Source organism: Delphinus delphis, chromosome 16, assembly GCF_949987515.2.
Source record: "Delphinus delphis chromosome 16, mDelDel1.2, whole genome shotgun sequence".
Taxonomy (NCBI): Eukaryota; Metazoa; Chordata; class Mammalia; order Artiodactyla; family Delphinidae; genus Delphinus; species Delphinus delphis.
This window is the reverse complement of record NC_082698.1, coordinates 35,364,978-35,509,156: the sequence shown is the minus strand read 5'-3', so window position 1 is coordinate 35,509,156 and position 144,179 is coordinate 35,364,978. Positions and strand designations below refer to the sequence as shown.

The 144,179-nt window shown below is 40.4% G+C and overlaps 1 protein-coding gene and 1 pseudogene across 1 annotated transcript; both read right to left on the bottom strand.

Annotated features, from left to right (window-relative positions):
* Positions 1-42,162: 42,162 nt before the first annotated feature.
* On the bottom strand, positions 42,163-137,260 carry HTR7 (5-hydroxytryptamine receptor 7). Its single transcript, XM_060034490.1, has 3 exons — positions 136,492-137,260; positions 51,703-52,461; positions 42,163-43,879 (listed from the first exon to the last, which is right to left on the bottom strand). The coding sequence occupies exons 1-3, from the start codon at positions 137,031-137,033 to the stop codon at positions 43,837-43,839; spliced, it is 1,344 nt and encodes a 447-aa protein (XP_059890473.1). The 5' UTR covers positions 137,034-137,260; the 3' UTR covers positions 42,163-43,836.
* On the bottom strand, positions 113,910-114,887 carry LOC132439624 (heterogeneous nuclear ribonucleoprotein A1-like; annotated as a pseudogene).
* Positions 137,261-144,179: the final 6,919 nt, after the last annotated feature.

Sequence of the window (144,179 nt, the reverse complement as noted above, 5' to 3'; positions counted from 1 at the left end):
TGTTCTGCTATGAGTGTTTGCCCATTCCAGGAGAAAACTGAGAGGTGGGAGCAAAATGGTCTAAAAGAGCTAGGTAGTTAAGTCCAGGGCATGCCAAAGGTGAAGACCGGTGAATGCCCCTAGCTTTGTTCTAGGGCCTGAGGAGCTACACTCAAGGAGTAGGAGTTTCCTAGAAATCAATAGGCTTTCACAGAGCCTGCAGCTCAGCTTCGAATCATATCAACCTCTGAAGCTTATCCTGGATTCCTATGTCCCCAGATGCCTAGCAAAAGCAAACTTAGATCTTCACTGGAGGAAGATACTATCACCTAATGTTATTTTTGCAAACAATTATTTCCACAGAGAAATCCATAACAAAAAGATAAGAGAGAATCCTCATTTGTTTGCAACTTCAGAAATACCACTTTTCAGTAACCTGGAGTCAAAGAAGAAAAATTCAAATGGAAATTTGAAGGTATGTAAATTGTTTTTTAAATGACATATCAAAACTTATGAAAACAACTAGAGGCAAATTTATAATTTTAAAGCATGCATTAGAAAAGAGGAAAGACTGAAAATCAATGAGATAAACATCCTAACATCCATCTCAAGAAATTACAAAAACCTACCAAATGAAGATAAATAGAAGATGGAAGATAACAAAATTAATGAACTAGAAATAATACATACAATAGAAAATATCAACCAAGCCAAAATGTGTGTGCTTTAAAAAAAGGAATAAACTTATCAACTCTTGGAGATATTAGTTAACTAAAAAAAAAAAAAAAAAAAAGAGATAGGGACTTCCCTGGTGGTACAGTGGTTAGGAGTCTGCCTGCCAATGCAGGGGACACGGGTTCAAGCCCTGGTCTGGGAAGATCCCACATGCCGCGGAGCAGCTAAGCCCATACGCCACAACTGCTGAGCCTGCACTCTAGAGCCCGCGAGCCACAACTACTGAAGCCCGCACACCTACAGCCCTTGCTCTGCAACAAGAGAAGCCACCACAATGAGAAGCCCGTGCACGGCAGTGAAGAGTAGTCCCCACTCACCACAACTAGAGCAAGCAATGAAAACCCAACACAGCCAAAAAATAAAGAAATTAAAAAAAAATTTTTTTTAAGAGATGAATTAAATAAATTCCTATAAAATAAGACTTACAAAAACTGATACAGAAGGTATAGTAAATTTGCAGTCTACTAACAATTTAAAAGTCTGACTCTGTAATTAAAAACCTTGTAACCCCACAAGGCTCACAGAAAGTTGGCTCACAGGAAAATATTACCAAAGAATATATACAAAGTGTGAACACGACCCAATTCATTTTATGATTCTGAAACCATGTAGGACCCTATGGGGCCCTCCCAAGTATATATGAAGGCCTTTCTGTGCTCCCCATTTCTTGTTTGTAGGGAAAAGCCTTCAGCCTCCTAGACCTTCTCTGAGTTACAAAGGGCAGGTTCAAACAGTTAGCAACTAGAGGAGTGAGGGAACACAGAGAAATGATAATGCAGCGGTGGGGCGGGGTCCTAGTTCCTCTTTGGCAGGTGTTCATAGCAATGTGATACATACCTCTGAGTTCTTTTACAGGAACTATGGCCCCCACCCAGGTGGAGGTTGGTAACTACAGGCTAAACACAAGAACATGGACCCCAAACTGGTTGGAACTAGAAGGCTAATGATTGAGATTCCTGGAACACCACCCTGTTACCTCACCACCAACCAGTCAGAGGAGAGTTAGACTCCCTGCAACCCAAAATTTGCCTATAAAACCTCTTCCCTGAAACCCACTGGGGCGTTCAGGTCTTTTGAGCATGAGCCACCCATTCTCCTTTCTTGGCCCTGCAATAAACGTACTGTGGGATTCCATACCATATGATATTCTGGAAAAGGTAAAACTATGGAGACAGCAAAAGGATCAGTGGTTTCCTAGGGCTTGGGGTGGGAAGGAAAAAAGGATGAATTGGTGGAGCACAGGGAATTTTTAGGTCAGTGAAACTATTCTGTATGATACTATAGGGTAGATACATAACTTTATGCATTTGTCAAAATCCATAGACCTATACAACACATAGAATGAACCTTAATGTAAACTATGGACTTTAGTTAATAATAATGTATCAGTGTAGGTTCATCAATTGTAACAAATGTACCACTGTAGTAGGAGATGTTGATAATAGGGGAGGCTATGCATGTGTGAGGGCCAAGGGGTATATGGGAAATCTCTGTTCTTTCCACTCAGTTGTGCTAAGAACCTAAAACTGCTCTAAAAAATAAAGCTTGTTTTAAAAAATTAGACTGCAGTATTGATGAAAAGATAGAAAGAGCAGAAAGTATAAGTATAGAGAGCCCAGAAACAGACCCCTACACTTATGGAGATTTGATTTATGACAAAGATAACATGGCAGAGTAGTAGGGAAAGGATATTACTTACAATAAATGGTCCCAGCACAATTGTAAATCCATTTATAATAAAAGAAACATAACCCCCTAATTCACACCATACAGAAAAATGATTTCGAGGTAAATTGTAGATCTAAATGCAAAGGCCAAAAATAAAGCTCCTAGAAGGTAATGAAGAGAGTATTTTCATGGTTTAAGGAAAAGGAAAGACTTCTTAAACCTGACACACAAAATGGTAACTATCAAGGAAAACTCTGACAAATTTGAATAAATTAAAATCAAGACACCTTTAAGATAGTAAGAAGATAACCCATGGAGTGGGAGAAGTTCTTAATATTATTTATAACTGACAAAGTGCTCATGTCTAATGGACATTTAAAAAGAAAATTATCCCTACAAATGAATGAGAAAACGTCAGACGACTCAACAGAAAAATGAACAAGAAATTTGAACAGGTACTATATGAAAAGTCTATCCAAAATGCTGATAACCATATACAAACACATGAAACCTCATCAATGATCAGAGAAATGCAAATTAAAGTCACATGAGGTACTACTATATACCTACTAGAAGGGCTAAAAGTAAAAACAATTTTTTAAAAAAACTTGACAATACAAGCTATTGGTCAGGATGGGAAGCAGAAGGAATTCTCACCCACTACTGGTGGAGGGTGTAAATTGGAAGAACCACTCTGGAAAACTGTTTGACATAACTACTAAAATTGAAAATATGCAGACCTTATGACCCAGGAATTCCACTTCTAGATAGATATCCCACATAAATGAGTGTAAGCGTACACATAGTGCAAGAATGTTCCTTGCACCATTATTTACAGTTGCTTCAAACTGGAATAAGCCAATGTCCATCAATAGTAAACTTGACAAAGTGTGATGTGTTCATACAATGAACTATTGTAACACAATAAAAACGAACAAGATAAAGCTACACACTGAACCTAGGTGAATCTCACAAACCTAATGTTGAGCTAAATAAAGCAAACCTGGAACACTTTAAAAAAGATGGTTCCATTTAAAATAGCTGATTTTTAGTGTGATAATTTCTATGTCCATCCATATTGCTGCAAATGGCATTATTTCATTCTTTTTTATGGCTGAGTAATATCATGCTAAGTGAAGTAAGTCAGAGGGAGAAAGATAAATATCATATGCTATCACTTCTTTGTGGAATCTTAAAAATGATACAAACGAACTTATTTACGAAACAGAAACAGACTCACAGACATAGAAAAAAATCTTACAGTTACCAAAGGGGAAAACGAGGGAGGGGGTGTATTAGGAGTTTGGGATTAGCAGATACACACTACTATATGTAAAACAGATAAACAACAAGAACCTACTGAATAGCACAGGGAACTATATCCAATACCTTGTAATAACCCATAATGCAAAAGAATCTGAAAAAGAATATATATATACATACATATAACTGAATCACTTTGCTGTACACCTGAAACTAACACAACATTGTAAATCAACTATACTTCAATAAAGAAAAAAAAAAAGATTGAGTTCTGACCCTATCAAAAGTGTTCTAGTTAACACTTGTAAGAGAACAAAGCATAGAGAACTTTAACATCTACACAAACCAACAGGACAAACTGACCGATAAGAGTGTATATACCTCGGGCTTCCCTGGTGGCACAGTGGTTGAGAGTCCGCCTGCCGATGCAGGGGACTCGGGTTCGTGTCCTGGTCCGGGAAGATCCCACATGCCGCAGAGCGGCTGGGCCCGTGAGCCATGGCCACTGAACCTGCGCGTCCGGAGCCTGTGCTCCACAACGGGAGAGGCCACAACAGTGAGAGGCCCGCGTACCGCAAAAAAAAAAAAAAAAAAAAAAAAGAGTGTATATACCTCAATGTAATATGGGGAAGAAATAAATTACACTGCTCATGCTGCAGTACCATGTGCCACGTAGAGCTGCTGGGGTCAGGAAGATGCAGTGGTCATAATGAAGAAAACTTATTATGCATGAGTGAACTCCCTCATGTTGTGTCTGGAAGATGTTATGCCTGGCAGTAGGCGACTAGTGGGAATAAAAGTTGTAAGTTCTTTTTCTGTATCCTTAAAATAAATCAGAAGTCGAACAAAATAATAAAATAGCCCATACTGATCCATACTGTTTAGGGATGCATTCCTAGGTGGAATATAAATAAATATGTTTTCTTTGAAAAAATGAGATTGTTTTACAGAGTAGTTATCGTTAGGGAGAAGGGAAAAAATGATTGGGAAGGGGTACAAAAAGAACTTAAAGGGTACAGGCAACACTCTATTTTTAGTGGTTATGTAGGTTCATTTTGCATTAAATTATAGAGGTGTCTGTGACAGACAGAATCTAGGGTGAGCCCGTGATTCCCATGCTTTCTGTGGGTGGGTCCTGTGACTTGATTTTAATCAAGAGAACATGCCAAAGGTAACAGAATGTAGGTGACTGTGTGTACATAAAACTAGCCCATCTTACCAGGAGTCTCTCTCTCTGTTGCTTTCTTTGAAGAAGAAATCTGCCATATTGTGAGCTGCCATATGGAAAGGGCCAGGCAAGAAGGAGCTGAAGGTAGCCTCTGGCCAAAGCTGAAAAGAAATTGAGGCCCTCAGCCCGACAGCCTGCGAGGAAATGAACACTCCCAAAAACCACATTAGCTTGAATGCTGATGCTTCCCCAGATGAGTCTCACATAAAACAGCACACAGAGGGCCCTGGTGGCGCAGTGGTTGGGAGTCCGCCTGCCGATGCAGGGGACATGGGTTCGTGCCCCGGTCCAGGGGGATCCCACATGCCGCGGAATGGCTGGGCCCGTGGGCCATGGCCGCTGGGCCTGCGTGTCCAGGGCCTGTGCTCCGCGGCGGTGAGGGGCCCGCGTACCGCAAAATAAAAAAAAAAAAAAAAAAACAGCACAAAGAAATAAAGAGATAAGAACATGAAAAAGTAAAGAGGCAAGAAAAATTACATGAGTTCCAAATATGTCTGTTGGGAATTCATGGAAGAGAGAGCAGAGATAAGAAGGGAGAAACAATATGTTTAAGATACAATGTTTTGTTTTGTTTAGTTTTTTGAATTTTTATTTTATATTGGAGTATAGTTGATTTACAATGTTGTGTTAGTTTTAGGTGTAAAGTGAGTCAGATACATATGTATATGCCTAAGAAGAAAGATGAAGGAAATAGGACTACAGCATAATGTTCTCAAATCTGATTCTTTTCCCTGGGCAATGCCTGCACCTGGGATAAGAATGTTTGGCGGCATTCCAGAGAATCGATTTGCCTTTCTTCCTTGATCCCATGTCCTGTAGCTTCTACTAAAGATGCTTTCAGTTGTTCCTGAGAACCAGGATAGAGAGTGCTTTTTTGGAAAGAGATAGACTGATGGCAGAGTCCACTATATCAGTTCCTCCTGGGCAAAATAACAAACTACCCTTAGGAGTGCCATGAAGAGCCCCACCCCATGAGTGAGAAAATAGAAAAGAAAGTCCAAATGAAATAAATCGAGGCCATAGCACAGAATGCATGGCATCACAGAAAGAGTAGGGAGAAAAGGAAGGAAAGCAGGGAGGAAAGAAGCAGAGAGCAGCATAAAAGCAAAGTGAAAGAAGAAAGTGAGGGAACAAAGAGAAGAAATGATTAGAAAGCTGATAACGACAAGCAGACAGCGAATGGTCCCCAGTGAGAGTAGGTCGCCTCCAAGATGACAGCCCAAGGAGCAGCACAATCAGTAAATCTTTGCGAACTGATTGCTCCAAAGGAGAAACCAACAGAGATGGCTGACAGGCGAAGAGATGGAGTACGGAGAGACACCAAGACCCTGTTCTTTGGCACATCAGCTTTTGCCAGCTCCCTATGGATCTAAGTACAAAATGCAGCGTTTGTGCAGGTCTACCTGTAGATATAACGGCGTAACACGTTAGGAGTCAATTTTGTATAATTCTTTATGTATAGAGAGTAGAAAAGAATGACTAATAGTTCCATAAATGTATACATTCTCATGAAACAATTCTAGAAATACTGAATGGTAGAAAAAAAGACGATAAAAAAGTACCCAAATCCCACCTACTGGAGATTAGCATTGCTACCACATTGTAGACATCATTTCAGGTAAATCAGATATGTCTATATCTATATCTATCTATATATACACATATATATATAAACATATATATATATATACAAGCACACACATCTAAGTACACACACACACATACACATATATGTCACACACATAACTGCATGCATGGTTGGATGAACAGAAGGATGTACACAGATACAAAACAAATAGATAAAAGATAGAAAGAGGAAGCAAGCAAGCAAGCAAAAATAAAAGACAAAGGAAGGAAGGAAGGAAGGAAAGAAGGGAGGGAGGGAGGGAAGGAAGAGAGAGTGAAAGAAAGAAAACTTTTGCAAAATGAACTTACTCTACCTGCTGTTTTCATTAAAATATTTCCATGGAGTCACATTATCTAATGTGGATACAGCAAAAATTAAGATTGCTAAGACAGAGAACATTACTCACCACTCAGTTCTACAAGGGCTAAGTCAGAACCCACTGCAGCTGACCACCAACAGCAAACCCAGAAAGGAATTCAGGATGAAAAACAGGATGAGGCACTCTGTGCTTCCTGAGAAGCAAGCCCTTCAATAGTTAGATGCATACTTCAGGAAGAATTTCAATGACCCCAGATTCTCACATCTTCCCATACACAGAAAAGCACTAAAATCATTCATCTGAGATATCTGTTCCTCACGATTAGCAGCAATCTTTTACTAAGATGTATGCTTGACGGCATGAATTTCCTAACCAAAAATCATGTATAAACTCGTTCCTCCCCTACTTTCTTGGAGCAGTTTCCTCAGAGCTACTGAGTAGCTGACTCTCAGGCTCTAGTCCTCAGCAAGACCCTGAATAAAACTTAAACTCACAGATCTTACGCTTTTTTTAAAGTCAACACTAAGCATTTCTTTAACTTACACATATACAACCATACACTTATATAAAGAGAGAGAAAGAGACAGAGAGGAAAATTAAAAATTTACATAGTACAGACATTTCAACTTACCTTCCCTTTCACTTAAGGAGCATGAGAGACATTTCTATCTGTTCCTCATTCACAGTCAAGGACAATGTACCTCCGTAGTGCAAGTATCTCGCTGAACTGAATACGAGCTTTGGCATTCAAGAGGACATACTGTTTGCATAATATGCCTCCAAACACAAACTTACTACCCTACCTAGTACTCTAATGAGGAAACAATGATTTCTTCCAAAGCTGGAGATTAAATTGGCCGTGCTGAACTTACCAAGCAAAAGTGGCCTTCACTGCCACACACTTTCTGAGATTTTCAAAGAAAATTTTGATTACATGTAATATTCACATTCTGGGATCATGTTAAAACCTATCTCTTAAGCAAGATAAAATTTTTCACTATAAATTCAGTGTTCTTGAAATTTGCCGGAAGTTACCAAAGAACTGAAAAATTACTAAATCTCAAATCAATATTTCTGAGAGTTAATTTATAAAAAGGAACCCAAACAAAAAGACATAGAGTTATTTTTTTAAACTATGCTAAGATTCTTTCTTAATTACTTATTTTAAGTTTAGTTAATGCCTAGTCGTTCCCTTCTTGAAAGATATGGAAATTAACACCATACTTTCTCCCACCATCCCTCCCTCAATTCCCACTTTTTATTAGTTACATAATTATTTTACATTGTCAAAGTTTATAATATTACAGTCTGTTCTATGGTCATATTCCTCATAGCTGTTTGGTCTCTAATTCCATGAGTTTCACCACTACTCCACAAATCATGACATCATCATCTATCTCTTGATGTACTACATTTTGTCATCCTGTAGATTTTTCAAGATTGGATCACAGATACCACATGATTTAGAATGTCTGTTTTACACCTTTCCACTTGCATAACCAAGCCACTTGATATTGGTAGATACTGTTCCATTGTCTTCAGACACTGACTGGTCCCGTTAAGAAAGCTGGGATCAAACGTATTTTTCCCTTGTATAAGATCTAAATTTTCTGACCACTGAATTTCCTATATTCCTAAAATATAGTAATTTCTCCTAGATGTGCCTTAACTATCAAGGTTGTTATTTTTTTCTTCCTAGGATAAACTGTGTCTTTTTTATCTGTAACTTCATGTTTTTATTTAGTTCAAAAAAGTTGTCTTCTATTATATTTTTACTCGATAATTTTTCCTTTATGTCTAGAGTTATGTAAGTATGCAATCAATACTCCTTGAATGCATAAATGATATGTTGGAATACTTTTTCTCTTCCATTTATTGTTCTCTTCTTCAGAAAATCAATTCTACTTTTGTTGATTATGCTTTCTCTGTCTTCCAATCTGACCACTTTTTTTATACCTTTCTTTTCTTTTTTTCATACCTTTCTTTTCTTTTTTTTCTTTGGCCACACTGTAGGATCTCAGTTCTTCTACCAGGAACTGAACCTGGGCCCTCAGCAGTAAAAGCACTGAGTCCTAACCACTGGACCACCAGGGAATTCCCATATACCCTTTTTAATATCTCTGTCTTTTCCTTTTTGTCTTTGTGATTCCTCAAGCCTATTCACCACTTTTACCTCTGGCTGTGTTTTCAGCACTGTGTCCTTTACTCTTGTCACTTCTGAAGTGTGCTTCATCTCTGTAATGATTTTGTTTCCTTGCAGTTCTTCCCTAAATTCTACTGACACACTATTCATTTCCTGCTTGATGTATTATAGTCTCTTCACAGAACCCTTTGAGCTCTCTTTTGGAAAACATAATGTAATTTCTTAAAAAATATGTACACTTATTTGTCTGAACTCTTCCTTTCTGTTGGTAATTTTTGGGGGTTGATTCTTTTTGTGATGTATTTTTTTCTACCCTTTAAAATGGAAATAGTGAGTCTTCTTTAAATGGAGCCAACTATTAGCTAAGGAATAATGTGGACAGGGGAGAGTGATCTAGAGCAATCCACAAAGTCAATTCAGGTTCATGGCTGTGGACACAGTCTCACTGAGTCTATCTCAATTTATATGGTGGGCTCGGAGCTCTGGTGCATATGTTAAGCTAACAGTTTTAATCAGAATGAAAGGAAACAGCCATCTGGACACCTTCATCCACTTTGAAAGGGTGCTCATCGCCAACATTCCTGGCTGATGAAACATACAGATTACCAAAGAGATTGGAATATATAGAGCCCCTGCTGTGGACCCATCACTTTCAGCTACAGGCAGACCCCTCTATCTTTCTCCAGTCTTCGTGTGGAGTGAAAATTCATGGAGGTTGACACTTCTGCTCAGTGTTGTTCAGCATCACAGTGGAATATTTTCTCATCCCCAGTGAAATACTGAAATGGTAATGAAGACTGCTGGTAAATAATAAACCCAGGGATAGGCAGGGGCAAAATGAGTTAGAACCAAAAGATGTGTAACTGAAAGGGATGCTTGGGAGAGGGAGAAAGGGGATGACTCATACTCAGAATTATGTAGGAGGCAGAGTTAAGTGTATAAGAAACTCTAGTATTGGGATTTAGAGCTTGAGTACTGCAGAATTTCAGAACTGATCTGTGCCACTGGTTAGACAATCAATTAAGCTCTGATTACGCACATGTATCCTCCTGACTCATACTTCTAGTACCTACATGGAAAAGCCAAAAGCTGAAGAAGGATTCAAATCACAGCCCTGACTGCTCTGCTCCTTCCCAAGTGCTTCCTCTTGCCATTCCTAGGAATTCAGAAGCCCCAACTGATTCAGACCAGGAGCTGAGAAGCGGTGGGGAGGGGGGCGGTGCGGACGGGGACATCAAGGTGGAAGGAGGAGGGTGTGGTTGCTGAAATCTGCCAGAGGGCAGGTCCAGAGGTGGGACACCTAATGCTTTGCCCTGGGAGGATGTCTCCCCTTTGTCTCTGAGGGTTAGTGCTGCTGTCCATCAAGTCCTTTCTAGGTTATGAGTAGGTGAAAAACAGCTTCCCCGCTCTCCTTTATCCTGCTGCTGTTTGGATGGATTTAGACAAGAGGAATATCCTAGACTCTGATCTCAGCTCTACCTTTTACTTCCTTACTCCCAGGGTAAACTTTGACACTTTAACCTCTCTGGACCTGAGTTTCCTCATATGTGAGAGGTACAGTCCACTGTGTTTAAAATAAATAAGCTACAAGGATATACTGTACAGGGAATATGGCCAATATTTTATAATAACTATAAATGGAGTATAATCTTTAAAAATTGTGAATCACTATCTTGTACACCTGAAATTTATATAATATTGTAAAGCAACTGTATCTCAATAAAAAAGAGAATTAAACTCGCAAAAAAAAAAAAAAAAAAGGAATGCCAGTGAGACTTTTCTTTTAGAGATGGCATCACTGCCAGTGAGAACTATTAACCTGGGTCTCCATGGGGCATTCCTCACTTAGGGACCTGTGTCCTGTCATAGCATAGAAGATATCCTGGGAATCTAAAGAATTATAGGATGAGTCTTTAGGTTTGGGACATTTGAGAGAAATCTGGGGCAGTTTGGGGCAGGTTGCAGTTGGGGCCATTTTATTGTTTCATTGAATATAAGGGGTTTTCCCCCCTGTTTTTCATTCTTTTTGCCACTTTAGGTGAGGTTTTTTTCTTTTTTAGGTGAGTTTTAAGGGAAGAAAGAGGAGTAAAAATGCTTTTACAAGTATTTAACCAGAAACTCCCTAAGTTTGGCTTAAATATTTAGCACATTTTGATTACAATTCACAGTGTATGTGCAGAGGGATTTGGGGGTTTACAGCATTGAGTTTCAAGTCAGTTTAAACACTGCTCCCATCACTCCTGAGATCTTGGACCAGTGACTTAATCTCTCCATGCCTCTGTGTCTCCATAGGAGAAAAATGGAGATAATAAAATCTTAATGATAAGATTATTTGGGGGCTTAAATAAAATAACTCTTTTTTTTTTTTGCGGTACGCGGGCCTCTCACTGCTGTGGCCTCTCCCGCTGCGGAGCACAGGCTCCGGACGCACAGGCTCACCGGCCATGGCTCACGGGCCAAGCCACTCCGCGGCATGTGGGATTTTCCCGGACCGGGTCACGAACCCACGTCCCCTACACCGGCAGGCAGACTCTCAACCACTGAGCCACCAGGGAAGCGCTCATTCCTCATTTTGTTTTTGTGGGGTTTTTTTTTTCGGTACACGGGCCTCTCAGTGCTGTGGCCTCTCCCGCTGCAGAGCACAGGCTCCGGACGCGCAGGCTCAGCGGCCATGGCTCACGGGCCCAGCCGCTCCGCGGCATGTGGGATCTTCCCGGACCGGGTCACGAACCCGCGTCCCCTGCATCGGCAGGCGGACTCTCAACCACTGCGCCACCAGGGAAGCCCTAAAATAACTCATTTTAAACTCTGAGCGAATAGGAGGGGAACCAAAAAAATCCTACTTAACTGTTATTATAAATTTGCCTTAAAAGTGCCAGTTTAAAGAAACAATGAAGTATTGGTTGATTTGCCAAACCTAAATCTGGATAGACCCTACTAAGGTGCAGAAGGAACATAAGTCATCCTCTTCCTCCCGCAGGTATTGGAGAAAATAAAATACCAAAATAGACAGAGGTGGCACACCTCTCCTCTTTATAGCCATGCAGTTTAGGAAGGCTTAGAATGAGTGAATAGAAATTTTCTCAAGTCCTATATAGAATAAGGTAAGGTACAGAAGGAAGAAAAGGAAGGAAGGAAGGAAGGAAAGAAGGCTACTTCTGCCCTAAGAATATAAGTTGCCAATCTTATACTCTCACTGACCTGTATTATTTAAGAATTTTATTTCCTACTATCTCTGTGAAACCAACTTATAGTCATGCTTGACATTATCAATTGATTTCAAACTTAACTTCCCCCTGGTATCTGAGAAAAGGATGAAGCCTGAAGAGATGACAGCAAGAGATATTAGGAATGTAAGCATACAAATTGCTCAATATCAGGCTATCACTGGGAGCTGAGCATTGCTTCACTGATGGGAGACTGGATAGGGAAGCAGTGATTGTGAATTAAAGAAAGAGCTTTAAAACTGTCTTCTCCTCTGTCTATAGACAGTGGGTGAGCATCCAGAGCAGATATTTGTCTGTTACAATAGATGGAACAGTTCTTTAAGACATGCCTTTATGGAGATGCCAACGATTTTATGAGAATGACTAATCCCAATTTGTAACAAGATCCATGTACAGTTTTACAATACAGTTAACTTAAGCACATGGACAGGCAGAAAATATTTAAATGGGTTTTCCCCCAAAAGATGCCCCCTCCCTAGCTCTTCTACCCACGTGAGTCCACGTCCCTGTGCTGATTCATTTTACAGCATAAAGGAAGTTTCATTTCTTAGCTTTGGGGAAAGAACCATAACTCCCAGATTGAGTTTAAGTTGAAAACAGGGATCACTATTAAACATCCTCTGTGGATGTCAGTGCTTTAAATGTGTAACTGTCCACTAATCATGCTCATTAATCAGGGAGGCTAACTACAGAATAGCTGCAAACAAAGAAAAGCTCTGTGAGGAAGATCTGTTTAGGACACCTAACGACACTTTTGCTGGGGGACTTCTCTAAAAACAGCTAAGGAAATAAGCTAGAGACACATAATATTCAATAGGTCAGCCTTTCTATTAGTTGAATTTGCATGTTTTTATCTTTATCTTTTTATCTCTTAAACTAAGGAAACAACATCTCAGAAGATAATTAGGCATCATAGGCACCATGAAGCCATTCATCTTCAAAGCTTCTGCCTGGCAATTTGATACGTTGAGACAACTTCAGTTTCTTAATTTCCTTCATATAGTTATCACTTAAATAATTGGAACAAATTTTCTACGTCATATCCTTCCCTATTCATTTATAATTATCCAATGAATTGAAGTACTTTCCCTATTCATTCATAATTATCCAATGAATTGAAGTACTTTCCTGTAATTTCAACCATAATATAATAAGTGCTATAATCAGATAAGTTTAAAGTTTAATCAACTCAAACTTCTATATCTATGGAAATCTTTTAGTAATCTAAATTAAAATCACCTCTGAGAATTCACTCACTCCTCTCAATGGTATTTGGTAGTTCAAGGAGGGGCATGGTGTTAGCATTCAATGGCTTTGTATTGTATTGAGCAACAGTTATTTTCTTTAAGCACAACATGAATTACATTTTAATATCTCTACAGATTTCCATATTGACAAGAAGAAAGCAAAGCAAATTTACTAAATAAATTTGACTGGGATGGCCTAGTGTTACTACATCTCCATACTTTAAGGACATGAATTTGCTCGCTTAAAAGCCATCTGATGAAATTCTAGTGCCTGTATTTTGAAGGGCAGGTAAGCTCAATCTCATTAGAGTCCATGGTGACAGTCTGGGAAAGCATATTCAAACTGCACTTCGGGAATAATCCATTTTGTTGTAAAAATCCATTTATGATATAAATACATACACACACACACATACACACAGACACATATATTCAGGTCTACAGATCTATTGGAGGCAAAAGTCTACTAAATTAGGAAGCCACTTCTGCAGACAGTCTCTCAGTACACAGTGATATCAATACTGTGAATTAATTGATGCTTTTTTCCAGTTATACATTCTATGCAGAAAATTATAAGGAAAGGGAAAAGAATAGGCTGTAAATCGCACTTACTATTAAAAAATACTTATCATTAACATTTTGAAAATACAGAATAGTATAAAAAAGGAAATAAAAATCATCTATAATGTCAATATTCAGTAATAACCACTTTAACAGTTTGGTATACACACGTATACATACATACACAAGGACTTACACATATAAGCTTTTCTTCAATTGGGATTTTACTACTATATATGCAAATGCAGCTTCTTACCTGGAAGTTTTCACTTGAAATTGTGCCATTAATTTTCTTTTTGTATTATGTACGGTCAGGCCACTCAAGATGGCTGTTCTCTCGCTCTCAGAACATCCTCTGCCCGACCAGTGGCCTGCTTCTCCTATATCTTACTCACCTGACTGACCTTCCTATGTACTTGCCCCAGGCCCCAGCTGGTGATTGTTCTTATCAAAGGGGCCGGGAGGGGTGTGCCCTTCTGCTAGTTTCCCTGGTAACTAATGAGCCCACCTGACATCAATTCTCCTTATAACTGGTAACCTCTCCCCCACCAACCCCCAGCGAAGACTGCCGCCGCGTCCTGCCCATCATTCGCTGCACGTGGTGGGGTGTCGCTCCAGGACCTTGCTTCAGACGTGTAAGCTCCCCCCTCCATTAAATCACTGATGTCTCTGTTGCTGACTCCGAGCTCGCTCTTTGTTCTTGAAGCTGGGCAAGCACAGGCCTCGTAGGCCTGCGGGGTGCAGCCCAACATATTATTAACTATATTTCCAAAACGTGTTTATTGTTAATGGCTGTTAGACTATAAGCTCCATGAGCATAGGGACTATCTTGTTTGTATAACCAGTAACAAGTATGACATAATTTATTTAACCATTTTCCTATTGTTTGACATTTAGGTGGTTTCCAAATTTTCACTGTCATAAATATTACAGTATTCTTTTTTTTTTTTTTTTTTTGCGGTACGCGGGCCTCTCACTGTTGTGGCCTCTCCCGTTGCGGAGCACAGGCTCCGGACGCACAGGCGCAGCGGCCATGGCTCACGGGCCCAGCTGCTTCGCGGCACGTGGGATCTTCCTGGACCGGGGCACGAACCCGTGTCCCCTGCATCAGCAGGCAGACTCTCAACCACTGCGCCACCAGGGAAGCCCTACAGTATTCTTAATGTATGACTTTTCCCAGTCTTTCCCCATTACCTGACAGCTGTTTTGTTTCTCTCTCTCTCCCACCCTCAGAGGGGAGCTCTATTTTGCCTATTGAGTCTTTGAGCTTTTGTGATGCAGATTGAGAAGGAAAGAGGTGAAGCTGAAGTTGAAGAACAAGAGGTGTGTGGGCGCTAGGAGTGCAAGAGGGATTTTCTGAGAATTTTGGAGGACAAGAGATGTGGGAGGTAAAAAGTATTGCAGTGGTCTGTGTAGCCTCTTCACTGTGTTCTTAAAATGTAAGTACAGAAATTGAAGTGAATCAGGTGGGTTTCTTTGCCTGCCCAACATTCATCCTTTAGGATTAGGGAATCCTAGCTTCTGAAACAAACAGCCCCCAAATCTCAGTGGTTTAACATCATTAAAGTTTAGGACTCGCTCATGTCACTGTCCTTTGGGGTGTTCAGTGGGTGAACTTCAGGTGGTGACACAGGAACTCAACTCCTTCCATATGGTGGATCTGACATCCCACAGGGTCTCCGAGTCTTGCACTGGTCCTTCTACATCCTGCCTGGAGGTAAGGAAGCAGAGAGAGCACCAAGGGCTCGGCAGGAGGTTTAATGGGCCAGACCTGGAGGTGGAGTACATCGCTTTTGCTCCGTTCTGTTTTCCAGAATTCAGTCAGGTAGCCCCCATCTAGCTGCAAGGGAAATTGAGAATGTAGTTTATTGTGTCCCAGAGATGGCTAGTCTCTGTTATCACTTCCTATTCTCTGAAGTCCTGATAAAACTGTTACTCAAGGTATCTGTGTTCTCTTGGCCAAATGGTAGACGGGGCCCAAGTAAGGCTATTCGGAATCTCCATCCTTCCCAATTATTTGAATCTTGAGTAGAGTGACAAAAAGATGGAAAACATTTGGGGCTGGTTCATTCTGATGACAGTGCCCTGTAATAACCCTTCCTTCCAAGGAATGCAGGAACCATTCCTTCCTGCGAGGGGACCACCGTAGTCTGGGAACTGTCTTTTACAAGAACTAGATATTCGACTTTTCCTTCATATCCATAATCTACCCACATCCTTACAACAAATTCCTTTGCTGCCTAAGTTAGCTACAGTTATTTTTTGTTGCTTATAATCAAAGGACCCTAATACAGAATTTGAACTCTCTTTGAATTATGTTCCTTTGTTATTATTACTCATCTGTGTTTCTTCACTTATAGCACCACTTTTGGATGATGGTTTTATAAATGTTACAGAAATAATGTTGAGATAAACTGATGTGTACATAAATCTTTACCTTATTCCAATAATTTTCCTAAACCAAATGCCTAGACCAAATATATTTTTAAAAAGCATTTTAACCCTAGTTATGTATTTCAGTCATTTAAAGACCGATACAAAATCTTTTCACATCATAAACATTCCATTTCAGCTTCAGAAATTGTGTTTTCAACATTATAAGTAATAGCAAACACAAGAAAGCACTCATCACACAGCCTAGGGTTAAAGTTAGGTGATGAATCTAATCATAAGTGAGGAAATCCTTCCAGAAATTTTAGATACAGTGTGAGTTTTCTAGAACGCTGTGTCCTCAGTTGCAATAGGATGGCAAGAAAACTTGTGTCATATCCTTAGTGAGCCTTCAGTCGCTTATTTGCTTTTGGTCATGGTCAATTCAGATCTCAGTTTCAGTGGAAGCCATTCTTGGTCCTCTCTCTTTTATTCGTGTCTCTTTTCCTCCACACTGGGACATCTCTTAACCTCCGTGAAGCACCAGGCCATTAAGGTCTGCCCACATAAGTCAGTCAGGTCTTTATGAAATTGCCCATGAGGTTTTGCTGTTGCATGAAGACAAATTCTTTCATAGAGGGTTGGTTTGTCTTCTTGGTTTAGGAAAGAAAATAGGAAAATCTGGCATACAGATATTCATGTATCCCAAAAAGAAAGATAAAGAGAATTTTTCTTTTTAATTTCCAAAAAGAGGAAAAGCTTTTTTGAGCCCTGCATACCTTGGGCAATTCTTTTTTTTTTTCATCTACAGCATTACACTTTATTGACATATAATAACCAACTTTTAATAACACTTTATCATTGTAAAGATCTCGCCCTTTTTTTTTTAACATCTTTATTGGAGTATAATCGCTTTACAATGGTGGGTTCGTTTCTGCTTTATAACAATGGGAATCAGTTATACATATATATATATATGTTCCCGTATCTCTTCCCTCTTGCGTCTCCCTCCCTCCCACCCTCCCTATCCCATCCTTCTAGGTGGTCACAAAGCACCGAGCTGATCTCCCTGTGCTATGCAGCTGCTTCTCACTAGCTGTCGATTTTACGTTTGGTAGTGTATATATGTCCATGCCACTCTCTCACTTTGTCACAGCTTACCCTTCCCCCTCCCCATGTCCTCAAGTCCATTCTCTAGTAGATCTGTGTCTTTATTCCCATCTTACCCCTAGGTTCTCCATGACCTTTTTTTTTTTTATCTTAGATTCCATATATATGTGTTAGCATACGGTATTTGTTTTTCTCTTTTTGACTTACTTCACTCTGTATGACAGACTCTAGGTCCATCCACCTCACTACAAATAACTCAATTTCGTTTCTTTTTATGGCTGAGTAATATTCCATTGTATATATGTGCCACATCTTCTTTATTCATCATCTGTCAATGGGCACTTAGGTTGCTTCCATGTCCTGGCTATTGTAAATAGTGCTGCAATGAACATTGTGGTACATGACTCTTTTTAATTATGGTTTTCTCAGGGTATATGACCAGTAGTGGGATTGCTGGGTCATATGGTAGTTCTATTTTTAGTTTTTTAAGGAACCTCGTCTCATAGCGTTGTGGATGGAAAAGATACTTGATACGATTTCAATTTTCTTAAATTTACCAAGGCTTCATTTGTGACCCAAGATATGATCTATCCTGGAGAATGTTCCATGAGCACTTGAGAAGAATGTATATTCTGTTGTTTTTGGATGGAATGTCCTATAAATATCAATTAAGTCCATCTTGTTTAATGTGTCATTTAAAGCTTGTGTTTCCTTATTTATTTTCATTTTGGATGATCTGTCCATTGGTGAAAGTGGGGTGTTAAAGTCCCCTACTATGATTGTGTTACTGTTGATTTCCCCTTTTATGGCTGTTAGCATTTACTTTATGTATTGAGGTTCTCCTATGCTGGGTGCATAAATATTTACAATTGTTATATCTTCTTCTTGGATCGAGCCCTTGATCATTATATAGTGTCCTTGTCTCTTCTAATAGTCTTTATTTTAAAGTCTGTTTTGTCTGATATGAGAATTGCTATTCCAGCTTTCTTTTGATTTCCATTTTCATGGAATATCTTTTTCCATTCCCTCACTTTTCAGTCTGTATGTGTCCCTAGGTCTGAAGTGGGTCTCTTGTAGACAGCATATATACAGGTCTTGTTTCTGTATCCATTCAGCCAGTCTACATCTTTTGGTTGAAGCATTTAATCCATTTACATTTAAGGTAATTATCGATATGTATGTTCCTATTCCCATTTTCTTAATTGTTTTGGGTTTGTTATTGTAGGTCTTTTCCTTCTCTTGTGTTTCCTGCCTAGAGAAGTTCCTTCAGCATTTGTTGTAAAGTTGGTTTGTTGGTGCTGAATTCTCTTAGCTTTTGCTTGTCTGTAAAGGTTTTAATTTCTCCATCAAATCTGAATGAGATCCTTGCTGGGTAGAGTAATCTTGGTTGTAGGTTTTTCTCCTTCATCACTTTAAATATGTCCTGCCACTCCCTTCTGGCTTGCAGAGTTTCTGCTGAAAGATGAGCTGTTAACCTTATGGGGATTCCCTTGTGTGTTATTTGTTGTTTTTCCCTTCCTTGGGCAATTCTTATACAATAATATGCAACTGTGAAATTGGAATAACTGTCACTGGGTAAAATTTACCTCAGCTGTGGCCAACTCAGGCAAGTATTTTGTTATTGTTGTCCAACTTGTGTTGCTTGAAATACATTCTTTATCAAAATGTTAGCATAAAATGTTTAATTAGTATTTAACCCAAAATATAATATAATATATATATTTAAAGAAAAACAGGCACAAAATTAATTAACAATAGAAAATTTTAACAAAGCAATACAAAAGTAGGAGTGAACACTTTTAATAAAATTAGACTGAAACAAGTCTTTCTTAACTTGAAAGAAAGAAGAAAATGAAAAAGCTTTTAAAAGCCACTTAGCAAAAAGTCCTCATAGAATAATTTTGTGAGCAAATTTTAAACATCTATACAGAATAAATTTTGTTACTGAGCCCTGGAACAGTTTAAAGGAAAAGGAAATATTCCAAATACATGGTACAAACAACATTACACTGTTGCCAAATCTTACTAAACTAAAAGAAAGCTACTGACCAATCTTACTTATGAATGTCAACAAAAAAATATCCTAAACAAAATGTTAGTAAATAGAATTGGATAAGACACTGAAAGGATAGTAGATCATGAATAAGTGTCATTCATTCTAGATTGCAAGGATAATTTGATATAAGTAAATAAGTTAACATACTCTTTTAGCTGCCAAAAACATTTAATTCCAAATCTTTTCCTGATTTTTTAAAAAATTTGTGAAGTTGGATGGAATGGATATTGCCTGAATGTATAAGATAAATACATATTGAAAATTTAAGGCCAGTATTTAGTGGATAAATAATGGAAATGTTTCCATTAAAGTCAGAAATAAGGATTTCTTAGATCGTCGCAATTATTTAGTACTATTCTGAACATTTGAGACAATGCAGTTAATCAAGGAAATGAAATAAGAGGTATCCATCCTTGAAGGGAGGATGCAAAATTATCATAATTTCCAGCTAATATAATTTTATACTCATAAACGCCAGGAAAGCAAACTGTAAAACTTTTGGAACTATTAAGAGTATCAGTAAGGTAGCTAGTTTTAAAATAAATATACAAAAATGCAGTCAGTCTTTTCGTTTACCAGTGATAACTAGTGAGAAAACTACCATGTTTACAACAACTAAAAACAAAGAAAATCAAATAGAAAAATAACTGAAAAGAAATATACAGTAATACAAGTTATAAAACTCTACCAATGCACAAAAATTAACTCAAAATGGATTAAAGACTTGAACATAAGACCTGAAACCATAAAGCTTCTAGAATAAAACATAGTCAGTAAGCTTCTTGAAATACATAGGTCTTGGCAATGATTTTTAAATCTCATACTAAAAGCAAGAGTAACAAAAGCAAAAATAAAGTGGGACTACATCAAATTACAAAGCTTCTGCACAACAAATGCAGCAATCAACAAAATCAAAAGGCAACATACTGCATAAGAGAAAATATTTGCAAATCACACATCTGATAAGGGTTTAATATCCAAAATATATAAAGAATTCATACAACTGTGGTGATCATTTCACAGTGTATACAAATATCAAATCATTATGTTGTACACCTGAAACTAATATAATGCTTTATCAATTATACCTCAATAAAAATGAATTTAAAGACATACCTTGCTTCTGGACAGAAAGATTTGGTGTTGTAAAGATGTCACTTCTCTTTAAAATAGACTACAAATTATATGAAATTTCAATAAAAATCCAACATGACAAAAATCACTTTCAAGTTCATCTGCAAAGACCATAACAAAGGAGAGGTAGGGAGGGGACACGCACTTTCCCTATTAGATAGTAACATCTTGTATTTAGCAGTAATAGTAATAACAACAACAGCAACAACATGGATGGTATTGGCATAGGAAAAGACAGACTGTGAAGCGGGGCAGTGAGGGAATAGAAAATCACAGAAACAGACTCAAGTATTATGAAAGCTTAGTGTTGTTGGTTTGCAAACTCAGGAGCTTCCTGGGTGACATTTGAAACTGTCCCCCCCACCCCTCCATGAGGAGGCAAGCCACTCCCTATTGGTGGGTGGCAGGTTTAATAAGGAAGGGAACTTAACGATGCTTGCCATGGGTGGCTGCAAGATGAGTAGCTCTCTGCACCTGCCCCCCAGAATCTTAAAAGTTTATACAGAGGCCTTAACTGGGTTCAGTCATGCATACAGTCCAGATGGTCTCAACAACACAATACTCTCTCAAAGCTGTATCCTTGAAGGGCTTCTAGGTGGGCAGAGTAGGTGGTACATACATTCTGAGGATAGGGGAGGGGGCAAGAAGTCTCTGATTGCCCGGTGTCCAGCTTGCAGGTCAACTAGTAGTCAGGTCCTCACCATGACCTCCTCCAACAAGTGTATGATAAATGTGGCATTTCAAATCACAGGGGAAAGATTTGCTATTCACTAAATAATTTGGGGCAACTGGCAACTTAAGGGAGAAATTACATCTCATGAATTCAATTCCAGGTAGATTAAAATTTTTAATAAATGTCAAAAGTGAAACAGAAGTCTGAGTACACATTTTTAATAACAATAAAGTGCAACAAGTGTTTCCTAACTTGACACCAAAGCCAGAAACCATAAAAGAAAATGCACTTACATAGAAATTAAGTACTTCCTGGCAGCAAAAACAAAAACAAAATAACACAATTATAGAAGTGTAAAAAACTTAGAAAAAACTAGTAACACACAGGATGGACAAAGAATTACTACTACAGGATGAAGAGCTCTTACAAATCAACTATAAAAAGAAAAATGGTCAAAGACTATGAATAATCAATTCATGAAAGAACAAATTAAAATGGGTGAAAAGTATGAAAAGATGTTCAGTTTCATTATTTTCTAAAATAAAAAAAGAACAACAAAAAACAAATCTTTTTAAACCGTAAGATTGGCATCAGGTGAATCAAAAGTTGGTCTAGAGGAGGCAAATTTTTACCTCCACCCTCTTACTATTGTTGGCTGGGCCTGAGAATTGAACTGACATAGACAGATTAACAGGAGAAAAGTATACACATTTAAATTAAGTTTTACATGACACAGGAACCCTCATAAGGAATGAAGACCCAAAGAAATGGCAGAACCTACATGCTTTTATATTAGGTTGAAAAAAAGAAGCAATTGTGGAAAAGTAACTGAACACTGTAGAGAGGGTAAAGGAAGGTAAGAATTATTTGAACAAGGTCTGTTTGTACAGAGTTCTTTCTGTCTCAGTTCCATGTCTCTGGTGATAAGAACGTCTTCCTCTTTCCTGGCACAGAGATCACACCTTTCCCATGGGAGTTTTATCTCCTGCTTTCAGGAATAAAAAGGAGGGTCTGAATGCCCATCTTGCCTCTGCTGTTTCTCACGTGCCTTTAATGCAAAATAAGCAATATGCCAAATCTGCGTATTTTGGGGTGACATGCTCTGAACTCCTTCACTGGCAAAGGGGAAAAAAAACTGGCATTTTTCCAAAACTTCTGATAGGAGTATGAATGGATATCTTTCTGGAAGGCGTTTTTATCAATCCATACCGCAATTATAATGGCACAACTCATTCAATCCAAGATCTCATATGTAGAAATTCTCCACAAAGACATAGTTACAGCATAGGGGGGAAAATGCGTAAACATGCCCGTTGTTTTGATAATGATAAAAGCAAAACTGAAAAAACAAAACACAACAAAATGTCCGTCACTAGGTGATCAGTCAAGTAAATGAGACACTTGGCTACCATTAAAATTTAAGGCTGTAGTTTTTTATCTTTTGGGGTGGAAACACGAAATCAGCACATTTCTGAGTGGGGAAAAACGTAGGCTGCAGTAAAGGATGAATTCATTTATGTATAGATATGTCCACATATCTATACATGTGTCCATGTACATTTAGAAATCTGGAAGTTTATCTCTGGATGGTGAGATTTGGTGATTTTATGGTCTTAATGGTTTTTTTCTCATTTGATTTTTATTTGTTTATTTACTTGCTAAATGAGCATGTACCCTCTTAACTATAAAATATTAAGCTTTTCCAAAATAAGTCACCTTGCCAACCAGTTCCCCAACCCTTTTGGTTCTGTCCCTCCCTCTACACCAACAGTACCACATTTCTTCAGTACTAAACTGCACACTTTTTTCTCACTAGGAGCCATCTTAAAATATATGGCATCTCACAATTGCTGTTGGCCAGGAGGCTGACATGACATAGCTGTCAGTGCCTGTGTATGTGCAAACGTGGTTATAGTTATTCATATTGTCATCACTTCAGTTAATTGCAGACATCACTGGTACTACATCTGTTGAGTATAACTGGCATTTAAAATTGCTTTGGTTACTGTTGCTACATAACTAATCACCTCAAGACTTAATGGCTTAAAACAACCATGATTTTATTATCTCTCACAGCTTCTGTGGGCCAGGAATTCAGGAAGAGCTTGATCGGATGCTTCTGGTTAAGAAATCTCTCATGAGACTGCAGTCCCATAGTGGCTGGAATCAGAACAGCAGAGGCGGAGGGTGCAGGAGCACCTGGAAACTGACAAAGCATCTTTCTCTCTTTGCTAGTCTCGGGGCTTCTCCATGTGATCCTTCTGAGTTAGAATAGTTTGGGCTTCCTTGCAGCATGGCGGCCACAGACCAGCCAGACTGCTAACATGGAAGCTCTGGGCTCTAGAGCAAATATTCCAGCAAACGAGGTGGAATTTGTATCATCTTTTTCAGACCTGGCTTCAGGAGTCATGCAGTGCCACATCGGATGCTTTCCACTGGTTACACGCAAGTCACAAACTAGCCTAGATTCAAGGAATGAGAAACTAAACTTCCCCTCTCAATGCGGCAGTAGTAAGCTTCTAGAAGCACATGTGGGAAAAGAGTTATTACCGTGATCACCTTTGGGGAAAAAAATATCTGCCACAAAATGTTCTCAAAAAGATTATACTTGCGTTTAGCATTAAAATGTAAAGTTATCGGGCTTCCCTGGTGGCGCAGTGGTTGAGAGTCCGCCTGCCGATGCAGGGGACACGGGTTCGTGCCCCGGTCCGGGAGGATCCCACATGCCGTGGAGCGGCTGGGCCCGTGAGCCATGGCTGCTGAGCCTGTGCGTCCGGAGCCTGTGCTCCACAACGGGAGAGGCCACAGCAGTGACAAGGCCCGTGTACCGGAAAAAAAAAAAAAAAAAAAGTAAAGTTATCTTAAATCCAGAAAAGTACTACATGATAAAAACAAATCCCTTTCTTTATGTCTAACAGAACTCTTTCAATAGGTTGTAAAATAAAACTTTCAAGTGATAAGGGAGCAGTGTCTCATAGTTTAATTGGCAGAATTTATTCTATCTTGGTGTCTATTGCAGAGATGTCTTCCATTCGCCCGTTCGGGTCCACTTCCCACACTTCTCCTTGTGAAGCGGATGGACGTGCTCCTGTGCCCACTGGCTTCAGGTTGGGTTGGACCAGTGGAGAGGCCTGGCAGGAGATGGGTGGGAGGGTGGGAGGGAGGGAGGGCAGGCGGACGGAGCATTCACTTACCTGTTCTCTGCCTGTGAGCTCCTGACTCAGGCTGTCGCTCTACAATTCGCTCCCCTTCCAGGTTTATGTAACATCCCGCATCCCTCTTTCTTTTATACTAAGGTAGTGACAGTTCCTCAGATGTTAGCCCTAGGTTTCTACACTTTCCTTTCTGGTTCCCCTACACCTTTGTAATTAGTGCCTTTGTAAATAAGTCCCTGACTGGTCAAGAGGTATATAGAATAATGCTGCATTTTACAACTAATGGCATCTTAGAATAGATTAAACACAGCTTTAGAAGTGACTTCACTTTACATGTTAACAGGATGAACAGAGACTGGCCTGTCCAAGGCCTTCCCACTGTGGGGAGGTAGGCTGGTGAAGCTGGAACCTAAGCGGGGAGATATCAGGCAAATTCCCTCCTGTAGAGAGGCACGGCCACTGGGCTCTATGGGCGTGATCCGCTGTAATATTTTCTGTTGTAATGCCCTTGTGCTACAAACACACTTTCAGTTATGTCTGCTTGGTGTTACAGCCTGATCTCCTCTATAACATAGGCAAGGCCCAAACCTACCCTTGTTGTGTAGCAGAAATACAAGAGCAGCAGGAAGGAGAGACTGTTGCCAAAGCAAGAAACGACCTAAGCAGGATGGAGAATGCTCACACAGAAACAGTTGACTGAAGGGATAAGTAAGAATCAGAATGGATAGGACACGGATGATTTCTTCGTGGAGTCTCAGACACCTGGGGAACCTCTGCTGCCGTATGTGACTCGGGGTCTCAAAGGAGAGGGGAGCTCCCTGAAGTCTGGGGACACCTAGGTTTCATAGTTTTAAACCTACTTAGGTGAGCCTATTTGTTGAACACTTTTAGGCATGAGCCCACTCTTAGCCATCTCTCTGTGTCTTACTGGTGGGAAGCAAGCCAGAACCTCCTAATCACCTTGAAATCTGCTTAAAAATTTTAGCCATTTCAATTCTGCCAGATACACCAGTGGTACACTGCACTGAAAACTAGGCATATTCTTTGCAAGGAGAAATGGGTAAAGGGACATGTTCTTGCTTTCATCTGACACATTACTGATGCTTCTGAAACTTACCAAAATAGAGCATGCAGACTCTAATTGGTTGTGGAAACTGCCTTATAAAAATTCAGTTAACACTTTTTTGAGTAAAACATTATTTCAAAGGTGACTGTCAAGTTAATTTCAACAATTATGAATCCTGTTTTTTCAATAATTCTAATTATTGAAATGTCAAGGAAAAATAGATTATATTCCCAAAAAAGGGATTAAAAAGATCATTAGGAGAGCCAGAGCTTTGGCGCACCGTGTACTGTTTATACTGAAAGAGCTCTTGTGACTCCCTCTTTCTCCACTAACTTGTCTCTTTCCCATATTATAAGAATCCTCTATGTGCAAAGATCTCTGTTTCCACAACTGCAGCAGTTGTTACTTAACTTTCTTCCCTCAGGGTATTTATAGTGTCTCCTAAAGATTAGCTGTGATGTTCCATTTTGCCAAAGGTGCCCACCTCCCTTGAACAAGACCTCCTCCAGGGGCTTCCCTGGTGGCACAGTGGTTGAGAATCTGCCTGCCAATGCAGGGGACACGGGTTCGAGCCCTGGTCTGGGAGGATCCCACATGCCGCGGAGCAACTGGGCCCGTGAGCCACAACTACTGAGCCTGTGCGTCTGGAGCCTGTGCTCTGCAACAAGAGAGGCCGCGGTAGTGAGAGGCCCACGCACCGCGATGAAGAGTGGCCCCCGCTTGCCACAACTACAGAAAGCCCTCGCACAGAAACTAAGACCCAACACAGCAAAAATAAATTAATTAAATAATAAACTCCTACCCCAACATCTAAAAAAAAAAAAAAGACCTCCTCCAGCAAGATAATTCTTTAACATTTCAGAGTTAAAAAGAAAATGTACTGAAAATGAGAATTATCTGTAAAACAATCCCATTCTGAGGGCTGTCTACTTTCATTTGTGAATGGATTAATAAACATGGAAGATTAAAAAATAGGTTTATCTTTATATCATTTGGCCCCGACTTAAGATCATTCAGGTCTAGAAAACCTACCTGCAACAGTAACCCTGGGCAAATAGTCCCAGGAATTCCAATTGTCCACATATGCCATGTTTGATACATACATTTTATGTCATAATTAGTAGGTAGAGAAATACAAAGTATTATACAATGTGGCTGGTGAGGCAAAATGTTCGCTTTCAAAAATCTGAACTTTGAGACCCTAGAAATAGACTGGGAGAGCCTCTGCAGTATTCTTTCAGCAGAGCTTCTTTATAAGTCAGGATTCTCCTAGGTGCTCATGTCAGAAACCCAATTCAAACTAACTTCTTTCAGAAACTCAAACTTGTCTAATAAGATCGTTCTAAAACTCTGGTTAAGATATTTTTCAAGAAAACATGTCTTTTTCTCAGCTTTCCTCACCAATGGTAGATAAATTAAATAAATGAGTGCCCTTTTTTATCTTTGCTGTGGTGAAATGGAAATGAAAACATTTTACCTCAGCCTATATTAGGTAGTGTTGCTATAAAAGCTCACGCTCCACTACAGTTCATGTTATAATGTTGAAGAGATAGTTTACATCCCAAAGATCTGTGCTTTGCATGATCCAAATGGATGATTGGGAATTAGGCCAAATGTTCCCTTAATTGATTTAATTTACTAAATTTTTTACTTTTGCAGATAAGTTAAAAGCCAATATTTAAAAGCTTGCTACAATTAAATTTCTAAGAGCCAAGCAAACAAGTATAAAGAGTAATCTTTGACTATGCACCCAGAAATAGTTTCAGGTGTTAATTTTATCTCCACGTCTAAAATATATTCTAACATTCCATTCAGAGCCATTGATGAGAAAGTCGATGGAGTGACGGGGATGAGAGGCAACATTCCTCAATAGAATTGCTCTCTTGAGCCAGAAAAAGCAGTCAAAGCTGTCTCACAGGTGCAGATCTCCCAAAGACCAGGACTGGGGGCAACTGGCCAAATCTTCCTGACAAACCTCAGCTATTACCTTATTACCCTCATTTGTCTTTGCTTTAAAAAGCTAGGGAATTCTCTCAGTTCTCAGCTCCAATGGAGCGGGAGAGAGACCTGGCCCATGGCGTAGATGGATTTGGTTAACAGCTTGCTTTCAGCTGCAAGGGACCGTGGGGGGTCTGTAAGTAACTGAAAAAGGTCTGATTTGAGCTACTATTGCCAACACTGTCTGAAATTTCTATAAACACTCTCTCAGGTTCAGACATCGATCCAAGGAATGTATCTTGTAAGAAGGGGACATTGCCTCTGAATAATGGATTAATCTATTTGACCAACTGGCTGACCATAAAGAGACAGCAAAAGAGGAGAGAATGGGACACAGGTGAGTTAAGTTTTAATAAGGAGACTATAGAAAGGCACACATTAAAGGGCAATAGCAGTTAGGGCAGTGTATTAGGGTTCTCCAGAGAAACAGAACCAGTGTTATTTTATATATATTATATATAGGTTTTTAATATACATACATCATATATATTTACATACATATCAACCAATATCCTATTGAGAGATATATATGCATATATATAGATATCTATGTCAATATCTATACATATATAGGGACAGAGAGTTTTAGACACATACATATATAAAGAGATTTATTATAAGGAATTGCTCACGTGATTATGGAGGTGGAGAAGTCCCTCGATCTACCATCTGCAAGCTGGAAACCCAGAAAAGCTGGTGATGCAGTTCAGTCTGAGTCCAAAGGCCTGAAAACCAGAGGGCTGATGGTCCCATTTCAAATGCAGGAGAAGACTGATGTCTCAGCTCAAGTAGTCAGGCACAGAGTGAATTTTCCCACCCGCCATCTTTTTGTTCTATTTAGGCCCTCAATGGATTGGATGAAGCGCACCCACATTGGGGAGGGCAATCTGCTTTACTCAATCTATGGCTTCAAATCTCATCCAGAAACACCCTTACAGAAACACCCTGAAAAAACACTCAGCCAAATATATGAACACCCCATGATCCAGTCAAATTAATACACAAAATTAACCATCACAGGCAGGCTGCAATGGAAAGGGACAACCAGAAGAAAGCACTGAGATACTAGGTACCTAGAAATGCAGGAATCCAAGAAAAGGATTTGGAAGCAGGAATCACAACCTTTGTTCCCTTCACCATGATCTGGGATTTAACCTTGAACAACTGCTTTTGGGTATTCAGTGTAAGATGAAGTATTTGGAGAAGCAAGAGTGAGTCCCCTCTGAGTTCAGATGCATATTTCCAGGCCCACAAAAACAGTCAGTAACCAGTGAGATGCATTTTGTGGAAGGGAGAATGTAAGGAAAAGTACACATCAGCTGGAAAGCTCACATTTATTACTTACAAGTTAATGTCCTTGAGCTCCGTAAACCTCAGTCCCCTTACCCAAAAAATGGAGATAAGACCTTTTAGGGTTGTTTTGAGGATTAGCAGAATGACTGGTGAGTAAAAAACACTCAATTAATGTAAGCTGTATCAATCGCTGCCATAACACACACACACACACACACACACACACACACACACACACACACACACACATGATGGTGAAAGCCTGGATCTTGGCCAAGGTCAACATCTCATTCTCAATGGCTAATATTCAACACATATTTGACAAAGATCAACTCTTTGTTTTGTTGACAACATTCTGATCAGCTGCTTGGCCATGGGGACAGACATATGATGCACTGATTCTTAGCCGACCCTGTGCTAGCACCAATATTAATTAGTTTACGCCAGGAATTCCTCAATAATGTAGGAATTAGCCAGGTCTGCACTTAAACTTAAAACCCATATGTCTTTAAATATAACTGAAAACTATCTAAGATGGCCTGTAGGTTATTTCCTTCCACAAGCTTGCTGGATTTTTGGTACCAACAGTAGCATGGAATCCTAAAGGGTACTTACAAGAGAGTTTGTGAGAATCTTGTGTATTCCTCTGACAAGATTCTGTAACCATATACAAATGATTTAAATATTATTTCACACTCATCATGCTTTCCATACTAATTGCACACAGAATCAGCTAGATGATTCAGTTTTCCGGCATCTGTGGGAACAGCGATTCTCAACATTTGGAACCCGGATGAGCTGTACCAGAATCATCTGTTAGGCACCCTCCACTGCCCCCCAGGGCATAATGAATCAGAATTTCTGTAAATGGGGCCCGGGAATCTTTACGTTTAAGAAGCTCCCTGGATCATTCTTATTCAGAGTGAAGTTCAGAAAACACTGGGTTTAAGATATAAGGTGGTATGGCTAATGTTAGAATTAACATTTCTAGTATCAGAGCCCTTCGCCTTCAAACTCTGTGGCTGACATTCTATCAAAATTCAGTCTCTTTCTTTGCCTTATTTAAGAACAATTCAGTTAACAGAATCATTCAAAAAATTAAACAGTTTTCCGTGCCTTTGGGTCAGCATTCTAGATTCAATTCAATTGTAGATAATTAAAGAGCAGAAACACAGAAGTGGGGAAAGTTCAGTTGTTTAAAGGCTGTGATTTGTGACCGTGGGTAACTTCTCTGCACTTCTACTACCCCAGGGATAGTTCTCAGGGGTGAGCTGTTCCTCACCCGCCCCATCAGTACACTCTCCCTATATCACGCTCATCACGTGTGTTGCGTCCTGCCTTGCATACGTGCCTTGCACACTTGGTGTTCTGCACATGTCATGGTTATGCTACAGTCATTTCTCAGCTGGGGAAGTGCTAGGCTTTCCCTAATTGAGTAACTGCACACTCTCAGTGGATGATGGTCAGTTCTGTGATTCATTTCTTTTCCTCCACGTGATGTTTGCTCTGACCATATTTACTGAAATGCAGTTTTACATCTATTGAACTTAATAAGGAAAAAAATTGAACTTATATTTTGTAGGTTTTTTCACTTCATTTTTCTTGTAATAATCATTTTTATTATATTTTTAAATGCATAGCTGTGTCACAGATTTAAAAAACATTCCTTCACCAAAGATAGTTTGCAAAGCACTGCTCTATATCACATTTTGTCAACAACTTCAGACAAAACAGCTCTAGTTTACCATGTTCTCACTTGCTAACCAGGAGGGGGTTGTATTAGATCAGCCATGAGCTTCTCTAGGTCTGTAATTCTCTGTGTATACAGTATATCTCGTTTACCTATGGATGGATTATTCACTTGTGAATCATCCATGACAAACTTTTATATCTCCACTGATGTTTTCCTGCCTCTCCTCATAGCTCTGCACCATCTCTCCCACTGTGAGACTGTGTAGGTCTAAAGAACATTTTAATAATAGCCCAATCAAAATATAATTAAGAAAGGTAATTTGGCACTAAAAATATATAATACATAACAAAAACGAATTCTAGATAGTTCTTGCCATCTGCTATTTTGAATTATCACTTCTCTCCCCCACTGAGATTTAAATATTTATATAAATGTATTGAAGTATGCATTTCTTTTTGAACTCCCTGCATGTGCCTTATCACAGTAGACATCATAATTTATTATAATCATTTGTGTAACGTTTCAGCTTCCTCGCTAAACATTTAGCTTCACAAGAATGGAATGCATTTCTGTCTTACCACTTAGTTCTACTGTTTAGATAACCTCTGACATATTAATAAATACTTATGTGATTGAATGAGTGAATGGATGAATAAATGAATTTCTTAGAGGAAGAAACATGGATGGATTAGTCTTTCATTTCTTTATTGTCTCCTGAGTATTTCTTGTCCACTGCCTTCCTTTTGTTCCATAATCTCTGAGCACAAATTATATAGTTTGAATAGAATCTAAGATTTCACGTGTCTGTTCAGGGAGCCATAGTTACAAGATGTCTTAATTCCTTCTCAGGTTTTTGTAAAGTGTCAAATGCCCAGAATAACTGTTATCTGTTAAGTCTACTTCTGATAAGTTATCAACCTCTCTCCCTTTCTGTTTTGGATTAGACATCATAAATTTTGCTTTTAGATTTTTATTGATGATCACATCACATCTCTCTTGCTTGCATTGTATAAGCAGGGTTTTGGTTTTGTCTTCTTTTTTTAATGTATTTAGCCAGCAGGAGCTTAAAAAGCGAAGTGTTTTAAGTTAAGAAATTACTTTTTTTCTCCAGAGAAAGTGTAGACAAAGCAAGTTGAAAGAGAGACCCAATTAAATAAACTTCTGTCTCTGGGCATGAGATCCCAAGGTCTGCATGCTTCACATGTAATACTAACAAGGCCTTCCTTTTTGGATTTACTCTGCTTGGAGTAAGAAATGACATCACAATATGCATTACTTCCAGTGCTTTCAAAATGTGCTGACTTGCTGAAAGTTTCCAAATGGCTTCTTTGTAAGCTGTTAATGACCATCTGGCTTAGCTGTAGATAAACAAGTTTCAACATATGGACCGTAACACATACAGGGCACTGCTTCACTCGTGCAGAAAATTAAGAAAAGGTCACTCTCCTGACATGAGAAACTCATGCTAAAGATGCAGCACCATGTAGCGGAGGAACTGCCCTAAGTTGCACATAGGAAAGCTTAATTCCAGCTCCTTCCTGCCCACTCACTGCACGTGTCACTTGATTATACCAAGTCTCCTGGATTTCCTCATCTGAAAATTAAAAAGAATATCAGGTCAACGTTGGCTTTCCTCCTTCTCTTTCCCTCCTTCTTCCCCTCTCTCCTTTTTTTCCTTCCTTCCTATTAAGAAATATTTATCGATGTTTTATAGTTCTCAGCACATGGGTCTTTTACGTCCTTTTTTAGGTTTATTCCTAGGTATTTTATTGTTTTTGAAGTGATTTTAAACAAGATTGTTTTTTACTTTCTCTTTCTGATATTTCATTGTTAGTGTAAAGAAATGCAACAGATTTCTGTATATTAATCTTTTATCCTGCTACCTTGCAGAATTCATTTATTATTTCTAATAGTTTTGTCTGGAGTCTTTAGGGTTTTCTCTATACAGTATCATGTCATCTGCAGATAATGACAACTTACCTCTTCCCTTCCAATTTGGATACCTTTGATTTCTTTTTCTTGCCTTACTGCTGTCATTAGCACTTCCAATACTATGTTGAATAGAAGTGGTAAGAGTAGACATCCTTGTATTGTTTCAGATTTTAGCAGGAAGGCTTTCAGCTTTTCACTGTTGAGTATTATGTTGCCTGTGAGTTTGTCATAAATAGCTTTTATTATGTTGAGATATGTTCCCTCTATACCTACTTTGGTGAGACTTTTTGTCATGAATAGATGTTGAATTTTATCAAATGCTTTTTCTGCATCTATTGAAATGATCATGTGGTTTTGTCTTTTTTTTATTAATGTGATGTATCACACTGATTGATCTATATATGTTGAACCATCCTTGCTGCCCCGGAATGAATCCAACTTGATCATGGTGTATGATCCTTTTTATATATTGTTGGATTCGATTTGCTAAAATTTTGTTGAGGATATTTACATCTATATTCATCAAACGTATTGGCCTGTAATTTTCCTTTTTTGTAATACTACAAAGCTACAGTAATCAAAGCAGTGTGGTACTACTGGGCATATACTTAGAGAAAACAGTAATTCAAAAAGATCCATGCACCCCAATGTTCATTGCAGCACTATTTACAATAGCCAGGTCATGAAAGCAACCTAAATGCCCATCGACAGACAAATGGATAAAGAAGATGTGGTACATATATATAATGGAATATTACTCAGCCATAAAAAGGAACAAAATTGGGTCATTTGTAAAGACGTGGATGGACCTAGAGACTGTCATACAGATGAAGTAAATCAGAAAGAGAAAAACAAATATGCTATATTAACACATATATGTGGAATCTAGAAAAATGGTACAGATGAACCAGTTTGCAAGGCAGAAATAGAGACACAGATATAGAGAACAAATGTATGGACACCAAGGGGGGAAAGGGTGGGGTGGGATGAACTGGGAGATTGGAATTGACATATATGCACTAATATGTATAAAACAGATAACTAATGAGAACCTGCTGTATAGCACAGGGGACTCTACTTCATTTCACTGTACACCCGAAACTAACACAACACTGTAAAACAACTATACCCCAATTAAAAAAAGAAAAAAAAAAGTGTGGTATTGGCACAAAAAAAAAGACATATAGATTCAACAGAACAGAATAGAGAGCCCAGAAAGAAACCTATAAACCTATGGTCAATCAATCTTAGACAAAGGAGGCAAGAATATACAATAGAGAAAGGACTGTCTCTTCAGCAAGTGGTATTGGGAAAGCTGGACAGCCGCATGTAACTCAATGAAGTTAGTGCACATCCTCACCCCATACACAAAAATAAACTCAAAATGGTTTAAAGACCTAAATATAATACATGATACCATAAAACTCCTAGAAGAGAATATAGGCAAAAGTTTCTTGGACATAAATCATAGCAATATTTTCATAGATCAGTCTCCCAAGGAAAAGAAATAAAAACAAAAAAAAGTACATGGTACCTATTCAAACTTAAAAGCTTTTGCACAGCAAAGAAAACTATCAACAAAAAGAAAAAACAACCTACAGAATGGGAGAAAGTATTTGCAAACAATGCAACTGACAAGGGGTTAATTTCCAAAATATACTAACAACTTACACAACTCAATGTAAAAAAAAAAAAAGCCCAAACAACCCAATCAAAAAATGGGCAGAAGACCTAATAGACATTTCTCCAAGGAAGACATACAGATGGCCAGCAAGCACATGAAAAGATGCTCAACATCACTAATTATTAGAGAAATGCAAATCAAAACCACAATGAAGTATCATCTCACACCGGTCAGAATGGCCATCATCAAAAAGTCTACAAAGAGGGACTTCCCTGGTGGCGCAGTGGTTGAGAGTCTGCCTGCTGATGCAGGGGACACAGGTTCATGTCCCGGTCTGGGAAGATCCCACATGCCATGGAGCGGCTGGGCCCGTGAGCCATGGCCGCTGAGCCTGCGTGTCTGGAGCCTGTGCTCTGCAACGGGAGAGGCCACAACAGTGAGAGGCCCATGTACTGCAAAAAAAAAAAAAAAAAAAGAATCCGCCTGCCAATGCAGGGGACATGAGTTCGAGCCCTGGTCCAGGAAGATCCCACATGCCATGGAGTAACTGAGCCCGTGAGCCCCAATTACTGAGCCTGTGCTCTAGAGCCCGCGAGCCACAACTACTGAGCCTGTGTGCCACAACTGCTGAAGCCCAGAAACCTAGAGCCCATGTTCCACAACAAGAGAAGCCAACGCAATGAGAAGCCAGTGCACAACGAAGAGTAGCCCCCACTCGCCACAACTAGAGAAAGACCACGTGCAGCAACGAAGACCCAATGCAGCCAAAAATAAATAAATAAAATACATTAATTTTAAAAAAAGTCTACAAAGAATAAATGCTGGAGAGGGTGTGGAGAAAAGGAAACTCTCCTACACTGCTGGTGGAAATGTAAATTGATATAACCACTATGGAAAACAGTATGGAGATTCCTTAGGAAAGTAAAAATATAGCTACCAAACTAAAAATAGAGCTACTATATGACTCACCAATCCCACTCCTAAGCACATAACTGGAAAAGACAAAAACTCTAATTTGAAAAGATACATCCACCCCAATGTTCACAGTAGCACTATTTAAAATAGCCAAGACATGGAAACAACCTAAGTGTGCACCAACAGATGAATGCATAAAGATGTGATACACACCCACACACACTAGAATATTACTCAGCCATAAAAAAGAATGAGATAATACCATTTGCAGAGATTGGTTCAAGATGGCAGAGTAGAAGGACGTGCTCTCACTCCCTTTTGCGAGAGCACCGGAATCACAGCTAACTGCTGAACAATCATAGACAGGAAGACACTGGAACTCACCAAAAAGATATCCCACACCCAAAGACAATGGAGAATCCACAATGAGATGGTAGCAGGGGCGCAATCACAATAAAATCAAATCCCATAACTGCTGGGTGGGTGACTCACAAACTGGAGAAAACTTATACCACAGAAGTCCACCCACTGGAGTGAAGGTTCTAAGCCCCATGTAAGGCTTCCCAACCTGGGGGTCCGGCAACAGGAGGAGGAATTCCTAGAGAATCAGACTTTGAAGGCTAGCGGGATTTGATTACAGGACTTCGACAGGACTGGGGGAAACAGAGACTCCACCCTTGGAGGGCACACACAAAGTAGTGTGCGCATCAGGACACAGGGGAACGAGCAGTGACCCCCATAGGAGACTGAACCAGACCTACCTGCTAGTGTTGGAGGGTCTCCTGCAGAGGTGTGGGGTGGCTGTGTCTCATCGTGAGGACAAGGACACTGGCAGGAGAAGTTCTGGGAAGTACTCCTTGGTGTGAGCCCTCCCAGAGTCTGCCATTAGCCCCAACAAAGAGCCCAGGTAGCCTCCAGTGTTGGGTCGCCTCAGGCCAAAGAACCAAAAGGGAGGGAACCCAGCCCAACCCATCATCAGGCGAGAGGATTAAAGTTTTACTGAGCTCTGCCTACCAGAGCAACAGCCAGCTCTACCCACCACCAGTCCCTCCCATCAGGAAACCTGCACAAGGCTCTTAGATAGCCTAATCCACCAGAAGGCAGACAGCAGAAGCAAGAAGAACTACAATCCTGCAGCCTGTGGAACAACAGCCACATTCACAGAAACATAGACAAGATGAAAAGGCAAAGGGCTATGTACCAGATGGAGGAACAAGATAAAACCCCAGAAAAACAACTAAATGAAGTGGAGATAGGCAACCTTCCAGAAAAAGAATTCAGAATAATGATAGTGAAGATGATCCAGGACCTCAGAAAAACAATGGAGGCAAAGATAGGGAAGATGCAAGAAATGTTTAACAAGGACCTAGAAGAATTAAAGAACAAACAAACAGAGATGAACAATACAATAACTGAAATGAAAAATACACTAGAGGGAATCAATAGCAGAATAACTGAGGCAGAAGAACGGATAAGTGACTTGGACGACAGAATGGTGGAATTCACTGCTGTGGAACAGAATAAAGAAAACAGAATGAAAAGAAATGAAGACAGCCTAAGAGACCTCTGGGACAACAGTAAACTCAACAAAATTCGCATTATAGGGGACCCAGAAGGAGAGGAGAGAGAGAAAGGAGCCAAGAAAATATTTGAAGACATTATAGTCGAAAACTTCCCTAACATGGGAAAGGAAATAGCCACCCAATCCAGGAAGTGAAGAGAGTCCCAGGAAGGATAAACACACCGAGACACGTAGTAATCAAACTGGTGAAAATTAAAGACCAAGAAAAATTATTGAAAGCAGCAAGGGAAAAGTGACAAATAACATACAAGGGAACTCCCATAAGGTTAACAGCTTATTTCTCAGCAAAAACTCTACAAGCCAGAAGGCAGTGGCATGACATATTTAAAGTGATGAAAGGAAAGACCTACAACCAAGATTACTCTAACCGGCAAGGATCTCATTAAGATTCAATGGAGAAATCAAAATCTTTACAGACAAGCAAAAGCTAAGACAATTCAGCACCACCAAACCAGCTCTACAACAAATGCTAAAGGAACTTCTCTAAGTGGGAAACACAAGAGAAGAAAAGGACCTCCAAAAACAAACCCAAAACAATTAAGAAAATGGGAATAGGAACATACATATCGATAATTACCTTAAACGTGAATGGATTAAATGCTCCAACCAAAAGACACACGCTTGCTGAATGGATATGAAAACAAGACCCATCTATATGCTGTCTACAAGAGACCCACTTCAGACCTAGGGACACATACAGACTGATAGTGAGGGGATGGAAAAATATATTCCATGCAAATGAAAATCAAAAGAAAGCTGGAGTAGCAATACTCATATAAGATAAAATAGACCTTAAAATAAAGAATGTTACAAGAGACAAGGAAGGACACTACACAATGATCAAGGGATCGATCCAAGAAGAAGATGTAACAATTATAAATATATATGCACCCAATATAGGAGCACCTCAATACATAAGGCAACTGCTAACAGCTATAAAAGAGGAAATCGACAGTAACACAATAATAGTGGGGGACCTTAACACCTCACCTACACCAATGGACACATTATCCAAAAAGAAAATTAATAAGAAAACACAAGCTTTAAATGACACAATAGACCAGATAGATTTAATGGATATTTATAGGACATTCCATCCAAAAACAGCAGATTACACTTTCTTCTCAAGTGCGCACGGAACATTCTCCAGGATAGATCACATCTTGGGTCACAAATAAAGCCTCAGTAAATTTAAGAAAATCGAAATTATATCAAGCATCTTTTCTGACCACAATGCTATGAGATTAAAAATCAATTACAGGGAAAAAAATGTAGAAAACACAAACACACGGAGGCTAAGCAATACGTTACTAAATAACCAAGAGATCAATGAAGAAATCAAAGGGAAATCAAAAGATACCTAGAGACAAATGACAATGAAAACATGACGATCCAAAACCTATGGGACGCAGCAAAAGCAGATACAAGAGGGAAGTTTATAGCAATACAAGCCTACCTCAAGAAACAAGAAAAATCTCAAATAAACAATCTAACCTTACACCAAAAGGAACTAGAGAAAGAAGAACAAACAAAACCCAAAACTAGCAGAAGGAAAGAAATCATAAATATCAGAGCAGAAATAAATGAAATAGAAACAAAGAAAACAACAGCAAAGATCAATAAAACTTAAAGCTGGTTCTTTGAGAAGAAAAACAAAATTGATAAAAAATTTACAAGACTCATCAAGAAAAAGAGGGAGAGGACTCAAATCAATAAAATTAGAAATGAAAAAGGAGAAGTTACGACAGACACCACAGAAATATAAAGCATCCTAAGAGATTACTACAAGCAACTCTATGCCAATAAAATGGACAGCCTGGAAGAAATGGACAATTCTTAGAAAACACAACCTTCTGAGACTGAACCAGGAAGAAATAGAAAATATAAACAGACCAATCACAAGCACTGAAAATTGAAACTGTGATTAAAAATCTTCCAACAAATGAAAGTCGAGGACCAGATGGTTTCATAGGTGAATTCTATAAATCATTTAGAGAAGAGCTAGCTCCCATTCTTCTCAAACTCTTCAAAAAACTGCAGAGGAAGGAACACTACCAAACTCATTCTATGAGGCCACCATCACCCTGATACCAAAATCAGACAAAGATACTACAAAAAAAGAAAATTACAGACCAATATCACTGATGAATATAGATGCAAAAATGCTCAAGAAAATACTAGCAAACAGAATCCAACAATGCATTAAAAGCATTATATACCATGATCAAGTGGGATTTCTCCCAGGGACGCAAGGATTCTTCAATATACGCAAATCAATGTGATACACCATATTAACAAATTGAAGAAGAAAAACCGTATGATCATCTCAACAGATGCAGATGTTGACAAAATTCAACACCCATTTATGATAAAAACTCTCCAGAAAGTGGGCAAAGAGGGAACCTACCTCAACATAATAAAGGCCATATACGACAAACCAATAGCAAACATCATTCTCAATGGTGAAAAATGGAAAGCATTTCCTCAAAGATCAGGAACAAGACAAGGATGTCTACTCTCACCCCTATTATTCAACATAGTTTTGGAAGTCCTAGCCCCAGCAATCAGAGAAGAAAAAGAAATAAAAGGAATACAAATTGCAAAAGAAGAAGTAAAACTGTCACTGTTTGCAGATGACATGATACTATACATAGAGAATCCTAACGATGCCACCAGAAGACTACTAGAGCTAATCAATGAATTTGGTAAAGTTGAAGGATACAAAATTAATGCACAGAAATCCCTTGCATTCCTATACACTAATGATGAAAAATCTGAAAGAGAGGAAACACTCCCATTTACCATTGCAACAAAAATAATAAAATACCTAGGAATAAACCTACCTAGGGAGACAAAAGACCTGTATACAGAAAACTATAAGTCACTGATGAAAGAAATTAAAGATGATACAAACAGATGGAGAGATATACCATGTTCTTGGATTGGAAGAATCAATATTGTGAAAATGACTATACTACCCAAAGCAATCTACAGATTCAATGCAATCCCTATCAAATTACCAATGGCATTTTTCACAGAACTAGAACAAAAAGTTTCACAATTTGTATGGAAACACAAAAGACCCCGAATAGCCAAAGCAATCTTGAGAACGAAAAATGGAGCTGGAGGAATCAGGCTCCCAGACTTCAGACTATACTACTACAAAGCTACAGCCATCAAAACAACATGGTACTGGCACAAAAACAGAAATATAGATCAACGAAACAGGATAGAAAGCTCAGTGTTAAACCCATGCACCTATGGCCCACTAATCTATGACAAAGGAGGCAAGGATATACAATGGAGAAAAGACAGTCTCTTCAATAAGTGGTGCTGGGAAAACTGGACAGCTACATGTAAAAGAATGAAATTAGAACACTCCCTAACACCATACACAAAAACAAACTCAAAATGGATTAAAGACCTAAATGTAAGATCAGACACTATAAAATTCTTAGAGGAAAACATAGGAAGAACACTCTTTGACATAAACCACAGCAAGATCTTTTTGATCCACCTCCTAGAGTAATGGAAAGAAAAACAAAAACAAACAAATGGGACCTAATGAAACTTAAAAGCTTTTGCAAAGCAAAGGAAACTACAAACAAGACAAAAAGACAACCCTCAGAATGGGAGAAAATATTTGCAAACGAATCAATGGACAAAGGATTAATCTCCAAAATATATAAACAGCTTATGCAGCTCAATATTTTAAAAAATGAATAACCTAATCCAAAAATGGGTGGAAGACCTAAATAGACATTTCTCCAAAGAAGACATACAGATGGCCAAGAAGTACGTGAAAAGCTGCTCAACATCACTAATTATTAGAGAAATGCAAATCAAAACTACAATGAGGTATCACCTCACACCAGTTAGAATGGGCATCATCAGAAAATCTACAAACAACAAATGCTGGAGAGGGTGTGGAGAAAAGGGAACCCTCCTGCACTGTTGGTGGGAATGTAAATTGATACAGCCACTATGGAGAACAGTACGGAGGTTCCTTAACAAACTAAAAATAGAGTTACCATATGACCCAGCAATCCCACTACTGGGCATATACCCAGAGAAAACCATAATTCAAAAAGACATGCATCCCAATGTTCACTGCAGCACTATTTACAATAGCCAGGTCATGGAAGCAACCTAAATGCCCATCGACTGATGAATGGATAAAGAAGATGTGGTACATATATACAGTGGAATATTACTCAGACATAAAAAGGAATGAAATTGGGTCATTTGTAGAGACGTGGATGAATCTAGACTGTCATATAGAGTGAAGTAAGTCAGAAAGAGAAAAACAAATATCGTATATTAACGCATATATGTGGAACCTAGAAAAATGGTATAGATGAACCGGTTTGCAGGGCACTAATTGAGACACAGATGTAGAGAGCAAACCTATGGACACCAAGGGGGGAAAGCGGTGGGGGGTAGGGGTGGTGGTGTGATGAACTGGGAGATTGGAATTGACATATATACACTAATATATATATAAAATGGATAACTAATAAGAACCTGCTGTATAAAAAAATAAATAAAATATAATTCAAAAAAGAAACAAAAAAGAAAAACAGAAAAAAATAAAACCACTTACCGGCATCTCAAGCACATAACATCATGGTAAACGCTTTAAGAATTTATGAAACAATTTCCAGAAAACCTAGGCTCTATGAGTGCCTCTTGTTTAATATTTACAGAATCAAACTAAGGCAACAGTCACTATGTTATCTCTTACAAGTACATTACTGCTCAGTAATCCTTTCCCAACATTCAGCCTTACCAAAAGATGATAGCTGATATCCTAGAGTGAGAAGAGAGATTAGAATAGTCATTCTTGCTGAACAGTCCAAAAATATATGTAAAATGTTTATCTCAGTGATCTTCCCAATTCTTAGTTAAAACAAAAGCTGTACCTTTGGCACAAATTATGTCATAGGTGAAATAGTATAAATTGTTTGACATTTTTTCTCATTCTCTCTCAATTTCTACCTTTTCCTTTCCTTTGGCTGCCATACATGGAAAGCACAGTGTCCAATGTCCAGCCTCTGTAGCCAGAATGAAGCAGAGAGTTCAAGGATCAGGCGTTCAAGTCAGGCAGGATAAAGAGCCAATATGAAAATCTAAGGTCCTAATAAAAAAAATTAAACACATATGAAAACCTGCATCAACCCAATTAACCATAATGTCCTGTCTTAAACTACAGGAAAGAAACATGTCGTTCCCTACAAACCGCTACAGCACGTACTATACTATATGGTGACAAGCTGAGAAATGTCTGCCTTCTGATGGCAAATTCCTCAAAAGGAAGGACTGACTTTACGCATTCTGGTTCCCTCGATGTCCACAGTGCTGAATGTAGCAGGAACCCAATAAATGCTCATTAATCAAATCAAGGAGTCACTGTTTTTTTTTTAAAGTTACAAAATGGATGCAATTAATTACAGAACTGTCTTAACTACCTGTTAGGATTGTAGCAGATATATAAAGTTTGCCCTTCTGTTATTCCATGTAGAGCGACATTTATAACATCAGACCTTCAATTAAAAGTCATTTAAGTTGCTTTATTACAGCTACAAATAAACTTTATTTGATGTAATGTAATAAAACATTTTCAAATTTAACAACATTTATCTGACCAGAAATAGTCATTTAAATTATGAATATAATTATTTACAGTTACTTTAGCAAATCTGCGGTTCAGGAATTTATACAAGCTTTGTTGGAAAGGATAGTGCCCACCTCCCCTTTCAGAAAGGCAGACCCTTCCCCGTGTGTTGTAAGAAGCAATGTCAGTGAAAGTTGGAAGAAATCCACCATCCACGTTGGAATTCCACATTATCCTGTGAGAGAACAGCTATATATATTATAGGAAAATAATATTCTCTTTCAGTTCTCTTTTGTCAAATGAAGGTTGGTATTCATTTTGTCCCCTTAGAGGTACTCTTCTCTGATCTACTGTCTTTCTGTCTCCCTACCTCATACATATTACACAGAACCATTTTAAAAATATATACTATCTACAAAGGGATCTTTTCTGTTTCCTGACCTGCCCTGAATGTCTACCACTTTGGGGAGAGGGAGAGGAGAAGAACAGAATTGCCCAGGTGCACATTTGATTTAAGATACAGAGAACACAAAAACCAATCCTCCAGAAGGAGCAGAATGGTACTCTGGAGGGCTCCTAACACTGGCCCAGGTGACCTCCAATGCACACAGTTTAATAAAACGCTGCTCAATGAGAATTAACGTGTGGATGTTCCATCTCCAGAAGCGTCACAGTCTTCCATGGAAACCACATTATTCCCATACTTCCTCCCCCAATCCTCACAGTTAGGGACCAGCCTGTGGGCCCACTGCACCCAGGTGTAAACAACAGTCACAAGTTCTGTGCCAACCATCATGTTACTATATGGTGTGGTAAGGTAGCCCCCGCTCTTCATCCAGGGAAAACTCCTCACAGGAGGAACCGCCCTCACCTCTCAGGATCCCCCAGAAGAAGAGCAAGTGTGAGAAAAAGCTTTATCCAGGTTTCACTATTCTCTCCATCCTGAGATGTTCCTGAGTTAACACCATAATGAGAGAAGCGAGTTAACAAAGAAAGTACACTGGTGGGGACGTCACAGGGACCCTGCAAAAAAGCCAAACTGTTTGACAGAAGCGGAACAGACACTGCTCTGGGAGATCATTTGTGGTAGCTGATGACGGGGTTCTGTTTTCTAACGTGGACATGCAACGTATTCATCACTATGCTTACCGCAGTTTGCTGGGGAAAACACCCTTCTGTCCCACAACAAAATACATCTGTCTCAAAAACAGAAACAAAAACACATCTGTCTCATACATGATTCCTGAATATTCACCACAACGCCTAGACTCAGAAGCATGGGAAGCGTGCATGGGAACTTTCTTCACTTGCACGGACTTGGACAGAAGCAAAGCACCAGAAACTGTTTCCTTTCTGGAACTCAGTTCTGTGCGAGTGCTCACTGCCGAGCTGATTGGGCTGTTTTCATCTGCACACAATAGCAGTGATCCACATGAAAGAAAGGAGAGGTCACCATCCCCCTCATAATATACTTTGAACAGCAGGTATACTTTGCTGGTCACATTTTAGCCATCCCAAGAAAGGACAGAAGCCTCATTCCGTTCCGAAGTCTCAGCAACTGATTTCGTTCTGTTTCCACCTCTGTCTTGCCTTGTTTATTTCATCTCCATTATTCTGCTTTTGATCATGAATCATGACTTTTTTTTCTACAGTAGTCAGAGTTTTGTCTATAAAGAGAAAGAGAGAGAGAGAGAGAGAGAAAGGAGGCAAGAAAATGATTTAGCAGAACTGTAAATGTGAGTTTTCATTTTGTGGTGGGTGGATTTAATATTTACTGCATTCAGTCATTTGAATTATTTGTGGTTTCTAAGGGGTTATGAGCATCTAAGGGGAAAGAAACAGTGCTATGGCTCTTTTCACACATTTCATAGCTTCTGTAAGTTGCCAGGGCCTTAATATATTTGCAAATCAGCTCCAGATAACCCTTTAGAAATTCACTTTTATAATATAGCTTTAGGCCAAAATGGCTCTACTCTCAATAATCCTTGCAAAATACTACTTGCCATACTTGAAGATAATAATGTTGACTACAGTGCGAGTATTCTCCCCGTCAAACCTAGGAGGGGGCACTATAGTAAACCCTGTGTGCAGAGACCGGGAAACCCCACCTCCCTGACTTCCTTCCTCCCTAGATTCACAGAACTGCCATGAGTCATGGAGAAGTTTTGGCCAACAGCTGAGGAAGTCTCTCTCTCCTTAGTGCAGAGCCACAGTCCCTCTAGATACACACTCTCCTACCTCTGTACCATCACAGGACTCAACTTACCGAACTATATCCATGTGCATGAGAGCCAGGTCTTAGAGGGTCCAGGGCCTCTGCCTTCCCATCCCATTGAAAGTGCCCCTCTCACTTGGCTGTCAAGACTTGTCGGATGGGTTTCCCTGGCGACAGGATCAGTTTCTCCATAAGACACCATCTCTCGCTTTGTGCCTTACCCCCACGTGACGGTGCCTGAGGAGAAGCACCGCGCTTCAGCTCGGACCCGTGGCTCCAGGCTGCTGGGTGTGTGGGCGCAGGCACTGGAAAAAGGCTGTGTCCCCAGTGGGGCTCCACACTTATTCTTAGCCTGGGGCCTCTGCCTCTTCTCCCATAGAGGAGGCTGCACTTCCTCTGCAGCTCACAACGGCTCCTGAACTTTCCTGAATCTCTCCCGGCTCCAGCACCATCTCTGAAGTCCCCCTTTCCTCACCACCCACCTGCTAGTCAACTTCCAAATGTCCAGACATCCTTGGCCTCTTTCCTAGTCTCAATGCCACCCTCCTCGTGCAGGCCCTCCCGACAGGAGACCTCACTTTTACATTGGTCTCCAACCCATCTCCTTTCTCCTGCTGTGAACCCCTATTTACACTGCATACCTTGTCTCACTCCAGCTCAAAAACCTTCCTCTCTCCCCACACCCACTTTGCCTACCTGCCCTCCAAGCTGACCCCAATTTACTCAGTTTCCAGGTCCTGCTGAAGACATACCCCAGGTTCTTTATGTACCTCCATCCATTTCTGTGTCCCTCTGTCCATACTGTCCCCTCTGCTTTGAGTAGTCCCAAACCCACCTCCACCCCTGCCATCCCTTAATCCTACTCTTTATTGAAGACCCACCCCAAATATCACCTCCTTCATGATTTGCACCATGGATATCTTCTTTCTAAGACAGGCCCCCGAGGCTTATTTTTCTTGTAGGTATGTTTGTATTGCTTCATTTTATTTTGTGCTATATGTATTTACTGTCTATTAAGAAAACAAACAAACAAAAATATTAGAAAAATCAAGAGAGGTCAATTGCCTGCATTTCCTACTTGAAAGAGACTGCGAAGTTAAAATGTAGGCAACTACAAAGCATGAAGCGAACAAGCTATTATTAGTACTAATTGATGATTTAATAAAAATAAAGAGCTGAATTCCAGCTAGTTAATGATGAGGAAAATACTACTCTGGGGAAAGAAAATCTATGAAACAGCCACATTTTTGTTTGTTTCTGTCTTTAAGACAACATCCCACCACAGATATCCAGGTGCTTGAAGCTTCTTCCTAATTTCCACTGGGACCCGTTTCATCTTTTTTTTTTTTTAATCACTGGTTTCTGTAAAGAAAAGGTAGAATCACCCTGAGCTCCAAAGCTTCAGTACAAACCAGGGAGCAGCATATTGACAGAATTCATGGCAGGAACTCAAGGTTATTCCACTAGAATTGCAATTGACAGGGATTATAAGAGGCTCATTGACGAAAAGAAGGGAGAACGGAAGGCAGAGCTACTTCAAAACCATTTCATGCAATTCTTTTATATGGAAGTATTTTAGAAACTGCTATTCAATATTGTTCACAGTAATGGTGTCAAAGAACAAAAGTCATCTAAATGTGACACTTAAAAGCCATTTATGGTGATTCAAAGCAAATCCATAAATAAAGCCATCAAATTTTAAAAAAAAATCCCTGTTTCTATCACATTATCACATTTGGTTTTATATTACCAGTATTTGAATACTTGTGAAAAGGTGACAAAGACTGTAATTTAGACTAGTGAATTACAATTACCAGTGAAGTATTTATAGCCTTTTCCCTCTATTCACTCCCTACCCAAGGAAGACTCCTGAGTGCCTGCCAGACTCCTGAGCCTCTCACTACGTTGATCAAGAAAATGGGGAAATATTTGGAAGTAGCAATACACAATCCAGTAGATTGTTTTTACAGGAAAGGAAGAAAACTATTATATAGGAGAAAAAATAGAGCCAAGAAGGTGGAATTAGGGACAAAAGTAAAAGAGACTAGAACCCAAGCAGCCAGAGGGGAAGAAAGAGCTAGAGAGATTGGAGGGAGCAGCCCAGAGTCTCTAGGTTGGCCAAGAAGTGTGAGCGCTAGAGAGATAGGGTCGGGGGACAAAGGGTTCTAAGGTTTGCTGTGAGCTATGGACTGGATGCCACATTATTCTTCCAGAGACTCCAGTAAAGTTAGGACTGCTTGGGGTTATCCAACTGGTGTTTACCTGAATGCAGCTGTGCAGAGCATGGACCATGGTGGGAGTTCTGGTTACTAGTCTTTTACCAGCCACCACCACATCTACAGCCACCCAGCCCACTGGACTGTGAGCTTCCAGAGGCAAGGACTGTCGCTTATTCATCCTTATATCCCAGACATTCCTGGCGCCATGCCTTGTACACAACAAGCCCTCAAATGTTTCTGGAGAAAACAAGCCAATGAAGAGATGCCTTACTTCCAGCCTCTAGCTTCTAATTCATTCCCCATGATGCCACTAAATCAGTCTCCATGGCTTTGGTGAGTCCACTTTCCTACTTGCAGAGATTCAGTTGATGGCTTCCTTCTGCCCACACTAGGGCTTCTCAACCTTAGCACTATGGACGTTTGGGGCTGGGTGATTCTTTGCTCTGGGGGCTGCCTATGTAAGCCAGGATGTTTAGGAACGTCCTCAGCCTCTACCCACCAGATGCCAGGAGGTCTTCCCCTCCCCCAGTTGTGACAACCAAAATGTCTCCAGACATTGTCAAATGTCCCCTGGGGGCAAAATCACCCCAGGTTGAGAACCACTTATCTACACTAAAAATCCCAAATTTCTGGGGCTGGAATGGAAGATCCTTCATAATTTAATTTATTCGACCTTTCCATTATGATCTCTAAATCTCCCCTACAACAATGCTTAGCCTTGGGCAGCCTGTCCTTTGCGTAAGGTCCCACACTGACGCCTCTATAGCAAACGTCTCCTTCATGTGGAATGCCATCTCTAGTCTCCTTTAGTTATAAATGCTTTAACTTTCATAGATGTACTCGAGCCCACATCCTTCCGGAAGTCTTCTCTGATCAGTTAGGGAAATCACTGAGTTACTTTCCTCTCTTTTGAATCCTATAGCTTTTCCTGTCTCCACTTTTCCTGTGTTCTCAACACAAAAAGAGTGAATGAGCATGTGCGTGTTTATGTGCAGTCTGTGCAATAGAAATACATGCGCTAAGGCGGGAAAGACATCATGTGTTTTCTGTATCCTCCTCAATGCCTGACACAGTTATAAACAAGAATTTAAAAAGGAGTCCTCCCACATTGGAACTGAAAAGAAAGCAGCCTGGTATAGAATTTTTTAAATAGCAGCTATTCCAACTCTCTAATTAGAAACTTCCTAGAGTTAATAAATATTTAGGCCATTCATCCCAAATAATTTTAACATTCCATAATTATAAATAAGATCAATAATTATAAATTCAAACAGAGAGATGTAATGAGGACACAGTCATTTTCTGAGGCCAGGGGAGAGCAAACTATGACCCATGGGCCAAACCCAGCTGGCTACTTGTTTTTGTAAATAAAGTTTTATTGGTACACCACCTTACTCATTTGGTTACTTGTGTCTGAGACTGCTTGCTCACTACAAAGCCAGAAATAAGTAGTTTCAGTGGAGACCGTATGGCTAGCAAAGCCTAAAATATTTACCATCTGGCCCTTCACAGTAAAAGTTTGCTGAGCCCTGTCTTAGATTAACGGGAAAGTAATACCCAAGACTCCGCATTAGCTAAAGACACAGAGGCAAATATCCTTGGATGTTATGTTGGCTGATTTACTTTTATAAAAGTCATAGTAGTGTGGAAGTTAAAAGTACATTTAAACACAGATGTCCTGTGCTCAAATTCAGCTCCACATGGATTGCTGAAAAGATTATTTGACCTTCCCAACAGAATGGAGATGAAGGAACCCACCTCTCATAAAGTCATAAGGATTAAGTGACATAATTCACATGGAGTGCCCAGCGTAATACGTGAGAGTGAATCATCAATATACGTGGGTGACTATTATTTCAAACTGGAAAGCCTGTTTGTGTGACATTTGAAAATTAGCATTTTGTAAACTATCGGAATTATGTGTGAATTATTAGCTAAAATAATCAATAAAATTATTCTCAAGTTCTTTGACTGTACAGGAGGAAAACTAACAGAGTGGTGTTTCCTAGTTCAGGATTTCGATGGTTCTTTCCTAGTTTCTATATTGGCTACTTAACTGGACCCCCGGCCACCAGTCTTTCTATTTTATCCACCCTTCCCACTGCTGCCAGAGAGACTCTCTTCAAATGCATCTTTCAGCATGTTACTCCTGGGAACTGAAACCAACATGCTTTTCAGCTCCTTTGCTAAACAACTCTGGGGCCAGGCAAAATCACCCAGTACTTGTTCCAGGAAATAGTTGTTTCCAAAAGATAAGACTGTGCACCAACTAAACAAGCTTACTCGTCAATAGTAAGACTATTAGACTTACTGATAGTTTGCTCATTAATACTGACATCGAGGTGCCTGGATGGGAGGGGAGTTTGGGGGGAGAATGGATACATGTATATGTATGGTTGAGTCCCTTTGCTGTGCACCCAAAACTATCACAGCATTGTGAATCGGCTATACTCCAATATAAAATAAAAAGTTAAAAAAAAAAAAAGGCCCTCACTTAGTGATACCCACCAATCCAAAGCTATCATGTCATAATCCCTGCCCAGTCCTTACTAGTTCCCTACCTTAACATGACCCAGCCCAAGCTCTAAAACTCTATCAATATCTTTGCTTATTCCCTCCATCTGAGAAGCTATCAAGTCTCTGTCAAGGAGGTGTCCTCCTAAGCTACAGTGAGTCTAATAAACTTAACTTACTTCTATTAACAAGTTTTTTCTAAATGTCTTTTTAGAGAGCTGATGGCTAAAATCCCCAGCTCAAAACATTCCATAGCTCTTCACTCCTACAGACTCAAGTCATTTGACAAGTAGTGTTGCATAATAGCTAAGAGCACATGCATTGGAGTGATTCATACCATACCTACCACTTAGGGGCTATGGGATCTGAGGTAAGTTACTTTACGTTCCTGAGCCTCAGTTATTCTTCTGAAAATTGGGGATGCCAGAAGCACCTACTTTACAGGTAGAACGATGTACACCATGACAGCATGTAGTAGGTGTTCAATAATTGTTAGAAATTATTACTTTTATTATCTAGTACAGTGTCAGGCACTGTACTAGATTCTGCAAACAGAAATTTGACTAGGACATAGCGCCTTCCCTGAAGGAATTTAGAATCTGGTCCTGGTGAACAAACACTGGTGGTCAATTCAGTAAGACTCTTATAGGCCTGGAAATATCCCTGGGGATATAGGTTGCTCATTGCATATATTCTGAAACCTAAGATTGTACTTTCTTAAAAAAAAAAAACTCTAATTTTTTACTGCGAACAATTTCATATGTACCAAAGAGTGTATATAATAGAAGTAAAAATAAATACCTGTGAAGCTATTTCACAGCTCAAGAATTAGCATATTTGTAGTCTTACAACTTTGAGTTCCTAGGACAGGAAATGATGATCTCTGGTTTCCCTTATCCATATTAAGGAAATGTTTCTGCCTCCTTCATCCTGGTGATGAGTTAGAGAACAAGCTGAGTTCCTTGAGGTTTTCAGAGTCATTTGGGGTGTATCCTAGGTTGGGAGCCCCTAGAGTCTACTGTAATCCACAAGGGCACTTCGGGACCCTGTTCCCCTGAGACAGCTGAGAGCACAGAGGTCTCCCTGGCCATCTTGATCACAGATAAAGGCAGGCTAGTATATGGAGAGTATATAGAGGCAAGACTCACATGATGTGGGATGTAGACCCAGTGGTAACGCTAATCACTGTGGGATATCTCACTTGCCAGGACTCAGTTACCTCTTCTGTCAAATGAAGGGATTGGGCAAGATGACTGAGGAGGTCCCTCTAAGCTACCACCGTCCATGGTTCTCTGGTCTATTCCAGAGAACCATGTTCAGTGAAGAGGGATAACTCTTCTCTCACATCCAACACTGATCTGCTCTCTCTCTCACCAGCACCTTCTATTTCCACAATCCAGTTTCTTCCCCTCAGCTTTCAAACATGAAGATGTCCCCTCTACCTCAAATTTAAAACAAGGTCTTCACTGGACCCGCCAACTTTGCTATATTGTCTCCTTCCTTCTTTACAGTGCCAAATTCAGTCATATGTGTGTTACATGTAAAACCCATTTCCTTATCACCACTGGCCCTTTGTGGTCCTTTTTTGGATCCCAATGCCCACTGTAATTGCTTCTTGGAAAGCTACTAGTGCTTCCCAGACAAACTCAGCAACTCTCTATCAATTCCCAACTCCTAAAGATGGGTAGTACTTTCTAAAAGCTCTGTAGTTTTCAAGACTTTGCTCCATCCTGGCATCTCCCCACACGAACCATTCCATACTGCCCCAGACTACTCGGGCCCTTCTCCCACCCTCCTCGTGCAGGCCCTCCTGACAGGAGACCTCTCTTTTACATTGGTCTCCTACCCACTTCCCTTCTCCTATTTATACGGCATATCTTGTCTCACTCCAGCTCAAAAACCTTCCTCTCTCCCCACACCCACTTTGCCTACCTGCCCTCCAAGCTGACCCCAATCTACCCAGCTTCTAGGTCCTGCTGAAGACACACCCCAGATTCTTTATGCACCTCCATCCATTTTTGTGTCCCTCTGTTCATGCTGTCCCCTCTGCTTTGAGCAGCCCCAAACCCACCTCCACCCCTGCCATCCCTTAATCTTACTCTCTATTCAAGACCCACCCCAAATATCACCTTCCTCATGATTTCCACCAGTGAAGGACGAGGTCATCAAAACAGTTTTACTGGATCTAAGAGTAATAGCAACTAAAATGATAATGTTACAAGAATCAGAGCTATAAGGACCTAAATAACATCCAATTTACGGAGAAAGGATAAAAAACATCACCTTCCTTGTCAGCACTGACATCAATTGCAATTCATCAGCGAATCAGTCTCTTCTTCCAATCCAACTAAAAACCTATCTTTGGCTTTGGAATTCTATTGGGTGGAAGACTGGAGTCTACAGTATTCTAAATTCAAATCTGATACGCTTAGTAGAAAATAAGCTTGCTACTGATTCTGGAAGCTTTCTACGATGTGCTTCCAAAAGGAGTCCCATATAAGGGTTGGGGGGATAGAAGGAAAACAGTGATAAATGACCTTACAGCACAAGCTCAGGTCTCTCAGGCCTCTCGGCAAGCTTCAGGGCCTCGTGCATGCCTGCAGCCGAGAGCTTCCGGTTAATATTCCGGTACTGGCACTGGAGCAGGCTGCGGTAGGTGGTCCTCAGGTCCCGGTTGAAGAAGGCATATATAAAGGGGTTAATGAGAGAGTTTGCATAGCCCAGCCACAGAAATGTCCTCTCCACCCACAGTGGGATGCAACTGCATGCGGTGCCACAGATGAAGGGTCTGGCCGTCGAGAGGAGGAAAAACGGCAACCAGCACACAGTGAAGGCCCCGACGATGATCCCCAAGGTGGTGGCTGCCTTCTGTTCCCTCTTAAAGATGGAGATGTTTTTCCGTTCATGTTTGAGGAGTCTCGAAAGGTTTGCACACTCCTCCACCTCCTTCTGGAGCTTCACCATGCCGTTCAGGGAGACGACGCTGTCGGGCTCCACGGGACGCGGGAAGCCGGGGAACTTGTGTTTGGCGGCGCTCTTCCTGGCGGCCTTGTAAATCTGGTAGTACATGAAAAGCATGACGGACATGGGGATGTAAAACGCCACTGCAGTGGAGTAGATCGTGTAGCCAAAATCCTGGCTGATCAAGCACACCTTGTCATCATTTACGTTCTGAGCCCAGCCGAAGAGCGGTGGTAAAGTGATGGAGGCGGACAGAAGCCAGACAGAGAGGATCATCTTGGCCATGCACTTCCCGTTCTGTCTCACGGGGTACGTCAGCGGCCTCGTGATCCCAAGGTACCTGGGAGAGAAATGGAAAGAGAACACGTGACTGCCGGGATCACAGCAGATCCACTGGGGAGTACCACCAGCCAGGGACTAGGCTGTGTACCTAGTAGCTCTCTTCTTCACACAGCCCTTCCAGGTAGGCATCATTATTCCCATTTCATAGAAAGGTAAACTAAGACTCTGAGAGGTTACCTATTTTTTTCCAGGTCACACAGTCAGCCAAAGGCACTGCCAGCATGTCCATGCTCTTTTCATACCTTGTAGCTTCTCACAGACTGTGCAGTCAATGAACTATAGATTCAACATATGCCTTCCCCCGCACCATGATCACTGCCACTGAAGTCAGCCAGGAACAAAATGTCAGGCCTGATGGGATGTTGTGATGCATCCTCGTGAGTTAGCCGAGCTCTACCACACTCGGATATTACACACCCACTGATCTCCTCTGTTGTCTTAATTCAGGCCAGCTCTGAATTCATTTTCAGTTCCCCTTTGCACTGAAATGAAAGCACTTCTTTAAGATCAGAGAGAGCTGTGAGATATTTAGGAAATCCTAGGGTTTTGGAATGGAAAGTAGCAAGTGATCATTTTTTTATCCCCAGAAAATTCTCACGCAAGAGTTATGTCCGAGGAACAGTCTATGAAACGAAAGCAGCCTGCCTCGTCTCTCCAGTTCTAAGGAGGATCACAAGGAAGGGCATAATTCTGAAAAATATTAGGCAAATTCTGTGCTTAGTTCTATATAGAGAATAGATATTTCTCTGTCTCTGTCATCAAGGATTTATAACGCAAAAGAGACTCAGCAAACAGAGAAAACACAGTCGGCAAGATGTTCTGTCAAATGCTTGGTACTTTTCCGCTTTCCAAATTTGTTTTCTCCTCTGTATTTAATAGTCTTAGCTTCTATTTGGGGGAGGATTCAAAGAGCACGTGAGAAGCTAAGATAGGTAAAAGCTGGCCATTTTGTTGGTTTTCTACTTCATTTATGTACATAAAAGATACACTCGTGAAACACGAAAAGTTATTTTCTGAAAGTACGTCACTTGGTGGTTTGGAATTTAAAAAATTTTTGGGATAGAAATAGCCTCACATGTTACGTTTGAATTATTTCACAAAAGTCGCAAATCATGCTTTCACGATGAAAATTAGCATCAATGCAACACTTACAAGGCAAAACTGAAATACGGTAAAAAATGAATAAGCCAGATTTGCTTATACAGTGAGAATATTCATTCCACCCTTCAACAAATATCAATAGAGTTCCTTCTATATGCCAGATGCCGTTTTAAATGTTGGGAATATGGCAGTGAACAAAAGAAACAAAAATCGTGAATGCAGGCACATGGGGAGATCATGCAGGGGGTGAATGGGAGGACTGAGCCTCGTGGTAATGTTGAAGGGACTTCTGATCCCTCCTCCCAGGGATGCAGGGGTTAGTGGTACCAGTTCTTCATTTCACCTCTGCCTTCCCTTGTTCTTGATAAAGCTGACTCACAAGCACTATCTCTAGGTTTTTCAGCTGTAAATAGGATTATGTTTTGGTTCCTGGATAGAATGAAGGACGAGAAAGAGGGAGGTTCTCCTGAGAACTCAAGAATAAGAGCTGAAAAGGAAGGGAAAAGAGAAAAGGAAGTGGGAAGGAGGGAGCAAGGGAAGAAGAGGGGAAAGATAGAGAGAAGGGAAGTGTGAAGTAGCCTTGACCTTATGTGGAATTGCCAAATTATCTGAGTTTTAAGCTATGGGGAAAAAAAAAATTTAAGGAAAAGAAAAGAAAAAAAAAGGTAGATGAGGAAAGCCCTGAAGAAAGGTGTTAGAACTGACTGCTCGCTCACAATTAAGCTCATCCCTGCCCTGAGGCTGAATGCAGAGTTTCCACCAAAAAACAAAAAAAACCCTCCCCTTCTTTGCTTTGGTTCAGGAGCTCTCTCCAAGTTTTTCCTGCTGGAACTCCTTTGCGAACCTCCCTGTTTGGACCTAATCCTTGCTCTCTATCAACTCCTGTGAATGGAGCCTTTGGGCTCCTTCCCAGATTCCCCAGGCTGCCTTTGCCAGGGCTTGGACTTTGATTATTTTCTCCCTTTGCCTGTAGCCACAGGCATAAACTGCTTGTTCCCAAGCCTGGACCTGGCTTCCAGGATATTGTACCAACCCAGGTTGGAGGTCCAATGACAGCGATTAGTTCATATAGTTTCCTAGGTGGCCACCAGATGGCACTGTCAGACCATCTTACATCTACTTACTGGGGGGTTGGGATGGTAGGTAAGTAGCGCAATACTGTAGGTGTTTGTTGGAAGGAGGAAGAAGGATTACTCATGACAAGAAAATAAATTATATTGTATTTGGGGGGGGTCATACAAAAAATTAGCAAGCCTGGAACTCACAACCTGGTAAACTCCAATTCTTGAGGAAGTCAGTTCCGTTTTCCCTTCCATCCTTCACATTTTCATTACTTAAATAGGGACTCATATCTTCAGGCTTACTTAAATCTAGCCTCTCTCCTGCTCATATAAGTAATATCAAATCTACAAAGATTAATCCTGAGAGATTAATTAATTGAGTATCAAATGACATCTCAGAGTATTAAATAATCTCATAAGAATGACATACTTATTCATCCTAATATATTTAGTCTGACTTACATTACATTTCAGTGATGAGGACTCAGTCCTTCCTGGATATACAAATTATATTCCATAAACTTCCCTATTTTAGGCTCCATTCTCTAACAGCCTCAAGTAATGTCTTACAGTAAAGGGAATTATATTTTCTTCTTTAGTCTCCTGGATACCACCTGGGACTTTTAAAGGCTAAAATCAACCAAAAGATGATCAGAAAAAAATATGAGTGCTCATTAAAGTGTCTGGAAATAAAATAAATAAACAAAAGTCAACAACTTTCTAAAAAAGGATTAACAATCAGAAAATATCATGGAAGAAAATAATTTCATTCACAGCAACAATCAAAAAATTAAAATATCTAGAAAAATCTTTTTAAATGACCAGGGCCTACACGAAGAAAACATAAAATGATACCGAGAGACCTAAGGGAATGCCTGAATCCATGAGAAAAAAAAACTTTTAATAAGAAAATCTAGTATTACAAAAGTGCCAATTTTCCCTTAATTAATATAAAAATATATAACTCTAGCTGAAAATCTTAGCATTTCTTTTGTTAGTCCGACCTAATGATTTTTAAGTTCATCAAGTAAATAAGCAAAAATAGACAAAATCTGAAAGAGATGAAAAATGAAGGGATGCTTATAAAAAAAAGTATAAAGCCACAGAAATAAAAATTCAATAATAATTATTCAGAAATAGGCAGATCAATAGAACAAAAGAGATCCCAGAAGTATATTCAAATATATAAGGGAATTTAATATCAGAAAGCAAGTCATTTTAAATCAGAGTAAAAGATTAGATATTCATGAAGTCTGACAACTGGCTAGCAATTGGGGTAAAAATAAATCTGAATTATCTTTCTCCTTATTCAAAAATAAATCCCAGATGGATCAAAGATGATCATGTAAAAAAATTAAACCCTAAGACTACTATGAGGAAATATAGGTATTTCTGCAATCCGGCCAAAGGTCACTGTTAACCATGATACAGAAGCTTGAAACTATCAAATGATGCATCGATAAATTTTTGACAAAAATTGTATTAAATAAATAAATAAATGACATTTAGTTTAATTTTTAAAAAATCACTACATACAGAATTAAGTCAAATGACAAACTTGCAGTCCAAATAACAATATCTCAACATTCACAGATCTCTTACAAGTCAGTAAGAAAAAGACAATCATCTCAACAAAAATAGTGAAGCACTTAAACAAAAAAGAAATAAGAATATCCAATAAGCACTCGGAAATATGTACAACTTCATTAATAATTAAAGATATACAAATTTTAAAATAAGGACAAGTGCTCTATCATTTTGCTGACAGGAGTTTCAACTGAGATAACAGTTTTGGAGGGCAGTTTGGTAGTTAATATACATTAACATTTGCCTTTTGGCTCAGTCAGGTTTCTAGGAATTTGTCCTGGGAATATAATTGTACAGGTGCAAAATGATTAACGTGCAAGGAAGGATGTTAACTAAACATATAATAGAGGAGAAAAGAGATGCAAGCTATATATCTATCAGCAGATTAAAGTATAGTGTGTGTGTGTATATATATCATGTAACCATTAAAAATTATGATGTATATATCTATTTACTGATATGAAAACAACCCAACCAAAAGTAGACAGAAAACAATGACTAGCCCTAAAGGACAAGAAACAGTGTATCATATATTCTATTAATCTGTTTATGTAAAACTAGGTGTTTGTATGGGTGTGTGTGCATGTATATATACTGCGATGTCTCGGAAAATATCCACCAAAATATTAATAGCAATTTTATCTGAGTTGTAGAGATCTGATTAGTTTAAAATTTTTTCTCTTTGCTTTTTTATGCATATTTTTTTAACTATACAATTTTTAAAAAGCCATTTTAATTCTAAGAACAAAATGAAAGGTTTAAGAGAATTCTTAAGTCCTAAGTCACATAAGTGGTTTTGGCAACACAGATGATCTGGTGCATAAAATCTGTAAGAAGCTGATAATTAAATCTTAGATAGTTTTATTCGATTAGCTTTTCAAAAGTGTTCTATTACATTCACAAGTTCACACAGAGAAAACAGAACTCACTGGCATTTAAAATCCCATAATTACTACATAAAGTAACATTGGTATTCAGGGAAGTGTTTGTCCAAATCACAAATTCATTCTCCCCAATCTTGGATAGTATAAACCTGACCTTTCGGGGCGGGGTGGGGGGAAGCAACCTAGATTGACTCTAAATATTCCCTAATATGCATGGTTAACATTTGTCACACTAGCATTTTATGCTCACTGTTAATTAGAAAGTGCTGTGCTTATAAAGCCTTCAGAATTTTACTTTAAAATGCATACAAATGTGAAAGTACAGTAAATCTCAGAGACAAAGTATTATATAATTGAAAAATGTATGCAGCTCACATTAGGGGTTCCATTATAGTGGGGGTTTAGAGAAAAAGAGGATTAGGGAGTTAAAATACACATGGAGAGGGACTGGAAAGCAGATTAACTCGCTGCCTGTCTTCTATCCTAACTGTATAGAAATTATAGATAATGGTTCTTTAATTAAATGGCTTCTCCTGAGTTTTGTTGCTATAGAATAATACTTTATAGGGTAAAGGAAACTGGGTAGAATTACTCTGTAATACAGTGTTTTGGGGAATGTTAGGCCTAAAAAAGGTTTGCTCACTTAGAATCTCTCTTCCATGAGACCTCCTCCCTTACAGCAGGTGAAATTCACTGCAAGCTCCAGCCTACATCAGTGGTTCCCGAAATTATCAGATTATCAGACTCACCAAGAATCTTCTGAAACATACAGACTCTGGGGCCACCATCCACAGATTCTCTTTCGAGGTCTGGAGACTCAGGGTTCTGTATTTAGGACTGATGATTCTGGTTCTTTACCCCATGCACTTTTAGGGTAACTTTGCTTCATTCAATTACAAAGACTTTACACTTATTGTATGAAGGACTTTACTTTTACTTTTCATATTTCATCTTAATGGTGTGCTTCCAGTTTGGCCTAACAAAATTGTCACAAATCGTATTTCCAATATCTCAGTTATGAGTTCTATCTTTCAGAACTGTGCTAAATGCAAATGAGGTAAGCACGGTTTTTGTCTTCATCAAGTTGTAGATTTGTTTAAATGTGTAATACACAGTAGGGTTTCATAAACCTTTCTGACAATAAGAAATAAGAATATTTTTACAACAAGAAATACATTTCCCACAGTTGCAATATACATATTTATGTATACAAATAAGAAATTGATATACATATGGGTGTACATCTATGAAGGTATATAGATACAGATGCATATATTTATACGTATGAAACTGAAACAAAGTTTCATATGTATAAATACATACCATACTTACCATGACAACTTGCAATTCACTCTCTTCTACTGCCTGCTATTCTACTTCAGATTTTATAAATGCTGGTCTTAATGCACTAATTTCATTTCATGACCCAATAATGGAGCATGACCCAAAGTTTGAAAATTACTGCACTTCAATAAACACATGGAAAGGTATTAAACATCACGAGTCATGAGGGAAATGCAAATTAAAAACACACTGAGATAATACCAACATACATCAGACTGGTTAAAATTTTAAATAATGATGATGGTGACAATAATAGTAAGAATAATAAATTATAATGCCAAGTGTTTTGTGAAGATACATAGCAACTGTCATTGTCATGCACTGCTGGTGGGAGTGTAACCTGATGTAACTTTGGGAAACCATTTCTTAACACCTACTAAAGCTGAAAAAAAAAAACCAATACATATATATTTTTTTCTGTGACCCAGCAATTCTTCTACGTATACAACGAACATTCATCAGAATACATGTATAAGAATGTTCAAAGCAGTGCTAATGGTAATAACCCCAAATAAAACCAACCCATTCTACAAGAATAAAATAAGTACAATTCTGCAACGGTTGAATGGGTACATAAATTGTGGTAGGTTTACACAGCAAATTCTATACAATAACAAGAATGAACCAACTACTGCATCAACATGGATGACTGTCACAAACATAACACTGAGCTAAAGAAGCCAAAGCCAAAAGAGAACACAATGTCCCCAAACAGGCAAAACTAACCTATGGTGATAGAAGCCAGAAGAGTCGTTGCCTTGAGGGGAGGGGGCATGTTCTGGAAATGTTCTATTTCTTTATCTGGGTGTGTACATAGGTATGTTCACTTTGTAGAAGTTAAGTGAGCTGTGCAGTTAGGACTTATGTGGTGTTCAGAATATATATAAATAAAGTTAATTTTTAAAATAAAAAACACCATGAACTTAACATATGCCATTGAACCGGATGTTGACCTGTTCTCTAAAACTTTTTATTTTTATTGGAGTATAGCTGATTTACAATGTTGTGTTAGTTTCAGTTGCACAGTAAAGTGAATCAGTTATGCATATACATATATCCACTCTTTTTTAGATTATTTTTCCATATAGGTCATTACAGAGTATTGAGTAGAGTTCCCCGTGCTATAGGGTAGGTCCTTATAAGTTATCTATTTCATCACTCGGATACCAAAACCAGACAAAGATACCACAAAAAAAGAAAGTTACAGGTCAATATCACTGATGAACATTGAAGCAAAAATCCTCAACAAAGTGCTAGCAAACGGAACCCAACAACACATTAAAAGGATCATACAGCATGATCAAGTGGCATAAAACTATTTTCAAAATGGGGTTCCACTATACTTTTAAACCATTTTCATCAGTGTGTCCAAGCTGTAATTATAGTTAAAACCAGTAAACAATCTAAAATCCCTATTCTGACCTCAGTATTAAGGAAGAGAAGTGGGCAGAGGAGCGGGGACAAAAAAGTAACAAAATTCAACAAAATTTGGAAAGCAGAACAAAAGCTTCCTCTTTGAAAAAGTAAATTATGAAACAAGAAATGAGCTTTTCCCTTTAGGGAGAGAATCAGAATTAATTAAAATACAGCAAATCGCTTTTAAAATATTCATATATTGTTGCTACCTAATTAATGACCACAATTTAGTGACTTGACACCAATCCTGTAGGTGTCCTCACAGTTCTGTAGGTCAAAAGTCTGGACACAGCACAACTGAGTTCTCTACTCAGGGTCTCACCAGGCTGAAATCAAGGTGTTGGCCAGGGCTGAGGTGTCACATGAGGTTCAGAGTACTCTTCCAAGCACATGTGTTTGTTGGCAGAATTCATTTTCCTGTAGCTACAGAACTCACAGAGGTTACCACCTTCAAGCATCAGCTGCAGTTCTCAACCTCTCTGATCTTTAAACCCTCTTTGAAAAGCACTCACCTGATTAGATCAGGCCCATTGACATTCAAGGGGAAGGAAGTATGCAGAGCGTGCACACTCGGGAAGGGGAATCTCGGGGCCATCTTAGAACTCTGTCTACCACAGACACTTGGTCATAAGAGAAGCTAAGGAGACAGAAAATATCCCACCAAGGGAGCTCAGCAAAGACCTATTTGCTACCTACTCAAGTTGAGACAAGCCTTCCAGTGAGACTAATGTTGTCTACACTCCATCATAAAGCAATGGTTTTTCTGCTGAATTTTTCTGTCATTTAATGCAAAAACATAAGGGTCCTTTTACTGTTCACTTGGTTTTTAGTCACCTATTACGTAAAACTCTTTATGTCTATTAAAAACTACCAAAGCAGTGTTTTTAGGTAATTACAGAAAGTCATGAAAATGAACAATATAGGAGATCACTAGTGACCCCTACATTATGCCTGGTGTTAATCACTGCAGTTGTATCTGAACTTACAACAGAGCCTGAATTTTCCCACCACAGAATTGTTCCACTCAGAGAAACAGAGAAATGGCAAGGCAAAGAGTGAGCCCCAAACTTACCAACAACAATAAAACAAAGGAATGGGGCTTCCCTGGTGGCGCAGTGGTTGAGAGTCTGCCTGCCGATGCAGGGGACATGGGTTCGTGACCCGGTCTGGGAAGATCCCACATGCCGCGGAGCGGCTGGGCCTGTGAGCCATGGCCGCTGGGCCTGCGCGTCCGGAGCCTGTGCTCCGCAGCGGGAGAGGCCACAACAGTGAGAGGCCCGCGTACCGCAAAAAAAACCACAAAAAACCCCACAAAGGAATGGCATAAAAGCTTAGCTAAAAAGTTCAAAGATTACAGGAAGGGAAAAAAATATATATATATATTTTTCTGTTGTATGATTGTACTAAGGGGCTTCTAATCCCACCTCACCCCCAGGAGCAGTACTGAAGAAAAAGGGTAAGTGAATGAAATCCTTAAAATTCGGACTAGTACCCTCTTATTTGGAGGGAAGCAAACTGAGGTGGTAAGAAGCCAGCCTGAAAAAAAGTAATGAAAAACCATGGTGAACAGAAGCCCCAACATACCATTTCAGCAAAGGTAAGAAGGGCCACCAGAATTTGCTCTCTTTTAGGACCCTGGGCTGAACTGGGATACACCAAGGTCCACAAGGGGTAACCCTCAGCTCAGTGGAAAGTACTCCGGTACAGGACATTGAATGAGAATTCAGAAAAAAGAACAGCCCTCCATTAAAGGCTACACTCAGCTGCAGTGAAGTCTACTCCCTTCCCTTCCTCCAGCCCTGCACCTTCAGGCTATGGAGAAGTAGACACAATAAACGGTAGTCTAAAGAATAAAATTAACCGATATCAAATAGGGCTGAATATCAAGAAGAAGTCAACCACACTATGTCAGAACAAACATTAAGCTTTATATAACCCATGAATGAGCAAGATGGGGAAAAATGATATAGTAACTATACCAACATGCTACAAAAATAACCCTGGTGGAAGAAGCAACTGAATATGCATAAGACTGTTGAAAAACAAAGTTCAAAAAGAAAACACAACCCTCAGAAGAGAAGCAGTTTTCCTACAAATACTTTTCACTGTGAAGGAGCTTAACAAGTATATGTTATCACTACAGTAGAGGCTCAAAGATGAGATGTTAAAACAACAGAACAAGACACAAAAAGGGACTGTAGGGACTTCCCTGGTGGTGCAGTGGTTAAAAATCCACCTGCTAATGCAGGAGTCACAGGTTTGAGCCCTGGTCCTGGTCTGGGAAGATCCCACAGGCCGTGGAGCAACTAAGCCTGCGAGCCACAATTACTGAAGCCCACGCGCCTAGAGCCTGTGCTCCGCAGCAAGAGAAGCCATCACAGTGAGAGGCCCGCGCACCACAGCGAAGAGTAGCCTCCGCTCTCTGCAACTGGAGAAAACCTGCTTGTGGTGACAAAGAGCCAACGCAGCCAAACATAAATAAATAAAATAAATTAAAGAAAAAAAAGGGGACTGTAGAGTTAAGGAAATAAACTGAGGCCAAACCACCACCAGTGCAGATTTAATAGATAAATTAGAAGCAGCTTGGAATAGAACAGACACACCTGAAAAGCAAATCGATGGCATGAAGTAAAGGCTTGAGGTAATAACAATAAATAAAACACAGAGGGAAAAATGCATTCAAGCAATTAAAAAGAAGATAACAGTCATACAAAGAGAATGCAACGTAAACATCATTGGTGTTCCCAAAGAAACAAAAGAACCCAACAAACATAAACAACAAAATTGAAAACAGAGGTGCAGAGGTAAACAGAGGTACAATACATAAAAAGGATATTTTCCTTAATGAAAGAGCTGAATGTTATGATCCAAGGGACACATAACATAGTGGGGGAAAAAATGACAGAATTATTATCAACGAGATCTATCCAGGTAAAGTCACTGAACTTCAGAACGTGGAAAGACGTACGCAGACATCTGAAATGAAAAAAGAAATCGAGGAATATGAAAGGGTGGAAAAAAGTCAAGCTGGTTCTCAACAGCATCAATCCATAACGGGACAAACTTTTAAAAAGTCTAGAAAGCTGTGAGTGTACAATAACATTACACCTGCTATTTAAGGTTATGAAATCAACAAGGAGACTTTCTCAAACATGAAAGAATTTGGGGGGATATAGTGCCCTTTATGGGTTTATCCCTTTTGGGGGTGAGGGGAAACCAAAATTCATCCAACCAAAAGATGAATCAAATTGAAGAATTTAGAACCATGATTCTGAACCAAGGTTATCACTGAACCTGTTTAAATGTAGAAACTAACACCTGTGGGAATGATATTAGAAAAACAGAATGTAAATTTCACAAAGTAAAAACAATATAAACCACAAGAATCAGGAGCTGAGGGAAACAGCGTAGGATACAGCATTAGAATTCTAACCATGTCAACTTTCACAGTGGGGAACAATTGATACTGTCTAAAATTTTAATATATAGTTTATGTAAATCCAATTTCTCACCGGTTTTCATATTTTCCCCATGACCTTCATACAATCTTTTAGGAACTACTAGCTCTAAAGTTAATAGCTCTTACTTGAAGTTCTTCCTTCTTTTTCATTTTTCTTCTTTTAAATTCAAGTAAACTCAGTTTCAATATTTCATGAAAATAACATGTATAGTGTGATCTCATTCTTATAAGTTTTTATCTATCAACTTTCTATCTACCTGCCTGTAGAGTCAGCCAACCAGACAGCCAGCCATCCTTCTAAGTGGACATAAGCACAAAGAGACGACTAAAATGACGCTCACCGAATGTTATCATGGTTTTTTTTCTCTGCACAGGGAGTTTAGATGATTTGTGGTTTTATTTGTAATTTTTACAATTGCTTGAAATTTTTATAATAAGCACATTTAATTTTCACAAAAATTATTTCTCTAAAATATAGCAAGACCTTTTTAAAAATAATGATTTCAACCAGTCATTTAACTCACCTGCCAGTTGGTTCCTTACAAATCTCTCCATGAACTCGGCAAGTTTGGAATTAACTGTTAATTTAACCGTATTCAATCCCTCAGAAAATTTTGCAAATTATCTGTGCTCTCTGAATTCTCACTAACTTCTTGGATTGCAAAGTAAATTGGGAGAGAAAGCCACTTCTAAGCATCCTAACAGTATAATCTCCTAATGAGATGCGGTGGACTAAAGACGGCTATGTATTCTTCGTCCCCTCTCTCTTTGAGAGGTAAACTCTTCCCCTCTCCTTTATTCTAAACTCACCTTGTGACTTATGTTTACCAACAGAGAGTGGGGCAAGTGATACTGTGTAACTTCTGAGGCTGAGCCTTGAGAGATCTGCAGCTTCCACCTTCACTGCTTGGAAAACTCCCCCTTAGGAGTCCACCATGCTGTGAGGAAGCCCAAGCTAACCCTGTTAAGAAAGACAGTGCCACGTGGGGGAGCACTGGGGAGTCAGACATATAAATGAAGCCTTCTTGGACCTTTCAGTCCAGCCTAGATACCAGCTGAGTGCAGTCAAGTGAGTAATCCCACATGATGCCTTTTGGAGTCAACAAACCACCCACATGAACTCTGCCCAAGTTCCTGACCCAGGAAATTAGGAGCAATAATAAATAAAGTTACAGTGTGGTTTATGAGGCAACAGTAGATAATTGAGACAGCGGTAACAATGCCTTATTCTCCTAACTAGCACGTGACCTTAGAAATTGGATTCGCTGGCAAGTCCTTCACCACACCACTAGGAATGAGTCTGTCCAACCCTACTGTTTTAACTTGACACCTGCATCCTCTAAAAAGTGAGCCACAAACACTAGTGTTTAAAGCAGCTCTAAAATCCATTCCATGCCTACACTGGGACTTTGACTCCATCTTGACTGATTAATTTATTCATTCAAAGACTATTATCTGCTGTACACCAGGTACTGCTTTAAGGACTGGGGAGATACAGTAGTGAATGAAACAGACAAAAATCTATGAAGCTGACAAACTGGTGTGGGGCGGAGAGAAAACTCATAAATAAATAAGTAAAAGCATAGAGTAGGGCCAGATAATTATGAGTGCAATGGAGGAAAATAAGGCAGGGGAGGGGACTAGGGAGTTCAGGGTGGGGTTGGGGGCAAGCTGCAACACAGATTTGCATTGTGATCACAACCTCGAAGCCCTTTCACCTCTACCTGCCAGGCTAGGTGTCTGGACCTCAGCTTTTCCTTGAAATTTGAGATTGGCATGTCCCTTTGAGTTGAAGATCCCCGTTATCTCAAGCAGGAGTTTCCTACACAAGTTTTATTCAACAGAATCTAAACTTTCCCCGTGCAAGGACGTATTTAAAGAACACTGACTGTGGGCCTGTGCTTTCTTCCCTCCTCTAAGGCCCAGCTTCTAAATTATTTCTCTTCCTCTCTCTCTAACTTTCCAAGTCTACAGGTTTATTCTGTTCCACCTACAGGTATAAATGTATGGGTGGGTGCATGTGTTTCTACTGTGTGTCTATATTATATTCCATTCAATCCTCCATAGTTCTCATTCCTTTTCACCCCAGTTTTATGGAACACCTTGTCTATCTCAGCTGTTTTTATTTCCTACCCACCCACTTCCTTCTGATTCTCCCAATAATCTGGTTTCCACCCCCATCACTCAAAAGCATTTTACTATAAAAGGTTACCTCCCTTTTAGTCAATTCTAATTGTTTTTTTCTCATTTCTAACTTTTTTTGTTGTTGTTGTTTTGTGTGGTACGCAGGCCTCTCACTGCTGTGGCCTCTCCCGCTGCGGAGCACAGGCTCCGGACGCACAGGTTCCGGACGCGCGGGCTCAGCGGCCATGGCTCACGGGCCCAGCTGCTCCGCGGCATGTAGGATCCTCCCAGACCGGGACACGAACCCATGTCCCCTGCATCGGCAGGCGGACTCTCAACCACTGTGCCACCAGGGAAGCCCTCTCATTTCTGATAAGGCTCGACTTCTGTCCTCCCTGAAGTGTGATTGCAGACTGCCCAGTCTTTCTCAAAATGCTCTCCACCCTCAACTTCTGTGGCACTGCCTTGCCCCCTTCCTTATCTTAGGCTGCATGGAGAGGTACCATCTCTGGAGTGGCTAGATGATAGTTAACCTCAAGAGACAATGAAAACAATCTAAACCTTGCACTGGGCAGATCTGGTTTGAATTCTAGCTCTGTCCCTTTAACTAGCTAAAGTATTCTGAAAAATATCCTCAATGTTCCTGAGCTTTCTCTGCCTCACACATAAAGCAACAGGAAAAGAATATCTATCTTGTGATTCACTATGATGATTACATGAGAACATGTATGTAACTAAAGCTTTTGCCCCACTCTCTACCTAACAGCCACTCAAAATATATAGCTGACTTCCTTTCCTCCGAACCCCCTTTTAAAGAAAGGAATGGGCAAATAAAACTGTAACCTGAGTCGATCCAATAAGAGAGTAAGAGGGCTGTAATACAAAGCATCTGAGAAAGGAAGTAAGACTAGAGGGGAGTTATCTCTACATACAACAGAGTATAGCAGCACACAGTAGGTATTTGTAGAATTCACTGGTGCGATTGCTGGCTGGATCTGAATTGGTGAAGTGGCAGTACGAAAGGTGAAAAGACAGAAGCAAGAGATAATGTTGAAACAGAGTAAACAGAACTTGAAAATGGTTTAGTAAGGATGAGGGATAGGGATAAAGATAAAGGAGGAATTGAAGAAGCTCATCTGTTTTCAAGCCAGGATGACAGGGAAGATGGTGGGCCAGTATCTGAAGTAAGCAGTTCTCAATCCACTGTAATCCACCTTTCACCCAAGAGGCCTCTGAGACGGATCTCGCTGGGATGACTGATGCCCTCTCTAGATCCCGAGGACATTTCTCCATCCTCATCATACCCGATAGCTCTGCAGCTCTCAGTATACACTCACTGCCTCCTTCTTGAAACTCTTTCCTTGGTCCAATATTGCCACACGCTCCCAGTTTTCCCACCCCTCTGCCCACTCTTGCCCAGTCTTCTTTGCTGCCTTGTCCTCCACTAGCGGGCCTTGATGTTTTGGAATTCCTCCAGGCTGCGTCCCAACCCCACTTTTCTTCTATTTCTAATTTCCTAGCTGTCCTCCACAATTACCAGTGCTTCAAAATCTATTGGCTGGTGATCCCCAAATTTGAATCCCTAGCCCAGACCTCCCCTTGGAGCCCCGGACTGACAAATCCAACTGCCTCCTTCACGTCTCTACTTTGCTATCTCTGAAATATTTTATTCACTCCTTTGTTCAACAGACTTCTATTAAACACCTTGTATGGGTCTGGCCCCATCTCGACATGTGCACACGTATCATCATCTCCACCAACTGAGCCTTCTTCTATTCCCCTGATTTGTGAATCCATCTAAGGGTGTGGTCCAGAAACCTGGGAGTCACCCTTGACTCCTCCTCTTTCATCATTCCCCTCCCCATTATCGCCACAGCCCTGCCTGTCTTACCTCCTCAGTGCCTCTAAAACCTACCCGCTTCTGTCTGTCTCCACTGCTACCACTCTAGAATCACTCTCTCTCCAGGGATCACCACAACAGCCTCTAAATCGGCCCTCCATATCTCTTCTCCTCCTTCCTAATCCATTCGCTTCATGCATCCAGGGTGATATTTTCTTTTTAAATTTTTTAATGTTAACTTATTTCATTGGATAAGTAACATCTTCACATACTTCAAAATTTTACATATAATTAGGTGTATAGTGAGAAGTCTTACTTCAAATCCTATTTCCACCCTCGTATATGTATCACTTTTATTAGAATCCTGCGCACTCCTCCAGCTTTTCTTTGTACAAAGGCAAGCAAATAGAAATACGTGTTCACGTCCACTTTCTTACACGTGAGACAGCATACTGGACAACTATTTTGCATTTTTCACCTAACAATACATCCTGGAGATACTTTTACACTAGTGCATTGAGAGCTCCCTCATGCTTTTTCAGAGCTGCATAGCATTCCATTGCAGGGCTTAGTCATTGTTTATTTATCCAGTAATCCAGAAATAATAGGATAAATAAATTCAACTGGTATCAACAACATTTTTACCTACGCCACCCACCAATCAAGGACATCCACACTTCAGATGCAAACACCCAGACATATAAAGGATGAAACGATTCCAACATCTTGGTGATATGAACCCTAAAACTTAGGGGCCACCTGTCCTTCAGTTGGCCTTTGAAGAAAAGGAAGGATGTGGTTGGCAAAGGCTGGTGTTCAGCCACTCAAGGTCCCACTGACACACAGCACAGAATTGATGTTTCTTCCCATTAGCCAAGAACACTCCCATTATCTGGAGCCCAGGGCCCAGTTCACAAAAATCCTGCAACGGCTGAAGGTGTGTGTCCTTGAGCCATCCTTGCAGAAGAAACAAGAAGGCAAGTTTCCTTAACGTACCCCAAGTTGCTGCACCATTTGAATCTGAACATCATTTTACTCCTGCGTTAAGAATATCATGCATAGCAGTCTAAATTCATCGATATTCAAGTTATTAAAAAGCATAGAAAAATATGGCATATATAGCTTTGGGAAAGACACATGTCTCTCTATTTAATATTTTGAAAACACCATTTCCCCTTAAATGAATTGTATGGAAAGTTACAAATGAAATTTACTCTATACTCTTTTCTATTCATTATTGTTGATAATTAATTTGCCCATTTCCATGAATCTTCCCCCAAAGCAATCAACTAGCAAGTATATTTCATCTTCAAAAGCATATTACGTATGCATATGAATACATAATTCCAACATATTTTCTTTCTGAACTCAATTGCTTATCTGACCTAGGCCCATCACAAATGTTCACATATTTCCACTGAAATAGAGTAGAATATAGATCAGCCTGTACTTACCAAAATGCATTTTCTCATTTAAAGTTTTAAACATACTCAGCTTTATACCTCGTGACTAACTATAACCAAATACATACTTTAAATAATTATGAGAACAATGAACAAAAGATGTTTTGCAATTAGAAAATCAATGATATAATATATTCCAACCTACAAAAGGAATTTTAAAAATTAGGTTCTAAAAACCAAAGCAAAAATACAACAGGAACATCAGAACCAGTTGGCGAAACACCAAATGCCAAGAGTCAGTGCTTTGAACAAAATGAGTAAAATTGCAAATCCCTTTTGTGGACCGTGAGATGAGAAAGAAATTAAAAGAGGAAAGAAACGAAAAGAAGAAAATATCATATAGAAAGACCAATAATTTTCAAAGTAAATTAAAACATACAAGAAAGAATTAAGAAAAACCTCTTGGGAAGAGCCATAAATCAGTATATCTTTAAAAATAATATTTGGGAAGGCATCTCAATTGAAAACTGATGACAAAATTACCATCAAATAATTCAATAACCTCCTAAGTTCAGAGGATATTAAGACAAATTCTTAAAAACAAAACCTCCACATCATAGCAGCACAATTTTATTCTTATCTACATAATACTTTAAAACAGCAAATAGGCATCAGGTATTTGGTTACTTATTCTTGTCTTTCATTTTAATCCTTTATTCTTGCATTTTTAAAAATTATTTCCCCACAAAATGGCATTACTTATCAGTTTGAAATAATATTCAGTATTAGTAGTCTATATGAGCCATCGCAGAGTCTAATAGCTTAGCCGTCTTCCTCTCCTAGGATACACGACGTACATCAGTAAGAGAGAGACGTTCCCCTCCTCTTCCTTCCTCCTTTGGCACACTGATCACTAAAAACCCACTACAACTTTAATTTAAAGGTTATCTGGCATATGAAAGGGACATTTATCCCCCAAGGAGAGAGGGGAACTACTTAAAAGGAATAAGACTTTTATTAATATTTTTCAATCAAATGTTGCAATCTCTTTATCCTTTTTCCTTTTGTAATTTTCATGTTGGCCTATGTAAGTGCTTTGTCCAGGTAATACTCACCCTTTCTAGGAAAGTCATCAGATGGGACGAGTTTATTGAAAAAGAAACAGAATTAAAAATTCAATGACCAAAAAAACAAAAAAAAAACCCCTACAACTTTAGTGCAGAGGTTATTTCTATTCTCTTCTTTCCCTTAGTCCTGTTTCACGACATGCGTCTTTACACTAAAGTAAAAACCTTCCAGAATTAAAAATCATAGCTGATAAACTTACTTTCTACATGTATGGGGAAAAAATTGTGTTTTTATACATTTGTCTACCCATAAACCCACCCTCCATTGTGTAAGTTTAATGAAATATGGCTTATTTTTTCCTTTTATCCCCAGAATGATTATGCTAAAAGAACAAGAAGAGCAAAAATAATTCTGCCTCATGTTTTCATAGCATTTGAATAACACCGGCTGATATCTACTGAGCATACAGCATGCCAGGCTCTGTGATAAATGCTTATACACAGCATTGGATTCAGTCCCTACAACCCTAAATGGTAGGTATTATCCCCATTTTACAAATGGGGAATTTGAGGCTCAGAGAGGTTAACTTACTCTCCCAATGTCACATAGTTAATAAAGCTCAAAACTGGGTTTCAAACATGGGTTTTTCTCCAGAGCCTCCCCTTGATCAATACACACTTCTCTACTGAATCAGTTACAAAACGCATCCATATAACTGGTCTAGTATAATCCCTGTTTCCCATTTATACTGGAGAATCATTGAATATCTAGCTGGAAAGAGCTTAGAAGCCCTGACTCTAACTCAATATGGAAATTCCCACTTAGAGCATGACTAGCTTTTAGTTAAATTCATACACTGACAGAGAAGTCACAGCTGCTTGAAGCAAACAGCTACACTGTTGGATGGTCACAAATGTTTCAAAAGTTCTACGCTAAGTCCAGGACAACTGTACCTTTTGATGGATTCCCTTCCATGGGTGTTATTCTTTTAGAGCAACTGAGACTAATTCTTCATCTTTTCCATATGACAACTATTCAAATGACATCCATTTGTGATCTTTTCACATCTTTTGTTCAGTTAGGTCCTTTCCATTGGAAATGACAGAACTCCACGCTCAGACAAGATTAAGCAAGAAGGCAAGTGTAAGCGTTCACAGATAAAAAAAGTTCAGGTTACACTTCAGGCACGTCTCAATCCAGGGGCCCAAAATGATGTCACCAGAATCTGGGTTCTCTCCAATTCTCATCTCTATTCCCATCAACGTGGCTTAATTCTCAAGCTCAGCGAATGGCAATATGGTGTCCAGCAGCTCCAGAGTTATATTTTGCAAGGTTCAATCTGATTCAAAAGTGTATGCTTTCCCCCGGCACAGCCAGAAAATGTCTTACTGTGTTTTGTTGGCTCTGATCAGTTCACACAGCCATCCCTGAACAAATGCAGGCCAGGACCCAACACCCCAGACTGGGGCATCCACTTCACCAAAACACATGGAGTAAGAATAGGGGTAGGGATAGTTTCCCAGACAAAAATAGTAGTTCTACTGAAAACAAATCATCCTTCTTTTCAGTAGAATTTGTCAGTGATCTTACAGCATGACTACAAACTTGAACTCAGGACTCCAAATGTGCCTGAACCAGCATAGATGATGTGAAAAGCAGAATCATTTTCTCACATTTGTGCGTTAGATTTATGATTCAAGCTTATATAATTATATTGGTAATTCAAGGTGTTTCTTCTTTGTTGGAGTTGTTCTTCTCTCAAGTACTGAGCGCTCATTTTGTGCTAACTGTGTCCCTACTGTAGCCTATTCCTTAGGGAGATTCTACAAGCGTATTTCTCATTATGACTTCTGAACTTTTGTCTGACAGGTTTATAATTTGGAGGCTGCTTCACTCGAATTTTGTTATAACAGAGGATCAGTTAGATACATTTGGCTAGGAAAAAAATTTTTTTTCAGAAAAACCAGCTCAAAATGGCTTAAACACTGAGAATGATTTATTATCTCCCCAAACATGAAGTCACAAAGTTGGCTGGCTCTGAGGTACTTAATTTGCCAGCCCAAGAACATCATGCAGGACTGGGTTTCCTTCCATCTTTTCGCTCTGACATCCTCAGTGTTGGGACCGGCAGCTCCATGGACAGGTTATGGCAACCGCCATTGCAAGCATCACACACAAACCAAACCCAGTGGGACTCTGATATACCGTTTCTTCATGAGCATCTCTTTTTAAGCAATAAAACCCTCCCAGATGGCCTTCTCCACAGCCTTCTGCTCAAAGCTCTCCAGCTGTGAATGACATCACATATTTATCCCTAAACCAATCACAGATAGAAACACGAGACAACCATGAGTGGTTGAGTGAAACATGACCACGTGTAGAAGAGGGGGCACCTGAACAAAATAAGGTTCTTTTTTTTTTTTTTTTTTTTGCAGTACGTGGGCCTCCCACCACCACGGCCCCTCCCGTCGCGGAGCACAGGCTCCAGACGCGCAGGCCCAGGGGCCATGGCCCACGGGCCCAGCCGCTCCGCGGCACGCGGGATCACCCCGGACCGGGGCATGAACCCGCGCCCCTCGCGTCGGCAGGTGTACCCCCAACCACTGCGCCACCAGGGAAGCCCCAAAATAAGGTTCTTTTAACAAGGAAGAAGAGGGGACATACTTGGGGAGGTAGCAGAAAAGAGTTAAAATCAATCATACTCTCATCACCCCAGAAACAGATCTGATTAACACTGTGGTGTATTTCCTTCCAAACTTTTTTTCCGTCTTTTTTGGTTGCTTCTCTTAAAGTGTTTTCATTCATTCATTTGCCTGACAAGTATTTATTGAGAACCTACCTGCTTCCCACTACTGTTCTAGGCAATGGAGATACGGTGGTGCTAAAGGCAAGGAAACAATCGGATGTGGCTTTTCCAGGCAGTGTTAGGTGCCAGGTAGATGAATTAAAAAGGGATTGAGAGCGAGGACAGTGCAGTGGGCGAGGACAGGTGGTGAGGTGAGGGCAGGCCTATCTGAGCAGAGTCCTGAGACAGGTGAGAGTGAGTCACAGGAGGAGGATCCAGAGAAAGTGAATCCTATATGCAGAGGCCCTGAGAGCAGCACACGGCCATGTCCAAAAGCCAGCTGAGGGGCCAGAGTGGCCAGCATCATCGGGTGAGCAAAAAAGGGAGATGTGAGTGACACATCTGGCCAGGAGCCAGACCTTGTGGGGCCTGGCAGGCCCTTATGAGGCCTTCGGTTTTATTCTCAATGAGACGAGAAGCCCTTGGAGGGCTGAGCAGGGGAGATGGGGCCTGACTTACATTTTGCGACATTCACTCGGGCTGCTCTATGCAGGAGAGACTCCGTGGACACAAAATTCTAGTAAGCAGACTTCTTTCAAGAATTTCTGACAGCTTTTTAATGTCATTTTTTCCTCATTTATAAGAACAATGCTGTCTATTCACAAGCTTTCTCCTATGTCTCTGAGAGTCTGTTTCAATTCCTTATTGTAGACAGGCACTGGCCAAGAGAAATATATAATGAGAGCCACAGATTTAAAGTTTCTAGTAAAAAAAAGAAGTAAAAAGAAATAGGTGAGCTTGAATTTAATATTTTATTTAACCCATATTTCCTAAATATAATTTCCACATATAACCAATATAAAAATTTTAATGAGATATTGTACAGCCTTTTCCGTGTAAAAAAAGCCTTTGAAATCTAATGTATATTTTACACGTACAGCACATCACAATTCTCACTAACCACATGTAGTTACTGCTTACCATACTGGACCTGGAAGTTTGGGACAATAGTTTCTACTCATTCTGTATTCCTTCTAATGTGTCCCTTATGCTATATCATACCTTTAATATTTGAGGACTTAACTTCGTAAATATTTTAATTTTAAAAGGTCTGGCTAACTTTAATATCCAGTATCACTGAGATCTGTTGGGTGGAACTTGTCTCATTCTATTATCTCTTTAGATTAACTTTTTAGTTTCAAATACTTTAATTAAAAAACACACTCATATAGTTGTAGGCTGGCTAGCTCTAGTTCAGGATATTTACTTGAAAAAAGTAGAATACTGGCAATCTTTATATCCTGCAATTAACTGGATAAATTTTATTAACCTTCAAAAAGATGTGAAGCTGAATTATTTTTTCTTTCAAGTTCATGACCTAAATTTAATTTAGTCATGTAAGTAATTTCATAAACTTCACACCTCATAGGTTGAAAGAACTTCTCATAGGCTGAAAGAACATAACATCGTTTTTTAATTTTAAAAGCAGCATTTAAGCAGAGTAAAATAAAATTATCAGGTATAAAAATGCTGATTAACCAGAATACTTAGGGAATAAGATGGTTTTGTTAATTGAATTCTAAAGTTAATGTCTGTTCCTAATTGTGAAAAATCTTTCTAAAATATATTAGGCAGACTTCCACTTAAATAAGTATAGTCTACTTACTATAACATAATTGTATTTGATGATTCTAGAAGTTGTGCAGCTTCAGTGTTATTATTCTGAATAACAGCCATTCTTGTATAGAGATATAAAGAAAATCCAATTATTTAAGGTCTTAGTTTAGCTGAGGTCTGGCCAGAATTCCCTACAGCATGGCAAATGAGAATAACTATTATTTTATAGAGTAAGTGAGAGTGTACCAGTTAGCAATGCCATCAGGGACTTATCCTTCTAAATTCCCATTCCCTATCCTTCTAAATTCCCATTCTTAACAGACTTATTTTGTGACCTTAAGATAGCTCCTACAAAGAGAGGCATAACTTCCACATTCCAGGCAAAAAGACAGGAGAAAGGCCAAAAGGCAAAAGATTAAGCCAACCAAGACTGTCCAGCTGTAAGCCCTTCTCCAGGAGCGGCCCCCAAGAACCTCCATCTCAGTCTCCTTGGCCAGGACTGTGTAAAATGACCGCTCTAGTGCCAAGAGAAGCCGGGAGGCTAGTAGTCCAAGTGGAAGCATTGCCAACCAAACCAACCAGCGTCTTGTTAATAAAGAAAACTGGTAGAATGTATTGGAAAAGACAACCGGCAGTTGCACACAAGGAATTCCCACTGTGGGAAACAGGGAGTTGGCTCCTGGATCCCCTATGTTTTGTGGCAGCTGAACAGGAAGTGAGAAGCAAATAGGATCCGTAATGAGAGGACACAATTTGTATCGACAAGTAACAATGCCACCTCACATCCACACATGCCTCTTCATCAATTCCTCCTCACTTGATGTTGGAAAGTCCTCCATGGACAGACACTCCCAAGTGTACAATTCCTACTTGTTCTTTCCTCCTCTGATTCCCCTGAAGTTGATTCTAACTAGCTGAACCATGGATCCCAAAGGATGTGGACAATGGCATGACTCTTTCTACGCCAGCTGTGCCAGCCAGCAGGCGAGACCACTGGACATGCTGAGGCTCCTGACTCTCCTAAAAGCAGAGACTGTAATATTAAAACGAAAGACAAGCCTCACGGCTCCGGATGCTCAAACATGACCCCTTTAAACGAACTGGGGCCCCCCACAGAAACATACGCTAGATATTCGCCTTCTACCTCTATAATTAATCCAGGCCACTTCCCACTTGCCCGCACCCACCGCCTCTCACACACGGCTTTCCTGTTTCTTCCACCGTCCAAATATGGCTCAACTCTGAACCTGATTTTTCAGCTTTGACTGCAATATCCCTCCAGACTTCAGCACACTCTCCCTCCAGCCCCAGGCAACCTGACCTTTGCCTTGCTCCTGGGTGACCCGCAGCTGGTGTTGTCCCACCTGTCAGAGAGATCAGGCACCCCTAAATTTCTACTTGGAAGTGGGAGAGCTGCCACCCGGATCCTGGCTGGGAACACTGGTGAAGCGCCCGTGGGAGGGAGGATTTCACACAGGCCACTTGATGGCGCTGTTGTCTTGCACAGCCCCCAAGCATGGTCCCTGGGGAAATGTGTGTGCCCCCGAAGATTCATAAGAAGAATTCCAGGGACTTCCCTGGAGGTGCAGTGGTTAAGAATCCACCTGCCAATGCAGGGGACACGGGTTCGACCCCTGGTCTGGGAAGTTCCTGTGGCGCAACTAAGCCCATGCACCGCAACTATTGAGCCTGTGCTCTAGAGCCCACGAGCCACAACTACTAAACCTGCATGCTCTAGGGCCTGCATGCTGCAACTACTGAGCCCGCGTACTTCAACTACTGAAGATTGCGTGCCTAGAGCCTGTTCCCCGCAACAAGAGAAGCCACTGCAATGAGAAGCCCGCGCGCAGCAACGAAGAACCAAAACAGCCAAAAGGTAAATAATAATAATAATAATAATAATTTAAAAACCCAGAATTCCAGCAAGCTCTCTTCCTCTTTCTTCCCCTTTGGAGCAGAGAATGCTGTAACAGAAGAGGGTTACAAATGACAGGGGAAGAGGGACTAACATCATCAGAAATGACAAAACGAAACTCTCTACGTTTCTGAGTCTGCTAAGAAGTAAAATCGGATGTGACTTTGGAAAGCGGCCAGTGTTACATCCCAGCTAGGAAATAGCAAGCGACAGCCAAGGCCCGCTGTGATCTGACCCCTGCCTTCTGCTCCAACCTCACCGCGGCCTACTCCTGCCCTACACCTGCTTTTTGTTTCTCACATACTGTGTTGGTTGAAAGAAGCTGCGTTATGTTCTGAGCAAAAGCAACTCTAAGATCACAACAGTTGTTTATTTTTCACTCATGTCACATCTTCTGTGAGTCCAGGCAACACGGTAGTCCAGCTCTCCACCTTAGTGGTGGCTAAGCGGTGCATCTCTGTGTCAAGGCATGCTTCCACCATCCCCGTGGCAGGGGAAGTGTGCTCTGGAGCCCCACACCCACAGATGAGCGCTCCCACCCAGAAGGAATGCTTGTCACTTCCACCCACATTCCACTGGCTATGGCATATTATGTAGCCTTAACTAACCAAGTGGGACAGGAAGTCAATCCGCCACGTGTCCAAAAGGAGGACAATGGAAACACTGGCGAGCAAGGCTAATCCCTGCCACACAGTCCATGTTCTCTTCCACCTCCACATTCTAGGTCCTCAGAGTGGACCTTGGTTAACTTCCGTTCCCATCACTTATTCCTCACCCTCCAGCCCGGTACCCAGGCTAAGTGAGAACTGTGCTGATATCATTGTACTTGTCACAGCATGTTATTATTTGTCTTACTCACAAAATTGCATGCTTCCAAAGGGATTTTACTTGTCTTTTAAAAATTCAAGTATGGAATTCAGTACATGGTATAGAAGGGGCACATAGTAGGGGATTCATCAATGTGCAATAAAGGGTTAAGTGAATAAACACAGAGCAGCTCAGGGGGTACGAAGGAATAGTGAGAGGCACAATGCCACAGGGAAATGGAACAGACTCATGTCCAGTGTGAAGGTCAATCATCACTAAGACTGACAAAATCAAGCTCCCTACATTTGTAAATCTAAGAAGTAAAATCCAATGGAATTATGGGAAGTTATCTGATTTTTTTTTAGTTTTTTAGGTGGTGCTGTAGTTGTTTGTCCCAGCAAGAGACAGACATAGCCCAGTGCCTAGAACATTGTAGGATTCCGTATGTCTTAAGTTTCTCCCTCTCGCCTAAGAGTACCACTGGTACTCTTGAAGAAGAAAACAAGGACAATCAAAACTCCCTTACAGGGAATAAATATTTACATATATGATTGAAATTTTGAAACCTTTTTCAGTTTTTATATTAGAAAGTAATATGAGACCCATAGCAAAAATTTTGAATAATATGAAAAGGTATGAATTCAAAAGTGAAAGTCTCGGGGCTTCCCTGGTGGCGCAGTGGTTGAGAGTCTGCCTGCCGATGCAGGGGACATGGGTTCGTGCCCCAGTCCGGGAAGATCCCGCGTGCCGCGGAACGGCTGGGCCCGTGAGCCATGGCTGCTGAGCCTGCGCATCCGGAGCCTGTGCTCCGCAATGGGAGAGGCCACAATAGTGAGAGGCCCGCGTACGGCAAAAAAAAAAAAAAAAAAAAAAAGTGAAAGTCTCCTTGCCCATTTCTACCCTAGATTCCCAATACTACTCTCAGAAGAAATCGCTATAACGGCGTATTCTTCTAGAAAGTCTCTGCACATACTGCATTCAGACGTGTTGATATGTAATCTTTTCACATAAATGAGATCATACCCTACAAATTCTACAACCTGCTTTTTTCTCTTCACTGTATATATCGGACATGTCTCTATTATGTCTCCTTTATTTTAAAGCTGAATAGTGAGAATAAGGAATTTAAGCCAAACCAATAAGCCACAATTTTTTGGAGTTTTGCTTTTAAATATATCTTTCAAAGAGAAGAAGAGTTTAAGACATTCTCCTATGGAAACAATGAGAAAACTGAGCTCATATTCCACAGAAAATCCAGAAGACATCAGAAGAGTACTATATGGTCAATACAGACCTCTCCAAAAGTCTTTAGAATTACTGACTTCCTAAGTAATTAACTCCCTAGAATCATGCCCCATTACCTTTCCTAGATATCAAGGAATGAGATGCCTGGATCCTTCCAGAGGAAAGGCACTCTGACAACGCTATGACAGTGCCCTGGAATGGCCAAGGAGACTCAACCAGGATCCTCCAAAACAAGGCAAACCCTTGCCCCTTTCCACGTTCTTGAGGCTCCCAAGAGCTCATCTGAGGCTCGGACAATTTTCTGACACTCATCCTGGGGCCTTTTATTTCCTCTTCCCACAAATCTACCTGGTCATTTTTGATCGTTTTTGTTCCTTGCTCATACTTTCTATTCCATCTTTTACTTCTTTAAAAACAGTAAACATGGGTATCTGAGGTTCAGTATTTTATAATTACATCTAAAGTCTACAGACCCAACTGGGCTGTGAGTAGTGGCTGCTAGCAGTGCCTGGTTTCCTGAGGAGTTTTATGATGTGGTGATTGTGAGCCTGGGCTTCCTGGGACTTTAACTGCAGGGACTCTCTGAGGCCTATAATGAACGTGTGTTTCTCCAGGGACCATTTGCCTCCATTTCTGCCAGGCCGGGCAGCGTTGTCAATCCATAATCCCTTTATACCAAATTCTAGTTTGGGGTTTTTTGTTTGTTTTCCTTACACCTCAGGAGTAGTATGAACTTGAACCTAAACCTCCTCAGTGCCTGCTTCTGGTTACAAATCCTTAAGAGAGATTTTGCACCATACAGTGCCAGGGTTAAGAAAAGCAAATTTCCCTGCTAACTCCCTGCAAGTCCCCACACCCACAGGGCATCCTTGCAAGGGTCCTGAATTCGAGTGGCAGCTTCAATCTCATTCCCCGTTTTGTAAAAACCCAGGGTTTATCTCTTGCCTACAGATTGCAGTCTTTGCAGTCAAGGTTCTAGGTTGCCAAAAATCAGCAGCTCTCCCCAGGGAGGCCACCAGCTTCCATGCTGGTTTTCCCCCTCTGACTGCTTGCTTTCTCTCCATTTCAGGCTTATAAGGATTCCTCTCACTTTCTGGCCAGATCAGCCAAGCAATTTAAATGACATATATTCCTTTTAATTTTATCTGGCATTCTAGGGTTTTGCATTAGATAGGCTTTACAGAATAACTAGTCCATCCATAATACTACCAGAAATAGCCTGGATTTTAATCTGATGCTAAAATTTACTCAGTTTTTTGTTCACCCCATTATTTGAATGGTTTGTTTCCCTCTCCTCGTCATCTGCTTCAGTAATCATGATGTTCCTGCTATACTGTGGCGCCCTGTCAAACTCACCTCTGCCTGAGTTGTCTCTTATTATCTCCTCTCATTTTCCATTAAGCTCTGGCTCTTCACCATGGATTTTTCCAACCAGGTCTGCCCAGAGGAGAAAGGTTACTGTATAATTATTATTTTTATCTTGTGACTTCAAGCAAGAGTTCTAGAAAATTTAGTTCGTGACACGTACAACAAAATTACACACAGAAAGATGGGGATTAATTACATTCTCACTAAGACAAGTCCTATTGTAGAGATGATGTGGAATAGTATGGCATTTTATACATTATCTGTCTTAAAATACACCACACACAAAACTATCTAATTATGTTGCCAACCACCTCAGGGGATATAACCATCTACATCCTATAACGCTTTCATTACCTTAAAATTAATCACAAAGGACTCTGAAAAGATCCATTAATAGCCCCCGCAAAACATACTAAATACCTCCATGTTGTTCTTTCTTTGACGCTCAAGCATTGGGATTCCAAGCCCAGCCTCTGAGATAAACAGCCTGGGTTTGAATCCCTGCTCTACATCTCTATGAGCCTCTGGTCCTCATCTGCACAACAGGGATAACAGCTCCTCCCTTACAGGACCACATCAGGGTTTAAATAAGAACATCTGTAAAATCCTTGGTACAGTTCCTGGCACATAGGTTGTCTTCAATAAACAGCAGCTAAAAGAACGAATTCTATTAATACATAGTTTAAAAAAAAATTCCCAGAATTCTCACAAATGGAGTAGTGAGCACAACTGGGCCAGTATCGGTAAAGTGTAAGGAAGCCAAGAGGTTTCTTGAAGGAATGGGAATTAATGTGTGCTGACCTGACCACTCTCCTACTTGGTCCTCTGTGGAACTCACTCACTCTCCAAGATGATCAGTCAGGATAAAGCCTCAATTCAGAATCTGTAATAGCTGGTTGTGTGACTCAGCATCATTAGCACAAGTACATATAGTTCTATTCTACTGCCCAGCTCATGCATCAGCTGTCCGTGCTCTTGACCACTCTGGGGAACACTCACGCTCCCAGCTATCGCACTGGATGCTACTCTGCCTGGAATACTCCACAGTCTTTCCTAGGCTAAGTCCTACTCATTCTCTACATACCAGCTTGGACGCAGCTTCCTCCAGACTCTCCAGTGTTACTGAGAGCCCTATTCTGAGCTCCTAGAGCATCTCCTCATCACAGCATCAACTACCCTGGACCATGACTACACACTTATTTGTTTGGATCCTCAGTAAGGTAAGATGCATTAGGATAGCAACCATGTTCTTCCTTGATCAGCACGAAATCCAAACCCTGGTACAATGGCTGACAGGCATTAAATATTGGTTGGATGAATGAATGAATGAAACACACAAACAACTGTAGCAAAAGACTTATCTGTCCCACAGACATCACTTAGAAGTATAAGAAATATCAAAGGTGTTTGATCACTCAGACAGACCTAAATATCTAATTGAGGTAATCGAACTGAAGAAGTGGCAGAGACATACACATTGAATGCTGTCTTCTTGGTGAAAGCCAAGAAGAGTCTAAGGGATTTTTAAACCCTAGATGCAAATTCCTTTTCACCTATTTAAGGTCCCCCATCTGTCTGTTTCTTTCTCTCTCTCTTTTTTCTCTCTCTCTGATACACACACACACACCTCCATATAGTACATGACTTGTTACCTGGTATATAGCCACTAAATAAATATTATCTGAATAACTGAGTGGCACCCCTATATTTTCCCCCCATCAATCCTAACACTTTGCCTGTGGTTAAAGTGTTAACTTCCAGCCTCCATTTTTGTGATGTATTTTAAATAATATTTACTATAGATGGATCCTTTTGTTTTTCAATGAACATACACAGTATTTTATTAATATCATTTAAGGACTTCTAAAAATAATACATGCTATATCAGGCAATCACTGATATTTCACTAGTATATGGCCAGGTATTTTTTCCTTTCATTAATTTTGGGATTTGGGCATTTTTTTAATTTATTGTTTTTACTGAAGTATAGTTGACTTACAATATTGTGTTAGTTTCTGGGGTACAGCAAAGTGATTCAGTTACGTATTTTTTTTTAATTATAGGTTATTACAAGATATTGAATATAGTTCCCTATGTTATACAGTAGGACCTTGTTGTTCATCTATTTTATATACAGTAGTTTGTATCTGCTCATCCCAAACTCCTAATTTATCCCTCCCCACCAACTTTCCCCTTTGGTAACCGTAAGTTTGTTTTCTATGTCTGTGAGTCTGTTTCTGTTTCATAGATAAGTGCATTTTTGTCATATTTTAGATTCCACATATAGGTGATATCATATATTTGTCTTTCTCTGACTTACTTCACTTGGTATCATAATCTCTAGGTCCATCCATGTTGCCGCAAATGACATTATTTCATTCTTTTTTTTTTTTTTTCTTTTTTTTTTTTGCGGTACACGGGCCTCTCACTGTTGTGGCCTCTCCCGTTGCGGAGCACAGGCTCCGGACACGCAGGCTCAGCGGCCATGGCTCATGGGCCCAGCCGCTCCGCGGCACGTGGGATCTTCCTGGACCGGGGCACGAACCCGTGTCCCCTACATCAGCAGGCGGACTCTCAACCACTGCGCCACCAGGGAAGCCCTATTTCATTCTTTTTTATGGCTGAGTAATATTCCATTGTATATATAGACCACATCTTCTTTATCCATTCATCTGTTGATGGACATTTAGGTTGTTTCCATGTCTTGGCTATTGTAAATAGTGTTGCCGTATGAATATAGGGGTGCATGTATCTTTTTGAGTTATAGTTGTTTTTCTGGATACATGCCCAGGAGTGGGATTGCTGGATCATACGGCAACTCTATTTTTAGGTTTCTGGGGGGAACCCCCATAGTGTTTTCACAAATCAACTTATCTATTAAACAGAAACAGACTCACAGATATAAAGAACAGACTTGTGGTTGCCAAGGGGAGGGGGGAGGGATGGATTGTGAGTTTAGGGTTAGCAGATGCAAACTATTATATATAGAATAGATAACTCTCCACAGTGGCTGCACCAATGTACATTCCCACCAACAGTGTAGGAGGGCTCCCTTTTCTCCACACCCTCTCCAGCATTTATTGTTTGTGACTTTTTTTTATAGTTGATCCTTATTCTTTATGCAGTCTTAACATCATGGGGTTTTTTCCCCAATATTTCTTACTGCTCTTCAAAGTGCACTGTAATGCCTGATGATAAGGACTGAGCCCTGAGTACAGAGGTCCACAAAGTCCTCCAGCCCTCAGCAGCGCTTCCCAGGAGAGCTAGGAAACAGTCACTGTGTGGCCTGCTAAGCAACCCAACGTGAGAATGTACCTGCCCCTGGAGTGTGCTTCCCAACCTAGATTCATGTGCCCATGGGGATGTGGCTTTTCTGTGAGGAGCTTTCACACCACCTGGCTTCCAGACAAAATACTGCTCCTTCCAGGCCTTTCTGGGGAGGAACTTCCTCAGCACATTCTGCCCAGGTTGATCTGCAACCTGAATCAACCTGTGTTTTCATTAAAAACACATAATTTAGAAAAGCAGCTGGAGGACCACCAGCTCAGCGTTTGCCCACACACCCAACAAGCAGGATAACTGCCTTGGGGGCCTTCACGCTCTGTCAGTGCCAAGTGGCCGAGGGTAGGCCTCAGCTAAGAAAGGTTCATCCGCTTCAGCCGCAGGAAAAGGCTGGGTATACTTGCCTGCTGCTAGAGACCTGTTCATATTTCTCTACGCAGGTCAGTGATGTTTTTTCTTCTCACACACATTCTCTTGGGAACTTTCAAGCTAATAAAGAGGCCAGCTGTGATGCCTGGGTTAACACTCCATGTGTGTCTGTTCCTGACCTCAGGGTACATGACATAGGAACAAGATAGGAAATGCTTAAAAAATGGAAAAGCGATGAGATGGGGAAAGGGTGAGAAACCCTGACAGAGTCTAACTTCCCTTTACTCTCGGTTATTACCTGAACTTTTATTTTTAAAACCACAAAGCCTTGAAATTCATGAATAATACAGGAAATCTGTAAAATGCCACTTTTCTGGAATAAGCAGGACATTAAAATGCAAAGTGCAGTTCCACACACAGCTGCACTCAATGTGACAAATTAAGCTCCTAGTCTTGACATTTACCTTCAAGATGTTTGTTCAATGTAGACAGAAAGAGCAGGGAAGAAGCAGATGACAGGAGTGGCCACAACAACCCCCAGGAGGCCAGCCCCGCATAAGATGTCCACAGGGGGTGAAAGGTTACGCTGGGAGCCCTCCTTCCCCTCCAGCAGAGGACACGGGAAGAACCATCTTCTGTGCTGTTGCATTTTCTCAGGAAGACCTTCTCATAAAAACGGCATTCTTTAATCATAACGATCTCTCTTCCGAATGAGCAGGACAGAAATCTAGAAACTGAGTAAACTAGAAAGTTTCTGACTCCCCGTTGGACCCGTAACTCCATCGTTTACTCACTCAGCTAGACTCACAAAGCCCATCGTCACACCCTCCCTTATCATTCAACGTATTTATTCAGGAGGAGTGCCTACTATGTGCCTGCCATGCTTAGGATCCCTCAGTCAACAGTGCAGACCAAGTTCACCGTCTTCTGCCGGCAGCTGGGGATGGGCATGAAGAGCCAACACTTCCATCAGCTGCAGTAATAAGTGTTTCACACGTTAGCTTACCCAATCCCCATTGCAGCCCTGCGAGGGAGGTACTAGGATTATTCGCATTTTACAGATGAGGAAACTGAGGCACAGAGACGGTATCTGGCTGGCGAACTGGTAAGCAGACGAGCTGGGATGTGAACCCACACACCCTGGCTCCAGAATCAGCACGCTTTAACCACTTCACTAGTTTACCTCTCGCTCTGGCCTCCTGCTGCCTTACTATTTGTTTACAACAATGAGCGCACCCTCCCAAGGGCAGGGTCCACACCCTAGTTATTCGGTAAATCGCCATTCACAACCCCTACAGAGTCTGGGTCGTGGGTACTCAATAAATATTTACTGAATAAATGATTCACCTTCTATTACTATTAAATTACCCTGGAGCTACAACGGCCAGTTGTAGGGGAAAGAGGCCTGGCACAGGAAAGACTACTAATATTACCGAGTGGTTGACAGCATTGTCAAAGGCAGCCAAAGGTTACGGCAATTACCTGGCATGCTTAGGGTCCATCAGTAAACAGTGCAGACCAAGCTCACTACCTTCCACCGGCAGCTGGGGATGGGGATGAAGAACCAACACTTCCGTCGGCTGCTAAGTGTTTTACACATTAGCTCCCCCAATTTCCATTGCAGCCCCGTGAGGGAGGTACCATTATTATTCGCATTTTACAGACGAGGAAACTGAAAATGTCAGGAAAATGTCTCCATGTAGGTGCCTTGCCATCATGCTACACACCTCACGCTTGATTTGATAACCAACACTAGTTGCCTAGTATATAAAGTTAACATTCCAAACCTAAAACCAATCGATCCGTGGTATTCTTAAGGGGTCAACAAAGCAGAACATTTTAAACAGAGCTCTTCTGAAAAATCCACGATCATGGACACAACATAACAAGGAAGATCTCAAATTCTTACAGGAAAAACCTACATATGTGTAGCTACAAAAGACTGTACTAATCTTGTGAAAAGCAGATAAAACCAATCATTTGGAGACCAAGAATTCAACTGGGTCCAGATATAAAGCCCAAAAGAAAATGACTGTTCCTGATGTCTACTTCTGCAGGAACCCAATTCTCTTTGCACATTTTTTTTACTAATACATTGTGATATCAATGTATTAGTACGAGAGAAGAATAAAGGTACTATCTAAACCAAACAAACTGAATTAACTGCTTTTTTAAGACCTCTTATCAAAAATAATAGAAAAAATAAGAGTATCTTATTTCAGTTAGTCACTTGTGGTTGCTTTTCCCCTCTGACATAAAGTGAAGATAAAGAAAGAGAAGAAGTCAATGAAAAATGCTGGGAAGCACTGTCATGGGCCAAAATGCAAATGTCCAGAAGAGTCTGTACACTTCTAATCCCCACTTCCCAACCTAGTAAACTCCTATTCATCCTTCAATACCTTGCTCAAGTGTCACCTCCACTGTGAAGCTCTTCCCTTCTGTGCCCCACCTCCAGCTGCTCACTCTCATTACTGAGATCCTATAGCACCTGAGAAGTAACATTATCATATCATATCATATCATATCATAACTATGTACTGACATCCTTCTCCCACAGAGAATATGAGGCCTTCCTTATGAAGTTTCTCAGTACATCCACCAGCTAAATAACTACTGAAACGAGAAGTAAACAATGATCATTTAAACAAATATTATTTCCTTCTTTCTAAGCTATTTGTATTATTGCACAACAAAAAGCTCTTCAAAGCAGCATAAAGACCCAGCAATTCTCAAGGCCTTTACTTTGACTCTCCTTTTGTGATTTTTTTTTTCCCGTATGGTCTTCAAAACTAGTCCTGCTGAGCTACAAAATCAACCATCACTGAAATGTAAAGTAGAAGAAATAACCAAGAACTTTGGTTTTCAATGCTATTTTTGTCTGTTCTGCCCACGATAAAACTGTCAGTAAGGACACCCCACACACATCAGTGCATCTGCCTGAACTGAAAAGAATGCGGAAAGGCTCACTGGGAACATCAAACCTACTTTATAAATCCAAGTGCCCAGACATGATCTCTTTCTTTAAATGCTCTTGGCAAATGTACGGCTGAAGGTTAACAGACAATTAAGAATCACTGTAGTTCAATGAAAATGATGAATAAAACAGATCAGCCTTGCATGGTTGCATAAAATCAGCTACAATTAAACAAAAATAAGCCACTAGAGAAAGCACTGTGCTTGCTAAATGCATCTCGCTGGTATAGTGCCATGGTTAAATGTTTGGATTTAGGGAGATCACAGAGCCAGAATTTAAATCCATGCTCCGCCATGTATAAGCTGGGCAACACTGAACGTGTTACTTGATCTCTTTATGCCTCAGTTTTCTTATCTGTAAAATGGGAATAATAATAGTACAATCCCAGGTTTGTTATAAGCACTTAGCAGAGTGTCTGGCATATGGTAAATATTCGATAAGTATTAACACTTACCATTCTTTCTCTTATCTCATTTATTTATTCATTAGTTCAAGAAAATAAACATTTAATGCAGACACTAAACATTGTGCTGGAGACTTTCACACACCATTGCGATTCCTATCTGGAAAAATGAAAGGGTTAGACATGATGAAACCTTCCAATGCCAACATCTTTTATCCTAGTTGTGTGAGTAGTCAAACATGGCTACCAGGGTTCTGCAAATATTTGGTTCAAATTTCATTGTTAAAATATATCAATCATTTTTTTGGAACTGTGCTATAGAGCATCAGCCACACTCACTTGTGTTCTCTATCAAATTTTAACAAAAAGCAGACCCCAAATGATTTAATTTGTGCTGCCTGGTTACCTCTGCCTTTTTCTGGAGCCCTCATGATAAAGTTTCCTTGTGGATATATTTGAACTTCTTGGGAATGTGATGCTGATTAAGAAGACTGCAGGTCTTTTCTTGTTTTGTTTTGCTAAAATTCAGACCTACCCATGTCTACTCACATAAAATCATACAAGCCAATACAGCACAACAGACGTGTGCTCCTCTCAATTAAATGACAAGATACATTCATATGGTATTTTCTGCTAAATGGTGACAAATTAAGATGGCCAAGGAACACATTAATTGACTCTTTAAACTGAACAATTAATAATTGCATGCACTTGTTACTTGCTGTGATATTAATTTGAAATGAGCATTTCCTACTCTTTTGAGCTACTGTAACAGTTAAATTGAAGAGCAAGCTATTAAAAGATACTACCATGTGCAGCTACTCATCTATGTGAACCCAGATTTTCTGGATACCATGTAAAGAGAGAGTGTGTGTGTATATGAGAGAGAGAAAGAGATACAGAGAGACACAGAATGAAAAGAGAGAGAAAATTAAATCGGATGCTTAGATTGATGTGACTAGAACTGTTTTCTATAAACACAAATTTCATTGGAAGTTTATTAAATCAGCCTCATTGATCTTTTGAATGACTTTATAGTAATCGAATGTCGCAAATTCAAACGAACAGCTTATACTAACAAAATGTCCTTTTAATCTCTTCTCCATATTTGAATCTTACATAATATTTCATTTAAAAGGGGGGGTTCAGAAAACTTTGTTCCAAGCTATTCTCTTTAGTGAGCAATTACCATAGGCCAGTAACTATTATGATTCCTAGGTGGGACACAAAGAAAAATATTACCAAGTACCTGTCCACAAGCTTTAAATCTAGAAAAGACAGACATATGCACATTTACAATAAGGCAGTACATGGGAAGTGCCACCGAAGTGTGTGTGTGTGTGTGTGTGTGTGTGTGTGTGTGTGTGTGTGTGTAATTATATATAATACCTGAAGGAATGAGGAGGTAGATTGGGGGATGATCAATTTGAACTGGGAAGTTAAAGGAAAAGTTATATAAATAATTAGTATTGAAGTTGCACATTGAATACTGAATAGAATTCAATAGGAGGGTTAAATGGCAAGACTCAAGGTAGCAGATTCAGGAAATGTTCAAGAAAAATGCATGGTCCAGTGTGTGTATATACTTTTTTGTTCACATGCACTGAAGGGGGGAGGGGAGGAGAGAGAACAACCTGAGATAAGGCTAGCTTAAATTAAAATATGTTGTAGCCCTTAAAACTGCACGTAGAATAAAGATGTACATTTGGTATTTATCCTATATCTAATGAGCCCAAAGAGAAACTGTTTAAAGTGAACTGTTGATATTCCCTTCCAGTTTTTTCTTTCAGTCAAGATATCATTATCATTTCCAGTAAACTGAAGCTTGATAATCCTCCTGTTTCTTGATCTTTCCTCACAAATGTGAAAATTATTCCAGTATTTGACAAGAGTTTTAATTCTTCAAATTTGAAGTATCTAGTCACAGCTGCTCCCTATAATTCTTTGGTATTTACCTGAGAAATCTCCAAGTCTGCTTTCGGTATAGTCTACAAAAAATTCATCATGAAATTAAAGAACTTTGAAGAGGGAAGAAACCATAAAATCATGTAACTCCAATTCCTCATTTTCAAAGGCATCTATGACCCATAAAGGTTAGATGACTCTGTTGAAAGGATGAAATGAAACGGAGCATGAAACCATTTTTTAACTCAAAAAACACTAAAAAAAAATTTTTTTAAGTGTCAAACAAGTTCATCACACAAGTTCTCAGTGCTAGGACTATAAACATGATAGCATGATTCCAATATTTAAGTTTCTTGACTTCCGAGCCAAACTTATCTTCTTGCAGGGTCCAGTGGGGGATTAAAAATAAGGCAACACCAAGTCCCTGGTTCCAAGACCTCTATGTCTAATTGGGGAGATAACAGATAAAGTCTATAAATAGAAGACTTTTTTTTGGCTACAGCCATACCAGATGGAAATAATCATAATTCTTCATTTATAACACATTATCAACATTGCTCCGTGTATGACTCTCCTTTTATTTTATTTATCTTTACAAATACAGTGAACACCATGAATGCCCCATCCATCCCAAGAACCACAATGCAGATGATCATATCTACCCATGGGCACCCTCCTGTCCCTTTCTCTGCCTTCCCTCACACAGGAGCGGAAGCCCACTTCCTGCTGTTAATAAGGGAAGACTCAGTGGAGTCGGTCCAACTTGAGCCGAGGATGCTCACTAGCATCTGGATACATGGAAAATAATATCCAAACGTGAATAAAATCTTGAACAAAGTTCAAACACAAAAAACTACAAGGCAGGTTTGTGGAGGGAGTAGGAGGGATACAAAGACTCATTCAGCGGAACAATAATTTGTGAACGGGCTTAATGAGAAACAATAGAAGATACACCTTATGGTTAGAGGGCTCTAAACACCACCTAAGGGGTCTTAAGTTTATTCTGGAGACAACAGGGAGATTCTCAAAGGGGAAATGAATGATCAAAGTAGTGTTTGGGGAAAATCAGCAGGATGGATATAACCAAAACAGTCCGAAGGGAAGGAAACCAAAGTCAGAAAGTTCAGAGTTGTACAAGAAAATGTCACAGAAAATGACAACTGGCCAACATTCCAGTAGCAGCCACTCCCTGCTTCCCACAAAAATAACCACCCGTCATGAAAAACAAAGACGTAAGACTTATAAAATCACTTAAGTAAATAATCTAACTATTAACAAGAACGCTCAGATTATCTTTAAAAATATTCAACAAGAGATAGCTTAAAATAAACACATCTATTAAAATCACAAGGAGTTAAAGGATAAACAGAGTCACTAGGCAAACACTAATTTTAAAAAAGCAGATGGCCATATTAATTTCAGATGAAGTAGGGTATACAATTCAGCTGACCTGAAATATCTATAGGAAAATATAAATTTCACAGATAACCCCCTCAAAGAAGTACACAGTGTAAAGAGACTAATTAGTAGTGAAAGAAACTGAAAAATTAAAGGGAAGAAAAAGGCTCCAGAACCAGATGTTCTAATATGGACAAAAAGATGTAAAACCAACCAATTCATTCTATAAATCTAATATAATTCTAATATCTGAGAAAACGAGCTCCCATTAAAAACAAATTGCTGAGGGGCTTCCCTGGTGGCACAGTGGTTGAGAATCTGCCTGCTAATGAAGGGGACACGGGTTCAAGCCCTGGTCTGGGAAGATCCCACATGCCGCGGAGCAACTAGGCCCATGAGCCACAACTACTGAGCCTGTGCATCTGGAGCCTGTGCTCTGCAACAAGAGAGGCCGCGATAGTGAGAGGCCCACGCACCGTGATGAAGAGTGGTCCCCGCTTGCCACAACTAGAGAAAGCCCTCGCACAGAAACGAAGACCCAACACAGCCCTAAATAAATAAATTAATTAAGAAAAAAAAATCCTATAAAAAAAATTGCTGAAATTAACTATGGACCAGTCCCATGTCTTTAATTTTAATATCCCTTATCTACCAGGCACTATGCTAAAACATAAGAAAAAATATGTTCTCTGTCTTCCTGGTACTTACAGTCTAGCAATTAAACAAGTAATTATTAGTGTCATGAAGTACATATGTGAAAATCACAACAAAACATTGACAAACATTTTTAAAATAAACTAAAAGAATCATTCATAATGACCACAGAGGAGGTTAATCCCAGGAATGCAAGTATAGTTTAATGTTAATTTATTTATGAAAATGACTATACTGCCCAAAGGAATCTACAGATTCAATGCAATCCCTATCAAATTACCAATGGCATTTTTCACAGAATTAGAACAAAAAAATTTACAATTTATACGGAAACACAAAAGACCCTGAATAGCCAAATCAATCTTGAGAAAGAAAAATGGAACTGGAGGAATCAGGGTCCCTGACTTCAGACTATACTACAAAGCTACAGTCATCAAAACAGTATGGTACTGGCACAAAAACAGAATATAGATTAGTGGAACAGAATAAAAAGTCCAGATATAAACCAACGCACCTATGGCCACCTAATCTATAACAAAGGAGGCAAGAATATACAATGGAGAAAAGGCAGCCTCTTCAATAAGTGGTGCTGGGAAAGCTGGACAGCTACATGTAAAATAATGAAATTAGAACACCCCCTAAGGCCATGCACAAAATAAACTCAAAATGGATTAAAGACCTAAATGTAAGAACAGACACTATAAAACTCTTAGAGGAAAACATAGGCAGAAGAACATGCCTTGACATAAATCGCAGCAAGATCTTTTCTGATCCACCTCCTACAGTAATGAAAATAAAAACAAAAATAAACAAATGGGACCTAATTAAACGTAAAAGCTGTTGCACAGCAAAAGAAACCATGAACAAAATGAAAAGACAACCCTCAGAATGGGAGAAAATATTTGCAAACAAAGCAACCAACAAAGGATTACTCTCCAAAATATACGAACAGCTCATGCAGCTCAATATCAAAAAAAACAAGCAACCCAATCAAAACATGGGCAAAAGATCTAAGTAGACATTTCTCCAAAGAAGACATACAGATGGCCAAAAAGCACATAAAAAGATGCTCAACATCACTAATTATTAGAGAAATGCAAATCAAAACTACAATGAGGGCTTCCCTGGTGGCGCAGTGGTTGAGAATCTGCCTGCCAATGCAGGGGACATGGGTTCGAGTCCTGGTCTGGGAAGATCCCACATGCCGCAGAGCAACTAGGCCCGTGAGCCACAAGTAATGAGCCTGCACATCTGGATCCTGTGATCCGCAACAAGAGAGGTCGTGATACTGAGAGGCTCGAGCACCACGATGAAGAGTGGCCCCCGCTTGCCGCAACTAGAGAAAGCTCTTGCACAGAAATGAAGACCCAACACAGCCAAAAATAAATAAATAAATAATTAATTAAAAAAAATAAAAACTACAATGAGATATCACCTCACACAGGCCAGAATGGCCATCATCAAAAAACCTACAAACAATAAATGCTGGAGAGGGTGTGGGGAAAAGGGAACCCTCCTACGCTGTTGGTGGGAATGTAAATTGGTACAGCCACTATGGAGAACGATATGGAGGTTCCTTAAAAAACTAAAAATAGAACTACCATATGACCCAGCAATTCTACTCCTGGGTATATATCTGGAGAAAACATTAATTTCAAAAGATACATGCACTCCAATGTTCATTGCAGCCCTATTTACAATAGCCAGGACATGGAAGCAACCTAAATGTCCATCAAGAGAGGAATGGATAAAGAAGATGTGGTACATATATACAGTGGAATATTACTCAGCCATAAAAAAGAACAATGTAATGCCATTTGCAGCCACATGAATGAAACTAGAGATTGTCATACTGAGTGAAATAAGTCAGACAGAGAAAGACAAATATCATATGATATAGCTTATATGTGGACTCTATAAAGGGGGTACAAATGAACTTATCTACAAAACAGAAATATAGTTACAGACATAGAAAACAAAGTGGATATATGTATATATATAACTGATTCACTTTGTTGTACACCTGAAAATAACACAACATTGTAAAACAACTATACTCCAATAAAAATTTTAAAAAATAAAATAAAGTTCTGGGGCTTGGATTCAGGTACCTAAATCAATAAAAAAATAAATTTATTTATATAATATAGTTGTATGTCAACATATCTAATATATATATATATACACACATGCTAATGTATAGCTAGTGAAAAGTTTAATTATATTAAAAACAAATTTTTTAAAAAACAAACAAAAATAAGATCAGCTCAGAATTGCAGACCAGTGTAAACTGTGGCCTTAACACTTATATGCTAATTCCTTGATGTATAAAAGAATATTTTTTTAAAAACCCATAACAGTGTTGGAAAGCAAGAAGGGGAACCTTCAGCGAACCAAAACTCATATGGAATACCTTAAAGATAGAAAGTAGACTGGATAAGATGAAAAGAGGAACCACAGTCCAAAATACTCAGAGAAAATGACTGCTGAACAGTGTGGTAGAGCTTCTGGGGGTGTTCTAAGCTAAGAAGTAGAATGGATATAGGAGAGGGATCCAGGGCAACCAATAGTGTGATCTGAGTGGAGATAGTTATCACAGTAGGAACAGACAGGCAAAACCTGTCACTGCCCACTCACCCCTGTGCCCCAAACACTGACCAGTAGAACAACCCACTGGAAATGCATCCTCCCTCCCTTATCATTACTAGGCTGCTTCAGTGAAAGAGACACCATTAGCAGACAGGCAAGATGAGTCCACAACCAAGAACTCCAAAACATTTGGGGACAACCAAAATCACCAAACTCAACAAGACCTAACACCAGAGGAAGAATTATTGGAACAAACAGGGAGAGACTTTAAAATAAGTATAATTTTTAAAAGCATAATTAATAATCCCAAAATGATCAGGCAAGATATTAGTCATTAAAAAGTAGAAGTTTATAAAGAAATTGTATCTTCGAAATATAATAGGATATTTGTTTTCTCAAAATGAGTCAAGTAATTCTAAAGCTCATCTAGAAGAATACCTAGATGATCTTAGCCAAGAAATTTTGGAAAGGAAATAAATGGTCTTATCAGATAATAAAAAATTAAAACAGCAAGATAGTGGTATAAGAATTGATAATTAATCAGGTAGGATAATAGCCCAGAAACAGACCTCAGTATGTATTAAACCTTACTACAACAACGAAAATAATGAAAGAACTGACTGTAAAAAAAAAAATCCACAAAATAGCTAAAATAATTCACAAATATTTAAATTATCAAAGGATAAAGACATCCTAAGCAAAAATGCAATCTAAGAAATAAAACAAGATAGTTTTGACTGTATTAAAAATACTACACAGGGCTTCCCTGGTGGTGCAGTGGTTGAGAGTCCGCCTGCCGATGCAGGGGACACGGGTTCATGCCCCGGTCCGGGAAGATACCACATGCCACGGTGCGGCTGAGCCTGTGAGCCATGGCCGCTGAGCCTGCACGTCCGGAGCCTGTGCTCTGCAATGGGAGAGGCCACAACAGTGAGAGGCCCGCGTACCGCAAAAAAAAAAAAAAAAAAAAAAAAAACTACACAAAAATAAAAAGCAAACAATAAATCAGAAAAATATATCTGCAAAATATATGACAAAAAAGGGATTAGCCTCCAAATATAGAGAGCTCTTATGACTTAATTTTTAATTAGTATAGATACTGAGATACAAAGAAAAAAGATTCCTTGAATATTCACCATTTTAATGGTATTTATCTCTAAGTCGTAAAAGTAAAATTTTACTTCCTTTATATTTTTTTGTATACCCCAAATTTTCTACAATGAACACAGTATTTTTATAATCAGAAATAAAAGTTATTTCCAAATCAGTAAAATGAAGATGAACACACAGGCAAAGACAATTCACAAAAGAAGAAATAGAAGGCCAGATAAGATATGATAAATGGTGGACATCTCTAATCAAAACAACAAAATAAAATAGAATGCCATGTTTGTTTCTTAAATTGTCGAAGTTTAAAAAACAATTTTTTTTAAATGATACTACCAAGTGTTGACAAGAATTCAATGAAACATACTCTCACATACTCTTGGTGGTGGAAACTAAACTGGTATTATCTTTCCAAAGAACGTGGCAATATATACAGTAAGTATTAAAAATAACAAACTCCTATAATTTCTACTTACAGGAGATTACCCTGAGAAAATAATCATAGCAGCAAACAAGTATTTTCGAATTTTATTTTATTTTTTTATAGAGCAGGTTCTTAGTAGTTATCTATGTTATACATGTTAGTGCACATATGTCAATCCCAATCTCCCAATTCATCCCACCATCACCACCATCACCACCCCCGCTTTCCCCACTTAGTGTCCATCCATTTGTTCTCTACATCTGTGTCTCTATTTCTGCCTTGCAAACTGGTTCATCTGTACCATTTTTCTAGATTCCACATATATGCGTTAATATACGATATTTGTTTTTCTCTTTCTGACTTACTTCACTCCGTATGACAGTTTCTAGGTCCATCCATGTCTCTACAAATGACCCAATTTCGTTCCTTTTCATGGCTGAGTAACTTTCCATTATATATATATACCTCACCTTCTTTATCCATTCATCTATCGATAGGCATTTAGATTGCTTCCATGACCTGGCTATTGTAAATAGTGCTGCAGTGAACGTTGGGATGCATGTGTCTTTTTGAATTATGGCTTTCTCTGGGTATATGCCCAGTAGTGGGATTGCTGGGTCATACGGTAATTCTATTTTTAGTTTTTTAAGCAACCTCCATACTGTTCTCCATAGTGGCTGTATCAATTTACATTCCCATCTACAGTGCAAGAGGGTTCCCTTTTCTCCACACCCTCACCAGCATTTGTTGTTTGTAGACTTTCTGTGATGCCCATTCTAACAGGTGTGAGGTAATACCTCATTGTAGTTTTGATTTGCATTTCTCTAATAATTAGTGATGCTGAGCAGCTTTTCATGTGCCTCTTGGCCATCTGTATGTCTTCTTTGGAGAAATGTCTATTTAGGTCTTCTGCCCATTTTTTCATTGGGTTGTTTGTGTTTGTTTTTTTAATATTGAGCTGCATGAGCTATTTATATATTTTGGAGATTAATCCTTTGTCTGTTGATTCATTTGCAAATATTTTCTGCCATTCTGGGGGTGGTCTTTTCATCTTGTTTGTAGATTCCTTTGCTGTGCAAAAGATTTTAAGTTTCATTAGATCCCATTTGTTCACTTTTTTTACTTCCATTACTCTAGGAGGTGGATCAAAAAAGATCTTGCTGTGATTTATGTCAATGGGTGTTCTTCCTATGTTTTCCTCTAAGAGTTTTTTTTTTTTTTTTTTTTAATTTTTTTAATTAATTAATTTTATTTATTTACTTTTGGCTGTGTTGGGTGTTCGTTGCTGCATGCAGGCTTTCTCTAGTTGCGGCGAGTGGGGGCCACCCTTCGTTGCAGCACGTGGGCTTCTCATTGCGGTGGCCTCTCTTGCTGCGGAGCACGGGCTCCAGGCGCACGGGCTTCAGCAGTTGTAGCTCGCAGGCTCTAGAGCACAGGCTCAGTAGTTGTGGCGCACGGGCCCAGTTGCTCCGCAGCAGGTGGGATCCTCCCGGACCAGGGCTCGAACCCGTGTCCCCTGCATTGGCAGGCGGATTCTTAACCACTGTGCCACCAGGGAAGCCCCTCTAAGAGTTTTATAGCATCCATTTTTACATTTAGGTCTTTAATCCATTTTGAGTTTGTTTTTGTGTATGGTGTTAGGGAGTGTTCTAATTTCATTCTTTTACATGTAGCTGTCCAGTTTTCCCAACACGACTTACTGAAGAGACTGTCTTTTCTCCTTTGTATAACCTTGCCTCGTTTGTCATAGATTAGTTGACCATAGGTGTGTGGGTTTATCTCTGGGCTTTCTATCCTGTTCCATTGATCTATATTTCTCTTTCTGTGCCAGTACCATACTGTCTTGATTACTGTAGCTTTGTAGTATAGTCTGAAGTCAGGGAGCCTGATTCCTCCAGCTCCGTTTTTTTCCATCAAGATTGCTTTGGCTATTCAGGGTCTATTTTGTCTTCATACAAATTTTAAGATTTTTTGTTCTAGTTCTGCAAAATATGCCATTGGTAATTGGATAGGGATTGCATTGAATCTGCAGATTGCTTTGGGTAGTATAGTCATTTTCACAATATTGATTCTTCCAATCCAAGAACATGGTATATCTCTCCATCTGTTTGTGTCATCTTTGATTTCTTTCATCAGTGTCATATATTCTGAGTACAGGTCCTTTACCTCCATAGATAGGTTTATTCCTAAGTATTTTATTCTTTTTGTTGCAATGGTGATTGGGATTATTTCCTTCATTTCTCTTTCTGATCTTTCATTGTTAGTGTATAGGAATGCAAGAGATTTCTGTGCATTAATTTTGTATCCTGCAACTTTACCAAATTCATTGGTTAGCTCTAGTAGTTTTCTGGTGGCATCTTTAGGCTTCTCTATGTTTAGTATCACGTCATCTGCAAACAGTGACAGTTTTACTTCTTCTTTTCCAATTTGTATTCCTTTTATTTCTTTTTCTTCTCTGAATGCCATGGCTAGGACTTCCAAAACTATGTTGAATAACAGGGGTGAGAGTGGACATCCTTGTCTTGTTCCTGATCTTAGAGGAAATGTTTTAGGTTTTTCACCATTGAGTTTGATGTTTGCTTTGGGTTTCTCATATATGGCCTTTATTATGTTGAGGTAAGTTCCCTCTATGCCCACTTTCTGGAGAGTTTTTATCATAAATGGGTGTTGAATTTTGTCAAAAGCTTTTTCTGCATCTATTGAGATGATATGGCTTTTATTCTTCAATTTATTAATGTGGTTTATCACATTGATTGATTTGCATATATTGAAGAATCTTTGCAGCCCTGGGATAAATCCCACTTGATCATGGTATATGATCCTTTTAATGTGTTGTTGGATTCTGTTTGGTAGTATTTTGTTGAGGATTTTTGCATCTATATTCATCAGTGATATTGGTCTGTAATTTTTTTTTTTGTAGTATCTTTGTCTGGTTTTGGTATCAGGGTGATGGTGGCCTCACAGAATGAGTTTGGGAGTGTTCCTTCCTCTGCAGTTTTTTGGAAGAGTTTGAGAAGGATGGGTGTTAGCTCCTCTCTAAATGTTTGATAGAATTCACCTGTGAAGCCATCTGGTCCTGGACTTTTGTTTGTTGGTACAGTTTTAATCAATTTCAGGGATTGTGATTGGTCTGTTTATATTTTCTATTTCTTCCTGGTTCAGTTTTGGAAGGTTATACCTTTCTAAGAATTGTCCATTTCTTCCAGGTTGTCCATTTTATTGGCATAGAGTTGCTTGTAGTAGTCTCTTAGGATGCTTTGTATTTCTTCCATGTCCATTGTAACTTCTCCTTCCTCATTTCTAATTTTATTGATTTGAGTCCTCTCCCCTCTTTTCTTGATAGTTTGGCTGAAGGTTTATCAATTTCATTTATCTTCTCAAAGAACCACCTTTTAGTTTTATTGATCTTTGCTATTGTTTTCTTTGTTTCTATTTCATTTATTTCTGCTCTGAGCTTTATGGTTTCTTTCCTTCTGCGAACTTTGGGTTTCGTTTGTTCTTCTTTCTCTAGTTCCTTTAGGTGTAAGGTCAGATTGTTTATTTGAGGTTTTTCTTGTTTCCTGAGGTAGGATTGCATTGCTATAAACTTCCATCGTAGAACGGCTTTTGCTGCATCCCATAGGTTTTGGATTGTCATGTTTTTGTTGCCATTTGTCTCTAGGTATTTTTTGATTTCCCCTTTGATTTCTTCAGTGATCTCTTGGTTATTTAGTAACATACTGTTTAGCCTCCATGTGTTTGTGCTTTTTATGGGTTTTTTCCCTGTAATTTATTTATAATCTCATAGTGTTGTGGTCAGAAAAGATGCTTGATATGATTTCAATTTTCTTAAATTTACTGAGGCTTGATTTGTGACCCAAGACGTAATCTACCCTGGAGAATGTTCTGGGTGCACTTGAGAAGAAAGTGTAATCTGCTGTTTTCGGATGGAATGTCCTATAAATATCAATTAAATCTATCTGGTCTGTTGTGTCATTTAAAGCTTGTGTTTCCTTATTTATTTTCTGTTTGGATGATCTTTCCCTTGGTGTAAGTGGGGTGTTAAAGTCCCCTACTATTATTGTGTTACTGTCGATTTCCCCTTTCATGGTTTTTAGCATTTGCCTTATGTATCGAGGTGCTCATATGTTGGGTGCATAAAAATTTAAAATTATTATATCTTTTTCTTGGATCGATCCCTTGATCATTAGGTAGTGTCCTTCCTTGTCTTTTGTTACATTCTTTATTTTAAAGTCTATTTTATCTGATATGAGTATAGCTACTCCAGCTTTCTTTTGATTTCCTTTTGCATGGAATATCTTTTTCCATCCCCTTACTTTCAGTCTGTATGTGTCCCTAGGCCTGAAGTGGGTCTCTTGTAGACAGCATATATATGGATCTTGTTTTTGTATCCATTCAGCAAGTCTGTGTCTTTTGGTTGGAGCATTTAATCCATTCACATGTGATTATCAATTACATTCACATGTAATTATCAATATGTAAGTTCCTATTACCATTTTCTTAATTTTTTGAGGTTTGTTTTTGTAGGTCATTTTCTTCTCTTGTGTTTCCCACTCAGAGAAGTTCCTTTAGCATTTGTTGTAGAACTGTTTTGGTGGTGCTGAATTCTTTTAGCTTTTGCTTGTCTGTAAAGCTTTTGATTTTTCCATCAAATCTGAATGAGATCCTTGCCAGGTAGAGTAATCTTGGTTGTAGGTTCTTCCCTTTATCACTTTAAATATATCATGCCACTCCCTTCTGGCTTGTAGAGTTTCTGCTGAGAAATCAGCTGTTAACCATATGGGAATTCCCTTGAATGTTATTTGTCATTTTTCCCTTGTTGCTTTTAATAATTTTTCTTTGTCTTTAATTTTTTTCAGTTTGATTACTATGTGTCTTGGTGTGTTTCTCCTTGGGTTTATCCTGCCTGGGACTCTCTGCAATTCCTGAACTTGGGTGGCTATTTCCTTTCCCATGTTAGAGAAGTTTTCAACTATAATGTCTTCAAATATCTTCTTGGGTCCTTTTTCTCTCTCTTCTCCTTCTGGGACCCCTATAATGTGAATGTTGTTGAGTTTAATGTTGCCCCAGAATTCTCTTACACTGTCTTCATTTCTTTTCATTGTTTTTTTCTTTATTCTGTTCTGCAGCAGTGAAATCCACCATTCTGTCTTCCAGGTCATTTATCAGTTCTTCTGCCTTAGTTATTCTGCTATTGATTCCTTCTAGTGTATTTCTCATTTCAGTTACTGTATTGTTTATCTCTGTTTGTTTGTTCTTTAGTTCTTCTAGGTCTTTGTTAAACATTTCTTGCGTCTTCTCAATCTTTGCCTCCATTCTTTTTGCGAGGTCCTGGATCATCTCTACTATCATTATTCTGAATTCTTTTTCTGGAAGGTTGCCTATCTCCACTTCATTTAGTTACTTTTCTGGGGTTTTATCATGTTCCTTCATCTGGTACATGGTCCTCTGCCTTTTCATTTTCTCTGTCTTTCTGTTAATGTGGTTTTTGTTCCACAGGCTACAGGACTGTAGTTCTTCTTGCTTCTGCTGTCTGCCCTTTGGTGGATCAGAGGCTATCATTCTTTAAGTACAGATCAATAATTTCCCCTAAATACATTTTCTTGTATTTGGTCACACTGAGGCTCACTTGCCACCTCTCTACCCACATAATTTTGTGAGAGCCTTCTATAATTTATTCCCAAGTCTTGTTACTTTTTAAATATACCTTCTTTCTTTTAATAAGTGTATGGGAATCATTGAATTATAAAGCTGGAAAAGACCACAGCCTCTTTATCAAATTCATCCTTCTCAGTTTCATAGTACAGCTTGGAGGTATTAAAACACTTGTCTAAAGCAAACGCTCTCCACCTTGCTGCCTTTCTTGGCGGTCGCCGCATTCCCCATGACTGAGACAATGAAAGGAAGTGGTTAGGGAGGGCAAGGGGAGCCGGCGCCATCCCTGCTGCTCCACAGGCTGAGGCAGCTCCTGCTTCTGCACCGGTCAGAGTGGTCAGTGCTCCCGGAGCTGGTGCCTGTAGCGCGGGTGGTAAGACTGGGCTGATTCTGAGGCCAGGGCTTCGGCAAACTCCTCAGCCTCAGCAGCAGCAGCGGTAGCAGCGGCAGTGACAGTGGCGGCAGCGGTGGCGGGAAGACACCAACAAGTATTTTCATCATACTCTTTAATAACAGTCAAAACCCAGAAATAACCTGAATATATCAATAAATAGGGAAATAACTACATAAATTATGGTACACAATTATGCAGTCTCCAAAAGACATACTTTTGAAAAATGACTTAATTGTGGGGTAACTGCACCCAAAATAATTTTAAATGAAAACAGCAAGAGATAAAATTCTATGTACAGTGAGAATTTAAAATGGTGCAGCTGCTGTGGAAAATAGTATGGTGGTTCCTCAAAAATTTAAAAATAGAATTAGCATATAACCCAGCAACTTCACTTCTGGTTATACACCCAAAAGAACAGAAAGCAGGGTCTTGAAAAGACATGTGTATACCCATGTTCAAAGCAGTATTATTCACAATAGCCAAAAGGTGGACGCAACCCAAGTGTCCATCAACAGAGGAATGCATCATCAAGATGTGATATATCCATACAATGAAATATTATCCAGCCTTAAAGAGGAAGGTTATTCCGACACGTTACAACATGGATGTACCTTGAGGACATAATGCTGAGACAGATAAAACATTCCCAAAAAGACAAATGCTGTCTGATTTCCACACAGATGTGGTACCTGCAGTTGTCAAATTCATAGACAGAAAATAGAATGGTGGTTGCCAGGGGCTGAGGAGAGAGAAGAATGGAGAGTTATTTAATGGGTACAGAATTTCAGTTTTGCAAGATGAAGAGAAGTGTACAGTTAATAATGGTCAAGATTGTAAATTTTATTTGTACCCTACCACAGTTTTTTAAATGGGGGGGGGAAATAAGCATGAACCCACTTTCGAAAGACATTGATATGTAAGAGAAAAAAAATTATCACCTCCCTCAACCACCTCCACTACCACAATTTACTACGTAAACTGATGGTACGAGCGCAAAGCTTAAAAGTTCTCTGAATAATGAAAAATAAAATAGTATCTTCCATAAGATAGTAGAAGTCTAGGAAAGAGGTAGGTGGAAGAAGGCAGGATCTAGTAAGATGGGAGCCCACAAAAGAGAGAGGAGGATTAAAAGGAAAACAAAAACTCCATTGCCAAAGAAAATTTACAATACATTAGAAATGGCTTATAAATACTTCTGTGCAAGTGGATTCTTCTGGGGAAGCTCAGAGACGAGGCTGAGTGGCAGCTGACACCTGGGTTATATAAGAAATGTCTAGGAAAAAAGACTGGAAGGATACCCCCTAATGGTCAGTGATGGTTATTTCTGGATAACAGGACTCCTGGTGATTTTTTTTTCCTTTTCACGTGTATTCATTTATGTATTTTCTAAACTTTCTACAACCAGCATGTGGGGATTTATTTTTCAGTGGTTGTTTTGGAGTGCAGTAAAAAAAAACAGGGGAGGGGTGATGGGCATGAAAGAAAGGTAAACAAGAGACACTGCCTTGTGAAAGACAAATCTACAGGATTTAGGGGCAGGGCCACTGAGGAACTTTATCCTTTTGCAGTTCATTCATTTGCTGATTCGCTGATCTAACACACATTTATCGATATTCAAAGGAAACTAAAATGAAGAAGACCCAGTCCTTGCTCTCAAGTAGCCGTGAGTCTAACAGACTCATAGTCAGCTCACCATAAAGCCATGTGAGAAGCACTGCAAGCAAGCAGTACCAAGCACACACCATAAGAAGAACTAGAAATCTTGTCAAAGTACCAACTAGAATCTAGGATGGAAAAATACTTTGAATTAGTATAAACCAGTAGATGCAAGATATTGTCGTAACTATCTGAATTATTCCACTGAGGAACAAAACCCCCATAAAACCACGGAAAATATATCAAGGAAGATGTCCCTCTGAGCGGCTTGTTCAAACAGTACACGTTTGGGCAGCAAACATTTTGATAAGCATTTTTGAATTAAATCTTTCAAAAGTAATGTGCTTTCTTCGCATCCTGAAACAGCATATGCAGAACAAAATCTAATGCTCTCCTGATGACTCAGTGCCATCATCCAAAGAATCAAGTATTCTGCTGCCTGTGACACAGCTCTCACATGCTCTCAAGAGCTATTGGTTTCTCTAGGATTATTTCCTCCAGACTGGGTCCAGATTTCTAGGTTTTTCTCATTCTTGTATGTGTTTTTGGCAGCTTTTTATAAATTTTATCTTAAATACATTGAATTTTAGAGCTGGAAGGGAACTCAGAGATTAACCAGTTCAACGCACTCATCTCAGAGGAGGAAGCTGTTTCCTCCTTCACTCTGAAGTTCTGACTCTAACTTAGTGCCATTTTAATGCTCTTGCCTTGATGAACTCCTCTCCATTTTCTGATTTTCTGCCTCTAATCTGACAACTGGGAAACCAGATAAGCAATCTTGTTAGAACTACACCAAAAATAACAATAATCAAAATGGAAAAAAATATGCTAAGAATACAAAGTATGACTTTTTTTTTTTTTTTTGTGGTACGTGGGCCCCTCACTGTTGTGGCCTCTCCTGTTGTGGAGCACAGGCTCCAGACACGCAGGCTCAGCGGCCATGGCTCACGGGCCCAGCCGCTCCGCGGCATGTGGGATCTTCCCGGACCGGGGCACGAACCCGTGTCCCCTGTATTGGCAGGCGGAATCTCAACCACTGCGCCACCAGGGAAGCCCCAAAGTATGACTTTTAACGTTGTTCTCTTGGGCCATACGTTGTGGGAACATGGAAGCCTCTTTTCCAAACTTCAGGTTTTGCAATTCTGTTTGCAATAAGAAACTGAAGGTTTCCAGGACTGTCACATGAAGAACGCTCATCCTCTGAAAAGGAGGACTTCTTCCCCTTATGAACTGTGTGATCTTGAGTAATCACACATGTAATCATGTGATTCTGAGCCTCAGTTTGCTCACGTGTATAAAGGGAACAAAGTCTACCAGGATAATAATTAGTGGATTACATGAAGTCATGTGCTTTAACGAGTGCTCAAAAAACGGGAGTTGCTGCTGCTGCTTCTCTCTGCTTTTCCTCAAGCAACACAAGAAGGCATGTTTGCAGATGCTCCACAGTATCTTCATTTTACTTATCTCCTTCAGGACTGGATGCAATCCTGCTCAAAGCAAAATGGGTTCTCCCTAGGGCTTCTCAATGTAGACACCATTAGAATCATCTGGGCGCTTTTAAAACGCTTGCTGCCTAAGCCCTGCCTGCAGATATTCTGATTTGACTGGCCTGGATTGGGACCCAGGTGCAGACACTTTTTAAAAGCTCTCCAGATGATTCTCATAGGAGCCCAGGTTGTGAGTTAATACTCTAGAGAAAGACCTCGAGCCGTGCTGAGCCTCCATGCCTGTCTGAGTTGGATCAGGACCCCTAAAAGTCCCCTGTCCACCGGCCAGACTCTGGGTTGGTTTCTTCTTGGTGCTTCCACACTGATACTTTGAGACCCTCCCCTGACTCAACTCCTCTTTCCCTCAAATTGCATGACAATGTCTGGTGTAAGTCTGATCTCATACCAGGTATATACACTGGTATGACTGTACCACTTGTTAATATAATACTTCCATGCTAGCTGGCAAACAGCTACTGCCCCACGCTCTCTGAGTGGCCCCCACTATCTCCATCATCCAGCCCTAATACCCACATCCACTGTAATTGGTCAGTGGTCATAGTTAAATATCTTGAATATCATCCCTGGTGTTCATGACCTAGGACTTTGTCCCAGAGCAATGAAATTTAGAGTCATGATTTGTAAAGATTATGAGTGGGACCCTTTGCATAGACAGCCATGCAGTTTACAGCCTAATTTTATTCAGGTCTTTGTTCAAATGTCCAAGTACTGGAGAAAATGTGTCCCAGACCAACTCACTCTAAAAAGGCACTTCTCTACTCACCTCACCATGTTTTAATTTGCTGCAAAGCACAAATTACTCACTATTACACTTTTTAGTTTATGTGTTGTTTGAGTCCCTCCACTAGATCCAAGGTTCTGTGAGAACGAGGATTTGGTCTGGTTTGTTTGCTCTCTATTCCCAAAGTGTTGAACAGAATCCATTCCACAGTAAGTGATAATCAATATTTGCCAACAATAAATGAATAAAATAATTCACATACTACCAAGAAAATATATGGATGAAAGAAAATATCTGCAAATCATATATCTGATAAAGGACTTGTGTCCAGAATATATAAAGAACTCCTACAATTCAATAATCAAACCACAAACAGGGCTTCCCTAGTGGCACAGTGGTTGAGAGTCCACCTGCTGATGCAGGGGACGCGGGTTCGTGCCCCGGTCCGGGAGGATCTCACATGCCGCAGAGCGGCTGGGCCCGTGAGCCATGGCTGCTGAGCCTGCGCGTCTGGAGCCTGTGCTTTGCAACGGGAGAAGCCACAGCAGTCACAGGCCCACGTACCAAAAAAAACAAAAACAAAAAAAAACCCACAAACAATTCAACTAAAAAGGGGGGTGGAGTTTTGAATAGACATCTCACCAAAGAAAATACACGATTGGCTAATAAATTGCTCAAAATCAGGAATGGATAGGAAAATGCAAATTTAATGACAACTAAATTCCACTATACACCCACTAAAGTGGCTATAAGCAAAAAAGACGTGTGAACATAAAGAAACTGGACTCCCATACATCGCTTTTGGGAATGTACAACCAATTTGGAAAATAGTTCGATAGTTTCTTAGAAAGTTAAACATATTCTTACTAGTAATTCCACTCATAGTTATCTGCCCAAGAAAAATAAAAACAATATCCACACGAGGACTTAGAACTGTTCATAACAGCCAAAAAAGTAGAAACATTTCAGATGTCCTTCAGTTGTTGAGTAGATAAACAAAACACGGTATATCCATTCAACAGAATACTACAAATATGTGTGTGTGTGTGTGTGTGTGTGTGTGTGTGTGTGTGTGTGTGTGTGTGTGTGTGTGTGTGTGTGTGTGTGTATAAAAGGAATGATCTACTGATACATACTACAGTATGGATGAACCTCAAAAATATTATGCCAACTGAAAGAAGCAAGACACAAAAGACCACATATTGTATGATTCTATTTACATGAAATTTCAAAAAAAATGGCAAATCTATGGATACTGAAAGCAGAAGACTGGTTGCCTAGGAATGGGAAATGGGAAATAAGGGCACAGGGAATTGGGGGATGTACTGAAAATTTTCCAGAACTGGATCGAGGTGATATATACACAACTCCATAAATTCACTCAAAATCACTGATCTGTGTACTTTACACGTAAATTTTATGGTATGTAAATTATCCTCACTAAAGCTGTTAAACAACAATGAAAAGATGAAATAAAAACCACTATGGAAATACGTGTTCATTGCGCTCCCTCCCAGAAAATCTCTCCTACTTCCTTTTCACAAATACTGCTTCTTTATCCACTATGGCAAGCAGACATGTCTAGGGCTGGGAACCAAGTCAAGAGGGATCTGCTGGGTTTGGGACATTGTCTTTGAACAGCATACCCCATTCCGCCATAACTTCTCCCAAACAGCCAATGATTTGTGGGTAATTTGGAGTCACAACCCCAAATTGCCCCATGAAGGCTTAACCTGATATATGGTTTCTACTTCTGTGGCCTACCTGCTTCGAACTGTCCTCGTGGTTCCCAAGCTCACTTTTGTTCTGGACACTAGCTTTAGTTCAGCCTTATTCTTCACTGTATAAACCTGAAACAAAACCCCTCAGTTCCATCCTAGATCCTGCTCAAAGAACCTCACTTATACTGGCACCAGCTAGCTTCCCACTAGTTCTGGGGAGGAATAGAGTGCAGGCAGTATCTCACAATCTAAAAGGTATATCCCAGGGATTCCTATCCTCCTTCAAAAATGAGGACCCCTTTTAAATGTCAAAACATTTTTCAAGCCCACACTTAGTAGTAATTGTACTTTTAGTATCGGTTGTCTGAAAAAATACAGAATGACGAAAAGCTATGATAGCTTAAATGCTCTTAAGTAAATTTGCATTTTATTAATCATAACTACATCTATATTTATCAGGAAGGAAAATCTCCTATTTTGAAAAAGGGGGAAACGTTTACTCCAGCTGCTTCTGTGTTCTAAGAAAGTGAAGAATTCACCTCTGGGGGAAAAAGTCATTCTAGGTCGTGAAAGGGAAGGTTCTAGGCTAATCTGATGAGAGAGAAAGGGGCTGAAAGGAAACAAATTGTTCCACATAATAAAATAATACAGATCTTTTAAGTTGTTCCCAGGCAGATTAAGAGAGTAACGGCTTGGGCTTCCCTGGTGGCGCAGTGGTTGAGAGTCCGCCTGCCGATGCAGGGGACACGGGTTCGTGCCCCGGTCTGGGAAGATCCCACATTCCGTGGAGCGGCTGGGCCCGTGAGCCATGGCCGCTGAGCCTGCGCGTCCGGAGCCTGTGCTCCGCAATGGGAGAGGCCACAACAGTGAGAGGCCCGCGTACCGCAAAAAAAAAAAAAAAAGAGAGAGTAACGGCTTTTAGGTTTTGTTTTTGTTGTTGGAGGGTGTGGGCAAAGAGGGAAGGAAGGACCCCAACACATTGAAAGAGATGTTGGGGGGGAAAGAGTTGATGAGAAGAGGAACTGAACATGAATTCAGACCATTATTATTTGGAGCAAGGACTTGGAGGCTCTTAGAACGACCCAACCCACAAAAGGGGGATATTCACTATAGGAAATGTGGCTTCTGATCATTTTCTTGAGTTATTTCTTTAGAATCATAAGAACTACAAGTGACTTTTACAGATACCGGGAGAGGATCCCAAGCATCTGAACTAGTACACACAAGGATTAAAACATCAACACAGACCCCACAGTCCCGCCAAGTCTGTTGTTTCAAAGGACAGCTGTAACACCCTAAAACTACAGTAAAAGCAACAATCTCCACAACTTACAAGAAAAGCACTCTTGCATATACATTTTTATTTTTACCACCAAAATACCCTAAGAGAAAGGTATTACCAACCCAACTTCACAACGGGGAGAGTGAAATGATACCTTACAGTTAATAAGGAAGTCACAGAATGAGAACAAAAAGCAGGGCCTTTCCATTCTGAAAGCAGTGCTCCTTCTACATCAACACAGGTATGGAAAAGGAACAAGAAAAAAAAAGGGCATCGATAAAATTTTAATTAATTTATCAGATTTCAATAGCCAACAGAGAACACCTGCGAGGTCAAAGAATGAATCCCTGCTCTAGACAGATTAGGTGCTACTGCTAACTTTAAACCATCTCCCACTAAACAATAAGAACATTCATTCATTCAATAATTCAACAGACTTTTATTTATTGACTATTTATCTTGTGCTAGTGCATTGACAAAAGCCAAGTTTCAGTAATTACAACTTGAATACAGTTCAATAATTGTTATCAATAAACAGTGTAATGATATTCTTCCTTTGATGGGAAGAACCTGATTCACTGCCATATTGGTTTGTGGATGTTATTAAGCTGATGAAAATCCTGCCTTTCCTAGAGAACAAAAAGCATTTACCCTGAAAGACATTAATTACAATCGCACACAAACCACCCGCCTACACTGCTTTTCAATTTGTAACCAGATAAACACAGAAGACTATTCATGAATTTTTTTATTCTAGAGCACCCAAGGTAAGGCAAAAGTCATAGCTGAGAAGTTGCCCAAGTGCAGTTGAGCAATGACATGGCCCAAAGTCATCACAGGAAGATGTGACCCAGAAAAGTTGCTCTACAAAAAAGGGAAATAAATGAACAACTTCCTCAACTTATGTTGTGCCAGTCACTGTCTTTTGTCACTGGAGTCACTGGACAAGTCAGTCCAGTGTGCCTTCCAAGTTCTGGTTCTGCCACTTAGTTAGTTGTTTCAACAGGTACTTACTTTCTCTGTGCTTCAGTTTTCTCTTTATAGAATGTAAAGGTTGGACTACATAATCTCTAGAATTCTCTATCAATCAGGGTCTCAGCAAGAAATAGACTCAAATTAGGATAATTCAAGGTGACTATTTACGGAGGTATGGGCAGGAGGTAGGGAAACTACAAAGGACAGGGCAGCCACAGAAGAATAATCACCATCCCAGGTCCAAAGGCAGGAGGGAAGGAGGCAGTTACAGGACCCAAAAGGAAGGAGTCATGTAGCAAGGGCCACCTTGAGAGGAGCAGCGACTTCCCATCAAGGGGCACAGTCAGTGCAAGGTGATCACCTTGCAGGAAGGGCTGGATCTCCCTTTGATATCCTTCCCTGGACTTGCCATTGGCTGAACTCAACAAGAAGTCAAAGAACATATCAGTTTCCCAGGGAAGAGAACAGAGTGGAGAAGGGTAGAGAGTAAGACCTGGAGATGGGAACTAGCACAGGTCCCTTCCAGTTTTAACACTCACTGATTCTGTTTGTCTGTTAATTTGACCACTGACATGCCAAACCTGGAACTTCTGGGCAGTTAGGAATGGGTATGGGGCAACATACACACCAAGGTCGGTCCCTATGCTATCACTGTACAGAATATTTCAAGGTGCTGATATCATGCTCCTAGATGAACCTCCAAGGTCTAGATATGTTATCTGATTTTTATCTTTAAAAGAGGATACATGACCTAAAAGGAATAGACCATATTTTCTATCCACTTCTCTGTGAAGCATAAGAGTTAAGACACCAGCGCTGAAATCAGATACACCCAAGTTTGATTCCAGGTTCTGACTCTGGGTAACCTGATTAAACTCTCTAAGCCTCTCCTCGTTTGTAAAATGGTGATAATAGAACCTACTGCGTGGGGCTGTTGGGAAGATTCAAAGAGACGGTCAGCATGTAGCCCAGAGTCTGACTGATACAAGGCAACATTTAATCCTCCACTGGGCATTTATCCAACAAAAATTTCTTGGGGAGTTGTTAATGACTATTACCTGAGTTACCTTCCTCTTCCTTCATTCTGACTCTGAAGGACTCCTTCATATGACTGACTTTCTAGGGTTCCCAAAATGCCAACAATCAATCATAGATTTTTACCGAAGCTACACATTAAACAAATTTGTTTGAAGTTATCACCTTAGACAAGATGAAATTAATAGCTTTCAGTGTAAAAATTGTTCATTTTGAAAATATAAATCTTCCACATTGAAAATAAAATCAAAGAAAATATAAATCAATCATCATGTAATGCCATTTGAAAACTATAATTTAGAAAAAAGAAACTTGGATTCCATCAAAAGAATTTTTTCCGGCAGTATCTTTTATGACTATATAATCCTATTTTTAAAAAACTTGGGGGACTTTATTATCTATAGATACACAAAGATAGGATAAGGATGGGAAAAAGACCACCATAACTATAAAAGAGAATGTGAAAATACAAAATGTCACGAGTATAGCAAACATCAGGTTTTGGATACCTAGCTGGGGAGTGGGGAAGAAATAAGTGAAGAGACTGTTGGTGACACAGAAGCCAAGACCCAAAGACATCACAACTGAGCTGCACATTCTCATCTGGCCCGTCCACATTTCCAGAGTGCGTTCTTGGTCCAGGCGCTGGGATAGGCCTTAGGTGAGCAAATCCTATTAGCCCTGCGGACACCACTGCTGCTTTTGGAGTATCCAAGGTCTGCTGCGAAGGTAGACTTATAAACAGTCATCCAGAGAACATTATGGACATTGTGCTATAACACAAACAAATCAACATGGGAACATAAATTCAGGGGAAAGGAGGGTCAAAATACTAAAGGCTTGCTGTCGGTTAGCCTTTGCTGTGTAAAAACTAATCGAAAACCATGTGGTTTCAACACCAGCCATTTATTCAGCTCCCTATTGGCAGGTTGGGGGGCCGTTCTGGGCCAGGCAACGTCAGTCCATCTCGGGTGGGTTTTCTTATGTCTGTGGTCGGGTGGTAGACCTGCTGGTGCCTGAGTAGTTTAGGATGGCTTCATTCACCTGAGTGGTAACTGGCAGCCAGGGAAGTCGGAGGACTAAGCCCTGGGTCTCTCGTTGTCCAGCCTGGGCTTCCTCACATGATGGCAGTCACAGGGTTCCCAAAACCAGCAAAAGAAGGCAAATTCCAAGTCTCTGCCTACACCATGTTTGCTAAAGTCCCATCAGCCAAAGCAAGTTAGACGGCCACGCCAAGAGTCAATATGGGAAGGGTGGTAAAGTCACACTTGAAAGGCACAACAGACATGGGAAGAATTGGGAGCCATTTCTATAATCTATCACAAGGCTACACACAAATGATATCTGAGGGGAATGTAACAGTCTCCTGGGAATTTACCAGGGTAGGAGCTGTTCCCTGGAAGAAGAATCAAGACAGGAACCAGCATGTAAATGGAAAAATGCCTCAGACTCACCAAAGATGGAGCAATGAGAGGTTCTGGAGGCAAGGTTAGATTCAAAACATGATTTCTTTTTGTACAAGTATATCTGAAATATCTGTGGCTGTAGTGCATCCCATCATACTGTCTCCAGTGTCTAATCTTGCCCCTGGGGCTTGGAAGCTAACCCAATAAGGCTGCTGGGGACACTCATATGACACGCTCTGCAGGTAAAAACCCTATTATCCTGACCCTCCTTACAGGGAGACCTTGGTGACAGGACATCCTGGAAATGAAATCCACAGCATCTTCATAAGCCATGAGAAGCAGAACTGTGCCTTCAAAGATATAGAAAAAAGGCTCTGGCAGCTATGATGAGGTACCCACTCAAGGGAGTAAGGAAACAAGACCCGCTGAAGCAGAACTGTGTCATAAATGGTGTGGCTTCTATGTCCCTCTTTCATTTTCCCTTCCTGTTTCATACTCAAGACACAATTAAATAGTCAATTGTTGCCAGTTTCATTCATTCATTCATTCGTTCGTTCACTTCTCCAGCCAATATTTATTGAGACTTTCCACATACCAACAGAAGCTGGAAGCAAACAGAGATGAATAAGATGTCTCTGTCCCCACGAACCTCAGCACTTGATGTGTGGGGGACAAACAAATATAATCAACTACATTTCAGCCTGATGGTGATAGAGAAGGAAGCTCAGAGTGGTCAGGGAGAGCCTGGGAGGAGCACCTAAGCCAGACCAAGGTGTCAGGGACAGCCTCCTGGAGACCATGACACTTTCGCTGCGTCATGAAGAATGCTTGGGAAATAGGCAGAAAAGAGGAGGGCATTCTAGGCAGAGGAAACAGAATGTACTGGGACATGGAAGCAAAGGAGGACATGGTATATGCAGGAAAACAGAAGCAGCCCCTATACTTCCTGTGACACATACGAAGTACACAGAGGAAAGGGCAAGCGCAGGAGACAGCTAGGATGTTATCTGAGGAGTGATGGTGCACCACAAACCCTCCCCTCCCCATTCTCTACAACATTATACAAGGTACCCGTCATTTATCCTTCCCGACTGACCCAGAGCGCACCTCAGCATGAGTGAACTCAAGTCCCTGACGTGCCTCAAGCAGCATCTGCAGGAAATCATGGAACTGACCTTGGCCCCTATTTCTGGCATCACTGGACAGGTAGGGTGGTTTGCAGGCAGGCTGGCATTCCCTGAAGCCTCAGCAAGACCCCATATAGACTTTTCCTAAAGGCAAACTTGATTTATTGGTGCTTTTTCCTTTTAGGATGAAAGAAGAAAAGACTCAGAAAGGGCATCAGTGAACCTTCCCATTCAAACAACTTTCCAGTCCCAGAGAGCTGCCCTGACTAGCTGGTAGAACTCAATTCCCTGGCACAGCTATTATTAATATTAATATTAGTAATAATAACAATGCTCTCAATCGGTGGTTGTTTTATATGAGTCAGGCTCTTGGCTAAACTCCTCAAGTATATAATCTCATTTATTCCTTATGTTAACTTCATGGAGATATTTCTACCATGCATGAGGAACGAGGTTTAGAAATAAGGTACAGTGACTTACGCAAGGCCACAGTTAGGAGTCACAGAAAAAGAATCTGTGTCCTGTCCCCTGGCTTCTGTCTTAACAGAGCTTTCTGTGCCCTTCCCCAATCCTACGGGAATCCTGGTCTAAACAGCCCCGACCCCTGACCTTTCCACACCAAGCTCCCCTACTCTCTCCCAAATTTACCAGACTCATTTATTCATTCAGGGATACTTTTGCATTCCCACTAGTGTACATGAGCCTGAGGAAGATGAATCAGACACTGTCTTGAGCCTAAAGTGTTTCTACTCTAGTAGGATATTCCTTAATCCATTGATCCATTCATTCAACAAATATGATTCAGCGCCTACTGTGTGCCAGGAACTCTGCAAATGCTAGGAAAATCGAAGTCAAAGTTCTTGCCCATTCTAATGGAATTTAAGACAGGCACATAAACAATTATCTCGAAGGTACAACGCAGCAGATACAGGGTTGGAATGCAGGTTTCCCGACTCCCAGGTGAGTAGCTCAACTTCTTGAAAGAGCTGTTTCTAGTCAATGTCTCTCCTTCCTTCCTCCCAATCTCTCCTCACCTCTCTCCACCGGGGCTTCCATTCCACTGTTTCACTGAAACCTCTCTTCTCAAGATCACCAGTGACTTCACGGTCACCCAATTCACTGGCCATTTTTCTAGCTTTATCTTACAACAGCGTTTGACACAGGTGATATTCTATCCTTGTCAAAACATTTCCCTTAATTTCCGTGATAGCACTCTCCAGATGTTCCTACTTCACTGCCCATCCCTTTTCAAACTTTGCTGGCTCTTCCTCTTCTCTTGACCTCTAAACATTTTATCTTGCTAAGGACGGGTAGCTGGACCCCACCCTATGGCTTTAAATATCATTTCCAATGAAGCCCAAATTTGTATCTCCAGTCCTGACTTCTCTCTGGAACCCGAGACTCTTATACCCAAATGTCTAATGATATCAAACTTAGCATTCAAAATAGAACTCTTGGAAATGCAAATCAAAACAACAATGAGGGATCACCTCACACCAGTCAGAATGGCCATCATTTTTTTTTTTTTAAAGACACATTTATTCAGCACCATGATCAGACTATTACATTTAACGATCAACAGCATGGGCGCAAAAAAAAAAAAAAAAAATCTACATTAAGACCCTTTGTTGGAATGCTTTACACTTTCCACAGAACAGAAACTCAAATAACCTGTTATACAATTAGTCACAAATACAGTCCTCGAGTTTTTTTGCCCATACACGAGTATTGTCTAAAACATGTCTTCTTTGTAGCAGCTAGGCCCTGCCACCACTGTGCTTGACTGAGTTCACAAACCTGTAGCTTCCCTGTCACTTCCCTGGCTCTCCTCTCCTGCTAAGCTTTGTTTCCTGGCGGTAATCAAAGCTTCCTGCCACTGCCATAGCTCCTGCTGCTGCTGGAACAGCCATAGCCACCTTGGTTTCATGGTTTGGCAAAGTACTGACCTCCACCACCATAGGGGCCAGCACTTCTGCCTCCAAAGTTTCCTCCTTTTATGGGTTCAAAATCTGAAGATTGATTGTTGTAAATGCCAAAATCATTGTAGCCTCCACCACCTCCAAAATTGCTCCCATCATTACCAAATCCATTATAGCCATCCCCACTGCCACCATAGCCACCACCACCGCGGCTGCCACCAAAGCCAGCTCGACCACTGAAGTTTCCTCCACGACCAAAGCTGTCATTCCCACCAAAACCCCCTCCACGACCACCACCAAAGCTTCCAGAACCACTTCGACCTCTTTGGCTGGATGAGGCACTAGCCATCTCTTGCTGAGATAGGGCTTTCCTTAGTTCACAGTTGTGGCCATTCACAGTGTGGTATTTCTGACTGACAATCCTGTCTATGGAGTCATGGTCATCAAAGGTTACGAAAGCAAAGCCTCTCTTTTTGACACTGCCTTGGTCAGTCATGATTTCAATCACTTCCATACTGTTCAAAATAATCTCTTAGGTGATGTTCTTCAGTGTCTTCTTTAATGCCACCAACAAAAATCTTTTTCACAGTTAAGTGGGCACCAGGTCTTTGAGAATCTTCTCTTGAGATGGCCCTCTTTGGTTCCCCAACTCTTCCATCCACCTCGTGTGGCCTTGAGTAGCATACATGACAACCCGGAAGCCTCTGGAGTGCCTGGTGCTTGGATCCCTCATTACCACACAGTCTGTGCACACTCCCGACTGCTCACAATGGCTCCTCAGGCTCTCATCGGTTGTTTCAAAGCTCAAACCTCCGACGAAGAGCTTCCGCAGCTGTTCGGGCTCTTTGGGAGACTCTGACTTAGACACGACGGCAGTGGAGCTGGGGGGAGACATCAACGATGCTTACTCGGTGGCGTTCACAGGCAGAAAGCAGAATGGCCATCATTAAAAAGTCTACAAATAACAAATACTGGAGAGGGTGTGGAGAAAAGGGAACCCTCTTACACTGTTGGTAGGAATGTAAATTGGTGCAGCCATTATGGAGAATAGTATGGAAGTTCCTCAAAAAAAAAAACTAAAAATAGAGTTGCCACATGATCCAGCAATCCCACTCCTGGGCATATATCCAGACAAAATTATAATTCAAAAAGATACGTGCACCCCTATATTCACAGCAGCGCTATTCACAATAGCCAAGACATGGAAGCAACCTAAATGTCTATCAACAGATGAATGGATAAAGATGTGGTACATATATACAATGGAATGTAGCAGTCAGCCATAAAAAAGAATGAAATAATGCCATATGCAGCAACATGGATGGACCTAGAGATTAGCATACTAAGTGAAGTCAGAAAGAGAAAGACAAATACCAAATGATATCACTTATAGGTGGAATCTAAAATATGACACAAATGAACTTATCTACAAAACAGACATAGAGAACAGACTTGTGGTTGCCAAGGGTGGGGGGAGGGAAGGATTGAGAGTCTGGGGTTAGCAGATACAAACTATTATATAGAGAATGGATAAACGACAAAGTTCCATTGTATAGCACAGGGAACTATATTCAATATCCTGTGATAAACCATAATGGAAAAGAATGTGTGTGTGTGTGTGTGTGTGTGTGTGTGTGTGTGTGTATTATATATATATAAGTGAATTATTTTGCTGTACAGCAGAAATTAATACAACATTGTAAATCAACTATATATCAATAAAATAAATTTTTTTAAAAACCCAAGATAGAACTCTTGATTTTCACCACCAGTTCTGCTACTCTCTTATTTGATCAACAGCATAACCATCGACTGAGTTGCTCGAGCCCAAAGCACATAGTCATCCTTTTTTCTTCTCTGTCCCTCACCCCCCAGATCCAATCCATCAGTTAGTTCTGCCAGTGTGCCTCCCAGACGTATCTTGAACTCCTCCACTTTGCTCCATCTTCACTCCTCTCAATCATCTTTTATCTCAACAACAACAGAAGCCTTCCCATTGGTCTCCCAGCTTTCATTCACACTACTTTCCATTTCATTCTCCACAAAGTAACCACAAGGAACTATTAAGATTACAAACCAGATCATGTCACCCAAGACTTCAAACTCTCCAAGGCCTCCACTGCATTTAGAATAAAATCCAATCTCTTTACCTGTCCCAAATCCCAATATGAGTTGTGACCACTGCTTTACTCTCATCTCCTTCTGGGCTTTCCTTTGATCTCTCTACTCCAATCACACTGGCCCAGGGCCTTTGTACCAGCTGCTGCCTTTGCCTGGAATGTTCTTCCTCCTGATCTTCACATAGGCAGCTCCATCACGTTATTTACATCATGATGTATATGTCACCTCCTCAGACAGGCCTTCCATGATCAACCACTCTAACACATCACTCTGTTTTAATTCTCCATGTGGCACTTATTACTAATGAATCAGTGTGTGTGTGTGTGTGTGTGTGTGTGTGTGTGTGTGTGTGTGTGTGTGTGTTTAGTTTATATGTTTCTTGCCTATTTATTCTTACTAGAATGTAAGATTCAAGATAGCAGAGGCCTTATTTGCTTTTGCTGAGGATATAAAAGAGTAACCAATAAAGATTAAGTAATCAATAAATACTGAAGATGTGAATAGATGAATCCCCTAGGACTCCCATAATAAGAAAAGGCAATTTTTCTGTCAAGAAATTGCTAACACGGAGGGTGGCAGGGAGGGAGACGCAACAGGGAAGACATATGGGAACATATGTTTATGTATGACTGATTCACTTTGTTATAAAGCAGAAACTAACACACATTGTAAAGCAATTATACCCCAATAAAGATGTTAAAAAAAAAAAAGATTTGAGGGGATGGGGAAGGAAACCCCAAGGAATAGTTTATAATATCCTGCTTCCTCATTGACATATATACACTACCAAATGTGAAATAGATAGCTAGTGGGAAGCAGCCGCATAGCACAGGGAGATCAGCTCGGTGCTTTGTGACCATCTAGAGGGGTGGGATAGGGAGGGTGGGCGGGAGGCTCAAGAGGGAGGGGATATGGGGATATATGTGTACATATAGTTGATTCACGTTGTTATACAGCAGAAACTAACGCACCATTGTAAAGCAATTATACACCAATAAAGATGTTAAAAATATAAAAAAAAAAAAAAAAAAAGAATCCGACTGCCAATGCAGGGGACACGGTTTGAGCCCCGATCCAGGAAGATTCCCACATACCGCGGAGCAACTATACCCTTACGCCACAACTACTGAAGCCGGCGCACTCTAGAGCCCGTGCTCTGCAACAAGAGAAGCCACCGCAACGAAGGGTAGCCCACACCGCAACGAAGAGTAGCCCCCGCTCTCCACAACTAGAGAAAGCCCGCATGCAACAACGAAGACCCAACGCAGCCAAAAATAAATAAAATAAAAATTTTTTAAAAATAAAAAAAAAAAAAAAAGAAATTGCTAACATTCACAGGAAGACAGACAAAATGAAAAGGCAGAGGGCTATGTACCATATGAAGGAGCAAGGTAAAACCCCAGAAAAACAACTAAATGAAGTGCAGATAAGCAACCTTCCAGAAAAAGAATTCAGAATAATGATAGTAAAGATGATCCAGGACCTCGCAAAAAGAATGGAGGCAAAGACCGAGAAGATGCAAGAAATGTTTAACAAAGACCTAGACAAATTAAAGAACAAACAGAGGTGAACAATACAATGACTGAAGTTAAAAATACACTAGAAGGAAACAACAGCAGAATAAGTGAGGCAGAAGAATGGATAAGTGACCGGGAAGACAGAAAGGTGGAATTCACTGCTGCAGAACAGAATAAAGAAAAAAGAATGAAAAGAAATGAAGACAGACTAAGAGACCTCTGGGACAACATTAAACGCAACAACATTCGCGTTATAGGGGTCCCAGAAGGAGAAGAGACAGAGAAAGGACCCAAGAAAATATTTGAACAGATTATAGTCGAAAACTTCCCTAAGATGGGAAAGGAAATAGCCACCCAAGCACAGAGAGTCCCATACAGGATAAACACAAGGAGAAACACGCCGAGACACACAGTAATCACACTGGCAAAAATTAAAGACAAAGAAAAATTACTGAAAGCAGCAAAGGAAAGACGACAAATAACATACAAGGGAACTCCCATAAGGTTAACAGCTGATTTCTCAGCAGAAATTCTACAAGCCAGAAGGGAGTGGCATGACATATTTAAAGTGATGAAAGGGAAGAATCTACAACCAAGATTACTCTACCTGGCAAAGATCTCATTCAGATTTGATGGAGAACTCAAAAGCTTTACAGACAAGTAAAAGCTAAGAGAATTCAGCACCACCAAACCAGCTCCACAGCAAATGCTAAAGGAATTTCTCTAAGTGGGAAACACAAAAGAAAAGGACCTACAAAAATGAACCCAGGGGCTTCCCTGGTGGCGCAGTGGTTGAGAGCCTGCCTGCCGATGCAGGGGACACGGGTTCGTGCCCCGGTCCGGGAGGATCCCACATGCTGCGGAGCAGCTGGGCCCGTGAGCCATGGCCACTGAGCCTGCGCGTCCAGAGCCTGTGCTCCACAACGGGAGAGCCCACAACAGTGAGAGGCCCGCGTACTGGGAAAAAAAAAATAAAAAATAAACCCAAAACAATTAAGAAAATTGTAAGAGGAGCATACATATGAATAATTACCTTAAATGTGAATGGATTAAATGCTCCAACCAAAAGACACAGGCTCGCTAAATGGATACAAAAACAAGATCCATATATATGCTGTCTACAAGAGACCCACTTCTGACCTAGGGACACATACAGACAGAAAGTGAGGGGATGGAAAAAGATATTCCATGAAAATGGAAATCTAAAGAAAGCTGGAGTAGCAATACTCATATCAGATAAAATAGACTTTAAAATAAAGAATGTTACAAGAGACAAGGAAGGACGCTACATAATGATCAAGGGATCGATCCAAGAAAAAGATGTAACCATTATAAATATATATGCACCCAACATATTAGCACCCCAATACATAAGGCAACTGCTAACAGCTATGAAAGAGGACATCAACAGTAACACAATAATAGTGGGGGACCTTAACACCTCACTTACACCAATGGACAGATCATCCAAACAGAAAATTAATGAGGAAACAAGCTTTAAATGACACAACATACCAGATAGATTTAATTGATAATTATAGGACATTCCATCCAAAAACAACAGATTACACTTTCTTCTCAAGTGTCCATGAAACATTCTCCAGGATAGATGGCATCTAGGGTCACAAATAAAGCCTCAGTAAATTTAAGAAAATTGAAATCATATCAAGCATCTTTTCTGACCACAACGCTAGGAGATTAGAAATCAATTACAGGGGAAAAAATTGTAACAAACACAAACACATGGAGGCTAAACAATATGTTACTAAATAACCAAGAGATCACTGAAGAACTCAAAGAGGATATCAAAAAATACCTAGAGACAAATGACAATGAAAACACAATGATCCAAAATGTATAGGATGCAGCAAAAGCAATTCTAAGAGGGAAGTTTATAGCAATACAAGCCTACCTCAAGAAACAAGAAAAATCTCAAATAAACAATCTAACATTACACCTAAGGGAACTAGAGAAAGAAGAACAAACAAAACCCAAAGTTAGCAGAAGGAAAGAAATCATAAAGATCAGAGCAGAAATAAATGAATAGAAACAAAGAAAATAGCAAAGATCAATAAAACTTAAACCTGGTTCTTTGAGAAGATAAACAAAATTGATAAACCATTAGCCAGAGTCATCAAGAAAAGAGGGAGAAGACTCAAATCAATAAAATCAGTAATGAAAAAGGAGAAGTTACAACAGGCACCACAGAAATACAAAGCATCCTAAGAGACTACTACAAGTAACTCTATGGCAATACTCTATGGCAATAAAATGGACAACCTGGAAGAAATGGACAATTCTTAGAAAGGTATAACCTTCCAAGACTGAACCAGGAAGAAATAGAAAATATGGACAAATCACAAGCACTGAAATTGAAACTGTGATTAAAAATCTTCCAACAAACAAAAGTCCAGGACCAGATGGCTTCACAGGTGAATTCTATCAAACATTTAGAGAGGAGCTAACACCCATCCTTCTCAAACTCTTGCAAAAAACTGCAGAGGAAGGAACACTCCCAAACTCATTCTGGGAGGCCCCCATCACCCTGATACCAAAACCAGTCAAAGATACTACAAGAAAAGAAAATTACAGACCAATATCACTGATGAATATAGATGCAAAAATCCTCAACAAAATACTAGCAAACAGAATCCAACAACACATTAAAAGGATCATACACCATGATCAAGTGGGATTTATCCCAGGGATGCAAGGATTCTTCAATATATGCAAATCAATCAATGTGAAACACCATATTAACAAACTGAAGAAGAAAAACCATATCATCATCTCAGTAGATGCAGAAAAAGCTTTTGACAAAATTCAACACCCATTTATGATAAAAACTCTCCAGAAAGTGGGCATAGAGGGAACTTACCTCAACATAATAAAGGGCATACAGGACAAACCCAGAGCAAACATCATTCTCAGTGGTGAAAAACCGAAAGCATTTCTTCTAAGATCAGGAACAAGACAAGGATGTCCACTCTCACCCCTATTATTCAACATAGTTGTGGAAGTCCTAGCCACGGCAATCAGAGAAGAAAAAGAAATAAAAGGAATACAAATTGCAAAAGAAGAAGTAAAACTGTCACTGTTTGCAGATGACATGATACTATACATAGAGAATCCTAAACATGCCACCAGAAAACTACTAGAGCTAACCAATGAATTTGGTAAAGTTGCAGGATACAAAATTAATGTACAGAAATCTCTTGAATTCCTATACACTAATGATGAAAAATGAAAGAGAAATTAAGGAAACACTCCCATTTACCACTGCAACAAAAAGAATAAAATACCTAGGAATAAACCTACCTAGGGAGACAAAAGACCTGTATGTAGAAAACTATAAGACACCGATGAAAGAAATCAAAGATGATACAAACAGATGGAGAGATATACCATGTTCTTGGATTGGAAGAATCAATATTGTAAAAATGACTATACTACCCAAAGCAATCTACAAATTCAATGCAATCCCTATCAAATTACTAATGGCATTTTTTACAGAACTAGAACAAAAAATCTTAAAATTTGTATGGAGACACAAAAGACCCCGAATAGCCAAAGCAGTCTTGAAGGAAAAAAACGGAGCTGGAGGAATCAGACGCCTTGACTTCGGACTATAGTACAAAGTTACAGCAATCAAAACAACATGGTACTGGCACAAAAACAGAAATATAGATCAATGGAACAGGACAGAAAGCCCAGAGATAAACCCACACACCTATGGTCAACTAATCTATGATAAAGGAGGTAAGGATATACAATGGAGAAAAGACAGTCTCTTCAATAAGTCGTGCTGGGAAAACTGGACAGCTACATGTAAAAGAATGAAATTAGAACACTCCCTAACACCATACACAGAAATAAACTCAAAATGGATTAGAGACCTAAATGTAAGACTGGATACTATAAAACTCTTAAAGGAAAACATAAGAACACTCTTCGACATAAATCACAGCAAGATCTCTTTTGATCCACCTCAAGAGTAATGGAAATAAAAACAAAAATAGGGCTTCCCTGGTGGCGCAGTGGTTGAGAGTCCGCCTGCCGATGCAGGGCACACGGGTTCGTGCCCCGGTCCGGGAAGATCCCACATGCCGCGGAGTGGCTAGGCCCGTGAGCCATGGCCGCTGGGCCTGCACGTCCGGAGCCTGTGCTCCGCAACGGGAGAGACCACAACAGTGAGAGGCCCGCGTACTGCAAAAAAGAAAAAAAAATAATAAAAATAAACAAAAATAAACAAATGGGACCTAATGGAACTTAAAAGCTTTTGCAAAGCAAAGGAAACTACAAACAAGACGAAAAGACAACCCTCAGAATGGAAGAAAATATTTGCAAACGGGGCTTCCCTGGTGGCGCAGTGGTTGAGAGTCCACCTGGCGATGCAGGGGACATGGGTTTGTGCCCCAGTCTGGGAAGATCCCACATTCTGTGGAGCGGCTAGGCCCGTGAGCCATGGCCACTGAGCCTGCGCGTCCGGAGCCTGTGCTCCGCAACAGGAGAGGCCACAACAGTGAGAGGCCTGCATACTGCAAAAAAAAAAAAAAAAAATTAAGAAAAAAAAATTTGCAAACGAATCAATGGACAAAGGATTAATCTCCAAAATATATAAACAGCTCATGCAGCTCAATACTAAAAGAACCAACAACCCAGTCCAAAAATGGGCAGAAGACCTAAATAGACATTTCTCCAAAGAAGTCATACAGATGGCCAAGAGGCACATGAAAAGCTGCTCAACATCACTAATTATTAGAGAAATGCAAATCAAAACTACAATGAGGTATCACCTCACACCAGTTAGAATGGGCATCATCAAAAAATCTACAAACAAGAAATGCTGGAGAGGATGTAGAGAAAAGGGAACCCTCTTGCACTGCTGGTAGGAATGTAAATTGATACAGTCACTATGGAGAACAGTATGGAGGTTCCTTAAAAAACTAAAAAGAGAATTACCATATGACCCAGCAATCCCACTACTGGGCGTATACCGAGAGAAAACCATAATTCAAAAAGACACATGCACTCCAGTGTTCATTGCAGCACTATTTACAATAGCCAGGTCACGGAAGCAGCCTAAATGCCCATTGACAGATGAATGGATAAAGAAGACGTGGTCCATATATACAATGGAATATTACTCAGGCATAAAAAGGAATGAAATTGGGTTATTTGTAGAGACGTGGATGAATCTACAGACTGTCATACAGAGTGAAGTGAGTCAGAAAGAGAAAAACAAATATCGTATTTAACGTATGTATGTGGAACCTATAAAAATGGTACAGATGAACTTGTACAGAGAAACAGATGTAGAGAACAAATATATGGACACCAAGTGGGGAAAGCAGCGGGGGAGGGGTGTTGTGATCAATTGGGAGATTGGGATTGACATATATACACTAATATGTGTAAAATGGATAACTAATAAGAACCTGCTGTATAAAAAAATAAATAAAATAAAATACAAAAAAAGAAGAAATTGCTAACCAAGGACTATCACCTTTGACCCAGAAAGGAAGCCAGAGTGGTAGGAGCCTGGCAGTATTCAGAAAACTATCAAGTATAAAACCGTGAGGTAATCTGTTTATTAAACGAGAGAATCTGCAAAGACTTCTCTTGAGAATATCAGAGACTTTTTCAAACCAAACGTATAGAACATACATCTCCCAAAATACAATTCTGAAATATTCAGGCAGCTGGGCTGGATTGATTCTAGATGGATTGAAGCATGCCATTTAAGTCTCCCCATGATAGGCTATAAATATTGATAGCCCCCTTTAGGTGGACGGTTCTGCCTGATGCTCCACATGAAAGAACCATTTGGAAGGAAGAAAGCTATCCAGCTGCCTCTCTTTGAAAGATTGGGAAATACTATCAGAATGCCCAGAAATACAGAATTTGAATCAGAACAGAGGCCAGGATGAAAGTGAGAACACAAACCGGCTAAATGGGCAAAAATAAGCTCCCCAAATAGATGCACTGGAGATGTTCCCCCAAAGTCCCACAGCTGCTCAGCCCCCAGAGGCTGGCATCCTGTACTTCAACAGGCAACATCAGAAGCATGAGCGCTTAGCTCTGACCTAGCAGTCCTCGTTTTGCAGCAGTCCTTAACAAGAACTCTCCAGGCACAGAAAGGCTGTTCAAAAACAGACCATAGAGTACTGGGGGTTTTATTGATGGAAGTGCTCAAACTAGCCAATTGTTTGCAAACAGAAGCTAAATGACTCATAAACTCTTTCAAGAAAGGTCATATCGCACAGGGATTGACTGCAAAGCAACATGTACAACCTAACTTTTTAAAGGTCCAAATTTTCTGGTGTGTGAATAAAATAATCTTAATTTAGGCTCAACTAGATAACCCCTTGAGGACGAGGCTGCGTCTTTATTCAGCTTTGTATCCCCACAGTACTTCAATACCCAGTAGGCAAACAACAAGGGTTTGCTTAGTAAATAAATCTCACCCCCACCATCTCCTCTAGCTTGCTCGCCCATGTATCCTCTCTCTCCCTCTCCCCTCCCCTCCCTCTTGCTCGCCCATGTATCCTCTCTCTCCCTCTCCCCTCCCCTCCCTCTTTCTCTCTCTCCATCCATATCCCCACCACCTACCTAACCCTCTCTCCATCCCTCTTCTCTCTCTCTCTCTCTCTCTCTCTCACACACACACACACACACACACACACACACACACGTATATACACTTGGCCTCTTTGTTAGGACCTCCTACTCATCTAACTTAAAACTATGAAGATGTGGATCTTAACATTCCACAGCGACCTCACCTTGCCCATAACCCCAAAGCTAACAGATGGACTGGAGTGGGAGATACCACAGATGAACACTAGAGAAAAATGTGACAAAACACATCTGGCCCCAAGGATATTAGATAAGAGACTACGGACTGATATGAATATAATAATAATTATTATTAACATCATCACTGTCCTGTCTGAACAGCAGGAGAAAACACTTATCACTTGACATGGTTCAGAGATGATGTTCACAAAGCCAACAGCCCTCCGAGCTGGAGTCAGACCTTCCCTCAGCCAAGCAGGATTCACTGCTTTCCCCCTGTGTGCTCTTAGGCAAGTTACTTAACCTCTCTCAGCCTCCCTTTCCTCATCCTGCAGGAGTAGCAGGGATGAGAGTAACCACAGAGTGGTCATGGGGATGAAATGAGATGCATCACATAAATCCCGTGGCACTGGGCCCGGCACATAGTACGTGCTCAATAAATGATATTGTGACTGTCAGTTACTGTGCTTCCCTACTTGGGTATCTCCTTCATGCCTGACACCTATGGCTTTCCTTCTGGGATGCATGAGCTTGGTCGAAATATGTTTTGTTCATTGAAACGAAAAGGATCTGGGATTTTTGCTTAATTTTGCCTGCCTTTTCACCCTGCTTCATGGCACAGCAACGATGACAATAAAGAGCTGACTCCTGGCTCTAAGCTGCTAAATCTTTTGCATCACTAGGGCTTTGTTTATGTCAGTGTTCCTCACCCACGTGTAGAGCAGAAAGTGACTCACCAGCCTACCGTGCCTTGATGGGACGACCCCTTGGGACTGTCCCATTGCCTCCACGCTGTTTCTGTTTCATTATACAATCTCCTGACTCTAATTTGGTTTCCCTAAAAAACTTCACCAAGAAGAATATTTCATAAGAAGCTGGAGAATAAGAAGGCAAGGCCAGGGCTTCCCTGGTGGCGCAGTGGTTGAGAGTCCACCTGCCGATGCAGGCGACACGGGTTCATGCCCTGGTCTGAGAAGATCCCACATGCCGCGGAGCAGCTAGGCCCGTGAGCCATGGCCGCTGAGCCTGCGCGTCCAGAGCCTGTGCTCCGCAATGGGAGAGGCCACAGCAGTGAGAGGTCCTAGTACTGCAAAAAAAAAAATAGTAAAAAAGAAAAAAAAAAAAAAAAAGAAGGCAAGGCCAGACATTTGGGAATCAGAGGCACCCACCTTCCCTCTCTTCCTTCCTTCCTTCCTCAGTCAATCCACACGGATTAACTGAACACCTACTATGTGCCAAGTACTATGCTGGGGGCTGGGGATTCAGTCTCCAACAAGAGAGACCCTGGTCCTACCATGCCTGCTGTATGGATGACCCCACAAATCATGAATCCATTACAATTAATTTCACAAACCAGTCATTACAAATTGAGGTGAGTGCAAGAAAGAAAACATGCAGGGAGTTATAAGACTGTCTAAGATAGTCTGGGGATTCTCGGAATGCTTCCATGAGGCAGTAACATCTAGTTGAGGACCTGTCTGAAGAGTGGTAAGAATGAACCAGCCCAAGAGGCACATAAGTGTGTCAGCGGGGTGGGGTGGGGAGTAGGCAATAAAAAGACTTGTGAAGTCCCTGAATTGCAAAATCTCAAGGAATAGAAAGAAGCTCAGAGTTGCCAGAATATGGGGGGGGGGCGGGGAAGGGAGGCAGGGGAGGAAGAGAGACGATCTACACGATAGTTAGCGAATTGAACTGACTTGAACAGAACCTTTGGCAGAAGTCGGCAAACTCCAGCAGGGTTAAATCTGGTCCCTTCCTGTTTTTGTATAGCCTCCCCACACACACCAGCTAAGAATGTTTTCATATTTTTAAATAGTTGAAAAAAATTAAAAAGACTAATATTTAATAACATTGTGAAAATCTTATGAAATTCAAATTACAGTAGCCATAAATAAAGTTTTACTGGAACACAGCCAAGCCCGTACATTTACATATTGTCTATAGCCGCTTTCACACTACAGTGGCAGAGTTGGGGAGCTGCGACAGAGACTATATGGCATACAAGCCTAAAATATTTACTATCTAGCTCTTTGTGGAAAAAAATTGCCAACCCCTGATCTAGTGAGATAGGCAGAAGTCAGATTATAAGATCTTTTCAATCATATTAAAATTTTAGGATCTTATCCCAAGAGCAGGGGAACTCATTAACCCATTAAAGAGTTTGAAGAGGAGAACAGCATAGTTCAGCAGCGCCCAGACCTGTATGCACATTGGGTTAACCTAGGGAGCTTCCAGAATATAATGCATGAGTCTCACCCCCAGAGACTGTGCATCAGTTGGGTTTGTGTATGGCCTGGGTATGGGCTTTGGAATTTTTTGAAGATTCCTAGGTGATGCTAATGTGCAAGTAAACTTTGGGAACCATGGATAGAATCGCATTTGCATTTTTACAAGATCACGCTAACTCAGGGCTTCTCCCTCTGGCTGAATACACATTAGAATCATCTGGGGGATATTTTCAAAGATACTGATGCCAAGGTCCACCCAGACCAATTACATCAGGATCTCTAGAGATGGGCTCCGAGCATTGCCCAGGCGATTCTAACGTGCAGCTAAGGTTACACACTCTGCATTAATGTGCAGCAAGGGTAGATACACGAAAGCCCTGGGAGGCTACTTCGCATGGTCCAAGTGAAAGATGGCAGAGGCTTGGCTTGAGTGTCTGGCGCTGGAACTGGGGAGAAGAAAAGTGAAGGGACAGTGAGCAGGACCTGGCGATGCACTGGTGACAGGGGAGGGCTGGGTGGAAAGTTTCAAAAGTGATACCTAAATGTCTAGCAAAGCAAATGGGTGCAGCCTGATGCCACTTATTGGGATGGGAACCTTGGAAGAGGGAGAAGTTTGGGGGGTAAGAACATTAGTTCTGTTCTGACATCTTGTTAAAAGGGAGGATGCCTATGATGGGATTAGTCAGATTGAGGCTATAAAGAAGGCTGCGTCACGTCACAAGAGGCCTTGAATGCTATCTTAACAATGTTCTCTTTATATAGCAGACAATGGCTACAATGATGTAGAGGAACACATATGGGCTTTTGATTCAGATGGTGTTCCTGCCACATACAGTGCGTGTGCTCCCTCAGCTTCCTCATCTACAGAATGGGATTTAAAATGTTCACACTCTGTCTCCTATAGCTTTGGCCAGCCGACCTCAATGACAGCACAGGCCTCAATAAATGCCCTTACAAAGGTGTTGTGAAGATTAAATGAGGTATTATGTGAATCTCTAGAAATTTATGTAGCACAAAAGACCCTCAGAAATGGTAGTTGTTATTCCTAAAGGAGAATGGCACAGTGACACCTCACAATGATGTTTTAGGAAGTGTATATGGACAATGGTGTGAAGGATAAGCACATAAGATAAGAAACTGGCACTTAGGTTTAGCAGTTACGACAGACAACATGATGGTATCTGTTCATCCATCAGTAAGAAGTCAGAGTCCCGCAATCCTGTGGCGTCCACAGTCCTCCAGAATCCCGGCTACCCTCCCAGTGCACTGCTTCTCCTTCCCAAGTGTGGCTCTGGTTGTCTGTCTTGACCAAGATGAAGGCCAGAGCTCTAGCCACCCTACTCACAGCCCAGGTGACAAGATGGAGAAAAAGACCGAAAGAAGAGGATTCTATCAACTCTTAAAGTGTATATACAAGCTGAAAATTAATTTTAGAGATGAGCAAGGATGACTTCCTTCAAAGATAAAGGGGATCCAGAGACACCAGAATGCACCCTGCACTGCTGATCACAGCAGAATTAAGGCCAAGAGCAGAACTCAGATCATCGAAGCAAATGAGTCATAGTACCTGGCAAGGAAGCAAGGCTTCAGCCAGACACCAGTCAGAACTCAAGCTTATGGCTCTTGCAAGTTAGCCACAGGAGTTCCTGTAACTGTGGACAACCCAAAAATGACCCCTGCCCTCAAACATGAGGCTAAAAACTAATGGATGCTGAGAGCATTAAAACAATAATTGCATCCGCTCAGATTAACCATACATCTGATGTAAATTCATATACACCTCACAGGGTGTCATCAAATAAATACTTCTGTCCCTTTAATGTAAAACAAAATACATATGTAGGAAAGTGCCTAAAATATACATGAATATTTTAATAGTAATTTTTAAAGTGAACCCTCATGTAACTACCTCTACAGGCAAGAGATAAAACATTACACCACCTCAAAAGCACACCTCTCTGATCACAGCACCCCTCCTTCCCACCCAGAAGTAATTAACTACTATCCTTGTTCTCGTGATGTGTACTTCCTTCCTTTTCTTTATGATATTTACACTTATGTATGTCTCTAAACAATGTTGTTTCTTTCATTTTTATATGAATGGAATCATGTGTTCTTCTGGACTCCACTTCTTCTGCTCAGCATTATGTTTGTGGCCCCAAAGAATTTATGGGTGAAATTACATGATGTCTGACATCTGAGTTAAAATACTGTGAGGAAGGAGGAGTTGCAAAGTATACTTTGAATACGGTGGTCATAAATTCATCACTGTTGAAGCTAGGCGATGGATAGATTAGGCTCTTTATACTATACTCTTGACTCTTAAATAAGTCTCAAAAATTTTATAATAAAAAATTGTTTACATTACTTTGTGAGATTCATTTTACTACAACAATTTTCATTGCTATATAGCAACAGTTTTCTAAGTAAGGTCCCAAAACCAGGAGCATCAGAATCATTGGGGAATTTGTTTAAATGAAAATATGCAAATAATTGGGCTCCACCCCAGACTTACTGAACCAGAAACTCTTGGAATGGGGTCCAGTAATCTGTGTTTTAATAAGTCCTCCAGATAGTTCTGATGCATGCTCAAGTTTGATAACCACTACTCAATAGTATTCTATTCTGTGAATGTTCCACAATTGATTTATCCATTCTACTACAGATACACTTATATATTATTTCAAGTTTGGGAGTTTCAAATTTGTGGATATTATAAATATTCTTGTACAAGACTTCTGGTGACAAGAGTCTCTCTGACATATACCTAGTGGTAAAATAATAGAATCCCAGAATCATAGGGTGTATGTATCATCAACACTACATGATAATGGCAAACTATTTTCAAAGTAGTTCGCCAATTCACAGTCCCACTAGTAACGTACGAAAGTTCCCGCTGCTCTACATCCTCGCCAATATTTGGTATTTTTCAGACATTTTAATTGTTGCCATCTTAGAGGGTTTAACACTTTTAAGCTATCCAAGTTGGGATCAAAAAACATGTATTAGGGAACAGAACTCCAGACATGAAATCATAGTATTGCAAATATATTAGTTGGTGGGCTTACATGGAATAGGCCTGATGTAGGAAGAATTTGGCATGATGGAGAAACTGAAAAAGGTCGATATGACTATACTATGGAAAGCAAGGTGAAATACAGTACAAAATGTTGTTGGGAAGTAAGGGAGGAATAAATCAGGGACCTTGTAGGTGTGCTAAAGACTTTGAATTGTATTCCTAGTGAAATGAAAAGCCAATGAAGGGTTTTAAGCACAAAATTTACATCATTATATTTCTATATCTGCATACATTTAAAATCTTTCAGGCACACATCCACTTCTACCTATGATGGGGTTGCTTAATGCTTCAGACCAATGCTTCTGCTGAAAACAACTAGAAAAGCTGGATAAAGCACAAATATACACACACACACACACACACACACACACACACACACACACACACACACACACACACCCCCTGCCTAAAGGCATAACAGAGTTTTTGAGAAAACCAGGAGTGGAGGGGACAAAATCCTAGAAATGAGAGAACCACAAAGAGATGAGCCAAAATTCTGCAGCCACTCTTTACCTTGGGACATTTGCCTAAACTAGGTGAGGGGTAAGGAGCTGAGGATCTAGGCAAAAAGCCTCAACAGAAATGCTATTAAGAGGCAAAAATACCAGAAGAAATTTTGGTAGTCTCTTGAGGAAAGAAAAACAAAAATTAGAGACCTGAGATGCCAAGATCCAAATAAGAAGGAAGGAACAGAAAACTATGCCCAACACTTGGCTCGTATTCCTCTCAAGACATTTGTTGAATTCTGAAGCTGTGCAGGGCAGGAGGCTAAGAAGCCAAGGAGAAATCTCCCAAAAAAACTTTCAGTGAGAGTTTTGATAGTCTCCCACTGCTAAGGAGAGAAAGAAACAGAGTTCTGAACTAGCCAAGGGGAGAAGTCATTGAGAACCCCCTATGCTCTTAGCTGAAGTTCCAAGAAAGCTACACCTTAGAAAGAGGCATTGGCCAGTGGCAGACACAGCTTTATCAAAACTAAAACAAAGCCTACGGTCAGCTAAGTCCCTAACTGGATTACAATAATCAGTCCCCCAATATGCCTGCCTAGAAGCTATTTTCTCTGGAGTAGAATAACATCATATACAACATCCACAGTTTTTCATACAAAATGTTGAGTATACTATTAAAGTTTATTAAGCATGCCAAGACACAAAGCCAAAACCCAGAGCTGAGGGCGGGGTTGGGGGGGGGAAAGATCACACACAAAGAAACCACAAGTGATTCAGATATTAGAGTTGGTAGAAAAAGAGTCTAACTATGATTAATATGCTCAGAAGTAAAATAGCAAGTTGGAGAAATTCAGTGAAAAGGCAAAGAATTTCACCAGAGAGTTAGAATCAATAAAAAGGATCAAATGCAAAAAATAAAGATCAAATATAATTTCTAGTACTCTAAAATTAAGAACTCAATAGATAAGAGCAAACAACCTATTAAACAGAGCAGAAGAGATGATTAATAAATTGGAAGGTAGGTCAAAATTCTTCAAAGCTGAAGAACAGAGAAAAATATAAAATGGAAAAGAAAGAAAAGAGTGTAAGATACATGTGTGATAAAGTAAAACAACCTAAATTATGTAACTTTGAACACGCAGAAGAAGAAAGAAGAGGATAGTAAAAGTATTTAAAGAGATACTAGCAAACTGATTAGAGATATCAATACACAAATACAAAAGTTACTAAGAACCTCAGCAGGGTTGACAGCAAATAAACAACAGAAAATAATCAATAATGCCAAACCTTGGGACATCACAGAAAAATGTATAAAAACTAAAGACAAAAAGAAAATCCTGAAAGCAGCCAGAGGAAAAAAGACACATTATCTTCAAAGAAGTAATAACAATGTTGGTAAATGACTAATTTTTCAACAGAAATGATGGAAGCCTGAAGATAATGGAATAATGTTTTAAAGTGCTGAACAAAAACTCAAACATAGAATTCCATACTTAGAGAAAATATCATTCAAAATGATAGTAAAATTAAGACATTTTTAGATAAGTAAAAACTGAGAGGATCTGTCACCAGCAAACCCTCACTTTAAAAAATGCTAATGAAAGTCTAACAGGCATAAGAAAATGATCCCAGACGAAGGCATGATAATATAGGAAAAAATAAAGAGCAGTGGAAAAGGTAACCATGTGGGTAAATAAGAATGAATACTGACTGCTTAAAATAACAATAAAGATAATATCTAATAGGTTTTTAAAATATATAGATTAAAATGCATGACAATAACACAAAAGATGTCAGGGGGTATATAGAATTAAAATTCAATAAGGTACCTTATAATCCAGTGTTATATTTACCCAAAAGGAATGACAATATGTACACAGGATGACATAAATAAATATTTATAGAAGCACTGTTAGTGATATATAGAAAATGGAAACAATGCAAATGACCATCTACAGGTGAACTGATAAGCAAATTAAATGGAATACTACTCAGCAAAAATAAATGAATAAAACATTGACAGGCTAAAAACTATGGATGAATCGCACAGCAGACATTATTATTGAGCAAAAGATGCCAGATTTAAGAGTACACACTATATGATGCCATTTTATGAGGTTTTATCCAAGAAAAACTAATCTATGATGCTAACAGTCAGGACAATGGTTATCTTTGGGAGTATTAGAAACTGGAGAAGAGCAAGAGGGGACCTCTAGGAGGTTGGTGATGTTCAATTTCTTGATCTAGCTGCAGATTACCTCCATGGGTTCACTTAGTGGAAATGCATCAAGCTCTACATTTAGGATTGCTCACTTTTCTGTATGTATTTCAAAAAATCGTTTGAAAATATACTTCGTAAGTACAGAAAGTTATATGCAGGATAACAAGACTGTATCAAGCATCAAGATTAAGAAACAAAGTATGACCGATATCATTGATATGTATGTTACTCCCTGATTACACCTCCACCCACCCCACCAGAGATAACTACTCTCATGAATTTGGTGCTCACCATTCCTCTGAACTATTTTATACTTTGACTCCTTATGTCAGTTCACCTAAACAATATATAGAACTGTTTTGCATGTTTTTGAACTGTATATAAAAGATAATTTGACCTCTATTGTTTAAAGATTATTCTAAAAAGGGCACAAGGAAACCTTCCGGGATGACAAAATATTCTATATCTTATTTGGAGTGTTGGTTACATGGGTACATACATTTGTCAAAACTCATCAAAATGTACATTTAATATCTGTGCATTTCACTACAGGGAAATGTTATCTCACTTAAAACCATTTTAAAAAAAATAGATCATTCTAGCTTCTTCATAGGCAATGGATGAAGACTGGACAGAAGTGGAATCAGGAAGGCCAGTTAAAGTATTACAGCAGACCTAGTGAGGGTCAAACGCACCTATCTGAGGAGTAAGGAAATAAAGTCAGGTTGTGGTCACAGTTCTTTAAAGAGCAGCTTAACTGTGAAGTGGAGCAGTAACTGGAGGGAGGAGTGAAGCCAAAGAAGGAGTTCTTAAAAATGGAATATCAAGCTTGACCCTGTTGAGAGGCAACACTGAAGGCAAAGAAGAGATGAGGGCTCAAGGGAAAAACGAAGTCCTCCAGAATGTGAGAGGGAATAGGATGTGAAGTGTAGGTGGTTTGGTCTTTGCTGGGATACAGTGTCTTCTTGTTTTTTAACTGGAAGGAAATAAAAACGGTAGAGATGCAGGAAAAATCGTTTGGTGGTGGAAAGACAAAGTAGTTTCCATCCAATGGCTGCTACTTTTTCAATGATCATGGGTCACTATCTATAAACGGTGGGGATCAGAGTGTTGAAGCCTGTGAAGAAGAAGGCCATGAAATTCCATTGGAAAAGGCTGGGAAAGCATCCCAGCATGGTGGGGAGGGGTTAAGAAAAATCAAATGTTCCATTTTAGACAGGTTAAATGCCCAACAGGTAACCAAATTCTTGTAATATAGCATGGGCTCAGAATATTATTATTCATCTTTGCTTATGCTGCACGAAGCACAGCGTAACACATATTAGGTGCCCGAGAGAGAATGGATAAATGGATGAATGAAGATTAAATTCTTTTCATATTTTCTTAGCACACTTTTATATCATTGGCCATATTCCACAATGGAACTGAAGAAAAAATAGAAATAATGCACCTTATCAGTCAACCGATAACAAATGCATTTTCCTTTTTCTCATTTTTAGTTCTGTGTGTTCTTGGAAGAAAGGCAATCTGTGTCTTCCGATGCTATAAATTCTTCATTTTATCTAAATAAATGACATATTCATCTTCTAAGATAACTGTTAAGCAGAATTCACCAATGGGGCAATTCTCATAAAAAAAACTAAGAGACAGAATCTTCATCCCTATGTTAACACAATTTGTGACAATCGTAAGGATAGAGCTGACAAAGAAATTAGAAGCTCTGGCCAAGGTGGATGGACCTAGAGTCTGTCATACAGAGTGAAGTAAGTCAGAAAGAGAAAAACAAATACCATATGCTAACACATATATATATAGAATCTAAAAAAAGAAAAAAAATGGTTCTGAAGAACCTAGAGGCAGGGCAGGAATAAAGACGCAGACGTAGAGAATGGACTTGAGGACATTCTCAAGAGGGGGAAGGGTAAGCTGGGACTGGAATGAAGTGAGAGAGTGGCATTGACATATATACACTACCAAATGTAAAACAGATAGCAAGTGGGAAGCAGCTTTATAGCACAGGGAGATCAGCTTGGTGCTTTACGACCACCTAGAGGGGTGGGATAGGGAGGGTGGGAGGGAGATGCAAGAGGGAGGGGATATGGGGATATATGCATATGTATAACTGATTCACTTAGTGATACAGCAGAAACTAACACACCATTGTAAAGCAAGTATACTCCAATAAAGATGTTAAAAAAAAGAAAAGATTAACCTCATCTCTGTATTGGAGATGTTCCTGCTGCTGCTAAGTCACATGTGCATCATGAGTAAAGAAAACCTTTAGCTCATGTACAGGAATCTCAGTGTGGTCCCACCCAAACCTGGTCATCCTAGGAGACAAATTAGCACACTGTGCTGTTTGTTTATCATTTATCAATTACGAAATGAAAAAAGCTTATAAATGCATTACTTGCAGCAGAAATTGTTATTCGCTTTATTACACTAAGTTCCATTTAAAAGGACTCCATTCATGCAAGAAGCACCGTTTTCGTTGGATGAACAGTCGGATTTTTACGCTTATAATTCAAGCATATACTTACTGTGTACATTGACTGCACTCTCCCGTTCCTGTTGCCACAGCCAGACTGCAGTCAGACTGTAAATGCATATCTGTGGTCATGCTTAACTACAGTCATTCAGAACTTCAGCTGTCAAGTTTGGAGCTAATATTCTCACGTATGCAGTTCATGCTCTACTCTTAAAAATCATTCCTTGTTTGCTATTAGAAGCTCCTAACATAACATACAAAATGGCAGCATCAATTTTTTTAAATAATCTAGATCTTTAACTAAATGCAAATACAATGTATTTTTCTTCCCTGAAAATATCCCCTTCCTTCAGTAACTATAAACACTGGCCAAGCAGTAAAATAGCACAACATGTTAAATATTAAAAAACAAAACAAACAAACAAAAAAAAAACCCACACACACAATATAGCAGTGTTTACAGGGAGGAAAAGGAGGAAAACTTCAGTTTTGTGCTACACCATCCTTTGAGACACTCTCATTTTAAGTGTGGAGGCATCAATTACTTCTCCTTTGCTGTAAGGTCTACACGTTTAAAGGTTCTGTAGGTCCACTAAGAAAATAAGCAACTGTTTCTCTGTATCATTAAACACAACAGGATACCAGCCTGTGCTGGTTTTAAAACACTAGCAAAACTCCAACTGTGAATATTAAGGTTTTACTATTTCAGTCTCCAGAGAAGCAGAGAGTTGTTTTGTTGCCCGAGCATTAGGACCGTACTTCAAGTTGTCAACTGCACAATATTTCTAGGACCAACGACTAGCTCCACTGCAGAATCTTGTAATCCTAGAGTCTGAAGAAACCTTGCAGGTCTCCTATTCCAATCTGACATCCAAGACAGGAATTTTTTCCCCCAGCATCCCTGACTGACAGTCAGCCTCTGTTTCAATTACTCCAGTGGGGGAGTTCTCAAGAGAAGATTCCCAAGGGATATGATGAAATGCTAGAACCAACCATTCAGACAGGGAATAAGGCTCCAGTAAGCCTGGAGGATACAGACAGCCTTGCCAGACAGTAAAACCAGACTTCCAAAAGAATGTGACTCAGAATCAGCAATCATAGAGGTGCAACGTTAAAACATGTAGACCCCCCAATTTGGGGGCCATTCTAGGTCTTTTTATTGGCCTGAGAAGTAGCTTGTGCAATCAGGAAAGCAAGGTGGCTTTTCTCCCGCTGATTTCTTAAAGTAAGAACTGATTCTTTCAGGCTCACAGCAAGGGTTTGTCAGGCTCAGAGAGGATCAAATCCCTTCCTTCTGAAAACCAAGACAAGGGACCCCCTGGTGGAACTTCTAACGCTTAAAATACTCTTAACTTTGGTCTTAAAATTCTCACTACCGTAAACCAGAACATTTCGAGCTCTTCTTTTAAAGGTGTATATAGGCTACGCTGTAACTGAAGTTGTTTGGTTGGTGTCGGGTTGATGTGGGGGGGGGGGGGGTAAGCGCAGCCCTTCCTCCCACAGGGGAGTCTGGTTTATCCGACCAAGAAAGGCAAGTGTGTGGGGCTGAGCTGCCAGCACATCCCCAGGCGGACCCCGGGACGGGGCAGCCCGGCCCTTACCTGTCGATGCTGATCACGCACAGGGTCATGATCGAGGCCGTGCAGCACATGACGTCCATGGCGATAAAGACGTTGCAGAAGAAGTGGCCAAAGATCCACTTGCCCCCGATAAGGTCGGTGACGCTGACGAAGGGCATGACCGCCACGGCCACCGAGAGGTCGGCCAGCGCCAGGGACACGATCAGGTAGTTGGAGGGCTGGCGGAGCTTCTTGACGAAGCACACAGAGATCACCACCAGGCAGTTGCCGGCGATCGTCAACAGCGTGATGAGCGTCAGGATGGAGCCGATCACAACTTTCTCGGCGCTGCCGTAGTTGATCTGCTCCCCGCAGCCGGAGGCATTGTCCGGGAGTGCGTCCCAGGTGGGCACGGGGCTGGCCGTTACCTCAGGGACCCCGTGCAGCAGGTGCGGCGCCCAGGAGCCCGCGACCGGGCCGGCGCCGTCGGGGCTCAGGTCGGGCAGCCCGCGTCCCACCTCTGGCAGAAAAGAGCGGAGGTGCCCGTAGAGGTCCGGGCGGCCGCTGCTGTTAACGTCCATCATCGTGCCGCTGTGCGTCGCTGCCCATGGAGCCGGCGCCCCCGCCACGCGCTCCGGCTGCCGGCCCGGGGGCTTCACCTCGTCGGTTCCGCTCCGCTCGGCCCAGCCATGGGGCCCGCGCAGTCCGCTGGAGGGCGCCCCGGCCCGGCCTTGCGGCCCCGCACGTCCCGGTCCTCCAACAGCAGCGGACGACGCGGGAGCGCGGCCACCCGGGGACTCCCTGCGGGAGGCGCCTCCAGCACCCGACGGACCCCCGGGACGCGCGGGATCAGGGGCCGGCGGGCCGGGCTCGGCTGGCCGCGCCGCACCGCTCGTACCGCTCGCAGACTTCAGCCGCCGAGTGGCTCGGCCGAGAGCGCCCGGGAGGCAGCGGCAGAAGTTGCGGAGAGCGCCCCGCCCCTCGCGCCCGCCGCCGCCGCCGCCGCCGCCGCTCCCCTGCGGCAACCGCGCCGCGTCCCCGTCGCCGCCGCCGCCGCCGCCGCCGGCCGCTGCCCGCCCGCCCCGGGCTCCGGGACGGGTTTCCCCGGCTGGGCAGGGGCCGCCGTCTCTCCCGCGCCCCCCGGCACTGGGCGGGGGGCGGTGCTCCACGTGCCTCCCGGGATCCCGAGCCGCTTTGCCCGGGAATCTTCCGCAGGAGGCTCACACTCCCTCCGACAGACCCGAACCTCCTCACTAGTGAACGACAGTTTGGTGGGGGAGGACTAGGGAGCCCGTGGACGCTCGGACTCATTGCAAAATGAAGAACCCAGGGAGGGATTTTTTTTCTTTAATCTTGATTTAAAATAAACCTTTCTTAGCACTCCACCAAGCAACAAACAGATACTTCCGTTTCCTATTTTGACCACTGATGGGAGAAAGCGAAGATGGAAAAAAGAGAAGCGGCTGAATGGGGGTGGGGGTGGGAGCTCAGAAGGAGAAAAGGGAGAGGGAGGGACGCCCGGGTCCTGACACCTAGGATGAGATGGGGGCTCTGGGGAAGGGACCTCCAGAGGGCTTAAACCCATTGTGACCAACACTCCAGGCGTCTAGAAACAGGCCTCTCAGCTCTGAAAATAGACCTTGACTGCTTTTACATTCAGACTTCAGTGCCTAATGTATTAAAATGAGGGTTAATTCTCCCATGGCATTCTGGAAATCTCGCACGTAAGAGAAGAAATGACCGGTTATAAATGTTTTGCAGAATCCTGGGTGTGTATGTTGATTTAATTAATGCCTATTGCCTAAAATCCCCTTGGTATTGAAACCCTGTCAGAGTGGCTGATTTTTATTATGTGTGAGACTTATTTCACTCCATTTTGTTTAAAGATTTTATCGGAAGCCAGCAGTGATTTCTTTAGTCTAAAGACTAAGAATAATCAAATCTGTTTTCTTTTCTAGTTAGACCCTAGCGGATCATAAATAAGAAAAGGAACAGAAACCTCAAAATGTATTCACGTGAGTGCTGGGTAACACTCTTCATTCTTCAGGGTGGGTGTTAGCCCTGTTTTTCCAGTTAAGGAAACACGGTTGCTATTGCAATCAGCTGGTAAGTAAGAGGTTTCAAACCCAGGTTTATCTGATTACTATGTTCATATTCTTCCCTCTACACATTCCAAAAAAAATTTTTTTTAAGTAGAAAAAATAAATCCCTAAATCATGGGCCAATGCTGACAGCTCTTTCACTACTGTGAACATGTCAGCGGCTCTCCTCTGTCTGGGGTAAGCGGATCAACACATTCAGAGGAAGAGTGCAGCATAACATGTAGACCACAAAAAAATACTATTTCATGGTTAAGAGGATGGGTGAGGAAATTTCTTCAACCTTACTTAAGTTAGTATTAAACATAATTTCAGACAAAAGAAAACTAGTTTGTAGCTGGAAGGCATCTGAGAAACCATTTGTTCACCCTGCAATACAGAGAGGGAAATAGAGGCTGGGACAAGTTTAATGACTTGTCCAAAATCACTCATGACTGCATTGAAACGTCTCAGGTTTTTGGTTTTTGAGGTTTAGAATTGTCTCAAGGCCTCTTAAAAATTCCTTAAGGTGGCAAATTTCACAAGCTACTTGGGACTTTTCTCATTTTAACTTTTTAACTTATTTTAACTCATTTTGACTTTTCTCATTTTTTTATCCCCCTTGAGTACTCTAATCAGGGTCAGCTTACTTTATGTCTTGGCTCTTTTCAGTAATATTCCACATTAATTAATTATACAAAGAATTTGAAAAGCAATATTTTTTATTTGAGTTTAAAGTCAATATAATTTGCCCCCTACACTCTGGTCAGCCCTTACCCAGCCCACTTATGTTTCATAGCTGCTTCTGATGTTTTTTGCTTTTGTTTTTTCATTGTAGACATATAAATGCACCAAATAATCAGTAAAATACTACTTTCAAATTTACTTCCTCTTCCATTTGCAATATAGCATCAGGTCCAAACTCCCCTTTTTATACAGAAGTCACTTATATTATCCCTGGTGATGGCTGAGTGTATTTCCTAAGAGTTGCTAGGTTTTTAATTTATAAGCTATCACAGTGCATAAACACAGTTATTGAAAATCTTAGCTTCTGCAGCATTACGTTGCTATGTTGAGTTTAAATTTCATCTATCATTGTATCATTCCAAAATCCAGACAAAACAATTTGGAATTCTGTTTCCCTCTAACATTGAATAACAAATAATCATATCTTAATAAAAATATTAAAATCTCATTTATCCTTTTCCACAATTTTCTCACACAAAAAAGCTAAAGATACAGCTTCACAAAATATTCATAAAAATACCTAAACATTCACCTAAATGTGTTGTTTTGCCCTTGGTTTCCTGGGGTTTTAAAATCCGTATCAAGGTGTTGCTGCCTTTCCCCTCCCCCTGCCACCCTACTCTGGCTCTTATATTGGAGATAATAAGAGAGGGGTTGGCATCTAAATCAAATCACATCTTTAGTTTTTAATCCCTTTGATTTCTTTCATTGAAAAAATAACTCTGCTACTTTAAAAAGTACCAAACCTTGTGTAGACTCTCATTTCCTATAATAGCATTTTCCTAAAATTGTCAATGAGGGCACCTGAAACGACAGCTTTCTGAGGTTTCCAACTGGCAATCTCCTGCACTCAAAACTGTTCTGGGGGAGTACAGAAGAGTAACCGCATCCTACAATAAGAATTATCGTCTTGGGCTTCCCTGGTGGCGCAGTGGTTGAGGGTCCTCCTGCCGATGCAGGGGACACGAGTTTGTGCCCCGGTCCGGGAAGATCCCACATGCCGCGGAGCGGCTGGGCCCGTGATCCATGGCCGCTGAGCCTGTGTTCCACAACGGGAGAGGCCACAACAGTGTGAGGCCCGCGTACCGCAAAAGAAAGAAAGAAAAGAAAAGAAAAAAAAGAATTATTGTCTTTTTATAAGCTCTTCTTCCTGTAGGTACACCTCTGGCTCATCTAAAGGTATGTGCTGAATCATGTCTCTGCAGGCCCACACATACCCAGCCGGAGGACATAAGCTTAGGAGAGTTTATTTTCCCATAAACCAGCATACTCTGACAGTCTAGATTTAATTTAAGAAACACAAGGAAAATAAAGCTTTCTATGCCATAGGATTCATTGGCAACACACTGGTCAGTTAAGCATACTAACGTCATGCTGACTGGGGCTCTGGTAATTTCCAATGCCCAATGAGGCTGACTTTCTACAGGACTACTCTTGCACTTCTCCAAAGTTTTTCAGCTACTTACTTGTACACCCTATTGGTTCACTCAACTAAGCTAATTATCTGGGTGTTGACCCCAGAATTGGATGAGAAAAGACTAGGAAAACAGTGCTTAGATAGGTATAGTGCTAAGATTAGTGTATATAAATATCGAAATCCTACACTGTGTACCAGTTGGGTCGTAGAGCAGTAGCACAGAGCCAGAACACCCGTCCTAGCAACTGTCAACAGAGATATGGGGAGGCCCAGTTGGGATAAATGGTAGTCTGGGACATAAGAATGTCCCCATCTCTGTGAAATCCCCCTCACCATGGCTAGTCTCATCCTTTCTAGGCTCTGAAGGCTCTTAAAACACTTTCTGCACATCTTTATTATAGCACTTACTGGTGCATTACGCTTTATGTTTACATGACTGTCTTTTCCAGCAGACTGTGAACTCCCCAAAGGCAAGGATATTTTCTTATTCCCGCTACATACTAGGTGCTCAATAAATGTTTGTCAAAATGTAGAAAAATGCCTATAACCAAGAGTCGTTCATGATTTAAAATAATTCCTCATCTTAAAAGTGAATGGTGAGTTTTGTTTTGATTCAGATATATGTGTCCTTTAATTGTGATACTTTCACTTGCATTTTCCCTTAATGCTAACTAGAAAAATGTATTTTTTTTTCCTTTGGTTCTATTTAGAAAATGTTCATTCTCTTTACAAAGTAAATGTATCCTTTAAAATTTTTCCTCAACAGCAAGAAAATATGAACAGAAAATCAGAGAATGGATAGATCCAAGAACACTTAACTTATTTTTCTAATTACTCCATTTTTTCTTACCGTGACCTTCTCGAAATATAAGTGGTACATGCTCACCCTCTAGTGGTGAATCTATTCCTCATACAAATTCCACACAGAGAGAACTTCCATGGAAAGCTCTTTTCAGGGAACAAATTGGACAATGTCAGCTTCCATGGTCCAAATCTGAAGGACTAATTGAAAGAAAACTTAAGTCCTTCACCTTAAAGAAAAACAGATAATATGAGCATTCACTCGATTGAGTCAATATTTATTGAGCATCTAATACATGCCAGGTATTGTTTTAGGAGTTCTTTTTAAAAAGGACACGTTAAGTTGGAGACCCTATTGGACATCCAAGTGGAGATGTCATATAGTCAGATACAAGTTCAGGAGATCTCTCAAGAAGAAGAGCAGATAGAGAAGAAGCCTGAGGAATTAACCCTAGGATGCTCCAACATCCTGAGGTTGGGGAGAGGAAGAGAGACCAACAAAGACTGAGGAGAGACCATTGAGTTAGGAGGAAAACCAAGAGAGATTGGATGCTCAAAGGGAAGGGAGGAAGATGTTTCAAGGAGAAGAAATTGATGAACTTGGCCAAATGCCAAGTAAGGAAAGAACTATTCCAGTGAAGTGGCAGGAATAAAAGTAGACTAGAATGGGTTCGAGAGATCATGAGGAGAGAGAAAATAGCAACTGGGAGGGCATACAACTTTTGGAGTAGTTTTATTCAAAAGAGTAGCAGAGAACTGGGCAGAAGATAGAGGGACATGTGGTATTTAAAGATAAGTAGAATAGAAAGAAGAAAGTCTTTCATTGAAGAATTGATAGGCTGCATCTTATACTACATTTTCTAATCCCCTGTAGAATTTTAGGAATCCTTCTACAGTCTTCAAAATAATGTGATATGAAAATTGCCATTATGTTCATGTCCCCATTTCCAGGCAAAACTATCCCTGATCCAGTCATTCAATAAACATGTACCAGCTATATATTAATAGGCACTGTGCTAAGTGCTAGGGATGAAAAAATAAGGCAAAATTCTCCACTCTGCAGGTGTTCATTACCTGGTGAAAGAGACAGACTAGATACAGTGCAATATGAAAAGCCTCATAAGTATGAAACAAATATGTGGGAGTCCAGAGGAAAGAAGCATTGGCTCTTCCTGGGGAGACCAAAGAATTCACAGAGCTAACACTTCCCCTCAGGCAGAAGTTTCATCAGCAGACTGGAGCAAAGGGGAGTGCAGTGCCAACAGGGGTCCATTAACATGTGGAACACTTGCCATAACTGCATCATATAAAATGCATTGGAAACGGCGAGGGTAGACTTCTTGGGGGCCAATCATAAAGAATCACGTGTGCCATGCAAGGTACATATGAACTTTACTCTGTAAGAAGTGTCATATTTTTCTAAAATTAAATATGATTCTGAGCCCCCACCCTATTTATCTGATGGGCAATTCAACTCGTCATTATTGTGGCTCCCTCTTCCCCTGCCCTACCCTGAGGTTCCACTGATGGACCTGGAGTATTGTACCCAAAGCAGACCATTCCACAAGGCTGCTCTGTTTCTCCCTGTTGTCTAAGCCCACATAATCCCACGAAGCAGTACTGCTGCTCCTGTGTCCTTCAGGAGCATGGGAACCTTGACTGAGGCTGTACACCCAGAGTCTAAGGGTCCATGGCCCTCGGTGAACGGAGCACCCATCCCGCAATAGGTCTGCCCGCTTCCTTGAGGGTCCCTACTACGTGAGGAAAAGCAAACCACATCTTCCCTATTGTCAGGAAATGTATTCCTTTCACTTTCTAAAACCACCCTCCCCAAAAATCAGACACTGACCCTACAATTACCTGGCATGAACACTTAAATATTACTGGCCTGGGATTTTGCCCTTCGGGATACATTTGGCAATGTGCGGAGACATCTACTGTTATTAAACCAGACGGATGCTACTGGCATTAATAGTTAGAGGCACAGGACAACCTCCCACAACAAAGGGTTATCTGGCCCAAAATGGCAACAGTGCCAAGGTTGGGAAACTATGTTATTGACTACATTTTAAATTGAAAATGCACAACTTGAGAAATAAAAATATTTAATTGATTTTTTAAAAATCAGTATTCCTTTGATTTATAAATTTAAAAAAAAGTTTTTATTTATGTATTTATTTTTGGCTGCGTTGGGTCTTCATTGCTGTGCACAGTCTTTCTCTAGTTGTGGCGAGCGGGGGCCACTTTTCGTTGCGGTGCTCGGGCTTCTTATCATGGTGGCCTCTCCTGCTGCAGAGCACACAGGCTCTAGGTGCGCAGGCTTCAGTAGTTGTGGTGCACGGGCTCAGCAGCTGTGGCTTGTGGGCTCTAGAGCGCAGGCTCAGTAGTTGTGGCACAAGGGCTTAGTTGCTCCATGACATGTGGGATCTTCCTGGACCAGGGATTGAACCTGTGTCCCCTGCATTGGCAGGTGGATTCTTAACCACTATGCCACCAGGGAAGTCCCTATTCCTTTGATTTAGACTGGAAACTTGATGAATTTTCTTCCTGAACCAAAATAAAGTACAGAGTTAGTTTCAGGTATTATTATTATTTTGCATCGTTGTCTACAGTACAGAATCCAACCTTGATTCCTCCAACTGGAAGCAATATTTAGTTGTATTCATTTTTATAACCAAAGACTATTG

What these genes read in the sequence shown, in the direction of transcription:
- HTR7 (XM_060034490.1), bottom strand. Translation starts at nt 137,033, where the DNA reads ATGATGGACGTTAACAGCAGCGGCCGCCCGGACCTCTACGGGCACCTC. An exon ending in TGCGTGATCAGCATCGACAG is followed by an intron (nt 52,462 to 136,491) that starts GTAAGGGCCGGG and finishes TTTCTCTCCCAG; the next exon opens with GTACCTTGGGATCACGAGGC. An exon ending in GAGAGACCTGAGCTTGTGCT is followed by an intron (nt 43,880 to 51,702) that starts GTAAGGTCATTT and finishes TTCTCTTTATAG; the next exon opens with ACAAAACTCTGACTACTGTA.